The 142,955-nt window shown below is 48.4% G+C and overlaps 2 protein-coding genes and 1 long non-coding RNA gene across 6 annotated transcripts; 1 reads left to right on the plus strand and 2 right to left on the minus strand.

Annotated features, from left to right (window-relative positions):
• Positions 1-12,145: 12,145 nt before the first annotated feature.
• Positions 12,146-22,041, minus strand: dnajc9 (DnaJ (Hsp40) homolog, subfamily C, member 9). 3 transcript variants are annotated; one of them, XM_041176276.1, is made up of 6 exons: positions 21,991-22,041; positions 18,628-18,821; positions 16,024-16,164; positions 14,080-14,334; positions 13,121-13,207; positions 12,146-12,577 (listed from the first exon to the last, which is right to left on the minus strand). In XM_041176276.1, exons 2-6 carry the CDS (start codon positions 18,805-18,807, stop codon positions 12,461-12,463), a joined length of 780 nt encoding a protein of 259 aa, XP_041032210.1. In that variant the 5' UTR covers positions 18,808-18,821; positions 21,991-22,041; the 3' UTR covers positions 12,146-12,460. The 3 variants fall into 3 exon arrangements, with proteins under 3 accessions (XP_041032210.1, XP_041032208.1, XP_041032209.1); XM_041176274.1 differs by lacking the exon at positions 21,991-22,041 and adding an exon at positions 21,744-21,765; XM_041176275.1 differs by lacking the exon at positions 21,991-22,041 and adding an exon at positions 21,545-21,650.
• LOC121270819 lies at positions 21,777-55,124 on the plus strand. The gene is made up of 3 exons (XR_005941622.1): positions 21,777-21,873; positions 49,342-49,534; positions 53,816-55,124. It is a non-coding gene; the product is annotated as an uncharacterized LOC121270819 (long non-coding RNA).
• Positions 26,759-89,006, minus strand: LOC121270815 (nuclear factor NF-kappa-B p100 subunit-like). Of its 2 annotated transcripts, none has more exons than XM_041176272.1 (23): positions 88,672-89,006; positions 73,022-73,055; positions 72,868-72,934; positions 72,476-72,513; positions 69,630-69,728; positions 69,350-69,501; positions 68,000-68,133; positions 66,538-66,696; positions 58,344-58,448; positions 56,191-56,276; positions 53,749-53,887; positions 51,221-51,340; positions 50,749-50,955; positions 46,410-46,551; positions 44,360-44,474; positions 42,385-42,595; positions 41,712-41,881; positions 38,612-38,714; positions 37,632-37,747; positions 36,724-36,796; positions 35,919-36,091; positions 32,023-32,134; positions 26,759-28,234 (listed from the first exon to the last, which is right to left on the minus strand). In XM_041176272.1, the coding sequence occupies exons 2-23, from the start codon at positions 73,052-73,054 to the stop codon at positions 28,128-28,130; spliced, it is 2,661 nt and encodes an 886-aa protein (XP_041032206.1). In that variant the 5' UTR covers position 73,055; positions 88,672-89,006; the 3' UTR covers positions 26,759-28,127. The 2 variants fall into 2 exon arrangements, with proteins under 2 accessions (XP_041032206.1, XP_041032207.1); XM_041176273.1 differs by lacking the exon at positions 88,672-89,006 and adding an exon at positions 78,268-78,286.
• Between the last annotated feature and the right edge of the window lie 53,949 nt (positions 89,007-142,955).

A 142,955-nucleotide genomic window follows, 5' to 3' on the forward strand; every position in this document is an offset into this window, starting at 1 on the left:
CTGTTGGAGAAGCTTCTCTAATCCTCTCTCCCTCTGGGGCCTTGCTGCTCCCGGCTTCCCGGAGCTGAGGTAGGCTGAGTGCCTCACTGCTCCCAGATTCCCGGAGCTGGGGTAGGCTGAGCGCCTCACTGCTCCCGGCTTCCCGGAGCTGGGGTGTGCTGAGCGTCTCACTGCTCCCAGATTCCTGGGGTTGTGGTACACTGGCCTCTTCGGGTTGTGGGCAAAGTTGGGGTGCACTGGTCTCCTCATTGTCTCCAATGTTCTGGAGCTCGGGTGCCTCATCCTCCAACTCCCTGGAGCTTTGCAGCTTCTTCTGTAGATGCTGTCCTTGCCGTTCTTCGTCCAAAGAGCTGCTGCTCTTGTCATCCATGTCAGAAGGGCGACGCCTCTTGCCACTTGTCTGGGAAGTGGCTTGGTCCCTCCTCAGCCCCTTCTTCCTTTTGGCTCTCTCCACCAGCTGCCACTCCCCCTGCTGATTTTCCACTGCTTCCTCCTCCTCCATTGATTCGCTCTCCTGAGGAGTGGGAGGGTCAGGGGGCAGTGCTGTTGATTGGCTGTCTGCTGCCTCAATCTTTTCCTCCACCTTATATCTCTCTCTGTGTCCTCCTTTGTCCTATTGTTCTCACTGGGGGCCTTGGTGGTTGGAGGGTTGCAAGTGTCCTTGGCGGTAGTGACATTGACCATTTCATCTGCTTTCTCCTCATTGGCTTTGGTTGCCTGTGCATAAGCGAGGCAGCGTTTGGGGCAGGTCCGGTAGAGGTGACCTGCCTCCCCACACAGGTTGCAGCACTTAGTCTGTTTGCAGTCCTTGCAGAGGGCGGCGCTGCTGTTGGCCACCACGTGATCAGACTTGCTGCACAAGCGACAAAGTTTGGGCTGCCCAGCGTAGACAAGGTAGCCACGGCTTCCCCCGATAGCGAAGCTGGAACGAGGGTGGAAGATGGCTCCCTGACCATCGGTCTTGAACTTGACCTGGTGTTTGTTTATCCAAATGCCAAAGGCATCTCTAACCTTGGTACAGCTCCTAGTCTTGTCGACGTACCTGGTGAGGAAGGTGAGCACATCGGCGACAGGGATGTGGGGGTTGTAGAGATGCACCATCACCACACAGTCCCTTTGCAATGGCAGAGCAAAGAGCGGCTCCACTGTGAGGATCCTCATCTGCTCATCTCTCTTCTCCTCAAACACCTTTAGGAACTTGACGCAGGCAGCAACATTCTTGAAGGTCACATCGATGTATCCAGCACTGGGGAAGTCCTGCAGGCAGTAGATCTCCGCAGCTTCGAATCAACACAACTCCAACAGGATTCGCTTAATGAAGAAGGCCCGATCCATGGGTGTTCATCCTTCGCTGTCCTTCACCACCACCCGAACGGTGTTAAATACCCCCTGGTTTGAGGCCCAACTGGTTGCAACCATCACCCCTTCAAGTTCCTGATGTTAGGCACTGAAGCCTGTACATGCAGAAGAAACTGATAAGAACAGATATTACACTTGGTCTTAGCCAAAAAATTTTTTTTTGAAAAATATACTTTATTCATAAAATATCTGAAAGAACATTACAAAACATTTCTAAATGACCATCACAAAAAGTACAATCAGATTCAACTTCTACACGTGGGTCATGAGGTGCTTCAATACAGTCAATGAATATTACAGACATTTCAATATGGTCATTACAGACAGTCAGACTGTGCAATGGGATTGGAGTTATCGACATACATCATGTTGCACTCTGAGGTGCTTCAATATAATTATAATACAATTACTATTCAATGCATACATTCATTTTGAGCTGTACAGCACGAGGGGTCTATACAATTCCCAGCCCCTCGGTGCACTGTGGCAGAAATGTCTTAGACAGGGACCTTTCCCCATTGGGCCTTTGCAGCGGCTGCCCCAAGCTTTAGTGCGTCCTTCAGCACGTAGTCCTGGACCTTGGAATGTGCCAGTCTGCAACACTCGGTCAGGGACAACTCTTTGTGCTGGAAGACCAACAAGTTTCAGGCAGACCAAAGAGCGTCTTTCAACGAGCTGATGATCCTCCAGCTGCGGTTGATGTTTATCTCGGTGTGTGTCCCTGGGAAGAGCCCGTAGAGCACAGAGTCCTGTGTCACAGAACTGCTCGGGATGAACATCGACAGAAACCACTGCATCTCTCCCCAGACCTTATTTGCAAAGGCACAGTCCACAAGGAGGTGAACAACGGTCTCGTCCCCACCACAGCCACCTCGAGGAAAACATGCAGAGGGGGTGAGACTCCTGGCATGTTGGAAGGATCTGACGGGGAGGGCCTTTCTCACCTCCAGCCAAGCTACATCTTGGTGCTTGTTGGAAAGTTCTGGCGATGAGGCATTCTGCCAAATGACTTTGACAGTCTGCTCGGGGAACCATCCCACAGGATCCACCCTCTCCTTTTCCCTCAGGGCCTCTAAGACATTACGTACCGAGCACTGCCTGATGGACTTGTAGTCAAAGGTGTTTCTCTGCATAAATTTTTCCACAAGGGACAGGTGGTATGGCATGGTCCAAATACTTGGAGCGTTCCGCGGCAGCGTGGCCAGACCCATCCTTCGCAACACCGGGGACAGGTAGAACCTCAGCACGTAGTGACACCTGCTTCTGGCTGACTGTCACTTAGAGAAGGACCAGAGGGTGGGCAGTGGGACATGGAAGCTAAACGTCCAACTGCTGACCCCAGAGAATATTGAGGAGCTCAAGAGTGATTACAAAGGTTGGAGAACCGTGAAACCCTTCTTCGAGTCACTGACACACTGGTGGGAAGTGATCAAGGGAAACATCAAGAGGTTTTTCATCCTCAAAGGCGTCCAGAAAGCTAGAAAGGAACAGAAGGAAATGTCCCGACTCCAGAAAAACATGCAGAACCTGCTCCGGCTGCAGGGGGTCAATGTCAAGGAGGAACTCCAAGAGGTGAAGAGCCAGCAAGTCTCGCTCTTTGCCTCAGAGCCTCCAAGATCATCTTCCGTTCCACAGTCCGCTCCGTGGAGCAGGATGAGACGTGCTCACATTTCTTCTTCCAAAAGGTACACAGAGAGAGCTCTGTGATCAGCAGCCTGAAGGAAGAAGTCAGCTCAGTAAAGTCATCGCAGTCCGACATTTTGAGGATCGGCAAAAGGCCGAGAAAATTGTCCTAAATCCAAATAACATTGTTGTTGGGCAGACAGATTTCCTGTAACATTTAATTCACTTCTTCCCCAAAAGAAACCCCTTTTTTATATCCGTAGAAACCACCTGGATGGTCTGTGTAAGGCTTTATTGTTTTCCTAGAATCCCTTTGAATTTCTGATAATTTTCTCTCAAAATGTTTAGAGTACCAAGCCCCATATGAATTAAAATTAATTCATCAATTCTAATCTCTTGTGCCCAAACTTACTGCTTTTGAAAAGCCTGACACTCACTGGTCAATGTGTTTATATCAGATTTCCCATACTCAAGCACTTTGGTTGGGAAATAACCAATGGCCTGAATGGGTTAAGGCCAAATTCCTTTTAGTTTTCCTTTTTTAAAAAAGTCTTTAGTCCATGACTATTTTGTCAAAGCTGCCACAGATCTTGTTACTTGCTGTTTACCTGTAAGATAAACACAAGAGCTCTATTTTGCTCGGGGCAAAATGGGTTCATTTGTCCAAACATACTTGACAATTGAGAAACTTAAACATTTTGTTATGCCCAAGACAAATAAATTTTTAAAAAACAGAAACTGTTCCTATGTTTTGAATTCTCATGGTATCTTTTACACACTTGCTCAGATTTCATAACATTCTCCTTGGACAGTATTTTAAATCAAAAACAAAAACAGAATTACCTGGAAAAACTCAGCAGGTCTGGCAGCATCGGCGGAGAAGAAAAGAGTTGACGTTTCGAGTCCTCATGACCCTTCGACAGAACTTGCGTTCGAGTCCAAGAAAGAGTTGAAATATAAGCTGGTTTAAGGTGTGTGTGTGGGGGGCGGAGAGATAGAGAGACAAAGAGGTGGAGGGGGGGGTGGGGGTGTGTGGTTGTAGGGACAAACAAGCAGTGATAGAAGCAGATCATCAAAAGATGTCAACGACAATAGTACAATAGAACACATAGGTGTTAAAATTAAAGTTGGTGACATTATCTAAACGAATGTGCTAATTAAGAATGGATGGTAGGGCACTCAAGGTATAGCTCTAGTGGGTTTTTTTATATATATATATAATGGAAATAGGTGGGAAAAGGAAAATCTTTATAATTTATTGGAAAAAAAAGGGGAAGGGGGAAACAGAAAGGGGGTGGGGATGGGGGAGGGAGCTTACGACCTAAAGTTGTTGAATTCAATATTCAGTCCAGAAGGCTGTAAAGTCCCTAGTCGGAAGATGAGGTGTTGTTCCTCCAGTTTGCGTATTTTAAATCACCCTTCCAATCGTTTAAAATTCCAAACTCTCTTCTTTATTTCCCCTACTATTGACAGTCTGAACTCCAGTTCCAATTAGCAGTATCCAGTCTCAAAATGTTCCCTTTTCTAGGGACAAAATTCCCAAATCCTTTTTAACATGTTCCTAGCCCAAGACCAATCCAACCAGCATCAGCCACGATCACTTCAAATATCCCAGATTCTAACCAACCCTTCCAAGCATTAAAGCTACCTCACTCTCACCTGTGTGAATTCATATCCAGATTAAAATACCCACATCTTTATGAAAATACCCTGGAATTATGATTCTGGCCAGTAATCATGACTCCAGGTTCAAACATTGAAGATTTTACTTCACTAATGACACCTGCCTTTTAAGATAGATATCAGTTTCAGGAAAAATTTTAAAACATGCTCATCCACGCAAAATCTTTATCACTCACACATTCTCTCGCAATAACAACTTTTGATACACGTTAAACAACCAACTGTTTGAAAACCACATAGGAAAACAGACCGCAAAGGGTTAAGCAACTTTTAAGAGATACAGACACTGACTTACAGACACACAGAGAAATCAAAGAGACAAAGACCCACTCGCTCTCTCACTCAGCACAACATACAACACAATTAGAAATAACACTTCCAACATCCACTCATTGACAGGTACTGGAGCACAGACACACAAATGCAAAAAAGACACTCTATTAAAACACACAAACAGAAACTGAATCCACTCATATACACACAAGGTTTCTTTTACCGTTCACACAGCATTTTAACTATACTGTGGGCGTATAAATTTAATTTCTTACTTTCCCCTAACCATTTTCCATGACCCCACAGTTTCTCTAATGCAACCTTACACAAGCAGCTGGACCATGGTCTCACTGACAGAGGAATTCATCTCTTCTCATCTCAGCAAGGACCAGCACCTGCTGCCTGCCCATTTCCGCTTTTATGTTCCCAATTCCCTTGCGTGCCCTGCATCTGACATTCTCTGACTCCTGAAAAGCCTTGCCACATTTCTCAGCACAATAAACGGCTCTAACTAAAAAGCCTGTTAGCTTTCCAGCTCTTAGCTTTTTCTCCTCCATCCATTCTTGAATGAACACAACTTCTGCAAAAGGGACTTGGTCCCCCTCCTCCATGCTCTCAGTGAACAGTGTCTGGACCTGTTTATTAGACAACTTCTCTACTTCAAAAAGCACCATGTCCCTGTTTTGTTCCTTTAACAAATGGTAAGCCACCTTTGTACCCTCACACTTCATCTTCAATCCTGAGCCTGTGCCTTGACCTCATGATATAACCTCTGATCCATGGTTCTCTCTTCCTCTATCTTGCAGACCAGGCCCTAATAATAGCTCACAGTCTGTTCAGGCCCTGACTGTTCTGTGGCCCTTTCTGTCTTTAGCTCCTAAAGTTCCTTCATCAAACGGTTCCCTGTCTGAGGCTTGTGCCCTCAGGATCTCTACTTCTCAACTCAGTTAAAACTGACAAAAACACAGGCAAAATACCACGTCCTGTCCTCAAACCTTAAGGAAAAATAAATACTCAGACCAGTATCACCAAGTTATGGCTGAAACAAGTTACAAGGTACCGGCAAAAAGCACCAAGTTTTCACCTTGAACCCTCACAAAAACCCCAGACCAATATCGCTACGATTTGGCTGAAACTTACAATCCCCTACATGACTGGTCTGTCCGGTATCGACTGTAGGCCTGAGTCAACATGACCAAACTCAACCCTTCTTCCAACTGCAGTCCAAGTACCCTGATCTGCTCTGCTTTTACACTAATTTAACTCAGACATGTCAAAACATATTTCCTGTTCTTCTCATGTCCATTTAGTTGATTCCACGCAAAGTCCAGCCAAATGTCATCAGCTCCTGCTGGTTGAAACAATACAGGGTTTTCCATGGAAGATGCATCCGGATGAATATTGTCAGTTCTCATTGTATGAGTAATTCTCCTGCTTTTGAGGTGGCACAGTAACAGCACAGTAACAGCACAGTAACAGAACAGTAACAGCACAGTAACAGAACAGTAACAGCACAGCAACAGCACAGTAACAGAACAGTAACAGCACAGTACCAGCACAGTAACAGCCCAGTACCAGCACAGTAACAGAACAGTAACAGAACAGTAACAGCACAGTAACAGCACAGTAACAGAACAGTAACAGAACAGTAACAGCAAAGTAACAGAACAGTAACAGAACAGTACCAGCACAGTAACAGAACAGTAACAGCACAGTAACAGAACAGTAACAGCACAGTAACAGCACCTGGCTCCAAAGCAAATGAGGGTTTGAATGACCCTGCTCCAGTACTATTGACTGTGGTGGTTGAATAATTCCTGAGTGTGTTGTATTGATGACATGTCCTTTGTGTTATTGTTTCGGGTAATCAGGCTTCTTAATCGTGTTAGTTAATGGCAGGTAATCGCATTTACCTGGTACCATTGTTCCTTGAATTTATAGTTCCATAATTTCCCTGTTGAAGGGGATTTCGATCCTACAATGTACCCCAGTGAGAGTCAGTGTGTGTGGAACTGTACCCCAGTGAGAGTCAGTGTGTGTGGAACTGTACCGCAGTGAGAGTCAGTGTGTGTGGAACTGTATCCCAGTGAGAGTCAGTGTGTGTGGAACTGTACCCCAGTGAGAGTCAGTGTGTGTGGAACTGTACCCCAGTGAGAGTCAGTGTGTGTGGAACTGTACCCCAGTGAGAGTCAGTGTGTGTGGAACTGTACCCCAGTGAGAGTAAGTGCATAGGGAACTGTACCCCAGTGACAGTCAGTGTGTGTGGAACTGTACCCCAGTGAGAGTCAGTGCGTGTAGAACTGTACCCCAGTGAGAGTTAGTGTGTGTGGAACTGTACCTCAGTGAGAGTCAGTGTGTGTGGAATTGTACCCCAGTGAGAGTCAGTGTGTGTGGAACTGTACCCCAGTGAGAGTAAGTGCATAGGGAACTGTACGCCAGTGACAGTCAGTGTGTGTGGAACTGTACCCCAGTGAGAGTCAGTGTGTGTAGAACTGTACCCCAGTGAGAGTTAGTGTGTGTGGAACTGTACCTCAGTGAGAGTCAGTGTGTGTGGAACTGTACCCCAGTGAGAGTCTGTGTGTATGGAACTGTACCCCAGTATGAGTCAGTGTGTATGGAACTGTACCCCATTGAGAGTCAGTGTCCTGGGGATTGTACACCAGTGAGAGTCAGTGTGTATGGAACTGTACCCCAGTAAGAGTCAGTGTGTATGGAACTGTACCCCATTGAGAGTCAGTGTCCTGGGGATTGTACACCAGTGAGAGTTAGTATTCGTACAGTTGTGCCTGAGTGAGAGTAGGTGCCTGGGGATCTGTACACAATTGAGAGTCAGTGTGTGTGGAATTGTATCCCAGTGACAGACAGTGTGTGTGGAACTGTAGCCCAGTGAGAGTCAGTGTGTGTGGAACTGTACCCCAGTGAGAGGCAGTGTGTGTGGAACTGTATCCCAGTGAGAGTCAGTTTGTGTGGAACTGTACCCCAGTGAGAGTCAGTTTGTGTGGAACTGTACCGCAGTGAGAGTCAGTGTGTGTGGAACTGTACCCCAGTGAGAGTCAGTGTGTGTGGAACTGTATCCCAGTGAGAGTCAGTTTGTGTGGAACTGTACCCCAGTGAGAGTCAGTGTGTGTGGAACTGTACCCCAGTGAGAGTCAGTGTTTGGAAAATTGTAGCCCAGTGGGAGGTAGTAGCCGGGGAACCATACCCCAGTGAGATTAACTGTGTGTGGAACTGTAACACAGTGGGATTCGGTGTGAGTGCACATGTACCACAATAAAAGTCAGTGTGTGAGGGACCCGTACCCCAGGGAGAGTCAGTGTGTATAGAACTGTACCCCAGTGAGAGTCGGTTTTTATGGAAATTTAGTCCAGAGACAGTACGTGCCCGGGAAACTTTACCCAGTGACAGTCAGAGTGTGTGGAACTGTATCCCAGTGAGAGTCAGTGTGTGTGGAACTGTATCCCAGTGAGAGTCAGTGTGTGTGGAACTGTATCCCAGTGAGAGTCAGTTTGTGTGGAACTGTACCCCAGTGAGAGTCAGTGTGTGTGGAACTGTACCCCAGTGAGAGTCAGCGTGTACGGAACTGTACCCCAGTATGAGTCAGTGTGTATGGAACTGTACCCCATTGAGAGTCAGTGTCCTGGGGATTGTACACCAGTGAGAGTCAGTGTGTATGGAACTGTACCCCATTGAGAGTCAGTGTCCTGGGGATTGTACACCAGTGAGAGTTAGTATTCGTACAGTTGTGCCTGAGTGAGAGTCAGTGCCTGGGGATCTGTACACAATTGAGAGTCAGTGTGTGGCCCAGTGAGAGAGAGTATGTTTGGAACCGTACCACAGTGAGAGTCAGTGTGTGGGGAACTGTACCCCAGTGAGAGTCACTGTTTGGAACTGTACACGAATGAGAGTCAGTGTGTGTGGATCTGTGTCCCAATGAGAGTCAGTGTTTGAGGAACTGTACCCCAGTGAGAGTCAGTGTGAATGAGACCAGTACCCCAATGAGAGTCAGTGTGTGTGGAACTGTACACCAGTGAGAGTCAGTGTGCGTAGAAATATCCCCCAGTGAGAGTCGGTGCATATGGAACTGCACCCCAGTGAGTGTCAGTGCGTGTAGAACTGTAACCCCGTGAGAGTCAGTGTGTGTGAAACTGTACCCAGGGAGAGTTAGTGTGTGTGGAACTGTATCCCAGTGAGAGTTAGTGTGTGTGGAACTGTATCCCAGTGAGAGTCAGTGTGTGTGGAACTGTATCCTAGTGAGAGTCAGTGTTTGTGGAACTGGACCCCAGTGAGTGTCAGTGTGTGTGGAACTGTAACCCACTGAGAGTCAGTGAGTTTGCAGATGCACCAAAGTGAGAGTCAGTGTGTGTGGAACTATCCTAGTGAGAGTCAGTGTTTGTGGAACTGGACCCCAGTGAGTGTCAGTGTGTGTGGAACTGTAACCCACTGAGAGTCAGTGAGTTTGCGGATGCACCAAAGTGAGAGTCAGTGTGTGTGGAACTGTACCCCAGTGAGAGTCAGTGTGTGTGGAACTGTACCCCATTGAGAGTCAGTGTGTGTAGAACTGTACCCCAATGAAAGTCTGTGTGGAACTGTATCCCAGTGAGAGTCAGTGTGTGTGGAACTGTACCCCAGTGAGAGTCAGTGTGTATGGAACTGTACCCCAGTGAGAGTCAGTGTGTGTGGAACTGTACCCCAATGGGAGTCAGTTCGTGTGGACCTGTACCCCAGTGAGAGTCAGTGTGTGTGGAACTGTACCCCAGTGAGAGTCAGTGTGTGGAACTGTATCTGAGAGAGAGTCAGCGAGTGGAACTGTACCCAAGTGAGAGTCAGTGTGTGTGAGACTGTACCACAGTGAGAGTCAGCGTGCGGAACTGTACGCCTGTGAGAGTCAGTGCCTGTAGAAATGTACCAGTGTCAGTGCGTGTAGAACTGTACACTAGTGAGTGTCAGTGCGTGTAAACTGTACCCTAGTGAGTGTAATTGAGTGTACAACTGTAATCAAGTGAGAGTCAATGCGTGTAGAACTGTAACCAAGTGAGAGTCAGTGTGTGTGGAACTGTACCCCAGTGAGAGGCAGTGTGTGTGGAACTGTACCCCATTGAGGGTCAGTGTGTGTAGAACTGCATCCCAATGAGAGTCAGTGCATATAGAATGGTAGCCCAGTGAGAGTCAGTGTGTGTGGAACTGAACCCCAGTGAGATAGTGTGTGGAACTGTACCCCAGTGAGAGTCATTGTGTGGAACTGTACCCCAGTGAGAGTTATTGTGTGTGAAATGTACCCCAGTGAGAGTCAATGTGTGGAAATGTACCCAAGTGAGATTCAGTGTGTGTGGGACTGTACCCCACTGAGAGTCAGTGTGTATGGAACCCAAACCCCAGTCAGAGTCAGTGTGTGTGGTACTGTAAACCCAGTGAGAGTCAGTGCATGTGGAACTGTATCCCAGTGAGAGTCAATGTGTGTGGAACTGTACCCCAATGAGAATCTGTGTGTGGAACTGTACCCCAGTGGGAGTGAGTTCGTGTGGACCTGTACCCCAGTGAGAGTCAGCGTGTGGAACTGTACCCAAGTGAGAGTCAGTGTGTGTGAAACTGTACCCCAGTGAGAGTCAGCGTGCGGAACTGTACGCCTGTGTCAGTGCCTGTAGAAATGTACCAGTGTCAGTGCGTATAGAACTATACACTAGTGAGTGTCAGTGCGTGTACAACTGTACCCTAGTGAGTGTAATTGCGTGTAGAACTGTAACCAAGTGAGAGTCAATGCGTGTAGAACTGTAACCAAGTGAGAGTCAGTGTGTGTGGAACTGTACCCCAGTGAGAGTCAGCGTGTGGAACTTAAATATGGCGACCAAAATTGTACACAGTATTCTGGTAGTGATCTCACCAAAACAAGTGTAGCAAGACTTCTTTATTCCTGTTCTCTTATCCCCTTTCATAAAAGGCCAACATGCCATTTGTCTTCCTAGCTGCTTGCTGTACGTCGGTGCTAAATTTGTTCTTTTATCAGTATGCTCCAGTCTCTCTCAACATCAACATTCATAAGTTTCATGACTTTTAAAAAATATTCTGCTTCTCTATTAAGGCCAAAGTGAATAACATCACACTTCCCTCCGTTAAACACTATCTGACACTTTGTTATACCCATCCACTCAACCTATGTCCCTTTGTAGCCTGTGTCCTCACAGTTTGCATTCCCACCTTTCTTTATATCACCAGCAATCTTAGATACATTACTCTGTCTCTTCATTGAAGTCATTAATACAGACTGTAAATAGTTAAGACCCCAGCACTAATCCTAGCAGCACTCCACTGCTCATAGCCTGTCAACTTGAACACGCCCCATTTATCCCAGCTCTCTGCTTCCTGTCCATTGACCAATCCTTTATCCAATGCTAATATATCACCCCAATTCCATGAGCCCTAAGCTTGTGTATATTAGATCCACAGTTTCCCCTTTATTCACCCTATTAGTTACAACCACAACAAACTCTTGTGTCAAGCAGGATTCCCTTTTCATAAAACCCATGTTGACTTGTTCCAACCAAACTGTGCCTGTGAAATCGGCAGCCACTGACTGTGGAACTGTATCCCAGAGAGAGTCCATGCCCGGGAAACTGTATCCCAATGAGAGTGTGTGTGTGGGGAGGAACAGTATCCCAGTGAGAGTCAGCGTGTGTGGAACCCGTACCCCAGTGAGAGTCAGTGTGTGTGGAACCCGTACCCCAGTGAGAGTCAGTGTGTGTGGGACCCGTACCCCAGTGAGAGTCAGTGTGTGTGGGACCCATACCCCAGTGAGAGTCAGTGTGTGTGGGACCCGTACCCCAGTGAGAGTCAGTGTGTGTGGAACCCGTACCGCAGTGAGAGTCAGTGTGTGTGGAACCCGTACCGCAGTGAGAGTCAGTGTGCGTGGAACCCGTACCCCAATGAGAGTCAGTGTGTGTGGCACTGTACCCCAGGGAGTTAGTGTGTGTGGAGCCCATTCCCGAATGAGAGTCAGTGTGTGTGGAACTGTACCCTAGTGAGAGTCAGTGTGTGGAGCCCATACCCCAGGGCGTCAGTGTGTGGAATTACTTTTCAAAATAGTGCACTGGGAGAGCTACACTTTGGGTTGAAAAAAGTATGGGTTTGCCTGAAGGGGCTCTGTGTTTAGACAAAATGGACTTTATCACAAATTGATGCTTTCATTAAAATGATGGTAACTTTTTACCAAGACTTTATGCAAAAATAACTTTTATTTCTGGGAAAAAGAGCATTGCTACAAACAAAACCATCTGGTTAACAGTCTGTTCCCATTACAAACCAACACTTCTGAGTAAGGATGGATCAAAACAGTTTACATAAGAGTAAGTTGAAAAACAATATTCCTTCTTCAGGGAAAAGGCGAGACTCCCAAACCAACTGTCTAAACATGAGCAGAATGGCTCCGAATGGCCATCATGTCAATGTCTTGACTCCAGCTCCATCCAACTCTGGGACTTCTGCTGATTGTTCTGTGAGTATCACGTCCTCCAAATTGGATTCTCTCTCTTTACTTCTTTCCCTTCTTGGCAGCTTTCTTCCCACCTTTTTGGGGATTTGCACAGTACTTGGCCTCCATTGCGGACAAGAAACTGTCCATCTGCTTCTCCCGGTCCTTCTGCTTCTTCTGAAGATACAACGATCCAATCAGCAACTCAACCAAGGCTCTCACGCAAACTCAACACCTTCCCACAGAGTGGGGGCAGCTCCTTTCAATCCAGGTGAAACGATGAGAAACACATGGGGTGGGGACAAAGGGCCAGAGGGAGTAGGGGAAGGGAGAAAGGTGGGAGGCAGGACACAGCATGGCAGGGCAGGATGGGAATGACCGAAGGGGCCAGCAGCTGCTGCTACGCTTGGCTGGACAAGGAAATGTTTCAGTGGAGCCACAGGTTTACATCTTAGGAAAATCCCAGGAAAACAGCCCCAGAATGCTATCCAGTGACCAATGCCGGATAGGTCTTATGTTGCACTAGTCACCAGGCTCATACTCATCCCCTAGGCTAGATGGGTGAAGAGTCTAGGAGCTTTCAAGAGGGGAAAAAATAGGCAGAATATTGTACAGTAGGGCGAGAGTTACAGGACAGCAACCCCAGCGTGATGACTAACGGAGAGTTTATCAGCATTATTGGGATTTCAGTACTTGGAGCATTATCTACTGCTCACTTACCTGGATGAGCATTTTGAGAGAGTCACTCCCGTCCTCCAGACCCAGCTCCTGTCTCGCTGCTTCAGCTTCTTTAGCCTCTCTGTCACCCTGATGTGAAGAGGTGCTGGTTAATGACAAATGATAACTGTTCACCTGTAACACTGCTGTCACACTGACTCCTATACTCTAACCATTACCCCCACTAATTCCATGGTCCCAGCTACAGGGCTATTCCATCACAGCTCACCCAAACTCCATTGCCTGACCTCATCCCATCTGATTCAGACCATACATCAGGCACAGACTTGGTTCTCAGTATAGACTGAGCACAGGATGCAATTCCAGTCACTGCTGCAGATATCAGAGTTCTGGAGTAGTAAAGACTGTCAATGAACTGTAATAAAAAAGGTTCCTAGTAAATTAGAAATAATGTTCGAAATAATCTAAAGTGTGCCTGTTAATGTCCTTACGCCTAAAAATCCACCTTAATTTTTGAAGTCTCCTCAAAGGCAGTCAGTACCATTAGTGGTAACTCGCCTTGGTGATTAATTCACCCTCGGGCTGGAGTGGGGTGGGTGGGGGGTTGGGCTGTTTTGTGCCTTGACCAATTTCCAGCACCAGGCTTTTCAAATCAGCCTAAAAGGATGTGGAAATTCAATTTGCATGAATGTAATTTGCTTTAAAAATTCCACAATCTTTTGAGCTAATCTGGCTGCCTGAAGGTGATTGGCACTGAGAAATCCAGTGCAATGTAGCAGTGATAGTTAATATTCTGCATCTTAATAGTCAGGACTGCAGATTCTATAGGAGGGGCCAAGGCTTGGACACGTTAATACAGTATCCCATTGACTGGGCCTCAACCTCACCCTCACCTCCCAATTTACTGATTAACAACCATTTCAGATGTGACATGTCAAAGCTGCAGTACAATGGCTGTTTTAGAATGGATGAGCAGATTGAGAATAAGTTACTTCCCTTACCCTCCTTTTGCGGGCTCTCTGTTTGTTTGTGCTCTCTTTGGTAAATGCTGTGTAGGCCGGCAGCTCTTCTGCTTCAATGGCCGTCTCCAGGATTACACGTATCCGTGACTCGTCTCCAGATGTGGAGCACAACACCGACTCCATAATGCTGTCCATGTCCCCCTCAAAATCCAGGTATGCCTGTTTTATATCGGCCTTCTCCTCTTCAGATCCTTTGTATTTATCCTCAAAGTTCTTAATGTCAGCCACTGTGACCTAGGCACAATGCAAACATCATTACAGTCACATGAAAACCAAAAGCACATTTACCCAGCAACAAACTGAAGCTAATCCCATGAGGAAAGATGTGTAGCTCCACAATACAGACACCTAACTCCCAGTCACAACTATCATCAAGGGTCCAGATTACACTTTTTAAACAACTTTCTCTCCTTTAGACAGGTTTTATTTCACCTCGTCTTTATAAAGTAATAACCTCAAAATACCTGTGCTAGTTTCTCAAAGACAGTTCGGGAAACCACAGGAACACTGATTGACAGGACATGACAGCTGGAATCACTTACTGTCAGTAAATACACCGGAGACAGGAGTCAGTCAATTCCGGTTCCACAACAACAACTTACATTTTTATAGCACCATTGATGTAACCAAACAACCCATGACAGTTCACCAGATTATCAACCAAAATCGGATACTGAGCCCAAGAAGTTGATATTAGATGACCAAAAGTTGGATTAACTAGGTAGCTGATCCCAACGTTCAGAGTGACTAATCTCACCCGGTTACTCTGTTGGGGAATAACAGCCCAGCAAAGTCACACTGGAGCTATGGAGACAACTCACATCCTAAAATCAATAACCACATGGAACTTGACACAGTCACTGCACCAGCCCTCCCCCTCTCCACTGGCCACTATCTCCCAACGCCACCCCCCCTCCCCACCCCCACTGCACCAGCCCTCCCCCTCTCCACTGGACCCCAACACCAGCCCCTGGCCACTGGCCCCCAACACCGCCCCCCATCCCCACTGCAACAGCCCTCCCCCTCTCCACTGGCCCCTAACACCGCACCCCCCCCCCCAACCCCCACTGCACCAGCCCTCCCCCTCTCCACTGGCCACTGGCCCTCAACACCACCCCCCACCCCCACGGCACCAACCCTCCCCCTCTCCACTGGCCATCAACACCACCCCCCACCCCCACTGCACCAGCCCTCCCCCTCTCCACTGCCTCCCAACACCACCCCCCACCCCCACTGCACCAACCCCCTCCCTCTCCAATGTGACTCCCCCCACTGCCTCGCAGTGATGGTACCAGTGAGGGTGAAGACCTTAAATGCATGAAGGTAGTACAGGATTCTGCTTCTAAACTCACTGCATGGACATCATCTAAAATGGAAATCCAAAAGGAGCTGCCTCTGAAAATCTCCTGTCTCACCGCAGCTGGGACAGAGCAATAAAATTACAGAAAACAAAGATGTTCTCAGAGAACCTGGGTCCCTCAGAACAACTCCCTCCAGTATTGGCCTCAAAACGGGGAGGAACTCCAGTGAGAGTTGCAGTGACAATGTGGTCAAGTGGAAGGGACAATGTGAATGTGAACGGCTGAGACCAGCACTGCCTCAGACAATCCAGGTGAATGTGCCAGGTCCACTCGCAGCTTCAGCTACATCAGAAACTATGGACAAAGAACCTCAGATCTTTCCTTTCAAGGCTAAAAGCTTCCAAGATTTTCCAGTCCTTCCTCTTAACTCAGATTTCAAAGAGGGATCAGCAGTGACTATTCCCACAGCTGAATATCTGTGAGCAGGACTGAGAACAGTGTGACCCGAGTGAACAAATGGACCATGACTGATCTCGTATTACAGTTTAACACCAGTCATTGCTGCTTCGCATATGTTGAATCTATCAAGAGCCCCGGATCGCTTCCTGTGTTTTGCTGGTACCTTTTTAAAGAGCAGCCTCCAGTATTCCTTCCAGTCACGATCCTGTTTTACAACATCTGCATCTTCATCCACTATACCTTGTTCATCATACACCCCACGCTGCTCCCCATCACTCAGCACAGCATACACCTTACCCAGGATCTGTGGGAAAACAAGCAGGAATAACCGTGTAAATGATAAGTAGGACTCACAGAGAGATACAAAAGTGCATTTCCACAGTGACGTTCTCCCCCTTCAATCCATTCTTTAGCTGTGTGTGTTGCCAGGTGCCAGCAATCCTCACCATGCGAGTGTCAGCACTCAGTGCTGAGCACATCAGTGCTGGAGCCTGTCTTCCTGCACCACACACACCTTGCATTGTCCAGTGGAATGCTGAGGTCATGACCCTATCTACTGGACAACGAGCTCTGCTCAGTCGAGGGGTGGTGTGTGACTTCAGACAGTTATTCAACAAGTGGACTAAGCAAAGATCAAGACATCAACACTGACCTCAGCAGTCAACAGTTAAGTCACAATTGTTGCCTGCATCAGCCATGGTGTAGTGTCCCAGCAGTGAGGTAACTCGGGGGGGGGGGGGGGTTTCAGCTGTGTTTCGGTTCCAGGAGGGGGATGTGGATCGGGGATTTCAATCTGGGTTTTGGCTCTGGGAGGGGGATGTGAATCAGGGAGAATTCAATCTACAACATTGGCGTCTATCTGGCTATGTGGAAAATTGTCCAGCTATGTCCTGTACACAAAGAGCAGGATAAATCCAACCCGGCCAATTACTGCCCCATCAGTCTACTCTCCATCATCAGTAAAGTGATGAAAGGGGTCATCAACAGTCCAATCAAGAGCCACTTGCTTAGCAATAACCTGCTCACTGATGCCCTGTTTGAGTTCCACCAGGGCCACTCAGCTCCTGACCTCATTACAGCCTTGGTTCAAACATGGACAAAAGAGCTGAACTACCGAGGTGAGGTGAGTGTGACTGCCCTTGACAGAAAGACAGTATTTGACCGAGTGTGGCATCAAGGAGCCCTAGGAACACTGGGGTCAATGGGAATCAGGGGGAAAACACTGCTGTTGGAGTCATACCTAGCACAAAGGAAGATGGTTGTGGTTGTTGGAGGTCAGTCATCTCAGCTCCAGGACATCACTGCAGGAGTTCCTCAGGGTAGTGTCCTCAGCCCAAGCATCTTCAGCTGCTTCATCAATGACCTTCCTTCTATCATAAGGTCAGAGGTTGGGATGTTCGCTGATGATTGTACAATGTTCAGCACCATTCATGACTCCTCAGATACTGAAGCAGTCCATGTCCAAATGCAGCAAGACCTGGACAATATCACACCTGGGCTGACAAATGGCAAGTAACATTCGTACCACACAAGTGCCAGGCAATGACCTTCTCCAACAAGAGAGAATCTAACCATCGCCCCTTGATGTTCAATGGCATTACCATCGCTGAATCCCCCACTATCAACATCCTGGGGGTTACCATTGACCAGAAAGTAAACTGGACTAGCCATATAAATATTGTGGCTACAAGAGCAGGTGAGAGGCTGAGAATTCTGTGGTGAGTAACTCACCTCCTGACTCCCCAAAGCTTGTCCACCATCTACAAGGCACAAGTCAGGAGTGTGATGGAATACTCCCCACTTGCCTGAATGAGTGCAGCCCCCACAACACTCAAGAAACTTGAACTGTCCAGGACAAAGCAGCCCACTTCATTGGCACGCAATCCACAAACATTCACTCCCTCCGTCACCGATGCACAGTAGCAGCAGTGTGTACCATCTACAAGATGCACTGCAGGAATTCACCAAGGCTCCTTAGACAGCACCTTCCAAACCCACGACCACTACCATCTAGAAGGACAAGGGCAGCACCACCTGGAAGTTCCCCTCCAAGTCACTCACCATCCTGACTTGGAAATATATCGGTCGTTCCTTCACTGTCAGTGGTCAAAATCCTGGAACTCCCTCCCTAACAGCACTGTGGGTGTACCTACACCACATGGACTGCAGCGGTTCAAGAAGGCAGCTCACCACCTGGGCAACTAGGGATGGGAAATAAATACTGGCCCAGCAAGCGATACCCACATCCTGTGAATGAATTTTTAAAATCCAGTTTTAGGGTTCTGGGAGGGGGTCGTGACTCAGGGGAGCACAATCTGGGTTTATTTGCCCAGGAGGGGGAGTGTATGGTTGAACCTCAGTGGATCGGCGAGGGAGCGTGTGGTGTGTACCTCAGTGGGGAGTCACTTCACTAACAATCAGAGTTAAAATGGAAGCAGTTTATTTTCCACAACGCAGGCTGGAGACCTATAGAAGGTTCTGGACTCTGGCCAAGGTTCCCATTAAACTGCACAATCAAGTCACAAGTGTGGGGGAGCCTTCTACAGACAGAGAGAGAGAGAGAGAGAGAAATCACCCAAACCCATGTCAATCATGGTCAACACTTGCAATTCTAAACCCTTCAGATTGTTGAGGTACCAGTGAGCCATCGCACACAAACAAGTCTTCACGTGAAATACAAACTCTATATTTCTTTCTCCACAGATGCTGCCCGAGTTGCTGAGTATTTACAGCATTTTTTGTTTTTATTCCCAGTTACAGAATTTACCTGGAATTTCTGAGTGGCTCCTTCCTTCTTTGCCGCTGTCACCCTGTCTGGATGAACTTGGAGAGACACTTTCCGATATCCCCTTCGAATCTCTCCCTCTGAGGCCCCCGACCTTACACCCAAAACCTGGTAAAGGTTGGAGGTACCGAAGGCTTCGTCGCACTGTTCTAGCAGCCCCATGACTGAGCCAGAACCTGTCAATAAAGCACAATCTGTACTCATCAGGTACTCCCTGAGCCTCGCGCACACACAGCACTGAGCTGGCTCCAACACCCTCCGACACAAATATCCCAAATACACAGGCCGAAAAGTTCCTGACCCTGCTTGTCCCTTTATACCTCAGCATCTGCACTAAATCTCTCAGTCTCTGCCCCGACACTGTCTCTCTCTCCCACCCACCCTGTCCCCGACCCACGTCAGTTTTTCCTCTTTCCCCAACAGTCCCTCTGCCATAAACACCCCGTCTCTCACTCACTCTCCCCGTCTCTCACTCACTCTCCCCGTCTCTCACTCACTCTCCACCCCCCGTTTCTCTCTCCCCCCCAAAGTTTCTCTCTTCCACGCCCCCCCAGTTTCTCTCTTCCCCCCTCCCACGCCCCAGTTTTTCTCTCCCACCCCCCCCGTTTCTCTCTTCCCCCCTCTCCCCCCAGTTTTTCGCTCCCCCCCTCCAGTTTCTCTCTTCCACCCTCCCCCCCAGTTTTTCTCTCGCCCCCCGTTTCTCTTTTCCACCCTCCCCCCCCCCAAGTTTTTCTCTCCCCCCCCCCCGCCCCGAGTTTTTCTCTCCCCCTCCCCCCTAGGTTTCTCTCTTTCCCCCTCCCCCCGTTTTTCTCTCCCCTCCAGCCCTCCCCCCGCCCAGTTTCTCTCTCCCCCCAGTTTCTCTCTTCCCCCCTCTCCCCCCAGTTTTTCGCTCCCCCCCGTTTCTCTTTTCCCCCTCTCCCCCCCCAAGTTTCTCTCTCCCCTCCCCTCCCTGTTTCTCTCTCCCCTCCCCTCCCTGTTTCTCTCTCCCCTCCCCTCTCTGTTTCTCTCTCCCCTCCCCTCCCTGTTTCTCTCTCTCTTTACCCCCTCAGTTTCTCTCTCTCTTTACCCCCCCAGTTTCTTTCTCTTTACCCCCCCGTTTCTTTCTCTTTACCCCCCCAGTTTCTTTCTCTTTACCCCCCAAGTTTCTTTCTCTTTACCCCCCAAGTTTCTTTCTCTTTACCCCCCCAAGTTTCTCTCTCTTTACCCCCCCCAAGTTTCTCTCTCTTTACCCCCCCCAAGTTTCTCTCTCTTTACCCCCCCCAAGTTTCTCTCTCTTTACCCTCCCCAGTTTCTCTCTCTTACCCTCCCCAGTTTCTCTCTCTTACCCTCCCCAGTTTCTCTCTCTTACCCTCCCCAGTTTCTCTCTCTTACCCTCCCCAGTTTCTCTCTCTTACCCTCCCCAGTTTCTCTCTCTTACCCTCCCCAGTTTCTCTCTCTTACCCTCCCCAGTTTCTCTCTCTTACCCTCCCCAGTTTCTCTCTCTTACCCTCCCCAGTTTCTCTCTCTTACCCTCCCCAGTTTCTCTCTCTTACCCTCCCCAGTTTCTCTCTCTTACCCTCCCCCCCACAGTTTCTCTCTCTTACCCTCCCCCCCACAGTTTCTCTCTCTTACCCTCCCCCCCACAGTTTCTCTCTCTTACCCTCCCCCCCACAGTTTCTCTCTCTTACCCTCCCGTACACAGTTTCTCTCTCTTACCCTCCCGTACACAGTTTCGCTCCCTTACCCACCCCCCACACAGTTTCGCTCTCTTACCCACCCCCCACACAGTTTCGCTCTCTTACCCACCCCCCACACAGTTTCGCTCTCTTACCCACCCCCCACACAGTTTCGCTCTCTTACCCACCCCCCACACAGTTTCGCTCTTACCCACCCCCCACACAGTTTCGCTCTCTTACCCACCCCCCACACAGTTTCGCTCTCTTACCCACCCCCCACACAGTTTCGCTCTCTTACCCACCCCCCACACAGTTTCGCTCTCTTACCCTCCCCCCAGTTTCGCTCTCTTACCCTCCCCCCAGTTTCTCTCTCTTACCCTCCCCCCAGTTTCGCTCTCTTACCCTCCCCCCCCACAGTTTCTTTCTCTTACCCTCCCCCCAGTTTCGCTCTCTTACCCTCCCCCCCCACAGTTTCTCTCTCTTACCCTCCCCCCAGTTTCGCTCTCTTACCCTCCCCCCAGTTTCGCTCTCTTACCCTCCCCTACAGTTTCGCTCTCTTACCCTCCCCCACAGTTTCGCTCTCTTACCCTCCCCCCCACACAGTTTCTCTCTCTTACCCTCCCCCCAGTTTCGCTCTCTTACCCTCCCCCCCCACAGTTTCTTTCTCTTACCCTCCCCCCAGTTTCGCTCTCTTACCCTCCCCCCCCACAGTTTCTCTCTCTTACCCTCCCCCCAGTTTCGCTCTCTTACCCTCCCCCCAGTTTCGCTCTCTTACCCTCCCCCCAGTTTCGCTCTCTTACCCTCCCCCCCACACAGTTTCGCTCTCTTACCCTCCCCCCCACACAGTTTCGCTCTCTTACCCTCCCCTACAGTTTCGCTCTCTTACCCTCCCCCCCAGTTTCGCTCTCTTACCCTCCCCCCAGTTTCGCTCTCTTACCCTCCCCCCCACACAGTTTCGCTCTCTTACCCTCCCCCCAGTTTCGCTCTCTTACCCTCCCCCCCACACAGTTTCGCTCTTACCCTCTCCCCCAGTTTCTCTCTCTTAACGTCCCCCCCACACAGTTTCTCTCTCTTACCCTCCACCCCCCCCCCCGTTTCTCTCTCTTACCCTCCACCCCCCCCCCCGTTTCTCTCTCTTACCCTCCACCCCCCCCCCCGTTTCTCTCTCTTACCCTCCACCCCCCCCCCCCCGTTTCTCTCTCTTACCCTCCACCCCCCCCCCCCCCCCCGTTTCTCTCTCTTACCCTTGAGTCTTGTTTGTGATTTTTTTTCTCCCGCCACTGCTCAACTTTACGTCAGCGGAAGTGTAGTTTCGCGAACCGGATATACAGGTGCAACACCACCCCTGCCCCTTCCTTTCCACCAACAGCCCCGCCCCCCGGCCCTGGGTCCCGCCCACTGCACCAGCAGCCGCGCCCCCTTCCCTGGAGCCGCCCACTGCACCTGCAGCCACGCCCCCTTCCCCGTCCTGGGCCCCGCCCACCGGCCAGCGCTCCCGCTCGGGGCCTCGGGTTGTCGGTTTGTGAAGCGGCCGGAATGAAGTGAAGGGAAGGCGGGAGGGTCCTGACAGGAGGTATTTTATATCTCGCTCAAACTGCTCAACTGTCAGCTCCTGTCATCATTCTCTATTAGTTCATATTAATGTGGATATTCCCGGTGGATATTCCCCACATCGGAATCGAAAAGGAACCTGTGGATCCGTCAATCGGCAGAATTTCCCTCAGTGAAAAAATCCCCGAGTCTGAACAGCAGCGCCCAGAGCTTCTTGAAGGGACAGGCCAGTGTCTTAAAGGGACAGGCTACTGTCCAAAAGGGACAGGCCCCTCTCTTAAAGGGACAGGCCAGTGTCTTAAAGCGACAGGCCAGTGTCTCAAAGGGACAGGCCAGTGTCTTAAAGGGACAGGCCAGTGTCTTAAAGGGACAGGCTAGTGTCTCGCAGAAGGTAAACATGCAGCTGCAGCAGGCGGTAAAGAAGGCAAATGGTATGTTGGCCTTCATTGTGAGAGGATTCGAGTACAGGAGCAGGGATGGTTTGCTGCAATTGTACAGGGCCTTGGTGAGACCACACCTGGAATAGTGTGTGCAGTTTTGGACTCCTTATCTGAGGAAGGATGTTTTCGCTATAGAGGGAGTGCAGCAAAGGTTTACCAGACTGATTCCTGGGATGGCGGGACTGACATATGAAGAGAGGTTGAGTTGATTAGGATTATATTCGCTGGAGTTCAGAAGAATGAGGGAGGATCTCATAGAAACCTATAAAATTCTAACAGGACTAGACATGATAGATGCAGGAAGGATGTTCCCGATGGTGGGGGAGTCCAGAACCAGGGGTCAGAGTCTGAGGATACGGGGTAGACCATTTAGGGCTGAGGTAAGGAGAAATTTCTTCACCCAGAGAGTGGTGAGCCTGTGGAATTCGTTACCACAGAAAGTAGTTGAGACCAAAACATTGCATGTTTTCAAGGAGTTAGATATAGCTCTTGGGGCAAAAGGGATCAAAGGGTATGGGGAGAAAGCGGGAGCAGGCTATTGAGTTGGATGAGCAGCCATGATAATGAATGGTGGAGCAGGCTCGAAGGGCCAAGTGGCCTACTCCTGCTCCTAGTTTCAATGTTTCTATGTTTCAAAGGGACAGGCTAATGTTTAAAAAGAAACAGGCTAGTGCCTTAAAGTGACAGGCTAGTATTTTACAATAACAGGCTAGTACTTTAAAGGGACAGGCTAGTGTTTTTAAAGACAGCCTATTGTCTTAAAATGACAGGGTGGAGTTTTAAAGGGACAGGCTCATGTTTTAAATGGACAGGCTAGTGTCTTAAAGAGACAGGCCAGTGTCTCAAAGGTACAGGCTAGTGTTTTACAATAACAGGCTAGTACTTTAAAGAGACAGGCTAGTGTTTTAAAGAGACAGCCAAGTGTCTTAAAATGACAGGGTGATGTTTTAAAGAGACAGCCTTGTGTCTTAAAGGGACAGGCCAGTCTCTTAAAGTGACAGGCTAGTGTCTTAAAGGGACAGGCAGTGTCTTAAAAGGGCAGGCCAGTGTCTTAAAGGGACAGGTCTCTGTCTTAAAGTCACAGTCACAGCTGAGATGATTGACCTCTAACAACCACAATCATGCTCCTTTGTACTAGATATGACTCCCACCGGAGTTTCCACCTGATTCCCACTGACTTCAATTTTTCCACTTGACAAAATGTTACCTTGATGTCAAGGGCAGTCATTTTCACCTCATCTATTGAGTTCACTTCCTTTTTCCATGTTTGGACCAGGAGCTGAGCAAACTGAAACTGAGTGTCAGTGAACTGGTTATTGTTGAGTAAATGCCACTTGATATCACTGTCGCCGACTGCTTGCATTGCTTTCTGATGATTGAAAGTAGACTGATGGGGCAATAATTGGCCGGGTTGGATTTGTCCTGCTTTTTATGAACAGGAACTATCTGGGCAATTTTCCACTTTGCTGGGTAGATGCCAGTGTTGTAGCTGTACTGGAACAGCTTGGCTAGAGGTGAGGCTAGTTCTGCAGCACAAGTCTTCTGTTGTTGCTGGAATATTGTCAGGGCCCATAGCCTCTGCACTATGCAGTGCCTTCAGCCGTTTCTTGATTTCATGTGGAGTGAATCAAATTGGCTGAAGACTGGCATCTGTGATACTGGGAGATCCAGGAGAAGGCCAAGATGGATCATCCACCCAGGACTTGTGGCTGAATATTACAGTTCCTTCTCTGGTGTCTGTTTCTGGTGGGGAGGCGTAAATAAAGTTAGTTCAATAATGGCTACCTGCAGTTGAGCATGTCTTTTCTCAGTGCAATACACAGCAGCTTTCTTCCAGGGCACCCAGCCGTTGAGGTGCTATCACCCTGCGGTGCACACATGGAGGAAGCTCTTGTTGTGGTCACAGACCAGTTGAACATTGAGGAAGTGGAAGCTCTTTCTGTTGATGCATCTGAGTGGGCAGATGGCGCAACTGATGATGCCCTGCACCTTGGGGAATCTAGGAATTGTGGCAAAACCCCTTGCCTCTGTCTCTTTGAGAATGTATCTGGTGTAAAATGAATGTACTACCCAGTCGTGGATAAAAAGACCACCTAGATGCAGTATTGTGTATTCGCTTGTGAGGTGCCACTAAGGCCACTGAGATACAAAGCTAGATGGCAACGTAAGCTGTGACGAGGACACAAAGACACTGCAGAGAGGTTTACACAGGTTAAATGTGGGGGAAACAAAGGTAGATGGAACATGATGTGAGTGTGAGGTTATTCAATTTGACAGTAAGTATAAGAATGCAGATTGTTTTTAAAGGCTTGTAAATGTTGATGTTCAGAGGTACGTGGGTGTGCTTGTACAAGGAACACAGAAAGTTAGCCTGTAGGTACAGTTGAGTTTTCTCATAACCTCTCTTTGCTTCCCATATTAACCTTTTCAATTCCTTCCTGGTTATTAACTGAACCTTGCTCCTAACATTTGCCATTAGCCTTCTATGTCATCCAGGGAGCATAAACTGTTAACACTTGCAAATGACATTCAATGTGACTGTGATAAGTGTAAACTACTATACTGCTTGTTGAGGAGTCCTTCTCAACCTGTCTGCAGGTCCACTTCAGTTTCTGGTCAATGGTAATCCCTAGACTGTTGATAGCCAGGAATTCACTGATGTTATTACCTATGAATGTCAAGAGAAGATTGTTAGATTGGAATTGCCTGGCACTTGTGTGGCGCAAATGTTATTTGCCACTTATCGGCCAAGCCTTATATGGGTCTTGCTGCATTTGGACCTGGACTGCTTCAGTATCTGAGGAGTCATGAATGGTGCTGAACATTGTGCAATCATCAGCGAACACCTCCACTTCTGACCTTATGATGGAAGGAAGGTCCTTGATGAAGCAGCTGAAGATGGTTGGGCTGAGGACACTACCCTGAGGAACTCCTGCAGTGATATCCTGGAGCTGAGGTGATTGACCTCCAACAACCACAACCATTTTCCTTTGTGCTAGGTATGACTCCAACCAGTGGAGAGTTTTCCCCCTGAGTCCCATTAACCTCAATTTTGCCTGGGCCCCTCGATGGAATTCATCTCTTTTGTGCGTATTTGGACCAAGGCTGTAATGAGGTCTGGGGCTGAGTGGACCTGGCAGAACCCAAACTGAGCATCAGTGAGCACATTATCACTTGATAGCACTGTTTTCATCACCTTCCATCACTTTGTTGATGTTTGAGAGTAGGCTGATGGGCAGCAATTGGCTGGGTTGGATTTGTACTGCTTTTTGTGTAGAGAAAATAGTCGGGCAATTTTCCACATTTCTGGGTAGATGTGCTAGAATACTTTGACCAGACACCGGGGTTATCAAATGATATTCTTTGCGTACCATGTCAGTGTTAAAACAATGAAAGCTTGTTATGCACAGCCCATAGTAACTGAAACTCTCGGACTGGAATGGCTTTCACTCTGTATGCTGGGCAGTTTCTTAGCAAGTCAAATACCAGAGGTGCCAGGAATCCGCCCCCCTCCCCCCCTCCCCATCAGATCAAAAACAGGGGTTTTGTTAAAGATGGTGATTTTGACTGCAGCCACCAAACCAATTTTCATCACTTTGAACTGACAGAGGGTCAGAGATCAGACTTTGAGTTTCCAGCTCTCTCTGGAGAAGAGAGTCCAGAACAGAGGGAGAGAGCATGAGAGACCTGACTGGCTGGTCTCTGAGGGATACTGAAACTCCAGTTTGGAATATGAACACAAGGGCTGGATTGCATATTGATTGAGATTGTTACAGTTGGATAGATTTGGGACATGACTTTAAAGATGTAAGGGTCGGAATAGATTGGATGTTTAGCACTTCTTCTTTTCCCAGAGAATAGTGGGCGTCCAAGTTGGTGGTGCTAATTGCCTGCCTGCAAGAGGGAGCAAGGCAGATTGATAACTGGAGCACCGATCGCCACATATGTGAGGTAAATGGATTAACAGATGATGTATGCTGATAACATCCATGTGATCTCTTCAACAGGTTTCAGTTACCTGAAGGGGTCAGAGACTAATTTTTCCATGTTTTTCCTGCCTTTATTGTCATTGGGGATCCCTTCTGCATTTTTTGCCTCTCAGGAGATCAGATGACTGGGGAGAGATGCACATACATGTGTGTACATGTGCCTGTGTTTATGTTTATGCAGGGTAAGAAGTGTCTAGTAATGATGGCCCAGGCATTGTCAAGTATAGGTGCAGGTTTGATGTTCCAGCCTCTCTGTCCCTGCCCATCATGTTCACATTGTAATCCATAATCTTTCAGTGCAATCTGATACTTAACAAACCCTAAACTCGCTATTGTAATGAATTTCCTTCATTTGCAAACAGTAATGTGTTCTGCAATTTGTTATCGCAATGAATTTTTATTTTGATAGTGTAATGCATTGTGTTCAACTTGTGCGTAAATTCAGCAGCAAAATTAGAAAAGCTGTAGTGAAAATCCATTGGTTTTTTAAAGCTTTTATTTTGTAACTAGTCCTGAAGTAATTTTAGCCACAAACATGACAGAACTTGCATTGACAGTGCTTTTCACTTATAGCAATGGCCAGGAGACACACTGCACAGGTAATCACCATTAAACAGAACTGTACAATCACCCATCTGTTGTGAAGCTGTCTGTCACAGGGAGACCGTGGTGATGATAGCAGAAAATGTCTTCCACTTAAATACATTTACATCCTTAAAAGTGAAGCTTCGTAAAGCGCCTGCTCAACGTGAATGTATTTTTTTAGAATAGAGCTGGTTCCAGTTCACCAACCGAACCAGTGAAAGGAGCTCCAGCAAAATCATTGACTAGATCGTCGCTGTCCGGATTCAGTTCACACTAAACCGTGCACCATTGCCCTTATAATTATCACATCTTACATTATAAAATCATAAATTAAACAAAAAACAGATAAATATTACAGATCAGTACTAGAGCAAGAGGGAAACTAAGCACGGGTGACTCCATCACCTGCTGGTTATCCAGTCTCCATGAAATACTGACTAACATCAGTTGTTTGGAATCACAGAGTCTGGCTCCATGAAGTGCCTCTCCATATTCTGCTGACATTTCTTCCTCAAAGTGACAGCATTTGAAAGTATTTTTCCTGTGTAACTAAATCGAGGCCATGGCAGGTGCCTGCTGCTCTAAACCAGTTGGAGAGGGAGTAATGAGAGGCAGCTTCCAGGCCCATTTCTATGCAAGTACCAATTTGGTGGACTGGGGTTGAGATAAAAAGCAACATCATGGTTTACCTTAAGGAGGTCATGGGGAGAGCCTGTAACCTGACCATTTTGGGGGGTGGGGGTGAAGGAGAGAGTTGGACCCATTCAGGATGGTGGCCCGAATTTCCCCATGGCTCTTCACCATGCCCTGTGGTTGCTGTCCTCAGCTCTGCCCTCTGTCAACTAAACCCAACGTACACATCACAGGCCGAGCACAGCAAGAGACAACTCATAATTGTGTTCTGTATGAAATGTGAACCCTTTTGTACAGATGTGTAAACATTAATCAACTGTTCATCCACAGTGAGGTCACTGCATCACCCATTAGAACACGGCAATTAATTCAATACTGGAACAGGCACGATTTTTGGGTTTCAGCTGATACACCAATCAGTAGATCATGACACATGTCACCACGACACAAGAGCCATCCATTGATCAGCAGTCTTTAGTACAAAGAAGACAGAATCCAAATGGGCAACACACACACACATATTCTTTTTAAAGGCATACGGTTGATCAGTTTGTTACAAACTACAGTTTGCAGGAATGACTTTCTCTTTTCTAATATCTCAGGTGTGTATAAACATTAGATGTTCCCGGTTAAACCTGCTGCTCACTGGTCAGTGTTGTGGGGGTCAGATTATCCTTTGGGCTGATTTCCTTTTGCGAGCCACTCTCGTAGGCACTGTCCACTGACTGTTTCCCATCTGCAAGGAACAAACCTCAGTCACTTTCACCAATAAGAGACACAGAGAAAAGGGCTGTCTCCCAATGTCCTTACCTTCAAAGCCCGAGTCCCCAAAACATGTCAGCACTGTTTCATCACAGATACACCCTCCAAACCCCTCACCCACACCCATTAATATATCCTCCAACCCCTCACCCACACCCAATATACCCCACCAACCCCCTCACCCACACACATTAATATACCCCCCAAACCCTCACCCACATCCATTAATATATCCCCCAACCCCTCACCCACACCTAATATACCCCACCAACCCCCTCACCCACACACATTAATATACCCCTCAAACCCTCACCCACACCCATTAATATATCCCCCAACCCCTCACCCACACCCCATTAGTACACCCCCCTAACCCCTCACCCACACTCCATTAATATACCCCCCAACCCCTCACCCACATCCATTAATACAAACCCCCAACCCCTCACCCACACCCCATTAATATACCCCACCAACCCCCTCACCCCCACCCCATTAATATACCCCCCAAACCCTCACCCACACCCATTAATACAAACCCCCAACCCCTCACCCACACCCCATTAATATACCCCGCAACCCCTCACCCACACCCATTAATATACCCACCAAACCCCTCACCCACACCCCATTAATATACCCCCCAAACCCCTCACCCATACCCCATTAATATACCCCCAAACCCCACACCCATTAATTACCCCCCAACCCCTCACCGACACCCCATTAATATAACCCACCAACCCCCTCACCCACACCCATTAATATAACCCACCAACCCCCTCACCCACACCCATTAATATAACCCACCAACCCCCTCACCCACACTCATTAATATAACCCACCAACGCCCTCACCCACACCCATTAATATAACCCACCAACATCCTCACCCACACCCATTAATATAACCCACCAACCCCCTCACCCACACCCATTAATATACCCCTCCAAACCCCTCACCAACACCCCACTAATATACCTCCCAAACCCCTCACCCTCACCCATTAATATACCCCCCAACCCCTCACCCACACCCATTAATATACCCCCAAACCCCTCACCCACAACCCATTAATATACCCCCCCAAACCCCTCACCCACACCCATTAATTACCCCCCCAACCCCTCACCCACACCCATTAATATACCCCCCAACCCCTCACCGACACCCCATTAATATAACCCACCAACCCCCTCACCCACACCCCATTAATATAACCCACCAACCCCCTCACCCACACCCATTAATATAACCCACCAGCCCCCTCACCCACACCCATTAACATAACCCACCAACCCCCTCACCCACACCCATTAATATAACCCACCAACCCCCTCACCCACACCCATTAATATACCCCTCCAAACCCCTCACCCACACCCATTAATATACCCCCCAACCCCTCACCCACACCCCATTAATATACTCCCCAACCCCTCACTCACACCCCATTAATATACCCCCCCAACCCCTCACCCACACCCCATTAATATACCCCCAACCCCTCACCCACACCCCATTAATATACCCCCCCAACCCCTCACCCACACCCCATTAATATACCCCCCAACCCCTCACCCACAACCCATTAATATACCCCCAACCCCTCACCCACAACCCATTAATATACCCAACCAACCCCCTCACCCACACCCATTAATATACCCCTCCAAACCCCTCACACACACCCATTAATACAAACCCCCAACCCCTCACCCACACCCCATTAATATACCCCCCAAACCCCTCACCCACACCCCATTAATATACCCCCCAACCCCTCACCCACACCCATTAATATACCCCCCAAACCCCTCACCCACACCCCATTAATATACCCCCCAAACCCCTCACCCATACCCCATTAATATACCCCCCAAACCCCTCACCCACACCCATTAATTACTCCCCAACTCCTCACCCACACCCATTAATATACCCCCCAACCCCTCACCGACACCCCATTAGTATAACCCACCAACCCCCTCACCCACACCCCATTAATATAACCCACCAACCCCCTCACCCACACCCATTAATATAACCCACCAACCCCCTCACCCACACCCATTAATATACCCCTCCAAACCCCACACCCACACCCCATTAGTATAGCCCCAACCCCTCACCCACACCCATTAATATACCCCCCCAACCCCTCACCCCCAACCCATTAATATACCCCCCAACCCCTCACCCCCACCCCATTAATATACCCCCAACCCCTCAGCCACAGCCCATTAATATACCCCCCAACCCCTCACCCACGCCCCATTAATATACCCCCAAACCCCTCACCCACACCCATTAATATACCCCCCAACCCCTCACCCACACCCATTAATATATCCCCCAATCCCTCACCTACTCCCATTAATATACCCCCCAAACCCCTCACCAACACCCCATTAATATACCCCCCAACCCCTCACCAACACCCCATTAATATACCTCCCAAACCCCTCACCCACACCCATTAATATACCCCCCAACCCCTCACCCACACCCATTAATATACCCCCCAAACCCCTCACCCACACCCCATTAATATAATCCCCAAACCCCTCACCCACACCCCATTAATATACCCCCCAAACCCCTCACCCACACCCATTAATATACCCCTCCAAACCCCTCACCCACACCCATTAATATACCCCCCAACCCCCTCACCCACACCCATTAATATACCCCCCAACCCCCTCACCCACACCCCATTAATATACTCCCCAACCCCTCACTCACACCCCATTAATATACCCCCCCAACCCCTCACCCACACCCCATTAGTATACCCCCAACCCCTCACCCACAGTCCATTAATATACCCCCCCCAACCCCTCACCCACACCCCATTAATATACCCCCCAACCCCTCACCCACAACCCATTAATATACCCCCCAACCCCTCACCCACACCCCATTAATATACCCCCCTACCCCTCACCCACACCACTTTAATATACCCCCCATACCCCTCACCCACACCCCATTAATATACCCCCCAAACCCCTCACCCACACCCATTAATATATCCCCCCAACCCCTCACCCACACCTATTATTGTACCCCCCCAACCCCTCACTCACACCCATTAATGTACCCCCCAACCCCTCACCCATACCCATTATTGTACCCCCCCAACCCCTCACCCACACCCATTAATGTACCCCCCAACCCCTCACCCACACCCATTAATACAAACCCCCAACCCCTCACCCACACCCCATTAATATACCCCCAAACCCTCACCCACACCCCATTAATATACCCCCAAAACCCTCACCCACACCCATTAATGTACCCCCCCAACCCCTCACCCACACCCCATTAGTATACCCCCCAAACCCCTTACCCACACCCATTAATATACCCCCAACCCCTCACCCACACCCCATTAATATACCCCCAAACCCTCACCCACACCCCATTAATATACCCCCAAAACCCTCACCCACACCCATTAATGTACCCCCCCAACCCCTCACCCACACCCCATTAGTATACCCCCCAACCCCTCATCCCCATCGTGATACACCCCCCCAAACCCTTCACCCTCCCACATTGATACAACACCAAATCCCTCACACCTCTTCCCCCAACATTGATACACCCCCCAAACCGCTTGCATCCCAGTCTCAATGACTATTGTTTTATGAGACAAGTTTGGGAAATCCCAATCCTGAGTGCCCTGACTGACTAGCCGAGGAGTAATACTCCTTCACCCCATTATCCCCAATAATAGCATGCAACAAATACCTGAGGATTGAAGTGCTTTATATGTTTCTGTTTTCTGGATAATGTTCACCGCTTTCTCCAAACCCAGGCACTGTAGTGCGTTAACTAACTGCTCAATCGTCCCACCTGAAATCTGAAGAGGGTATGTTTGTCATTTTACTATTCAATACTGGGTCAGCGTCACATGAACACAGTCAAAGGCACTGCAGGCTCCATCAGTGAGAAAACACAATAAGCCACTTGATAATTCTCCTGTCAGCTCACCAGACTGAGATAGGGCCAGTGTACCAGCAGACTAGAGGCGAGACTGTAGTAGGAATCTGGAATTCCCTCTCCAAAAGGTTGGCTTAATGGTTTAACACTCCTTGCCCTGGTATAATCCTGATGAATCTGTGCTGCACCCTCTCTAAGGCCAATCCACCCTTCCTGAGGGCTGATGCCCAGAGCTGAACACAGTAATCGAGATGGAATTTGACCGTGGTTCTGTATGTCTGTATTCCAGTCTCTGAGATAAAAGCCAATATTCCATTCAGCTTCTTGATTCCCCTTTTTTGTATCTCTGCACAAACCTTCAGTGACTTCTGTACACAAACACAAAACCTGCTTCACTCCTCCACAGCTCCTAGTCTCTCACCATTAGAAAACAATATGTGTACATGTATTTTGCCAGCAACTGAGGCCTCCCACTTATTCCATGCCTCTCATGCCTCTTCAGTGTCAGACTAGAGTCGTGCTCAACAGGGTCTTATCTAAATGCTGATTCCACCAAACCTGCTCCCTTGGCTGTGACTTCATTGGACAATAGGTAGGGAAAGTGGGAATCTTGTTCATCCATTCTTGTATGTCATTCATTAGATGATGAGGTACTTGGCTATTTTATATACTTCACCTGATGAACATGGATAAAGCAAGCATCCAATTCAAGTTTTTACATGGCTTGTCTACGTACAAAAAGCCTCCAGGAGTGACCACAACTTTGATAATGTTCTGCAAAATGGCAATATTGACATTACAGCCGGCGTGACAGCTAACAATCCCTTCTGATGGGCATTGATTTCAACCATTTGCTTAACCTTTTTGCCATGATCTTACTGAAGAGTCGCAACAGCATTCAGCCGATGGTAATTGACTGCCTGTTGTCAATGCTCTTCAGGCAGTGGTCTTCCATTTTAGGGATCAGAATGGTTTGGCTGTACTTCAGGGTCTCTGGTATGGTATCTGATTTAAGCCAGAGAAGGAAGAGTCAAGGAAGCCAGGTGTCATCTACCTCATTAATGTCATAGATGGTATCAACATTCATGCGGGCCCCAGCCGCACTTTTAATATCCACCTCTTTGATTGCCGCTTCTATTTGCTCCTCCTCAATCTGCTTCAAAGGGATTTACATTCCATTTGCCATTGGTGAACTTATTCATATTTGCTATCTCACTCAAGATTGGTAGTTTGGATTCCAGGATTTCATTCCGTTTGTTGAGGGGCACACCATGTTGGATGGCTCTCCCATGGTCTGTCTGGCTAGTTTCTTCTCATCTGTTTCCTATAATGGCCAGATTGCTGTGAACGCTACTTTTTCAGCTGCCCATCTCTTTTTTTCTGCACCCACGATGTTTGCTCCACCATGGTGCTCTCTCTCTTTTCTCTCAGACCTCTTTGCAGTTCTACGTGGTCTACCTTTGTTCATCATCATCTCTGTGATGTCAGCCACAAGGCTGATGCTTAAGAGTCCTGGCGTCTGGGTCTCCTTGCATGTCCATTAGCTTCTCTGCCTGCATACATTGGCCATCTAGATCAGTGTGCTGCAGGATGTTAGCCGGAGGCTGGATTACCTTTCCTGGGTGCGGCTTCAGATTATTCCTGTCATCACCTTCCTCCCTTTCACACAGCAACTCTGTATCGGAACCCCATGACCTGCGGATGTCCAGGGCTTCACTTCCTGCCTCAGCTGTTGCTTTTTACAACATTTGTCCAAAATCTGTTTCTTAGTTTTTGACTATAGGATGTTGGTGATCTTTTTGTTGGTGTTCCAGTGTCCCTTGAGCTTCCCAAAAGGTGGTTTGTTTTCTCTTCAAACCATTTATTATCTTTTTTGCCTGTCTTTTTCTTTGACATGAACTGTGAGGTCGTCCACTTTGGATCTGAGAAAGTCAAATCGCTCTATTTCTCTGCAGTGAGAGACTAGGAGCTGTGGAGGAGTAAAGCAGGTTTGGTGTTTGTGTACAGAAGTCACTGAAAGCTTGTGCAGAGATACAAAAAAGGGGAATCAGAAAGGTCAACATTCCATTCAGCTTCACCTCAGAGACTGGAATTCAGACATATAGAACCATGGTCAAATTCCATTTTGATTACTGTGTTCATCTCTGGGCATCAGCTCTCAGGAAGGGTGTATTGGCCTTAGAGAGGGTGCAGCACAGATTCATCAGGATTATACCAGGGCTAAGAGTGTTAAACCATGAAGCCAAACTTTTTGGAGAGAGAATTCCAGATTCCTACCACAGTCTAGCCACCAAACTGCTGGTACACTGGCCCTGTCTCAGTCCTGTTAACAGTTAAACTGTATGTCCCATTGTAACTTTCTCTTCCCATCAGCAACCTTTGAACTTAGTGTCATATTCAAGCTTAGGTATATGATCCTCTTTTCCTTTATCCAAGTCATTAATATATACGGTGAAGTATTCGGGGAACACCACTAGCTTCATCCCACCAGATTATTTACCCTCTATCCCCACTCCTGTTTCCTTCCTCCAAACTGTACCACAAGGTTACCTCCTAATTCACGTGCTCTCATTTTTTGCTACTAATCTCTTATGGGGAATCTTATCATCCATGTAGACGACAACAGACACTCCCCTACCCACCCTGGGCTTCCATGAGAGTATTAGGATACTGGGGAGATTGGCCACAATAGGAGAGTTAGTCCAGCCCTTTCAAACTGTATCCTCAACAGAGTCACAGTCAGTGTTAGAGTCACAGTCAGAGTTAGTCCAGCCCTTTCAAACTGTATCCTCAACAGAATCACAGTCAGTGTTAGAGTCACAGTCAGAGTTAGTCCAGCCCTTTCAAACTGTATCCTCAACAGAGTCACAGTCAGTGTTAGAGTCACAGTCAGAGTTAGTCCAGCCCTTTCAAACTGTATCCTCAACAGAGTCACAGTCAGTGTTAGAGTCACAGTCAGAGTTAGTCCAGCCCTTTCAAACTGTATCCTCAACAGAGTCACAGTCAGTGTTAGAGTCACAGTCAGAGTTAGTCCAGCCCTTTCAAACTGTATCCTCAACAGAGTCACAGTCAGTGTTAGAGTCACAGTCAGAGTTAGTGCAGCCCTTTCAAACTGTATCCTCAACAGAGTCACAGTCAGTGTTAGAGTCACAGTCAGAGTTAGTCCAGCCCTTTCAAACTGTATCCTCAACAGAGTCACAGTCAGTGTTAGAGTCACAGTCAGAGTTAGTGCAGCCCTTTCAAACTGTATCCTCAACAGAGTCACAGTCAGTGTTAGAGTCACAGTCAGAGTTAGTGCAGCCCTTTCAAACTGTATCCTCAACAGAGTCACAGTCAGTGTTAGAGTCACAGTCAGAGTTAGTGCAGCCCTTTCAAATTGTGTCCTCAGCAGAGTCACAGTCAGTGTTAGAGTCACAGTCAGAGTTAGTCCAGCCCTTTCAAACTGTATCCTCAACAGAGTCAGTCAGTGTTGGACTCACAGTCAGTGTTGGACTCACAGTCAGTGTTGGACTCACAGTCAGTGTTGGACTCACAGTCAGTGTTGGACTCACAGTCAGTGTTGGACTCACAGTCAGTGTTGGACTCACAGTCAGTGTTGGACTCACAGTCAGTGTTGGACTCACAGTCAGTGTTGGACTCACAGTCAGTGTTGGACTCACAGTCAGTGCCAACACAAGCGAGCAACAAATACAAGAAAAACATACGTCAAAATTATCCAACAGTGACTTGCTTGGTGACTTGGCAGTTTTGAGTAGCTCAGAAAGGGAGCCAAGATTCAGCTTTTCTGCTAGGTGTACCCAGTCCGAACTTGCCACCTCCTGGTTTAACACTTTGTTCAGTTCTTCCAGGGCTTCAGGGCCGAGTGATGCAACACTGCCTGTAAGGAAAACAAAGCCAGCATTTAGTTTACAGTCAGTAACCAGGGCCTCAATACACACACAGGGAGACACAGATACTATTAGAGAGGCTGGGAGGGGGTAATACTGAGGGGCAGTGATTGACCAGCACTTACCCAATCAAAAACTGAACCAAAGCATGAAACTAGACCAATCACTCAGACTCAAACTGCTCAGCTGACCATAGGCTGCAGCGATATGGGCAAAGACATGAGAACATAAAATGGGCACCACATGTACACATACCCAAATTTATTAAGCACTTAAGCAGCTAATCAGTTAAAGTTGCACCTTGGAACGGAAGCTAAACTCAGAATGACGACCGAGAGCCTGTATGACAGACAGAAGGAAGAACCAATAGCATCGGGTTCCTGAACAGAATGATCAGGATTACTAACCAATTCAGGAGCCTAGTGGCTCAGATGAGTTTCTTCAAACTTGTATCTTTTGCCCAAAATCAGAGGGGAAGAGAGGCACTTATAAAATAAAAACTATGGGGACATGTGTACAATGGTTTTTTGTGTGTCTGTCTCAGCAGCATACTGGCTGGTGCATGTACCCACTGAGCCCCCAATGCCCAGACACAGGATTGAGGGCAAGGGCAGGCAGTTACCTTGTTGGCCTTCAGTCGACTGCTGATTCGTTTCCTTCCATTTCCAAGATTCTCCCAGTAAAATGTCACGAACCTGAACAGAGTGAGAGAGAGAATCCATCAGTTTCTATGCAATGGGAATATTCACACAAGAAATTCAATTAAATCATCCAATTGTGGTCAGTTCTTCAAGGAGGCCAGAGCACATAAGGACAGCAGATTTCCTTTCCTGAAGGACATTATTGAACCAGATGGGTTTTTATGACAATTGGTGATAGTTTCATAGTCACAATTGCTGCGACTAGTTTATATTCCAGATTTATTTATTGAATTTAAATTCCACCAGCTGCCATGGTGGGATTTGAACCCCTGTTCCCAAAGCATTAGCCTGGGCCTCTGGATTACCAGTCCACTGATGTTAACACTATGCTGCCATCACCTGACAGTGTATGTAGGAGCAGAAAGTTACAAGGGAACATTAACAAAACTGTGGCAAATGGAGTTTAATGTAGGGAAGTGCATTCTGGACTGAACAAAAATAGATCAGATGGTGAGGAGCAGAGAGATTTCAGGGTCTATTTACAGACATTGTTATAATCTAGTGGCCAGGTACAAAAAATAATTTAAAAGGCTAATGGAATATTGGCCTTTATCTGAAAAGGGCTGGAATACAAAGAGGAGGAAGTTATATTCCAGCTGTGCCGAGCTCTGGTTAGACTGCATCTGGAATCCTACACTCAGTTCTGGGCACCTCGCCTCAGGAAGGATATACTGAGCTCAGAGGGGATGCAGCGCAGATCGATATTGGTGCCAAAAGGGTTAAATTATAAGGACTTACTGCTTTAACTAGGCTTGTATTCTCCTGTATGTTGAAGATTAAGGGGTAATCCAATTGAAGTGTTGATAGGATGGGCTGTTTCCCCACATACCTTCTCACTGACAGTGATGTCAAATGGTGTGTGCCCATGACAGACCTCCTGATCCAATTCATCCTCTTCCTCTGAATCCAATATGGGCTCATAGTTTTCTGCATTTTGATCAGCTCCTAGAGTTGGTGATGGGGGAGATGAAGATTAGAGTCAAATATATTTCTTAGTCATTAATGTCCTCGGCTCATCCATGATGGTCAGGTTCTGTCTGAGGAGGGGGAAGGGCAGAATGTCAACTCGTATACAAGCCAGTTATTTAACTGGGGTGGAGTGGGGAGGAGGAGACATATGGGGAAGGGGGAGAGAGAAAGAGATGGGGTTGGGGGTGGAGGGGATGAAGATACATATAGAAGATTGAGTCATAGTGAGTGTAGTGTCAAGGACTTCATTAAGATTTTGGAGCCATTCACCAGAAGGAAAATCTGGAGAGAGACAGGAGGAATTGGGTTTAGTTCCATTGGAGCAAAGGAGGAGGAAATTTAACAGTTTTTAAAATGATGAAGTCCTTTGATTGTGAATAGTTTTCCTCTACACAGGGAGTCTGTGACAAAGCTGCAACAATTTAAAATCCTCAGAGAATGAGGAGACACAGGAGGAAGAATCTGTTTACATTCAGTTATTGTAGTGGATTTGGCTTTCCCACACAGAGTGGTTCAGGAGGGACAACTGTACCTCTTAATGGAAGAGTAAGTAAACAACGACAAAGGGCCAGTAGAACTCTAGCAATGAGCCAGCACAGACACGATGGGCCAAAGGGCTTCCCTTCTATGCTGTAAATTTTGATGAGTGTGAGGCTCATATACAAATTACAGCCTCTTCAGGAGGGTAGAAATTTATATTAAATCCTCAGTTCCTGCATCTGATGAGATTAGAATTTTGAGACATAGAGGATCTCAAATGATGATTGATCCACAGTCTCGGAGGAGATTTGGCGACATCAATATCAAGAACAGGAAAGAATGGATGTGATTGTAACAAACCTGCAGTAAGCAGCATAGCGGTGAGAGCTGGGAGACCATAGCCTGCAGCCAAGTGAAGAGCAGTGTTCCCCTCGAATGTAGGACGGTCGATTTCCACACCAGCCTGGAATGAACAGCAACAGAACCTTATAAGAAGCATCTCCCTGGGACGGGGGGTTGCAGATAGATCAGTACCTGTTCCTTTCAGCTCAGAATCAGCACTTCGACACTAAGCAGACAGATAGACTGAATGAGTCTTTCCTCTGTCACTTTGAAGGGTCCTTTTTGGCGCTCGGCTTGAATCTTCGAGGAGTGGCAACGGCAATTTTTCTGTGCCACACTGGAGCTCTGCATTTCTGGCCAGGACCTCCAATCCCAGCTTCTCCAGAATCGCGGAGCGCACCTGAAATGGAGCTATTCCTCCATAGCGCTGGGGAAGACAAGCCATGCTCCCTTTTTACAGCACTAGCTGCCGTATTCTGGTAAGTGTTCACTACCGCACTGAAATTTAACCAGATTTTCAGTGTGTTAGCGTATGACTGAATGGGTGACCGTATGGGTGGGTAAGGGTGTAGGGTGGGTGAGGTAAGTGGGTAAGGTGACAGGGAGGATGGAGTGACGGGGGGTGGCAGCGAGGGTGGCAATGTGCGGGGAGGGCAGGTCAACTTAGATCAGGGTGGATTTGAGGGTGTCAGGGGGTATTCATGCGGTCACTGGGATGGCAGGGGTTGGTAGGGTCAGTTGTACAGTTACTCAGGAGTTAGACTAGGACTTTTCTGTCTAACATTTCCTGGGTAATTATTCCAATTAGTAACTAAGTCAGAACTGTCCACAGTCTCCAACTAACTCAGAGTTGGAGACTCTTTTGGACGGTTCCAGGGAGCAGGGGAATGCCCCATCAGAAGTTCAAACTTCCTGGACAATTCCCATGAAGTCAGCATGTCGGGACTTCTGAGGAGTCCTGTAGTGCATCTTAAGGAGTATGGTTGGTTTCCAATGATCTGGAGACCAAAAGGTCTGTTCCTCAGGGAACCAGTTCCAAGCTCCCTCCCTCCCCAGCTGCTTCCTCAAACTAAACCCAACTATGCTGCCAAATTGAGGAGCTTCAAACATAAAACCTAGTCCCTCAGCATGAGCACCAGAGGTGTGGAGGGGCAGGGAGAGGGATAAAGCACAGGAGCAAGTGAGGGATAAAGCAAAGAGAGAGGAAAAGAGCAAATACCAGAGCGAGAAAGAAGGTGCATGTGTGAGAGTGTGACACTGATTGACAGTATGAGCAATAGATGGAAAACAGAGGTGGTGAGGGTGGGGGGGGGGGGGGGGGGGGGGGGGGGGGGGGGGGGGGTGGCGGCGGTTGAAAGAGAGACAAACTGTGTGTGAAAGATTAAAAAAGCTCAGGAAAGAACAAGAAAAAGCAGGACGCTGATTTGTGTGAGGTTTACTGGAAGCCTGTGTTAGAGGTGCATGAGAAGCTGTGAGAATTTTGCCGGGGCCTGGTGTTAGCGAGAGATGGATAAAGGACAGGGTGGGTTTTCCTGTGCCTGTGCCTGTCCTGCGTGGATTGCGAACAGCAGCACTGAGCGGGCGGGGGGCAGGGGGAGGGAGAGCCGGGCCTAGCGCACAGTTCACACCTGTGCGCGAAAGAGTGCTTCAATCTCTCTGAGGCACGGAGCTGCATCAGGGAGATTGAAGTGCTTTTTTTAAAAAATTGATAAAGACAGTAAAAATGTAATGAAACATGTACCCTCATGTAACTGTGTCACATGAGATGGGACATGTTTTTAAATTCAAAATAAAGTTTTTATTTCATTTATATTAGCTTTAGGAAACCTCATCCCACTCATGGATGAGGTTTCCTAAAAAATGTAAAGGCCACTTGGCTTTTTCGCCTGCCTGCCTACCGTTAGGTTTGGCAGTGTAAATTTCAAGTTAATTAGCTCATTAATGGCCTTAATAGGCCCTTCAATTATCGGCGGGCACACAGCCAACTCCGGCATCTGTCTGCTGAAATAAATATCGCGCCAGTGCGCAATGATGTCAGGACACATGCCCAATGTCATTGCGTGTCATATTACGCTTGCGCGTATCAGGCGCACGCACCCATGCCGAACGTAAAATTCTGGCCTAAATGTTACTGTGGTTTGTCTTTTGCTTTATTTTTTAAATAAATCTTCATTCTACTATAAAATCATCACAACTAATTGGGGACATCATTTCCTGATTTCAGAACCTCTCATCATGCTATACAAATTGGAAAAAAACGTTTTGGCATCTGTTTCAAGCTTCCCTTTGGGATTTAGGCAGTTTGACATTTACCATCAGACAAGCCATAACAGTTTTCTAATTAAAGGGACAGGCTGACATATTGAGAAAGGCTCATCTTCAGCTTTTGCATCAGAAGCTTTGAGGTCTCTCAACTTGTTGTTGAACGTTGCCTTGACATCACAGTAACACTTCACTCCAGCAAGCATACCCACGGCTCATCACCAGTTTGTCTTTTTAACCCACTCCTTCCCAGGTCACTCAAACATTCCCTGAGATTTGCCAATCCAGCCTGGTACAGCAACACAATCACATGGAGGGCGGGCATTTCACAATGGATTTCAGGAGCAGAGAAGTGAAAATTTGGGCGGGGATATTCCAGCCCTGTCATGGTGGGATCCACCCTTAGTTTCTTACGTGCATAATATGGATTAAAAAAAAAATTAAACTCTTCAGCAGCAGCTGAAATGGCAACATTAGTACCTCCATGAATATTGAATGCACAGAGTTTACTGCACCTGCCCCTTTAAGGATCCAGAAGAGCCTCGACTCATCTCTCACAGCTGGCCAGCAACCAATAGTACTGTAATATTTAAAAGGAGTCTTGAGTGGAGGATGGGACATAGGGGCGAGGGTACACACCTGCCCCAAACCACTCATCTGGGAAGCACCAGGCGAACAAGCTCGGTCCTCAGTGGTGTTAAGCATGAGGGAACAGGCAGCTCTGCCCATCTGCAGGAAGGTGACGTGCAGCAGCTTTCAAAGCAACTGCTGGGGTAGGAAAAAAAAGGTGAGCGGGGAGAGCCTAGATGCCCCAGGTCCAACACAGTTACCACGACACCTGTACAAAGTGACCTACTTCCAACAAGAGGTGTCCAGCCAGATTCAGACTCTGGATTTCCACAGCTAAGTGCAGAGGCGTCCGGCCACTTTTCTGTTCAGCAATGTTTTTATCTGCCCCTTTGTTCAGCAGAATTTGCAGCAATTTTTTATTCACTGCTTTCACTGCCAGGTGCACTGGGTACAACCCTGGAAAAAGAGGAGATTCAGACAGTTAGTTAAAAATGGACAGTGACTGGGTAAAACACACCGATTGAGATTCTTCTTCATAAGCATGCTTGAAGTTTTGGATTTTTTTGTTAAATTTTCTTCCCCTCGTGACCAGAGATGCTGAATTTTGCTGGGTGTAACAATTGATAAGTCGGAGGGCCCCTGACCCCTGGGGTGGGCAGGGAAGACAGTTCCACAGGCATGTGAGCACCTTGGCTCTGCGCTCAAGCACTCACTGCATCCTGATGCAGTCAGTGGTCGCGCACAGGATCCTAGATAAGGATCAGGAGCAGGAATCCCGGCCTTTCTGGAATACAAGGGCAGCTAAGCAAATTGCAATGGTCCCACCATCACAGCTAAGGTCAGCGAACTCAGCCAGGCCAAGGGATCAAACCTGCGGTCTCTGCTCTTTGAGAATTGGCAGCTCACTAGGTGGTGCACTTAACCATTAGTTCTGTGAACCTCTCGCATGCATTACCTACCATTACAGTCTGGTAACGTCAGCAGTTTGCTGAGGGCCTGAGGCTTCAGATGTTCCAGCAATAATTCCACCATCTTCTCATCCTTTCTATGGAGGGCAAGATGGAGAATGGAGTTTCCATGACGATCTAAAATGGTGGCATTAGCTCCAGCAGTGAGCAGTAACTCAACAATCCTGTGTTGCTGGGTGATTACTCCGAGGTGCAGAGGAGTCTGGGATAGACAAAAAACATCACAAAACCTTTTAGGCTAAATCATAGTCACCAAACTGCTAACCCCATGCTATATCTGTCCTGGGAGTGTTTGATGGAGACAGTGTACAGGGAGCTTTATTCTGTATCTAACCCTGTGCTGTACCTGCCCTGGGAGTGTTTGATGGGGACAGTGCAGAGGGAGCTTTACTCTGTATCTAACCCTGTGCTGTACCTGTCCTGGGAGTGTTTCATGGGGACACTGTAGAGGGAGCTTTACTCTGTATCTAACCCCGTGCTGTATCTGTCTCGGGAGTGTTTGATGGGGACGGTGTAGAGGGAGCTTCACTCTGTATCCAACTCAAGGTGTGCAGTGATCTTTTTTTATTTACTATAATTTGCATGTGACATCTTCAACAATTAGAACTCACGAATTGGAAGTACAATTTCAAAACTTATATATAGCACCAAATTGAGGGATATAACTAATTCTGATGTAGAATGTAAGATGACATTAAAAAACTTGTAGAATAGGTGTTTAAGCAGCAAATGAGCTTCAACATAGATAAATGTGAGGTGAGACATTTTGGAAAGAATAGGGAGGCACATAATTCTTGCAAAATAATTGCCTAATAGGACAGAAGGACAGAGGGGTTTGTGGGTAAAGATACACAAGGCACTAGAGAGAGCAAAGTAAGTTAATAAAACCATAAAACTCAAGAAAGCACTGCGGTGAATTTCAAGAGGAATGGAATTGAAAAGCAAAGAAGTTACGTTAAACTTGAACAGGACCCTAGTTAGACACACTGGGAGTCTGGTGAACGTTTCTAGTCTCCATATTGTTAAATGGATAAAGAGGCAGTGGAGGATGTGCAAAAAAATTCACATGGGTGATACCAAAACCGAATGTTTGTACTTATCAGGAATAATTAAGCAGGCTGGGTCTCTTTGCTTTAGCAGAAAGGTTGCTGGGTGTTGTAGCTGAGCTCTTTAAGATAATAAAAGAGAGATGTAGAGAAAATGCTTCCATTCAAAGGAAATCCAAAACTACAGACTCTCTGTATAAGACAGTTACAAATAAATCCATAAGGAATTCAGGAGAAACTCTTTTACCCAGAGAATGGAGAGAATGTGGAATTCAGGAAGGAATGGTTGAAACAAAACAGCTTAGAAGCATTTTAGGGGAAGCCTCAAACAGCAATAACTTATATTTATATAGCATCTTTAACATAATGAAATGTCCCAAGATGCTTGACAGGAACATTATAAAAACAAAGATAACACCGGGACACATGAGGAGATATTAGGATAGGTGAACAAAAGTTTGGTCAAAGAGGCAGGTTTTAAGGAGCGTCTTAAAGAAGGGAAGTGAGGCAGAAAAGCAGAGAGGCGTAGAGAGGGTATCCCAGAGCTTGGGGCCCAGGACACTGAAGGTATGGCCACCAATGGTGGAGCAATTAAACACAAGAGGCCAGAGTTAGAGGAGGGGTGTGGGATTGGAGGTGATGACAGAGAATAGGGAGGGGCGAGGCTTAAGAGAGATTTGAAAACAAGGATGAAAATTTTAAAATGAAGATGTTGCTTGACTCGAGGTAATGTAGGTTACTGAGCCGAGGAGTGGAAGAGCAGAGGGACAGGAGGATATGAAATAGAGTGGGAGGGGACTCGTATGGGATATGAACATGGATTGAGTAGACTGAATGGTCAGGTTCTGCACTGTAGACTTGATGAAATTTGGTGAGGAGCTGAAAATAGGATAGGGAAAGGCTGATGTACAGAGACTGACCTGCCGTAGATCATTGGGGATGTTGATGATGTTCTGCCGTGGAATACTAACAATAACCTGCAGCAGCTGCTGGACCACAAGGGGCTGTTGATGGATGATGGCCAAATGTAACGACCTGTAAAGAGAAGAGATCTTGTCAGAATAGCAGCTCAACACTGTCCCCATGTGGTGGAGCACACTGCCAGCCAGCTTCAGATGGCCAGGAAACATTTCTCCTGCTGGATTGCACAGGCATCTCCCTCCCTGTATGGGAATGAATGGTGAGTGTTAGTCTTTGAATGGTGAGCAACAGACTGCACCTGTCAATACATATTCACCCTCCAGCCACAGCCCTTGGACAATCTCCCTACCACAAAGCTGGGCAAAAGGCCCCAATTACTGTCCTGCCCAAAATCAGCTAGGTTAATGCTGAACTGGTAAGGAATCTCAGACATACTGCCCACTGACCTCCTACTGAGCCTGCAAGGAGACAAACCCACGTGATCAGCTCATTATGGAGACAGAAACTCAAATTGAAACTTGTGCAAATGTTAAGCTTCTGCACACAAAGTAGAAAGGAACCGGTTTTGCTGTGTACAGACTCCCAGGGTCAGTCAGACAGAAAGATTTGGAAGAGAAAGCTGAAAGCAGGTGCTGCTTTGCCAGATAGAAGGAAAGGACTGTTGTTGGGTTAACCGCCAAGCAGAGTTCTGGTGAGGACAGAAACAAGGATTGTAGAGAGTTAAAAAAGCAAGGAGTCGCCAGAGGGTGCCTTGCTACTGGAAGTCCATTCAATTTTGCCCAGAAGATTGAGTGATTTTGTTTAAAAGGACACTGGAAGATGCCTCCTGGTGGGGCAGGAAGAAGAGATCCTGCTAAAATTGGGAGGAGCTTGGGATTTTTAAACACAAGACTACACCACATACTCTACAGAAATGTAATGTAGACATGTGGAATGGGGTTTTTGGTTGTGTAAGAAGTTAATAAGGAATCCTTTTCTGTAGTTTAGTGTATTACTAAGTAATGCTTAGTCAATGTTGATTTTAGTTTGGTTGTTATAATAAAAGGCTTGATTTTTTTCATTTATTCGTTCATGGCACATGGGCACCGCTGACTGGGCCAGTGTTTATTGTCCATCCCTGATTGCTCTTGGTAAGGTGGTAGTGAGCTGTCTTCTTGAACCACTGCAGTCCATGTGGTGTAGGTACACCCACAGTGCTGTTAGGGAGGGAGTTCCAGGATAGTGACCCAGTGTCAGTGAAGGAATGGTGATATATTTCCAAGTCAGAATGGTGAGTGACTTGGAGGGGAACTTCCAGGTGGTGGTGTTCCCATCTATCTGCTGCTCTTGTCCTTCTAGGTGGTGAAGTTCACAGGTTTGGAAGTTGTTGTTATAAGAGCCTTGATGAGTTGCTGCAGTGCATCTTGTAGATGGTGCTCACTGCTGCTACTGTGCATCAGTGGTTGAGGAACAGAATGTTTAAGGTCATGGATGGGATGCCAATCCTTAATGGTGTTGAGCCTCAAGTGTTGTTGAAACTGCACTCATCCAGGGAAGTGGAGAGTATTCCATCGCACTCCTGACTTGTGCCTTGTAGATGATGGACAGGCTTTTGGGGGGTGGGGGTGGTGTGGGGGTCAGGAGGCAAGTTACTCACTACAGGATTCCTAGCCTCTGACCTGCTCTTGTAGCCACAGTATTTATATGGACAGTCCAGTTCAGTTTCTGGTCAATGGTAACCCCCAGGATGTTGACAGATGGAGATTCAGTGATGGTGATGCCATTGAATATCAAGAGACGATGGTTAGATTCTCTCTTGTTGGAGATGGTCATTGCCTGGCACCTTTGTGGCATCAATGTTACTTGCCAATTATTAGCCCAAACATGAAATCTTGTCCTCTGCCACTGCGTTGGACACTGGGAAATTCATATCTCTTTAAAAGTTAATCGGTCTCTACCGGGATTGTAATACTGTGGATATGTCACTGTAAACACACCCAGCCTATGGATACATCACCCAAAATATGTCACCATAAACATATGACTGCTGCTTCATGAAAGAATACTTACGTGTCTCCATTTTCATCCTGAATAGCTGTCAGGTGTCTCTGGACAGCCAGTAGCATGCGGACGTCTCCAGTGATGGCGTAGTCCAGTAAAGCCCGGGCTGTGCGCTGTGTAATTTGCAGAGCTCTCATATGAAGAAATTGCTCTGCAGAGTGAGGGAAGAATAAGTGATCCACAGATCAACATCTCACACTAAACAAGATAATTGGTGATCACCTTTCAAACAGGAGGCAGCCATCTGGCTCCTTGAGCCTGTTCTGCCATTCAATGAGATCATTGCTGATCTGAGGCCTGACTCTATCCACCCGCTTTTGCTCCATATCTCTTTACACCTTTAGTTAACAAAAATCTATAAATCTGAGTTTTACAAAACAACATACAAATGAGGAGGAGTAGGTCATTCGGCCCTTCGAGCCTGCTCTGTCATTCAATAAGATCATGGCTGATCTGGTTGTGGCCTCAACTGCACATTCCACCTACCCCTGATAACCTTCGACACCCTGGTTATTCAAGAATTTGTCTACCTCTGCCTTAAAAATATCCAATGACTCTGCCTCAACTGCTCTCTGGGAAAGCAAGTTCCACAGACTCTCAACGTTCAAGAGAAAAAAATTAATCCTCGTCTCAATCTTCAATGGGAGAATCCTTATTTTTAAATGGTGTTCCCTGGTCAAGTTTGTCCTTTCAGTATCCACCCTGCCAAGTGCCCTCAGGATCTTATATGTTTCAATAAGATCACCGCTCATTTTCCTAAATGCCAATGGATACAGGTACAACCTTTCCTCATAAGAGAAACCCCTCACCCCGCGAATCAGTCAAGTGAACCTTCTCTGAATTGTTTCTAACGCATTTATATCCTTTCTTAAATAAGGAGACCAAAATTGTACACAATACTCCAGATATGGTCTCACCAACACCCTGTAAAACTATAGCAAAACTTCCCTACTTCTATGTTCCATTCTCCTTGCAATAAACAACAACATTTCATTTGCCTTCTTGATCACTTGCAGTACCTACGTACTAACTTTTTGTGATTCATGTACCAGGACACCCAGATCCCTCTGTATGGCCAGTCCTACAATCTCTCTCCATTTAAATAATATGATGCTTTTCTATTCTTCTTGCCAAAGTGGACAAATTCACATTTTCCCACATTATACTCCACCTGCCAAATTTTGGCCCATTCATCTAACCTATTCCATATCCTGTTGCAGACGCCTTATGTCCTGTTGACAACTTACTCTCCAACTTATCTTTGTATCACAACCAAATTTAGCAACCATACATTCGGATCCATCATCCAAGTCATTGATCTAGATTGTAAATAGTTGAGGCCCCAGCACTGATCCCTGTGGCACTCCACTTGTCACATCTTACCAACCTGAAAATGATTCATTTATTTATGCCTACTCTGTTTCCTGTTAGCTAACCAATCCTCTATCCATGCTAATTATATTATCTCTTACACCATGAGCTCTTATTTTGTGCAGTAACCTTTGATGTGGCACCTTGTCAAATGTCTTCTGGAAATCCAAGAACGCCACATCCAGAGGTTCCCCTCTATCCATGTTGCTTGTTACTTCCTCAAAGAAATGATAAATTAGTCAAGCATGGTTTCCCTTTCACAAATCATGTTGACTCTGCCTGATTGCATTGAGCTTTCTAAGTGCCCCACTATAACTTGCTTAATATTTTCCCCATGACAGATGTTAAGCTAACTGGCCTGTAGTTTCCTGCTTCCTGTCTCCTACCTTTTCTTGAATAAAGGAGTCACATTTGCTATTTTCCAATCTGATGGGACCTTTCCAGAATCTAGGGAAATTTGGCAAATCAAACTAGCCACTTCTTTTGAGACCCTATTCAAATTAATAATTGATCTAGCATCAATTGCCATTTGCAGAAGAGAGTTCCAAACTTATCCCACCCTTTGTGTCAGGCAATGTTTCCTCAATTTCACTCCCGAAAGATCTGGCTCGAGTTTTTAGATTTTGCTCCCTAACCTCCCCAACCAGTGAAACCTCTTCATGTACCTTTTCCATTTCCATTAATATTGTAAACATTTTTGATCAAATCATTCCTTAACCTTCTAAATTAGAGACTACATTGGTAGTTTATGTAATCTCTTCTGGTAATGTAAGCCTTGGAGCCCAGGTATCAGTCTGCTAAATCTACACTGCTTTCCCTTCAAAGCCAACATATCCTTCCCTAAGGTGTGGTGCCCACAATACACTCAGTTCTCTAGCCAGGGCTTTATACAGCTAAAGCATGACTTCTACCCCTTGTATCCTCGTCCTCTTGATATAAAGGCCAGCATTCCAACAACCTTTTTGGTTATTTTCTGCACCAGTTCATGACATTGTCATGATCTTTACACAAGGCCCCCTTCAATCTCTTTGGACCTCCACTGTTTCTAGCTCATCATTTAAAAAGTCCCCTGTTTTATCCTCTTTAGGTTGAAAATGGCTGATCTCACACTTGCCTCCATTGAAATACATTTGCCACAGGTTTGTCCATTCTCAGTCTTTCAATATCTCTTAGCAACTTTATATTTCTAGCTACACTGTTTACAATGCCACTTATTAGCAAACTTTGATATATGGTTTTCCATCCAATTGTTTAAGTCATTGATAAATACAGTGAACAGTTGAGGCCCCAACTATACATGCAACAGTATTAAATACATCCTGCCAATTAGAGTACCTTCCCATTATCCCTGTTCTCTGTCGCCCAACATTCAGCCAATTTCCTAACCAGTTCAAAAATCTGCCTTCAATTCCATGAGCTTCCACCTTTGCCAACAGTCTTTTTGAGAGATTTCTGCAAATGCCTTCTGGAAGTCCATATAAATAACATCCATAGGCATTCTCTGTCCACTGAAGTGTCATCTCTGCAAAATATTCAACCTGCTTCATCAGCCAATCTGCTTCCTCTACAGGTCCAGGCTGGGTCTCTCTGATCAACAGAAATCAAGTTACAGCATAGAGTCTTGGCGTGAATCTAAAGTAGAACTTCTACATTGGAAAGCGGCTAACTTCAATAGATTGAGAGGGGAGTGGAAATGGAACCAAAGACTGACAAGAAAAACTGTAACAGAGCAATGGGTGATCTTTAAGGAAGCAATGTTTCAGGTACGGGATAGGTACATTCCAATAAGAGTGAAAGGGCAGGGAACCAAAGGCAGAACTCCTCGGGTGATGAGAGAGATGGAGAATGTGATGAAACAAAAGAAAGTGAATGTTGTAGGCCAGCTGAATTCTTCACGCTAGAACCAGGCCAAATGCAATCACTTGAGAGGCAGAGTGATACAGAAAATAAGACTGGCAAAGAGAGAATAGAATGACAGTTAACAAAGATTTTCTAATGGTATGTAAACAGTAAACGGGTAGTAAGAGGCTGGATGGGTCCTACTAGGGACAAAGAGGATGATGTATGCTTTGAGACACAGAGTAAGGCTAGAATACTTAATGAGTACCTTGTCTTGATGTTTACTAAGGAAGATGAATCTAACTGGATATTAGTAAAAGTGGAGGTGATAGAGGTAATGGATGGTGTGAGAATTGATAGGCAGAACGTACTGGAGAGGCTGGCTATACGCACAGAGGATAAGTCGCCTGGTCCAGACGGCTGGTATCCCAGGTTAATAAGGCAAGAGGGATGAAGAGCTTGCCAAAACCTTCCAAACACCCCTAGATACATGGAAGGTGCTAGAGGATTGGAGAGTGGCAAATGGTTGAACCCTTGTTTAAGAAAGAGTACAAGGATATTGCGGGTAACTACATCGAATCAGTTTAACATTAGCAGTGGGTAAGGTTTTAAGAAACAATAATCAAGGGGAGAAAAAATCAGCACACACTTGGGAGAGCTTTCAGTTCCTTAAGGAGAGCTAGCACAAATTTTATAAAAGACAGATTGTGCTTGACTAATCTAATTGAATTTTTTGACGAATTAACAGAGAAGGTTGATGAGGGGAATTCAGTGGATCTAGTCTATGTGGATTTGACAAATTACCAACAATAGACTGGTCACCAAATTTGATGCTAATGAAATGGGGAAGGTCAGTGTCAGCTTTGATAAGAAATTTACTTGAGAACAGAAACGAGTCATCCAAGTGGTTACTTTTCAGCCTAGAAGATGATATAGACAGTGGCATTTTCCAAGGGCCAGTGCTAGGACTACAGCCTTTCTTTGCTATATGTAAATGACATGGATTTTGGAACACAGAGTAAAACCTCAAAATTTAACGATACCAAACTTGGAAGCGTGACAAACAGTGAGGATTATACAAATTAACAGATAGGCTAGCAGAATGGGCAGGTGAGACATTATGCACCATATCACGTACCTGGCTGGAGGGTTATCTGTTGGACCTCCCCTGAAGAGCTGTCTGTGCCCTGGGCTCTGGGTTGAGATGTAGTGATCTGTTGGAGGCCCTGCTCAGTGGTTAGTTCCATACACCCCTGTGGTCCCCCAGCATGCTGCATTCCCTGTTGGTACGTACAGTGTGGGTTTCCAAAACTGTTCACAAATCCGATAGAATTGAAGTTATAACCTGAAAAGATAGCAACAGAAATCCTCAGAGTCCTCGTGGAGCTCACCCTTAGTCACTTGGGCCAGCAGCCCCGCTGCCTGAGGCAAGATAATGTCACCTCCAGCTCATCTGTTCTCCCATCCCCTCCCCTGAACCCCACCAGTTCCCCCAGTGCCTCGCCTCCACCCCACCCTCCTCCCCTCCACGCCAGTTTCACACCGTGTTAGAAATTCAAAGAAACGTCACCAGATGCATGAATTAAGTGAGAATAAAATCCAGGCCTCACCTCCTCCTCCTCCTCCTCTTCCTCCAAACCCTGTAGCCCCCCCTGATGAACTCCCTCCTCCAAAATGGTCAGAGAAGTGAGGGAGCCTCTTCAGCCTCTTCCGATGGACCTCCTCTTTGTCTGTTGGAAGGAGAATAAGAGTGATATAGAAAACGGCTCAGGCTGGATGGAAGTCAAATCAGTCTTTGCAAAAAGTAACCCAATTATCACCTAACCAGACCCAGCATAAAGAGAAATTCTATTTTCAGAAAATCACCATCAGCCCTTTGAACCCTTGAACACACTGGTGGTGAAGGACGTATTCAGATGAGCCAAGTGGTTCACTGTTGTGAATAGGAGATAGCCTTGGAGTGAGGTGAAACTTTCTGGTCCAAGTGAGTGGCTGATTTTGGTTTAAAGGCTGAAGGAGGCTCAGCCCCAGAGTGAGACAGCCAGCACTGGCAGCACGTGGATAGTCGAGCCAATCATCCAGGCACATTCCATCATGGGGCAATGGATGGGAATCAAGAGGAAGCCCAGGTCTCCGTGCCCCTCTCATGACCCCATGCTCCTCTTGAGCTGCCAGGAGTAAGCTCAGCGTTAAAGCAATGATTGAAATGAATGCAGTACAAACTGCAAGGCTCTAAGTGAAGCGTTTGATTTGAGTTCTCTGAAGGACTTGTGTTGCTTCTGACTTGTCAGAGCTTTTAATGGGATGTTGGATTGCCGGGGTGGGTGGGGGAGGGTGCGGTGGTGGCAGAGTGGAGGGGGTAGGTGGGAAATGGGGGAGCTGGAGGAGTGAAAGGGCTTTTTTAAAAAAATTCATTCACAGGATGTGGGCATCGCTAGCTAGGCCAACATTTATTGCCCATCCCATTGCCTTTTAGAAGGTGAGCTGCCTTCTTGAACCACTGCAGTCCATGTGGTGTTGGACTGCTGTTAGGGAGGGAGTTCTAGGATTTTGACCCAGTGACAGTGAAGGAACAGCGATATATTTCCAAATCAGGATGGTGAGTGACTTGGAGGGGAACTTCCTGGCGGTGGTGTTCCCATGTGTCTGCTGCCCTTGTCCTTCTAGGTGGTAGTGGTTGTGAGTTTGGAAGGTGCTGTGTAAGGGGCCTTGATGAGTTCCTACAGTGCATCTTGTGGATGGTACACACTGCTGCTACTGTGCATCTGTAGTGGAGGGAGTGAATGTTTATGGATTGGGTGCCAATCAAGCGAGCTGTTTTGTCCAGGAATGTATCAAGCTTCTTGAGTTGGAGACAGAGGGATAATATCCAGATTATTTTGTGAATTCTAGCCACAGTTACCTTCAATGTTTCAATATTGAATTTCATGCCCCAGTATACTACAAATTTTTAGGCAATAGTTTTAAAAACTGGACATAAACAGTCTATTAAAATGGCTGCTGAGAATCATGTGACCATTGGCATTTGAGCTCCAGACAAGTGAATACCATCTGTAGAATTCACACACATCTTTGTTTAAGGATGGACCAAAAATAAGAACCTTTCAGACTGATGTGATTCAATACCCTTCCCTGAAATCAATCAAAGAGGGTATTATCAGAATGAGTGGGTCTTTCTGAAACAAAGACACTGACTCGGTGCAGACTTGATGGGCTGAAGGGTCTCTTCTGCACTGTGAGATTCTATGACTGTCTCAAGCTTTAAGAGTTGTTAACCTGCAACACAGTTGCTGGAATCAACATGAACACCACTGCTCCTATTTAGAAAAGACTTTGAACTTGTGAAAGTCTCATGGTGAGACAGCCATGTTTTCTGTCTACTTTTAAATATCAGCACAAACTGTTTGCAAGCAGAACCATCAGTTCAGCCAGACTGTGAACCAGACTTGAAACAAGCTGCAAGACATCAGGAAGCCTAAGTACGTAACCTGCTCCAGTTAAAGTTCACCTGAGAACCAATCTCCTAGAAACTGAACTACAGGAAACCTCATAACCTGTGAACCAGAGACCTGCTACATGGGAGATCAGAGGTCGTAAATTAGAGACTTAGATAACTATATTCCCTAAAAGTGCATTCACTTATCTGTATCTAAACTTTTTGTGTGTGAGTTTGTGAGAACGAGTGTGTGATGTTGCATTAACTTAGAGTAAATATGGGAGAATAAATAATCCTCTTTAGTTTAAAACTCACAAAATCAATAAATTGAAATTATTTAATTGACAGACACTCCGAGGGATAAGAAAACATACGCTACCTGTGTGTCCCCTATTAATGCCTGTGATCAGTATTACATTCATTCCATAACATGAGCTATTATGGGAAAATACTGTCTAGGCCATCCCTACTCCCAAAATTCCTCCTTACCCTGCCTTGTCTTGTCTTCCAGACCCCACAGCCCACCCATTATCCTATGGATACCACGCTTAGGATCTAAATTCGGTGTGAGGTTCTGCACAAAGCCTTCTGGCCCTCAAAGGTTCAACAGTGACCCCAGCCACCATTGTGCAGTCTCTGTTCACTCAGGGGTGCAGCACGTTGACGTACAGACCTGGATTCTCACCTCCCCCTTTCACTTACCTTCCACTCTGGGGCAGTATGTGAATGCTTTGGCCTCACTAGTTTCTCCATCTTTCCTCCTCTTCAGCTGGACAAAGACTGTGATTGGTTTTTCAATATCGATGTTCCAGTATCGTGGGGTCCGGAAAACAATCGCAAACTGAGAAATAGACAAGCCCAGAAAGAAATTACTTTTCCAGATGTATGAACAGCTACTGAACAATAACTTTGCAATGAACAACACCTGGTGAAGTGTGCACTGTAGGAGGACCAGAATCCTGATCATTAAATTGCCGCAGCTCAGTGGAAAGCATTCTCGTCCATGTCAGAAGGACATGGGTTAAAGTCCCACCCTGAAGACCCGAGCACACAAAGCAGCGTGATACTCCACTGCAGAGGGAGTGCTGCACTGTCTGAGGTGCCATTGTCTGGATGAGATATTAAACTGAGGCAAAACAGAGAAAGAGCCCATGAAGAAAGAAAAGGAGTTGCATTTCTATAGCACCTTTCACAACCTCAGAACGTCCTAAAGCACCTTACAGCCAGTGATGCTCTTTTGAAGAGTAGGCACTGTTGTAAAGTAGAACAGTGGAATCTACTTCAAAGATGAATCTGTAAAGGACAGGTTTTGATTAAGCAATTTGAATTTTTTGAAGAGACAATTAAAGTAGTGGACAATAGAATATCTATAGAAGTTATTTATATGGAATTTCAGAGGCATTTGATAAAGTCCCTTACAAGAAACAGTTAGCTAAAGTTGAAATTAATTAGAGGCACATTGAGCTGCTTAGAAAATTGAGAGGAAGGAGACAGGGATAATGGGCATATACTCTAATCGGAAGGAAGTAATGACCGGTGTCCTGTAAGGATCTATGTTGGGGTCTCAGCTATTCACCATATTTACTAATGATCCAGATGGGCTGAAAAGCCACATTGCCAAATTTGCTGATAACACAATGAAAAGTGGCATTGGAAGCATAAAATTACCAAGGGATACGAATATATGAAATGAACAAGTAAAAAGATTTCAATGTGGACATCTGGCTGGTTATCCACTTTGGGTATTAAAGAAAAGGACAAAACAGGGTGCTTTGGAAATGGTGAAAATGTAGAAACCATGGAAGTTCAGAGAGACCTGGGGGTCCAGGTACAAAAATAATCATGAAGGCTGATGGAATGCTGACCTTTATATTGAGAGGATGGGAATACAAGGGGGTAGAGGTCATGTTTCAGCTGTACAAAGCCCTGGTTAGACCACGCCTGGAGTTACTGAGGGCAGTTCTGGGCACAATGCCTTAGGAAGGATGTATGAGCCTAGAAGTGCAGCTTAGATTTGTCTGAATGATACCTGGACTCCAAGCGATAAGTTACAAAGAGAGATCACACGAACGAGGGTTATATTCCCTGAGTTTAGAAGGTTAAGGAGTAACTAGGTTGAAGTCTTCAAGATATGAAGGGGTCAGTGCAGGGGGTCTGTGGGGTGGTGGGGCGGAGAAATCAGCACGAGCCTGGGTTGGTGGGTCAGCATGCAAGGTCGGGGCGGGGTGGGGGTACAGGTCCACGAGGCTGGGAGAAGCAACGAATGACTTCGAAAGGAAATTGGATAGGAGCTCGAGGGAAGTAAACTTGCAGGGCGATGAGGAGAAAGTGGGGGAATGGGACTGACCGGATTTATCTACAGTCAGCTAGTATGGACTTGATGGGCTGAATGGCCTCCTTCTGTGTCACCAATGACTTTATGACTATGTCACTTTGCCAAAGATTTCACTAGAAGAGGATGTTATTGAGGTGGTGACAAAGGCATATGGGACACTTGCCTTTATCAATCGAGGCATAGATTACAAAAGTAGGGAGGTCATGCTAGAGTTGTAAAGAACCTTGGTGAGGCCACAGCTGGAGTACTGTGTGCAGTTCTGGTCACCACATTATATGAAGGATGTGATTGCACTGGAGGGGGTGCAGAGGAGATTCACCAGGATGTTTCCTGGGATGAAACATTTAAGTTATGAAGTAAGGTTGGATAGACTTGGGTTGTTTTCGTTGGAGCAGGGAAGACTGAGGGGTGACCTGATCGAGGTGTACAAGGTTATGAGGGGCATGGACAGGGTGGACAGCTGTTCTCCTTAGTTGAAGGGTCAGTCATGAGGGGACATAAGTTCAAGGTGAGGGGCAGGAGGTTTAGGGGGGATGTGAGGAAAATCCTTTTTACCCAGAGGGTGGTGAGGGTCTGGAATGCGCTGCCTGGGAGGGTGGTGGAGGCGGGTTGCCTCACACCCTTTAAAAAGTACCTGGATGAGCACTTGGCACGTCATAACATTCAAGGCTATGGGCCAAGTGCTGGTAAATGGAATTAGGTAGGTAGGTCAGGTGTTTCTCATGTGTTGGTGCAAACTCGATGGGCTGAAGGGCCTCTTCTGCACTGTGTGATTCTGTGATTTCAATAAACTGCAGGTATTTATTTACCTGTCTGTGAACATCGGTGGGTCCAAAGTCTCCATATGCCTCCCAACCATTGTCATCGTCCTCATAGAAACGGACTTGGATGTCATCTGGAAAACAGGAGTTCCATTTCAGTACTGGAGATTTGACAGGAAGCAGCACTGGGGGTGGGGGTGCGGGGACAGCACTACTCTCTGGGAAGAGAATTTCAAACACTAATGCCCCTCAGAAGAAATTCCATCTCATCTGTCTTAAATGGGAGACCCCTTATTTGGAAACTGTGCCCTCTCATTTTAGACATCCCCATGAAGGGAAACAACCTGTCAGCATCTATCCTGTCAACCCCCTCAGAATGGTATATGTTTCAATAAGGTCACCTCTCATTTTTCTAACTGAGGGTAGATCTAACCTGCTCACATGAAGCAGTCCATCTCTATATGCAGCAAGACCTGGATAACATTCATGCTTGGGCTGGTAAATGGCAAGTAACATTTGTGCCACACAAGTGCCAGGCAATGATTATCTCCAACAGGAGAGAGTCTAACCATCTCCCCTTGACATTCGATGGCATTACCATCACTGAATCCCCCACTATCCACATCCTGGGGGTTGCCATTGACCAGAAACTGAACTGGGGAATAGCCATATAAATACTGTGGCCACAAGAACAGGTCAGAGGCTGGGAATTCTGGAATAACTCACCTCCTGACTCCCCAAAGCCTGCCCACCATTGACAAGGCACAAGTCAGGCATGTGATGGAATACTCTCCACTTGCCTGGATGAGTGCAACTCCCACAACACTCAGGAAACTTGACACCATCCAGGGCAAAGCAACCCACTTGATCAGCACCCCATCCAAACATTCATTCCCTTCACTACCAACACAGCACAATGTGCATGATGTACAAGATGCACTGCAGGAATTCACCAACGCTCCTTATACAACACCTTCCGAACCCACGAGCACGACCATCTAGAAGGACAAGGAGAGCAGACACATGGGAACACCACCACCACCCACTCACCATCCTGACTTGAAATATATCACCGTTCCTTCACTGTCACTGGGTCAAAATCCTGGAACTCCCTCCCTAACAGCACTGTGGGTGTACCTACACCACATGGACTGCAGCGGCTCAAGAAGACAGCTCACCACCAGCCTCTCGAAAGCAATTAGGGATGAGCAATACTGGCCTAGCCAGCGAAGCCCACATCCCGTGAATGAATGAAAAAAAGAGTTCCAAAGACACACTACCCTAAGAAAAAAATTCTCATCCGTCTTAAATGGGCAACCTCTTATTTTTAAACAGTGGCCCCTAGTTCTAGATTCTCCCACAAGAGGAAACATCCTCTCCAAACCCACCCTGTGAAGACCCCTCAGGAGCTTAAATGTATGAATCAAGTCTCCTCTTACTTGTCTAATCTCCAGCAGATATAAGCCTAGCCTGTCCAACCTTCCCTCATAAGACAACGCTCCCATTCCAGTTATTAGTCCAGTAAATCTTCTCTGAACTGCTTCCAAAGCATTTACATTCTTCCTTAAATAAGAAGGAGACCGAATACTGTACATAGTACTCCAGCTCTGCAGTCCTGTCACATCCAGTTGTGAATGGTGGTGGACAATTAGACGACTCGAGGAGGAGGCTTCACAAATATCCCCATCCTCAATGACGGGGGAGCCCAGCACATCAATTCAAAAGATAAGGCTGAAGCAGTCGCAACAATCTTCAGCCAAAAGTGCCAAGTGATCCATCCTCCAGAGGTCCCCAGCATCACAGGTGCCAGTCTTCAGCCAATTCGATTCACTCCACATGGTATCAAGAAATGGCTGAAGGCACTGGATACTGCAACATTACAACAATAGTACTGAAGACTTGTGTTCCAGAACTTGCTGTGCCCCCAGCCAAGCTGTTCCAGTACTGTTACAATGTTGTTGGGTGAAGATGGAACCAAGCTCAGCCTTGATACATTTCCACAGTTTCCTAGCTTTCTAACATCCTAGGCAGGCGCACAAGTGAAAACCAGCCATTTAGGGGGAAAAGAGGGGTGGTGTGGCTGACTCTAGACATTAATGAAACCTTACCCCACCAAACACAATTAAATAAGGAGCATCTTTGCCCAAAATATTAAACACAGCCAGCCCATGTCCATTGCCCTTTGAACTGCACCAACTTACCTTTCTGAACCTTGTCACACAAGAGGTAAATCTCATCTCCTCCAGTCACACAGCCTGACGTCTTGTCCATTCTGACAATCTTCAGATTGGAAGCATTTGGAGCCTCTGCCAAACAGACAAGATCAGAAAACTTTAAATTAATAGCACACTTAAAATTAAAAATCAAACTTTAGACCAATCTGGAAAACATTTTGAAATGTTTACCAGACTGATTCCTGGGATGGCAGGACTGACATATGAGGACAGATTGAGTTGGTTAGGATTATATTTGCTGGAGTTCAGAAGAATGAGGGGGGATCTCATAGAAAATTCTAACAGAACTAGACAGGGTAGATGCAGGAAGGATGTTCCTGATGGTGGGGGAGTCCAGAACCAGGGGTCACAATCTGAGTATACGGGGTAGACCATTTAGGACTGAGATGAGGAGAAATTTCTTCACCCAGAGAGTGGTGAGCCTGTGGAATTCGTTACCACAGAAAGTAGTTGAGGCCAAACCATTGTATGTTTTCAAGGAGGAGTTAGATATAGCTCTTGGGGCGAAAGGGGTCAAAGGGTATGGGGAGAAAGCGGGAGCAGGCTATTGAGTTGGATGATCAGCCATGATCATTATGAATGGTGGAGCAGGCTCGAAGGGCCGAATGGCCTACTCCTGCTCCTAGTTTCTATAAAAACCTGATGAAAGGTTAACAGTTTCTCTCTCCACAGATGCTGCCTGGCCTGCTGAGGATTTCCAACATCTGTAGCATTTTGCTTCTGGAAAAGAATCAGATTTAACCCCAAGAAACCAAATCAATAAAAATCTATATGATCCCTAATATGGGGATCATTCAGCTTCCTAACAATGGGTCTGGAACAATGCAGAGCAGGAAAACCTCACTCTATCCTTGCTCGCCATTGGTTACCTTCTTCAAAATGCCTGTCACGCAGTAAGAACGGTCACGCTCAGAATATGAGGTATAATGTCTTTACTATGTAATAACTCAAAAACAAAATGATGTAGAAATAGCAGCAGGGAATTTCCCATTCTACAGTCTTTGTTGTTTTAAATGAATGGACAGGAAACACCAGGGGAAGTCCACTGGGACAACAATCCCTTACTTTGCTTTGCAATTAGTCACGAAATGTCCACACAAAATGGTTCATGACCCTTCGCTGACTCAGGCTCCACCTGAGGGAGCAGCCCACATCCAGTCAACCTGCAAGTCAGCTGACCCAAAATACGAGCAGAAAGTGCTGGAAAAACTCAGCAAGCACGGCAGCATCTGTGGAGAAAGAAAGAGAGTTAACATTTCGAGTCCAACATGACTCTTCTCCAGAACTGATCTCCCTCAACCTCTCCCCACTCCAAAGGTGGACTGCAAAAGTCCAAATAGTGCAGCTTCACAACACAAACTACACAACACCCATCAGTCACATTCTCAAAAGCTCCTCAGCCGCTGATCCCACCACATGAACTCCAAGCAGCATCTCATCATTGGTCATAACCCCAACTCATCTTCAAACACATGTTCAACCCAGTATTTATATTAAACTCCCATTTCATGGATTTCAGTCTCTTTCTGTCTCTCCATATCTTCATGTAACAAACTCCCTGTCCGACAGTTACTAATCATGCCTCTCTATACATCACATGCCATGATACCACGTTGGGCAAGGAAAAGAGGCAGTCTCCCCAGGGAGCTGAATCACACCATTCAATAACTTTATTCAGATTCTTCTTTCTATTTATACTACCCTGTGCCTCTCATCATTGGAAATTAGATCCTACTCTCTTCTATTCTCCAGTGAAAACTCCGTGATCATAAGTCAAACACACAAAACAGGTTACGCAGAAGACAAGATGCGGATCAATGTGTCTGTGCCAACAGAGTCTTCTTTCTACACCTTCACCAACCAGAACCTCATCCTGGAGTCACTTGGATCTTTCCCTTGCCCTGTTGATAATCACAAACTAGTTATTGGGTCACTGACTAGTGTGTGTTTGAGCCTTTACTCATGGATCACAGGCTACCAGGAGCACAGCACAACTCTCAAAACGTGTAAAGGCATTTCCACTATCCTACACGCGCACATACACACTGACCCACCATGGTCATGAGGAAACATCAGTCACAGCTAGTTCCCTCTCTGCAACCAGTCATGGTTAGCACAAACCCTGGGTGGGCGAATGTTCGTTGTCAACCTAGGATCCAAGTAATATCCTCTGGCTTCCGTTACCAGAGTTTCCTCATCAAACTTCAGATATCTGCCTTGAGGACAAAGAAAGGACCTGTAGAGAGTAGCTTGCTTTGTACCAGACATCTTGCTGTCCTAGACAAGGGGTCTGGTGCTATGCGCCAGGATTACACACAATCAACTGATCTAGGTCCTTTGGCAGAGTGAGTGTCCACCCTGATGATGGTTCCCCTCCAGGTTCAATCACAGGTTGGAACTCTCCTTGAAGCCACTTCCTTCCCCCCCAACAACCACACCCCGCAGCTTGGTTCCTGATGTTACACCTGGGCCAGAGGAAGCCATTCCACACCAAGCTGTTCTGTACCACGAAGGAGAACTTCCTTGAGCACTACAAATCTGACCTTACTGTGGCTGCCTGTATTTAGGGAAACAATGAAAAGTATCAGTTGGTTCTATACTAATGCCAGTGATGTTCTTGACCAGCATAAGTCCACAAGGTGCATCATGACAAACACTCAAGTTTCTATAGTCCAGCATGCCAAGACCCTGTATTTAGAATCCATCAATCTTTACACTTTCAGCTTTGCAAGCCATTGAACATGACCTGTACTTACCAATCACACAAAGATAATTAGCAACAGACACATCTAATGGAGTTTAGTTTGAATTTTATAAAACCGAGGTTTTCCCCACTGAGTAATAATGTCTGATATATTCTGGGTGCTGACTTCATCTGGAAACCCATGGATGCTATTGGAATTTCTCAGTGACTCAATATTGTACTCGTTCAGAGTTGGTAACTGCAAATTGAAATTTTTTCAGATGTCCTATGTTCTTTTCACTTTTTTTGCCCATCTCCCACCAACAGCTACATTCTTTCCACATCAGTTCATTCAAACTCCTTGGCTGTCACCTCAGTCCAATGGAGATGTGAAACTTCAAAACAGCTTGACCCCAAACTCAGTTTTCCATTGCATCCACCCCTTTACCAAAGCTGCTTTTTTCATCACTGAAACCTCATTTGTCTTCTCCCACCCCTCCTGCCAAATGCCCGATCCACACCTTTAATATCCACATACTGATTCTCAAAATCTCTACTCGTGACTATACTCCACCACACATCACAACCCACCCCCCAATCAGATGACTATTGACAAATGAACATACATCTGAACATACAGATTAGGAGCAGGTGGCGGCCATTCAGCCCTGCTCCACCATTCAATAAGATGGTGGCTGATCGGATTGTGGCCTCAACTCCACGTTCTGCCTACCCTGATAATCATAGATTCTTGACTAACAAAGGAATCAATCTATCGCTGTCCTAAACATATTCATTGACCCTGTCTCCACCGTTCTCTGGGGAAGAAAGTTCCAAAGATTCACAGCCCTCAGAGAAAAAAATTCTTCACATCTCCATCTTAAATTAGAGAGCCCCTATTTTTAAACTGTGTACCCTAGTTCTAATCTTTTCTACAAGGGAAACATCCTTTCAGAATCCACCCTTTCAAGTACCCTCGGGATCTTATATGTTTCAATAAGATCACCTCTCAATCTTCTAAACTCCAATGGATACAGGCCCAGCCTGACCAACCTTTCCTCATAAGATAAACCCCTTCATCCCAGGAATCAGTTGAGTAAACCTTCTCTGAACTGCTTCTGATGCATTTAAAGGCTTAAATAAGGAGCCCAAAACTGTACAGATTACTCCAGGTGTGGTCTCACCAGTGTCCTGTACAACTGTCACAAAACATCCCTACTTTTATATTCCATTCTCCTTGCAATAAACATCATTCCATTTACCTTCCTAATTACTTGCTGTACCTGCATACTAACTTTTTGTGATTCATGTACCAGGACACCCAGATCCCTCTGTACCTCAGAGTTCTGCAATCTCTCTCCATTTAAATGATTTGCTGCTTTTCTATTCTTCCTGAAGTGGACGAGTTCACATTTTCCCACATTATACTCCACCTGTCAAATTTGTGCCCACTCACTTAACCTATGCCCCTTTGCAGACTCCTTATCTCCTCTTCACTACTTATTTTCCTTCCTATTTTTGTGTCATCATCAAATTTAGCAACCATATATTCAGTCCCTTCACCCAAGTCATTGATCTAGATTGTAAATAGTTGAAGCCCCAGCACTGATCCCTGTGGCACTCTACTTATCACATCTTACCAACCCAAAAGAAGACCCATTTATGCCTACTCTGTTTCCTGTTAGCTAACCAATCCTCTATCCATGCTAATTTATCATCCCCTACACCATGAGCTCTTATTTTGCTTGGTAAACTTTGATGTGGCACCTTGTCAAATGCTTTCTGGAAATCTAAGTACAGCACATCCACAGGTTCCCCTTTATCCATGTTAACTGTTACTTACTCAAAGAATGCCAATAAGTTAGTCAAGTGTCATTTTGCTTTCACAAAACCACATTGACTCTGCTTGATTGCACTGAGATTTTCTAAGTGGAGGGGCTGGCGCCCTTAAAGGTAGATAAATCACCAGGGCCAGAGGAATTGTATCCCAGGCTGTTAAAGGAAGCCAGGGAGGAAATAATGGATGCTCTGAGGAACATTTTCCATTCCTAATTAGATACAGGCAAGGGACCAAATGACTGGAAGGCTGCAAACGTCGTACCAATATTTAAAAAGAGTGCGAAAGATAGGCTAGAAAAATATAGGCCAGTCAGTTTGACTTCAATGATAGAATTGATTTCAATAATTTACCTGAGAGACACTTAGAAAGGAACAGATTAATCAGGAATAGTCAGCATGGTTTTGTTAGGGGAAGATTGTGTCTTACTAACTGAATTGAATTTTTTGAGTAAGTAACAAGGAGGATTGATGAGGGTGGTGAGGGTGGTAGAGTGGATGTTGTCTACATGGGTTTTAGTAAGGCATTTGACAAGGTCCCACATGAAGACTGGCCAGAACATTGAGATTCCATGAGATTCATGGGAAGGTGGCAAGTTGGATCCAAAAATAGCTCAGCAACAGGAAGCAATGGGTAATGGCTGATGGATCTTCTTGCGAATGGAAAAATGTCCAGTGGCATTCCACAGGACTCAGTGTTGGGGCCCTTGATGTTTGATATATTAATGATTTGGGCTTAAATATGGGAGGATAGGGAATCTGCAGATGGCATAAAAATTGGCCGTGTAGTTGATAGTGAAGAGGATAGCTGTCGACGACAGAATGATATCAATGGTTTGGTTGAGTGGGCAGAGAAGTGGCAAATGGAATTCAATCTGGGAAAGTGTGAGGTAATGCATTCGGGGAGGGCAAACAAAGCAAGAGAATACTTACTAAACAGGAAGCTACTGAGAGGGATTGAGGAAGTGAGAGACCTAGGAGTACATGCCCACAGGTCCCGGAAGGTGACGGGACAGTTGGATAAGGTGGTAAAGAAAGCATATGGAATGCTTTCCTTTACTGGGCGAGGTATTGAATACAAAAGCAGGGATGTAATGCTGGAACTGTATAAAACACTGGTTAGGCCACAGCTGGAATTGTGTACACATAGTCCTGGTCACATTACAGGAAGGACATAATTGCTCTGGAGACAATACAGCGAAGATTTACAAGAATGTTGCCAGGGATTGAAAATTACAGTTATGGGGAAAGATAGGATAGGCTGGGGTTGCTTTCCTTAGAGGAGGCTGAGGGGTGACTTAATTGAAGTGTACAAAATTATAAGGGGCCTAGACAGGGTAGACAGGAAAGACTTGTTTCCCCAAACTGAGAGGTCAATTACCAGGGGGCATAGATTTGAGGTGATTGGTAGAAGGATTAGAGGGGACATGAGGAAAGTTTTTTTCACCCAGAGATTGGTGGGTGTCTGGAATTCACTGTCTAAGTTGGTGGTTGAGGTTGAAACACTCAACTCATTTAAAAGGTACCTGGATTTGTATCTGAAGGGCTGTAACCAGCGAGGCTACGGACCAGGTGCTGGGAAGCGGGGTTAAAATGAGCGGCTAGTTTCTTTTTTCTTCTTTTTTTGGCCACTGCAGACATGATGGGCTGAATGGCCTCTTTTTGTGCCATAGCTTTGCTGTGGTTCTCGCTCCACCCAGCACACTGGCTTTATAACTCATATCTTTGCCTTCAAATCTCTCCATAGCCTCTCCAGGCCTAGGTTGACAATCTATTCCAGGTTTATGTCCCTGTATGCATCTTCCACACAGTTCAGCCATAGGTTTGCCCCATTGACTGTTCTTGGCAGAGCTGGCTTGATGGGCTGAATGGCCTACTCCTGTTCCTATGTTCTTGTTTCACACCATTCCAAAACTTTTGCTTCAACTGATGCTGTCAGTCCAAACCCTCCCCCTTCTTGAACCCCTTCCCTCAAAATCCCTATCCTGTCCTCGATCCCACTCCCCTCCCGCCCCTCAGTCCCCTCTCTCTCTCTCTCCTCAACCCCCCTTGTGTAGTGTCCACTCTGCTTTCGTAAGATCCTCAATGCGATTTCTCTGCACATATTGAAATAGCAGTTGCTGTTACTGTAACTGATTCTGATTGTCAAGCTTTTTTAAAACAAAGTCACATACTTTGCTGTACTTTTCATTTAGCACAAAGCCTGTTCAAATGACTCATTGGTTAAATAAGTGGTTAATAAATTTGAGGACTCTGGGTCTATACTCGATGGAGTTTAGAAGGATGAGGGGGGATCTGATTGAAACTTACAGAATACTGAAAGGCCTGGAGAGAGTGGACGTGGGGAAGATGTTTCCATTAGTAGGAGAGACTAGGACCCGAGGACACAGCCTCAGAGTAAAGGGAAGACCTTTTAGAACAGAGATGAGGAGAAACTTCTTTAGCCAGAGAGAGGTGAATCATTGGAATTCATTGCCACAGAAGGCTGTGGAGGCCAGGTCATTGAGTGTATTTAAGACCGAGCTAGATAGGTTCTTGATTGGTAAGGGGATCAAAGGTTACGGGGAGAAGGCGGGAGAATGGGGTTGAGAAACTTATCAACCATGATTGAATGGTGGAGCAGACTCGATGGGCCGAATGGCCTAATTTCTGCTCCTATGCCTTATGGTCTTATAAACTTCTACTGTTTACCAGGCTGATGAACAGGGCTCCGTTTTGCTGCACAGTCTCAGTTGAGCTCAGCTGGGATCCTATAGCTGGTGTCTCCATTGGCTGCTGTGAAAGTACAGGGTCTACAGGGATGCTGGACCATATGGCTGTGGGGGCAGAGGATAGGGGTGGGCACAGGTGCAGTGTCTAGTCAAGATATTCCAGCCATTACAGTACAGGATCAGCTTGATGGACCAGCTGGACTTCTCTCACCCGTTAATCACTTAGATCTGCAGGATGAATGAATCTTGGTAACTTGCCGCATTCTGCCTGGGTCCTACACCTGGGGCCTATTACTAAGGGCTCATTATGGAAGGGAAATCTCTTCCAGTTCACATAATGGAACTGGGTTAACAGTGAGAGGCTTGTGTGACCATGTGAGTTCAATCTGTGGAAACCCAGCAAATCCTATACATGTGAGTGGCTCACAAGCCTATTTTGTTTTGCTCTTGCATGGATTGGAATGGTCGGGTGGCATTGATGCCCCACCTTGCATAATCGGCCACAGGTGTGACTTGGTGCCCTCACTGTTAGGTGCAGCCTGTTGCCCACTCCCCCCACTCCCTGTTCCCTCTCCACCACCCCAGCCAGATGTGATCTGCTGCCTCTGGAATCAAGGGATGATTAAAGCCCATAATGACTTTCTGAACGATAGTAAACACTCAGTAACTTTCTAGATTTTCCTCTGTGTTGGTACAGTGTTAGTCCCAGGCCTGTGGGGTGAAACACACCCTCCTTATGCATGAAGTGGCTTAGACTTTAAAAAAAAATTAAACATTAAAGAAACTAAACAAATACACATTGCGTTGGCCCATTCCTTGTGGTCATATGGTTTCATTGTTCTACTGCCTGCTTCTTTGTCCATTTGAATGAGGCTGTGCTGTTTTCATAATGTGTCCTATATACTCATTTGTCCCACACACAGTTACTTACTGCTGTCGAAGATGGGGTCTGAGACGACGGGTTCAAGCGGAAGTGTGTACATGCCTTCACTGTCAGGGAGGTAAGCTGTGAACTGTAGCCTCACAACGCTTAGATCCATCTCCTTTGCTGACTGCTCAGATTCTTGTCGAAACTGCTGAATTTCCTGGGCTGGTTTAAAAAAAAAGTTATTCTTGATTATTAATATATAGAAATAAATCTATACGCAATTTTGTGTATCACATGCTGTGTGAGCCTGCACCAACTCTGTATTTTGAAGTGAGAGGCACTGATATTGTGACAGTCCCGATCACCATGCAGCCACAATACATTGAAATCGAGACCTGTTCCCCCTTCACCTCAAAAGATAAACAAAGGATAATCAGTCTTCACTTACCCAGCCTGGAAATAAACATTTACATCAGCCCCTCCCCAAACATTCCCATTTTAAAATAACCAGGTTACCAGTGATGAAGGAGTCAGTCTATCAGTGGCTCAGTGTGTCCGATTGGCAGACTCTCGTGTTTTATTTCTGAATGGCCGTAAGGAAGTATATTGTCCAAATGCTTGTTTTTGTGATATCAGAACTGGAGGCAGGAGTTTAACAAAGGGACAAGAGCTTTCAGGAAGTGGATACTAAATACCCAAGGGGGACATTATTTATCCCATCTGGCAGCTCCTCCCATGTCCCAAGCATCCCAGCTACTGATCAATCTGCTGGCCTGGCCTTGCCTTTTGCCTGTTGGTACCCAACAGTCGACAGTCCATTTCAGTTCGTATTCCTGGCCCATATCTTTCCTAATCGGGACCAGAAGCTTCTGGCCAATTCTCCTGAGACCTGCCCTTCGTAAAGAACTTCACCAAAGGCTAAATACATCACATGGCTTCTCAAACCCAGCCTTTCACGTTTCTGGAACTTTCTGTTAATGACCAGCACATTACATGAGCCAGGTCAATGTGCAAGACTAGATTGGATGGTAGATGAAGGAAAAGGGACTGATTGGAATATGGGAGCTGGGTGAGTAAACGGGATTTAAACTATATCCTTGTATGGAGGACAATCTCCAGCATGAGCCAGTTTGACAGAATGGCCGATATCTGTGTTGTCACTTCTCAATGTAACAGATTTGGGAGCAGTTTCTGCCTCTGGCCGGTGGGTTTATCGCTCCTGCCTCTCATGCTCCTTGATCGGATTGGCCGTGGACGCTGGGATTTATTCACTCTCCCAAATTGTTCTGAAACACTCCTTCACACCTCAATAAACTCAGCTCTGTGGGAGCCAGTATTCAAATGCTGCCATCCTGCTCACATTTTCCCCCTGCCATTTCTTCCTGCTCTATTTGCTATAATTACTGCTTAGATCTTAGCTGCAAAATCTTTGATAAGGATAAAAGGCAGCTATGGAAGCAGAGCTCCAAACACTTGCTGGGCTGAAAGCAGCAGTCCCTGCAATGGATATCCCCACTGAACTCACCTGACATTATGCCCTTGCTCAGAAAATTCTTTCTATCCAAAGGATTCCTCTGGTACATCTCATTAAATAACCTGTCGAACAGGACATCCGGAACATTCTTCTTTGTGACATGTAGAATGCCCAGATTAGTAAACCTAGTGAACAAGGATACAGAGGGTTAGTCTCCTGTATACAACATCTACTGGTTCCCCTTCAGCCACCCTGCTTGTTACATCCTCAAAGAACTCCAATAAGTTTATTGTATTCACAGATAGGTAGGAAAGCAAGTTGTGAAGAGGACACAAAAGGTTAATAGTGAGTGGGTAAAAATTTGGCAGATGGAGTATAATGTGGAAAAATGTAAAGTTGCCCACTTCAGTGGGAATGTAAAAACGGAATATTATTGAAATGGAGAGAGACTGCAGAATTCTGCAGTACAGAAGGATCTGGGAGTCCTTGTACATTAATCACAAAAGGTTAGTATGCAGGTACAGCAAGTGATTAGGGAGGCAAATGGAATGCTGGTCTTTATTGCAAGAGGGCTGGAATATAAAAGTACGGAAGTATTGCAACAACTAGACAGGGCATCAGTGAGACTGCACCTAGAGCACTGTGTACAGTTTTGATCTCCTTACTTAAGGAAGGATATACTTGTATTGGAAGCAGTTCAGAGAAAGTTCACCAGGCTGATTCCTGGGTTGAAAGGGTTGTCCTGATGGAGGTGAGGGGGATTTTTTTCTCTTAGAGGGTGATTCATCTTTGGAATTCTCTTCACCAGTCAGCATTGGAGGCTGGTCATTGAACATATTCATTTTTGATCTACAACAGGGTCCAGGGTTTTGGGGGATGGGCAGGAAAGTGGAGTTCAGGCCACAATCAGATCAGCCATGATTGTACTGAATGGTGGAATGGCCGAAAGGCCTTCTCCTGCTCCCATTTCTGATGTTATCCTGCTCTTACACACTGTACTTATTGTGATAGAGAAATCAATCCTAGGGCAGGGCAGTTCTACTCACCCTGGTGTCCTGGCCAATATTGGTGGCACAGGCTCGAGGGGCTGAATTCCCAATACTGACCTTCAACCAACTAGAGAGAATAACTGGTCATCATCATATTGCAGTTTGTGGGAGCTTGCTGTGTGCAAATTGGTTGCCACATTACCATAGTGATGACACTTCAAAAGGCCTTCATTTCTTGTAAAACACTTTGGGATGTCTTGAAGTCTTGAAAGGCTTTATAGATAAATGCAATTCTTTCTTTCTTGATTCTTTCACCCTTTGTGCTACTCTTTAGAAGTTAAAGTTGTTAGGATGGATCTTAGCATATTCCACTTCTGAAATCCAGGTTGTGATTCAGAGACTGCAAACTTACTGTGCTGTCATGTCCTTTGGTCCGACTTGAACGATACAGACACCATCATCTGTGCATTGTTTCCCAACCAGGCTGTGAGCGTGCAATTTGGGAGGATCTTTGGCTGTCACCAGCTGGACGACAATTTTTGCATTACCAGTGTAATTTAAAATCTGTGGAAAAATTAAATGTTTAATTCAGCTAATATGCATCACTTTCTGACCTTTGCCCTCTCCCAAACGTTCCTCACACACTCACTGACCTTTGCCCTCTCCCAAACGTCCCTCACACACTCACTGACCTTTATGGTTGGGTATGTCTTGCGATTCTTTTCACTGGATGCTCCTGGAAGGCCTCCGTGAGATGGCCCTTCACAGCCATAGCGGAATCGGAATCCTCTCTACAACAAAGACACACAGTGTAGGCTGGGCAGAGCATCAAACTTTGTGAATGGCGCAAAACTGGGGAATGCAGTAAACATGAGGAGGATAGTAACAGACTTCAGAAGAGGGCACAGACAGGCTGGTGAAATGGGCAGACAAGCGGCAGGTGAAATTTATTGCAGAGGATTGTGAAGCGATTCATTTTGGTAGGAAGAATAAGGAGAGGCAAAATAAAATGAATGACACTAATTGTGGAAAATGCAGGGCAGATGATAAGCCTGTTTAAAAAGTATATACTCTTTATAAGTATAGGCACAGAGTACAAAAATAGGAAAGTTACATTAAACCATTACTAATCATTGGGTCAGCCCCAGTTAGAATATTACAGCCAAATGTCGACATCAGGAAGGCCTTGGAGAGGATGCAGCAGGGTGACCAACTCTGCGGGAAAACAACAAGGGACATCTTGGTGTGGAGTGGGCCGACACTAATGCCATCGCTGTGTGACCTGCCCTGAGTTTTATACTGTCGGCTCAAACCCTACCCCTCCCTAAAACCAACACCCACTGGACATCGCCTAACAGAAACCGCCAACCTGCTGAGTTCCAGGCTTCCAGAGATATAAAGCCTGCAAAGACAGGAGAGATCCAGGACAAAACACATCCTGAGGAGGCCTGACACAAGGCAAAATTGTGGGATAGGCCTCACCCTGGGTGCAGAAGAGATTTACGAAAATCTTAATGCGATCTGGCAGAGTTGACATGGTTTTTGTGAAAGGGGACTCACGTCTGGCTAATTTATTAGAGTTCTTTGAGGAGGTAACAAGCGACTTGGATAAAGGGGAAGCTGTGGATGTGCTTTACTTAGATTTCCAGAAGACATTTGATAAGATGCCACTTCAATCCATATTAATGACTTTGATGACAGGATTGAATCAGTTGCTAAATTTGCTGATGACATAATGTTGTCAAGAGGAGGTAGAGTCTGCAAAGGGATGTAGACAGATTCAGCCAGTGGGCAAAAATTTGGCAGGTGGAAAAATGTGAACTTGTTCACTTTGGCAGGAATAACAGAAAAGCAGCAAATTATTTAAACGGAGAGATTGCAGATTAGGAAGACAAATGGAATGTCATTGTTTACTGCAAAGGGGAATGGAATATAAAAGGAGGGACGTTTCGCTACAGTTGTACAGGGCACTGATGAGACCATATCTGGAGTAGTGTACAATTTTGGTATCCTTATTTGAAAAAGGATACAGGTGCATCAGAAGCAGTTCAGAGAAAGTTCACCCGACTGATTCCTGGGATAGAGGGCTTATCCTGAGGAAAGGTTGGGCAGGTTTGGCCTGTATCCATGGGAGTTTAGAAAAATGAGAGGTTATCTTACTGAAACATATAAGATCCTGAGGGGACTTGACAGGGTGGATGCTGAAAGGATGTTTCTCCTTATGGGAGAGACTAGAACTAGGGGACACAGTTTAAAAATAAGGGATCTCCCATTTAAGACAGAGATAAGGAGAATCTTTTTCTCTCAGAGTCTGTGGAAGTCTCTTCTCCAGAGAGTGAGTGGAGGCAGAGTTATTGAATATATTTAAGGCTGAATTAGATAGGTTCTTGATTGGCAAGGGAGTCAAAGATCAGCCATAATCTTTTTGAATGGTGGAGCAGGCTCGAGGGGCCAAATGGCCTCTATCCTGCTCCTCATTCATATGTTCATATGTATGTTCTACATACCAGGGACAAGGGCCTTCGGTTATGTAGATAGATTTGAGAAGCTGGGGCTGTTCCCCATAGAGTAAAGGAGGAGATTTAATCGAGGCATTCAAACCCATTAAAGACTTTGATTGGGTCGATAGGGAGAAACTGTTGCATCCAGTAACCAGAGGACAGAAATTTAAATTAGCAGAAGAACCAGAGGGAATATGACGAGATTTTCAATAATCTAGAATCTACTGCCTGAAAGAGTAATGGAAACGGATTCAATCATAACTTCCAAAAGGCTAATTGATAGTTCTTTCCAAGAGCCAACACAGACACAATGGGCTGAAAGGGCTCCTTCAGTGCTGGAACACAATGTCCAATCCCCAGGCAGCTTCCCTGTACAATAGGGAATGAGCCTTGCTCCAACGCCTGTGTAGCTCAGATGGAACAGGGACCACTGTCAAATTAGTGATCAGTACATAACCAAAATGGTTGAAACAGAGCAATAGCTTCAGTTCTTCACACTTATTGATTTTTAAATTAGGCTGCTGGTGAATGTTGCCAAGGCAACATCAGATGTCCCACGTTATTGTTCATGGTTAATCTGGGGCCTGTTGTAATGTTTCATTGACTTGGCCGGTCCCTTTAAAGCTAAGGATCCAGCGGAACTATTACTGATAAACTGCTGAGGCTGTCAAGCTGTGGAACCGATCAACTCCATTTCTGGCACCGAGACCTCCCAGGTCTCATATAGCCCAGTGTCAATCCCACATTACCCCAGCAACAGACACAGCCTCAGGGTGCCCATCTTGCTCTTGTGCAGCTTGTCCATTCCTCACACCCAGTGTCCTGGGGGCTCCCGGTCAGGACTCAGGGACGTCCTGCTCACACCCACAAACTGAGAAGGGTTTCTGACACAAAACCCTGCACCAATTAAGTCAAGTTTAACCCCTTTTCCAATGTCTTTCTGGAGCCTGTTGCATAGTGTGGGGATAGGGGTGGGGGTGAGAGTGGGCCAGGCCAGTGCCCAGTTGGTCAGTGAGGTGGGGGAGTGATGGATTTACCTGTTTCGGTTGTTCTGAGATGTGCAGAAATGGACCAACTGTTGGAACAGGAAGACAGGAATTAGTAAGTGTTTCACCGGGAGGGTCTTTCCTTGTCCCACTCTTCACCCCCGATCCCCCACTCAATCTCCCTGGTTAAATTATAAACCCCAGCTCCCCACCCCCCCAAACACACAGAGCCCGGCTCCCTCACCCCCCCAAACACACGAAGCCTAGCTGTCCACAGCCCCAAAATACAGAACCCTGTGCTCCACACCCCCAGATACAGGCCCTGTGCTCCACACCCCCTTCCGCCTCCCCACGCTTGTGTCTGTACTGCAGCGATGGTCTTTCTAGTGTGATTGAGGTATATAATCCGGGCACACAGCTCCCCATCTCCTCTCCTCACTCACCTGACTCGAGTGCACTCTCAGTGTTGTTCAACATGTGGAGGTCCAGTTGTCCGAAATCACTGCCACCCTAAGAGTGAAAACAGTGAACATGGTCAGCATTGTGACAGGCGGCGGAGACAGAGTAAGACCATTTCAAACACTGGATCGTACTTACATCTTGCGTCCCCAGGCTGTATGTATCATCCATCCTGAAAAAGAACCAGAAAGCAGATCATTTCAATGAGTGATATTCTGTAACAGCTCACAGATCTGCCCCAGCCTCAGTTCACCTGCTGCTGAAACTTTCATCCATGCTTTCATGACCTCGAGACTTCACTTTTCCCATGGTTCCCTGGCAGGATATACCCTCCATAAACTACAGCTTATCCAGAATACTGCTGCTTGTGTCCTAACTCGCACCAGGTCCTGTTCACCCATCATCCTTTCCCTGCTACCCTACACTTACCCCCAGCGCAGCCATACACACATTTTAAAATCCTAGTTCTTGCTTTCAAATCCCTCAAAGGCCTCGCCCCTTCCCATCGATGTAATCACCTCCAGGCCTACAACCCTCTGAGACATCTGCACTCCTCTAATTCTGGTCTGTGGAAATTCCTGATTCCATTAATCCACCATTGGTGTCCATGCCTTCAGCTGTCTGGGCCCCAAGCTCTGGAACTCCCTCCCTAAACCTCGCTACTTCCTTAAAACCTGCCTCTTTCCTGTTCTAGTATTTGCTTATGTGGTTAAGTGTCAATTTTTGTTTGACAATGCTTCTGTAAAGAAACTAAAGAAGTTTTACTGTGTAGTAAATGCAAGCAGTCACTCAGCTAAATCACACTGGGCTTTGTTCCAGATCAGTGATTGGAGCTGTTCATAGTTCAGAGATCATGCCCAAGTTGCATTAGTGATGTTGATTGATTGTTGGCTGCATTCTGCAGGGCCTCTGTTTGGCTGGAACTCCCTGATAGACAGCTGTGTGGACACGAACTTTAACATCCTCAGTAATAGTGACAGCTGAGTGGCAATTTGTCACAGCGTCACTGCAAGTTTCAAACATGAGGCAAAGAGATATTGATAGATCGGGTGAATGGACAAAATTGTGGAAAATAGATTTCAATATAGGCAAGTCTGTGGGCAGGAACTCTGGACATAAAAAGGATAGGAAAGGATAAATGGTGTAAAGCTGCAAACAGTGGAGGCCCAATGAGACATTGGTGTATAGGTACACAGATAATTAAAGCTTCATGGACAAGTGCAGAAAATATTTAACAGGATTTTAGAATGCTGACCTTTTTATCTGGAGGACCGGAAGTCGTGCGTAGACCATGTCTGGAGTTAGTAGGAGCAGTTCTGGGTACTGCACCTCAGGAAGGAGATGTTGGCATTGGAGGGAATGCAGTGTGGATTTACTAGAAAGATACCTAGACTTAAAAGGTTTAAATTATGATGGGAGATTCATAAACTAGGGTTGTATTCTCTGGCATTTACAAGTTTTTTTTCCAAGACGTTTAAGGGAGATAGGGGAGATTGGGAGAAAGGACTCCTGCTGGTTGAGGAGTCCAGGGCTAGGGGGCAGATTTTAAAATTCGAGCCAGACCTTCTGGGAGTGCAATTCGGAAACATAACGGGTGGGAGAAGTTTGGAACTCTCTTCTGCAGATGGCGCTAGATCAATTACTGATTTCAAATCTGAGATTGATAGATTTTGGTTTGCCTGTTTTGTATCTTCACACACACTTTTCCCCTTTGGGGAAGCATTGGAAAGATTAGCAGGCTGATTATCAACCTGCCTGAAGTGCATCATGAACATTCCTTCTATGGCCAATAGGTCCTGGAGTGGGACTTGAATCTGGTGCTTCTGGCTTAGAGGAAGGGGTACAATCTCCTGAGCTGCAAGATCCATGGAAATCTGTTAGCCAAAGATATTGAGGAATTCAGAGTAAAGGGTGAGTGTAGGAAAATAGGTTGCAAATCAGCCATGATTTGACTGAATAGCAGGATAGGCTTCAGGGGCTGAATGATTTATTCCTGTTCTTCTGTCCCTGGTGCTTAACATTACTGCCTGGTAACTGGAGGTAGAATTCACAGCCAGTGTTCTTCTCTGTGAAGCTTCACTTTCAGAGAGAAAATGATTTTCTTCTTACAGCTTCATACATGGAAGAGTGTAGGGAACTCACCACGTTAGATTTGTGCATAACTCATTGATTCAATCAATGGCTTTATTTTCATAAAATCAACGCCAGTGTCTGGAGTTAGCCTGACTGAATTATGCACATCCAAAACAGCAGAAGCACGTGCCATGGACAGGGCCAGCACTTCCACATCTTGAAACATTAACTGTTTTTCTCTCCATAGATGCTGCCAGACCTGTTAAGTATTTACAGTATTTTCTACCTTCATTTCAGCTTTTCAGCATCTGCAGTAATTTGCTTGTCTTGGACCAGATCCAAGCTTTTCAGTCCTGCCAAATCCAGGCCAAATAAAAGGTGGTAGGCACTTAACCAACTCACTGGAGGAGAAGGCTCCAAGAATACCCCCCTCCTCAATGATAGGGAAGCCCATGTCACGACTAAAACCACAGCTGAAACATTTGCAGCCATCTTCAGCCGTAAGTGCCGAGTGGATGATCCATCTCGGCCTCCTCCAGAGGTTCCCAGTATCACAGGTGCCAGTCTTCAGCCAATTCAATTCACTCCACATGGTATCAAGAAACAGCTGGATACTGCAAAGGCTATGGGCCCTGACAATATTACTGAAGACTTGTGCTCCAGAACTTGCCACGCCCTTAGCCAAGCTGTTCCAGTACAGCTACAACACTGGCATCTATCCAGCCATGTGGAAAATTGTCCATGTCCTGTATGCAAAAAGCAGGACAAATCCAACCTGGCCAATTACTGCCCCATCAGTCTACTCTCCATCATCAGTAAAGTAACAGTGCTATCAAGTAGCACTTGCTTAGCAATAACCTGCTCACTGATGCCCAGTTGGGTTCCGCCAGGGCCACTCAGCTCCTGACCTCATTACAGCTTTGGTTCAAACATGGACAAAAGAGCTGAACTCCCGAGGTGACGTGAGAGTGACTGCCCTTGACATCAAGGCAGCATTTGACCGAGTGTGGCATCAAGGAGCCCCAGCAAAACTGGAGACAATGGGAATCAGGGAGAAAATTCTCCACTGGTTGGAGTCATGCCTAGCACAAAGGAAGATGGTTCTGGTTGTTGGAGGTCGATCATCTCAGCTCCAGGTCATCACTGCAGGAGTTCCTCGGGGTAGTGTCCTCGGCCCAACCATCTTCAGCTGCTTCATCAATGATCTTCCTTCCATCAAAAGGTCAGAAGTGGGGATGTTCGCTGATGATTGCACAATGTTCAGCACCATTCACGACTCCTCAGATACTGAAACAGTCCATGTCCAAATGCAGCAAGACCTGGACAACATCCAGGCTTGGGCTGATAAGTGGAAAGTAACATTTGCGCTACATAAGTGCCAAGAAATGACCATCTCCAACAAGAGAGAATCTAACCATTGCCCCTTGATGTTCAATGGCATTACCATCACTGAATCCCCACTATCAACATTACCATTGACCAGAAACTGGACTAGCCATATACTGTACAACCAGAGCAGGTCAGAAAAAAGCAAAATGCTGCAGATGCTGGAAATCTGAATTAAGAACAGAAAATGCTGGAAAAACTCAGCAAGTCTGACAGCATCTGTGGAGAGAGAAACAGAATTAATGCTTTGAGTTCAAATGACTCTTCTTCAGATCTAAAGAGAAGTAGAAATGTGATGAAATTTATATTGTTTAAGGGAGGTGCAGCAGGTGGAGCTGGATAGAAGGTCAGCGATAGGTGGGGGCTAAGGAGAGATTGACAGAGGTGTCATGGACAAAAAGACAAAGTAAGTATTAATGGTAGTGATAAGGACTAAAGAAGGTGCTAATAGTGTCATAAAGGTAAGAAAGCAGAACGTGTGAATAGCAAAACAAGGGTCAGCACTCTGTGAAAGAACAACATAGCACTAGTAACAGGCGGCCCTTTAGGGACTGAGGGGAGGGGGTGGTGGTTGGGGAAAAAGGATAGAAAAAGGGATAAAAAAGGAGATAGAACAATGAATAAATGCATAAAAATAAGTGGATAAAAAATAAAAAGAAATTTTAAAAAGGGGGATTAAAAAAGGGGTGAAGATAGAGGAGAGAGTTCACGGTGTTGGAGCTTGTGTTCCTTAACACCTGAAAGGAAGAGAAAAAGTTTAATTTCATCAGCATAAATTTCATCACATTTCTTTCTCTTCATCTCTGAACAGTCATATGGACTCGAAACGTTAACTCGGTTTCTCTCTCCACGGATCCCGTCAGACCTGCTGAGCTTTTCCAGCATTTTCTGTTTTTATATAAGAGCAGGTGAGAGGCTGGGAATTCTGCAGTGAACTGGGAATTCTGCAGTGGGTAACTCACCGCTGCCTGTCCAAGTCAGGAGTGTGACGGAATACCCTCCACTTGCCTGGATGAGCACAGCTCCAATATCACTCCAGAAGCTTGAAACCTTCCAGAATAAAGCAGCCTGCTTGACTGGCACCCCGTCCACCATCTCAAGACTCGCTGCAACACCACCAGCACACAGTAGCAGCAGTGTGTGCCATCTATAAGAGGCACTGCAGCAATTCAAAAAGGCTCCTTTGACAGCACCTTCCAAGCCAAAAAGGACAGGGGCAACCTGGACAATGTTCCACATTGCTGGCGAGATGCCAGTGTTGTAGCTGGGTAGATGCCAGTGTTGTAGCTGTACTGGAACAGCTTAGAGCCCAAGTCTTCAGTATTGTCAATATTGTCAGGGCTTATAGTCTTTGTGGTATCCAGTGTTTTCAGCCGTTTCTTGGTATCATGTGGAGTGAATCAAATTGGCTGAAAACTGGCATCTATGATGCTGGGGGCCTTGGAAGGAGGCTAAAATGCACCCACCACCTGCAACTTCCCCTCCAAGCCACTCACCATCCTGACTTGGAAATATATCGCCTCCTTCACTGTCGCTGGGTTAAAATCCTGGAACTCCCTCCCTAACAGCACTGTGGGTGTACGTACACCACATGGACTGCAGCAGTTCAAGAAGGCAGCTCACCAGCACCTTCCCAAGGGCAATTAGGGATGGGCAACAAAAATGCTGGCCCAGCCCACATCCCATGAATAACTTTTTTTTAAAAAAGGTGACACGAATTGAAGGAATCATGTAACCTGGAGCTGGATTAATTCAGTAGTGATATTCTGAAGCAGCACCTAGTGAAGTTTAAAGGAGGAAGTCCCCCAAACTACCAGCATTGTAACAGGATGTCTATTCTGATCAACCAGGAGTTTCCTATCCTTTGCAACACCCGTTCAACCTGTAGCTCACACAGGAAATGGTTTTAACAGAGACAGATTCACCTTTAAAAAGGATCCATCTGACAGCAACTCTTAACTTTATCCTTTATCCAACTCACGATATACATTCCTGTCAAAAGGAGCTCAGCTCAATGACAACATCCAAACACTCATCCACTCTCCCCACCGACAGTGAAACTGGCCACACCCACCCCCACCCCCAAACTCCCTCTGTGGCAGTGATACTGGCTGCCCCCACCCCACCTCTGGCAGTGATACTGGCCCCCACCCCAGCTCCCGGTCCAAACCCAGCGGAGACACTTCAGTTAGCAGTGACACAGAGCTGCACTGTTAGCCTGAGTGGATCTGGCTGTGTCAGTACTTGTATAACTGGAAGGCAGCCATTTGTCAAAAGTGATGAAATTGTTTAATACACCTACGCACATGAAAGCATTACTGATATGGGGAGTTTTTTTAAAAAATTCTGTTATTAAGAACCTCCTGTTTATTCCAGGAAAAGTGCTGTCAGCAATTGTCCCATCTGACAACAGCATTAAATCATTTTTCTAATATTTGCCTACACCCCCTCACCTACGTGTGTGAAAGTGTCAGCACGAAGAAAACTGCCTCCCTAAGATAAAATTAATTGATAAAGGGGGAAATGTTTTATTCGGAGTAAGAACACTTTACAGTCCTCGCAATCAGCTCCATGCTTGGATATGCCATCTTGGGCTGTTCTTGATCACTGTGTCGCAGGCAAGAGGGGTGAGGAGATGAGCTGTTCCCTCACAATTACTTGGCAGTGTCACAGTTAGTTGTGGATCAATGTTCATTATCAAGAGTCTGATCATTAGCCACCTCATAATGCACTTGAACTTTCATCACATCAAATTCTCTTCAAAAGTTCCCATTTAATCTGGTTTCATTGTTCCAACCAACATGCACGCAGGCACAGGCATTATGAATTATGATAGTCTTGAATAAATGCACAGCATAGAAATACCTCATTCAGCATTAACTCTTAGTCTCTCAAAAAACAAAATGCAGAGAAGTCACACTGGTATAGAGGGCTGCTGTTCTGAGAGGAGGGAGCTTTACTCTGTACCTAACCCCATGCTGTACCTGTCCTGGGAGTGTTTGATGGGGACAGTGTAGAGGGAGCTTTACTCTGTATCTAACCCCGTGCTGTACCTGTCCTGGGAGTGTTTGATGGGGGCAGTGTAGAGGGAGGTTTACTCTGTATCTAACCCTGTGCTGTACGAGTCCTGGGAGTGTTTGATGGGGACAGTGTACAGGGAGCTTTACTCTGTATCTAACCCTGTGCTGTACCTGCCCTGGGAGTGTTTGACGGGGACGGTGTAGAGGGAGCTTTACTCTGTATCTAACCCCGTGCTGTACCTGTCCTGGGAGTGCTTCATGGGGACAGTGTAGAGGGAGCTTTACTCTGTATCTAACCCCGTGCTGTACCTGTCCTGGGAGTGTTTGATGGGGGCAGTGTAGAGGGAGCTTTACTCTGTATCTAACCCTGTGCTGTACCTGTCCTGGGAGTGCTTCATGGGGACAGTGTACAGGGAGCTTTACTCTGTATCTAACCCCGTGCTGTACCTGTCCTGGGGGTGTTTCATGGGGACAATGTAGAGGGAGCTTTACTCCGTATCTAACCCCATGCTGTACCTGTCCTGGGAGTGTTTGATGGGGACAGTATAGAGGGAGCTTTACTCTGTATTTAACCCCGTACTGTACCTGTCCTGGGAGTGTTTGATGGGGACGGTGTAGAGGGAGCTTTACTCTGTATCTAACCCTGTGCTGTACCTGTCCTGGGAGTGTTTGATGGGGACAGTGTAGAGGGAGCTTTACTCTGTATCTAACACCGTGCTGTACCTGTCCTGGGCGTGTTTGATGGAGACAGTGTAGAGGGAGCTTTACTCTGTATCTAACCCCATGCTGTACCTGTCCTGGGAGTGTTTCATGGGGATAGTGTACAGGGAGCTTTACTCTGTATCTAACGCCGTGCTGTACCTGTCCTAGGAGTGTTTGATGGGGACAGTGTCGAGGGAGCTTTACTCTGTATTTAACCCCGTGCTGTACCTGTCCTGGGAGTGTTTGATGGGGACAGTGTAGAGGGAGCTTTACTCTGTATTTAACCCCGTGCTGTACCTGTCCTGGGAGTGTTTGATGGGGACAGTGCAGAGGGAGCTTTACTCTGTATCTAACCCCATGCTGTACCTGTCCTGGAAGTGTTTGATGGGGACAGTATACAGGGAGCTTTACTCTGTATCTAACCCCGTGCTGTACCTGTCCTGGGAGTGTTTGATGGGGACAGTGTAGAGGGAGCTTTACTCTGTATCTAATCCCATGCTGTACCTGCCCTGGGAGTGTTTGATGGGGACAGTGTAGAGGGAGTTTTACTCTGTATCTAATTCCGTGCTGTACCTGTCCTGGGAGTGTTTGATGGGGACAGTGTAGAGGGAGTTTTACTCTGTATCTAATCCCGTGCTGTACCTGTCCTGGGAATGTTTGATGGGGACAGTGTAGAGCGAGCTTTACTCTATATCTAACCCCGTGCTGTACCTGTCCTGGGAGTGTTTGATGGGGACGGTGTAGAGTGAGCTTTACTCTGTATCTAACCCCATGCTGTACCTGTCCTCGGAGTACCATTTTTAAAATAAAGGCAGTGTTAGCCAAGAAAGAATACTCTTGATTTCCAGCATTTCCATCCCAACTTTGATAATCAATAAATTCACAAAAGGAAGATGAATAACTTTATCTGATTCTGAAATGCAAGCAATGATAAATTGATACTTTTTGACCAATGTAATGTTATTTCAAACCAATTACAATCCGAGTTACTGCATTACAAGATTCTTCCCCTTCCATGGGCAGGATCTTCATCTGCTGCCACATGGAATCTGCTCAGTCTGCTGTAAGTAATTTGATGGAATCAAAGTGAGAGGGTCCATGTTACAAATCACACTAGGAGCTGTGCTTATGGAACCAATCCTGTACAATCAAGGTTCAAATTAACTAAATTTGAGTATTCCTGAAAAAATAGAAACATGCTGTCTACTAAGCTTTTAATTTGCACTCATCAGGACTGCTCACACAAATAACAACAAAGGAAAGAACAATTTATATTGCATGACAAAAGAGGAATAGAGTGCTGATTGGTTGGCAAGTGGACTCTGATTGGTAGAAGCATTGCCATGGAGAATGCAACAGGGAACAGTTAACAGCCAAGCTTTAATTCAAATTCAAACTCCACTGAAGTCCACTTGCCAACCAATCGGCACTCTCTTCTCATGCAGTATAAATTGTTGTTCCCTTTACTGTTGGTAATTTTGTGAATTGTTGTGATGAGTGCAAGATGAAGAGTTTAGACAGCACGTTTCTTTTTTCTGCTCCAGATTTCCTTTGTGCAACAAAATGCTTTCCATCATCGCTCTGAACTACCTGGCTCAAATGTTAAGGTTATACCCCCTTGCTCTGGACTCCCCCACTGAGGAAATCATTGTTCTATTTCTAGCAACGCCTTTATTCATCTTAAACAGCTCCATTAGATCACTCATTAATATTCTATACTCAAGGATAACCTAAGATAAAAGCAAAATACTGCAGATGCTGGAAATCTGTAACAAAAACAGAAAATGCTGGAAAAACTCAGCAAGTCTAGCAGCACCTGTGGAGAGAGAAATAGAGTTAACATTTGGAGTCCGTATGACCCTTCTTCAGAGCTGAAGAGAATGCTACCCTAGTCCATGTAACCAGTCCTCACACTTTAACCCTTTCAGCCCTCTGCAAGTGAAAGCTGAGGCACAAAATGAATTTCCAGAGTCTCATTATGACATAAAGACAGTGCAAAATCTCTAATAGCACCATCTCATTACACTCCTATTAAGGCAATGGTGCATTAGTGTCACCTGAGTGTTATATTACACTAGTGATACAAAAACAAGAGCACACACCATCAAATGTCAGCAATAATACCAACTGCACCCAATACAGTGCCATCTGCATCAATCCCAGCCAATATCATCAATCCCAGCCAATATCATCAATCTCAACCATAACCCCAAACAACAGAATCCAATCAAAAATAACTTGCACTTCTATAGTGTCTTTCACACCCTCAGGATGTGTCAAAGTGCTTCACACCCAATGATACATTTTTGAAGTGTAGTCGCTGTCGTAAGGTAAGGAAATGCACAGCCAATTTGTGCACAGCAAGCTCCCACAACCAGCAACACGATAATGACCTGACAATCCTTTATGGCAATGTTGATTCTGGGCTAAATATTGGCCAGGGCACCAGGGAGAAGCACCTTGCTTTATCTTTGCAAATAGTGTCACAGATTCTTTTCAGTGCCACAGAGAGCAAACAGAAGCTCAATGTATTGTCGCATTGAAAAGACAGCACCTTCAGAATGCAGCATTGGGACCTGAACCCACAATTTTCTGACTCAGGTTAGGAGAGCAGCACAGACAATATCATATCCGGAGGACTCAGAAATGGAACCAACAACAAACTGAAATATGGGCAATACGATGCTACTGAAAGCATGCCTGCTGGTGAGGAGGGAGTGTGTATATTGGAAGGGGAGGGGGAGGAGGGCGTGCGTATATTGGACAGGGGTCATGTCTGTGAGGAGAACGTGTATATACTGGAGGCTGGGATTGTGTTGAGGAGGGTTTGTGTAAGTGGGGATATGCTGAAGAGGGTGACTGCATGTGGGGTTGTTTCGAGGAGGGCACGTATGTCTATTGAAGGGTGGGATTGTTTGCAGAGGGTGAGTGTTTATTGGAGGGTAGGGTTGTGTTGAGGGGGGTGTGTGATTATTGGAAGGTGGGATTGTTTGCAGAGGGTGTGCATTTATTGGAGGGTGGGATTGTTTGCAGAGGATGTGCGTTTATTGGAGGGTGGGATTGTGTTGAAGAGGGTGTGTGTTTATTGGAGGGTGGGATTGTGTTGAGGAGGGTGTGTGTTTATTGGAGGGTGGGATTGTGTTGAGGAGGGTGTGTGTTTATAGGAGGGTGGGATTGTGTTGAGGAGGGTGTGCGTTTATTGGAGGGTGGAATTGTATTGAGGAGGGTGTGCGTTTATTGGAGGGTGGGATTGTGTTGAGGAGGGTGTGCGTTTATTGGAGGGTGGGATTGTGTTGAAGAGGGTGTGATTGTGTTGAAGAGGGTGTGCGTTTATTGGAGGGTGGGATTGTGTTGAAGAGGGTGTGTGTTTATTGGAGGGTGGGATTGTGTTGAGGAGGGTGTGCGTTTATTGGAGGGTGGGATTGTGCTGAAGAGGGTGTGTGTTTATTGGAGGGTGGGATTTTGTTGAGGAGGGTGTGTGTTTATTGGAGGATGGGATTGTGCTGAAGAGGGTGTGTGTTTATTGGAGGGTGGGATTGTGTTGAAGAGGGTGTGCGTTTATTGGAGGGTGTGTGTTGTGTTCTTTACTCAACTCCAATTATCAAAGCTGTTCTACCTTTGATGCAAAGTTCCTTCTGAGAGGAATGAGCCTGGAATTTCCCTCATGTAAGGTTGAAGGAGAATATTTTTAACTTCCTTCTTCTCAGTCAAACCTGTCCCATTAAAATTGTATAGAATGACATTGCACTTAATCAGAGTGTTTCAGAAAGCTGAAATCTTTTGCAGAATCTTTTAGAAAAATCTGTTCAAATTTTCAAAATAAAGTTGGAAGCTTGTGAGGGTTATATAAATCAAAGGCATGGCTAATTTTGTGCTCTAATTAAGGCCAGGGATGTTATGTTTTAAATCAAACACTTGTCCCCCCATTTCAGATATCCAACAACAGCATCAAACACTCCCAGGGCAGGTACAGCACGGGGTTAGATCCAGAGTAAAACTCCCTCTATACTGTCCCCATCAAACACTCCCAGGACAGGTACAGCATGGGGTTAGATACAGAGTAAAGCTCCCTCTACATTGACCCCATCAAACACTCCCAGGACAGGTACAGCACGGGGTTAGATCCAGAGTAAAACTCCCTCTACACTATCCCCATCAAACACTCCCAGGACAGGTACTGCACGGGGTTAGATACAGAGTAAAGCTCGCTATACACTGCCCCCATCAAACACTCCCAAGACAGGTACAGCATGGGGTTAGATACAGAGTAAAGCTCCCTCTACACTGTCCCCATCACACTCATAGGACAGGTACAGCATGGGAGTTAGATACAGAGTAAAGCTCCCTCTACACTGTCCCCATCAAACACTCCCAGGACAGGTACTGCACGGTGTTAGAAACAGAGCAAAGCTCCCTCTACACTGTCCCCATCAAACACTCACAGGACAGGTACAGCATGGGAGTTAGATATCAAGTTCTTTCTGCTCTGAATGTATATCTACTTCAAGTCCAATCTCAAAAATGCTCCTGTTACACACTACTGCCAACGGAGGAGATTTTCTTTCCATCAATGTGAAATATGCTGGAATGCAGAACCTGGAGGTGGAAGACCAATGTCTACTTCATTGGCTCAGTGTCCAATTACTGTCATGTTACTCTAATTGTAGCTGATCCCGTACTGCCCACAACTGACCCCTGTTCTCAATGATTGATGCCATATGCTGCCCAATCACATTGAGCTCCAACTAGCCATGTTCAGGAATTCCATGTTCCATTAGGGTTGATACTCAAGAGCCTGGTGGATGGAAATTTTAACAGTGATCTTTTTTCATGCTATTGAAGGAATTATTCCAAAGTCAATGAATTGCTGAGAGCACATCTTGAACAAATAACTGGTGTGAAGATGTATCGACTACCGTAAATATTCCTGGTCAGGCAATCCATGTCCCAACCACTATCTGCATAAAAATCTACCTATTCGGTTTCTTTGTTCTGTTATCATCTTAAATTTATTCCCTCCAGTTGCTGACTTATCGACTAAATAGAGGGCTTTTCCAAATTCACCTCCTCATTTCAAACCTCTTTGTCAGATCTCCTCTTACCCTGCTCTGCCCCAATGAAAAGAGCCCCAGTTTCTTCAACCAGAAAAATGACTTGCATTTATATGACACATTTTATGGTCTTAGGAATTTCCAAAGTACTTTCCAGCCAATTGAGTATTTGTGAAGTATAGACTCTCTGTTGAGTTTTACCATTTGGTCTATATTCTCAAAGGTCAATGTATCCTTCCTAACTCAGAAGCCAAAACACCCTGAATGGCTGCAAGGGTATTATTTTGATTTAATTTTCCATTATGTTCCAATCCCATTTGCCTTTTCGATCATTATTTGCACTAGCGAGCTTTCAATAACTTGTCTATCTGAATCCTTGTTCATCATCCTCACAAAACATTCCATCTCCTTGCTTATTATCTCAAATTCCAACAGCTATCCCACTGTTCTCCCCTGAATACTCATTCATTACCTGGGCACCTCTCATCATTATTATCTGTCAATCTAAGAATGTCACCTTTATCTCTTCTCCATCTCCCAACCACTTCCTTATCCATGTTATGAGATTACCTTCATTTCCATGTGATTTCTGTGTGGAACCTTGTCAAATGCCTTCTAAAAATCCTCGTACATGACAAGCATTCATTCTCCACTTTTACTTGCCACCTCAGTGACTATCATGGGAGCTTTATTCTCATTCACAAACCTGATGCTCCTAATTTTTTTATTCATTCAGGGAATATGGGTGTCGCTATCTAGGCCAGCATTTATTGCCCATCCCTAATTATCCTTGAGAAGGTGGTGGTGAGCTGCCTTCCTGAACTGCTGCAGTCCATGTGGTGTAGGTACACCCACGGTGCTGTTAGGGAGGAAGTTCCAGGATTTCCACCCAGCTACAGTGAAGGAACGGCTGATATATTTCCAAGTCAGGGTGGTGAGTGGCTTGGAGGGGAACTTTCAGGTGGTGGTGTTCCTTTTTACCTGCTGCCCTTGTCCTACTAGGTGGTAGTGGACTTGGGTTTGGAAGGTGCAGTCTAAGGAGCCTTGGTGAGTTCTTGTAATGCGTCTTGTAGATGGTACACACTGCTGCTGCTGTACATCGGTGGAGGAGGGAGTGAATGTTTGTGGATGGGGTGCCAAGCAAGCGGGGCTGCTTTGTCCTGGCTGGTGTCAAGTTTCTTGAGTGTTGTGGGAGCTACACTCATCCAGACAAGTGGGGAGTATTCCATCACACTCCTGACTTGTGCCTTGTAGATGGTGGACAGGCTTTGGGGAGTCAGGAGGTGAGTTACTCACCAGGATTCCTAGCCTCTGATCTGCTCTTGTAGCCACAGTATTTATATGGCTCATCCAGTTCAGTTTCTGGTCAATGATAACTCCCAGGATGTTGATAGTGGGGGAATTCAGCAATGGTAATGCCATTGAATGTCATGTGTGAGATTCAGTGATGGTTAAATTCTCTCTTGTTGGAGATGGTCATTGTTGGCACTTGTGTGGCACAAATGTTACTTGCCATTTGTCAGCCTAAGCCCGGATATTGTCCACGTTCTGCTGCATTTGGACATGGACTGCTTAATCAACAACTTATATAGTAAGAACATTATCAGACTAAATTTCATCCCCCGCCAGATCGGGAGGGAGTAGGACAGGGGAGCAAAAATTATTTTGATGTAGGTTTTTCAGAGCAATTCAAAAGGAGAAAAGAGAGGCAGAGCAGTTTAGGGAGGGAATTCCAGATCTTCATCCCTGGACAGCTGAGGGTATGGTGCTAATGGTGGGGCAATTAAAATCAGGAGGTGCAAGAGGACAGAGAGAAATTTGGAGAGCTGTACAGCTGGAAGAGGTTACAGAGAATAGAGGGATTTGAAAAACAAGGCATTGCTGGGCCAGGAGCCAGTGTCGGTCATCAAGCACAGGGCTGCCATGCAACTGGACATGGGCAGCAGAGTTTTGGATGGGCCCAAATTTATGCAAGGTGGTGGATTACAATGAATGCATCCCCACTTGACTTACTTATTCCAAGTTGTTTGGAGCAGGGAAATGGGTTTCTTAGCAGAATTGGACAAACAGCTGAACTCCAGAACCTCAGACTACATATTATCCAGCTAACTTCACCAATGTAAGAACAGAAATCTCAGGACCCAGAGGTTTAACCCAAATAAACTTGATGGAATTATCCTCGTTCCACAGCTGTTGTCATACAAAACTTAAGAATTATGACATTCAGATGCAATGATCGAAAGACACGTTAGAAATACTGAGTTTCCTTCTAAAAAATCATTGATTGAAAACTAGAGATCAGATGTTTATCAGGAAATGCCATCAGTTCTAGAAGGGGAAAAATGTTTTGCATTTATACTGCCCCTTTCACAACCGCAGCATGTACCAAGGTGTTTACAGCCAATGAAATAATTTTCAAGTGCACTCATTGTTGTAATGTGGGAAGCATGGGTGGCCCATTTGCATCTGGCACAGATTGCACACGATGGGCCAAAGGGCCTGTTTCTGTGCTGTATAACTCTATGACTCTAAGAGAACACCCCAGTGTCATCTTCCATAATGATAAACAGTTGCTGCTGTAATTTCCCTACACCAGGGCCACAGCAGCTAACCCTTTCCCCATCAGTGATCTAGGCAAGCTTGGTGTTAGCAGGCTGTTTGACAATGGAGGCCATCACAACCAAGTATGTTTGTGCTCTTGTCAAATGTTCCCCCACTTCTAGGCAGGGAGTGAAAGATAATGATCAGGAATGGGATTGGATGATTTGACCATCCCTAACCAGGCACAGAGAGGTCAGTTGTAGCTGCCTTAGCAGTGCCCAGGCTGAGAACAGCCAATCCGTCACAGCCTGGGAATCAAAGCTGTGACCTCCCTGGTCTATATGACTCAGTTTCATAGTGCTTACATGATGAAGCATTGGGGGAAACCCATCATGCAACTAGCTGACACATTGATGACCAGAACATGCAGTAATGTAAAATACATTGAGCAGCTTAGGGTGACATACTCTTTAACTTAAGGGTGAGATGTTGTACTGACATTGACGTTTGTAAACGCTGTCTCACATCTGGTGAAAGGTTTGTCCCTCCCTGAAGATGCTGATGCCCCCACTTCCCTCCCGGCCATGGGCAGAATATTCCTCTGGGGGCATCACAACCGAACCCCTACCCTGTCCCTATCAACACTCCCAAATTACCAACATCCACCAGGGGGACGACACCAGACTGACTCTCCCTCAGCGTGGTCCACCTGAGATGAGGAGTTGGGACCGTAACTCCAAAGCCAGTCCCAGGGTGGATGGTCCTGAGCACCACTATCCGTGGGGAGGACGATCTGAAACTCGGCTCGGGACCCAGAGGAGGCTCCAGTCGGTTTAGTTTACATTAACAGAGCAGAATAAACACAAACAGCAACCCGCCCCCCCCCCCCCCCCCCCCCACCGCCGCCCCACACACACACACACACACACACAGCGCAGACAGTGGGAGCTTCCGCCACCCTCCCCCCCCCCCCGCCCCCAAACAGGCGAACAATCACCCCAGGCTCACTCTGTACCTTGACCGTGATTGGGCTCCGATTACGGCCTGATTCAGTGCTCACTCATCCGGGGAGGGGAGGCTCCTAGCGGCGCTCGCTGCTGCTCCTCACTCGGATCCTCCAGCTCTTGCGGAATGGATCTGATTCCCCCTCCGCCTTATTGCTCTCTCCCTGTACCCAGTCACTTTGTAACCAGACTGTCCCCACTCTCTCTCTCTCCCTGTCCCTGTCTCTCTGTCTCTGTCTGTATCTCTGTCTCTATGTCCCAGTCTCCACTCTCTGTTTCTGTCTCTATCTCTGTCCCTATCTCCAGTCTCTGTCTATGTCTCTACCTCTATCGCTCTCTGTCGCTCCCCTATGGAAAGTCCCTCTTTCTATTTGCAGTGGCTGTTGATACTTCGGGGATTTCCCCCCGTGACGTCGCCTCCTCGACATCGTGAATTCCCATTGGCTGGCCGGCTGATGCCACTCTGTGATTGGAGCTTGTTACCGACGTGTACAATTTCCCCTCCAATCCCTGCAGCCGCTGCCTTAAAGGGGCAGGCACCCCAGACCAAAAACTTTACTCCGATGTGAGACAGCAGCTAAGAATTATATTTTTCATTGGTCATTTTATTGGTATTATTTAATTACTCTGAAGGCGAGAACAACCTGAAGACAATCACAAACTATCTGAGCATTGAATCACTGCTGTTTGTGGGTTTTTCCCATGAGTAGATTGGACTCGGGTTTACTCACAATAACAGCGACCATATTTTAAAGAGGACTTTATTTGCGTGCAGCGTTTTGGGACTTCCCGAGGATGTGAAGGGCGCTACCGAAATGCAATGTCTTGCTTTCACATGAGCCCTGGAAGTTCATCAGTTGCAGAGTGGAGAACTGATTGAAAAGGAAACACAACAGTGGGAGGTAGAGACAGAAAGTGGGGGATAGAGAGCTTATTGTTAGGAGTAATAATCCTTCAACTTCATCTGGAATGCCACCATCCCTTCACCACCAACTTGATAAGGGATGGTGCATGGTCCAAAAAAACGGCAAGTAAACGGGAAATGTGAAGTGAACAGTCAGGTGGGAGATTGAAAGAGTGAGGGTGATCACTCCACATGTTGGGACGGGACTCTAAACCAAATGAAACAGGAAGTGTCAAATTTAATTCCTAACCTGGAATGACCTTTCTCAAATATCTCCCTATATTTACCTGCCCAGCCATCGAGTTCAGCAGCTCTGAGGCTGAAACTCTGTTCCCAGTGGAAAGTTTCTGCTGCCGTGGCGGCTGGTGAAGCGTATCCACTGCAGCAGAAGTCAATCTGATCCGGGACAATGTAGAGGCTGCTGCATCAGTACAGTGTGAGGGTCCTACAGAAATGTCCAAGGGAAGGAAGTTAGTAGGGAATCAGATTTCCCAAACTCCCATTCAAATATCCATTACATTAATATTCAGTCAAATATCCATTACATTAATATCCAGTCAAATATCCATTACATTAATATCCAGTCAAATATCCATACATTGCCAAGAATCACGCATGGATAACAAGCACAAGTGCAGCATCGATGGAATCCCAGAAATGGGTCCATGCTGTCAGAGAGCAGCAATGGCAGAATATGCAATACATTAGAACCATAGAACCATAGAAAAGTTACAGCACAGAAGGAGGCCATTTGGCCCATCTTGTCCATGCCAGCCCGAGGACATCCAGGTGCCCTTTCTAATCCCACCTCCCTGCACCCGGCCCATAGCCCTGCAGTTTACAGCACTTAAAGCGCAGATCCAGGTACTTTTTAAAAGAGTTTAGAGTTTTTGCCTCTACCACCAACTTGGGCAGGGACTTCCAGACACCCACTACCCTCTGCATAAAAAAGTTCTTCCTCATGTCCCCCCTACACTTTCTGCCATTTATCTTGAATCTATGTCCCCTGGTTCTAGAATTCTCCACCAAGGGAAACAATTTTATTATGTCCACTCTATCTATTCCCCTCATAATTTTGTACACCTCAATCAAGTCACCTCTCAGCCTTCTTTGTTCTAAGGAAAATAACCCCCACCTATCCAATCTCTCCTCGTAGCTACACTTTTCTAACCCTGGCAACATTCTTGTAAACCTCCTCTGCACTCTCTCCAGAGCTATTATATCATTCTTGTAATGTGGTGACCAGAACTGCACACAATACTCCAGCTGTGGCCTCACCAGTGTTTTATACAATTCCAACATTATATCCTTACTTTTATATTCTATACCTCAGCCAATGAAGGAGAGCATTCCATATGCCTTCTTTACAACCTTGTCTATTTGAACTGCAACCTTCAGGGACCTGTATACTTATACAACAAACTCTCCCACTTCATTTACCCCTCTTAGTATATTCCCATTTATTGTGTAATCCCTGTAACTGTTTGACCTCCCTAAATGTATGACCTCACACTTCTTTATGTTAAAATCCATCTGCCACTTTACCGCCCACTCCACCAACCCATCTATATCGTTTTGGAGATTATGAATATCCTCTACACTATCCACTGCTCGGCCAATCTTTGTGTCATCTGCAAATTTCCCAATCGTGCTCCCCATGTTCACGGCCAAATCCTTAATATATAACACAAACAGCAAGGGTACCAACACCGAGCCCTGTGGAACACCACTTGAGACAACTTTCCATTGGCAAGGGCATCCATCGACCATTACCCTTTGTTTCCTGTTACAAAGCCAACCTTTTATCCAGTTTGCCACATTACCCTGAATCCCATGGGCTTTTACTTTCCTGACCAATCTGCCATGTGGGACCTTGTCAAATGCCTTGCTAAAATCCATGTACACAACATCCACTGCACTACCTTCTTCAACCCTTCTTGTCACTTCCTCAAAGAATTCAATCAAATTTGTGAGGCAAGACCTTCCTTTAACAAATCCATGCTGACCATCCCTGACTAGTCCATGCCTTTCCACATGACAGTTAATCCTATCTCTCAGGATTGATTCTACTAATTTGCTCACCACTGATGTAAGGCTAACTGTCCTATAATTGTTTGGCATTTCCTTTGATCCCTTTTTAAACAATGGAACTACTTTTGCATTTCTCCAGACCTCCAGTACCTCCCCTGTATCTAGTGAAGATTGGAAAATCATCCTCAGAGCATCTGCTATCTCCTCCCTGAATTCCTTCAGCAGCCTCGGAAACAATCCATCTGGCCCTGGTAACTTATCCACTTTCAAGGATTTCAGCCCTTCGAGTACTTCCTCTCTCTTTATGACTATCCCGTCCAATATCTCGCAGTGTTCCTCCTGGACTACTATATCTACATCCTCCCTTTCCTTTGTAAACACAGAGACAAAATATTCATTCAAAACCCTTCCCACAGCCTCTGCATCTACACACAAGTTTCCATCTTCATCTCTGATAGGTCCCACTTTTTCCTGAACTAACCTTTTAGCATTAATGTATTGGTAAAACATCTTTGGGTTATCTTTAACTTTACTTGCGAATCTTTTTTCATGTCCTCTCTTTGATTTCCTTATTTCCTTTCTTACTTCATCCCTGCACTTCCTATATTTGTCTAGGCTATCTGCAGTGCTTAGTTCTTTGTGCCTATCGTATGCTTTCTTTTTCTGTTTGATCTTCCCCTGTGTTCCTCTAGACAACCAGGGGGGTCTAGATTTGGCAGTACCACTCTTATTTTTGTAGGGGACACATCTACTTTGTACAATTAGGATCTCTCTTTTTAGTGCTTCCCACTGGTTTCCCACTTTTTTATCCTCCAGCATTGCTGTCCAGTCCACCTCAGCCAAATCCCTTCTCATTTCTGCAAAATTTGCCTTCCCCCAGTTCAAGACTTTTACTCCTGCCTTATCTCTGTCTTTTTCCATGGTAATGCTAAATCTAACTGAATTGTGATCACTGTCCCCGAAATGGTTGCCAACTGTCAATTCACCCACTTGCCCTTCTTCGTTCCCCAAGACTAGGTCTAGAATTGCATCTCCTCTCTTTGGGTTTGTCATTAATTGGTTGAAAAAATTTTCCTGGACACACTGCATGAATTTTTCTCCTCAGTGCCCCTTATATTGTTTGAATCCCAGTTGATATTAGGATAGTTGAACTCACCTACTATTTTTGCCCTCTTGTTCTTATAAGCAGAAATTTGCCTAAATATTTGTTCTTCTATCTCCCTTTCACTATCTGGGGGTCTGTAGTATACTCCCAGTAGTGTGACTGTCCCTTTTTTTATTTCTAAGCTCAACCCATGCAGCCTCATTTGTTGATCCATTTAGTATATCATCCCTTCTCACAACTGGACTTGATTCTTTAACCATAAGCGCTACCCCCCTCCTTTTTTATCTCCTACTATATCGTGTCTGAAAATTCTATAACCAGGGATATTTAGCTGCCAGTTTTGTCCCTCCTTTAGCCAGGTCTCCATTATAGCAATGACATCCTGCTGCCATGTGTCTGCCTGTGTCCTTAACTCATCTACCTTGTTTGTAATACTCCTTGATTTGAAGAATAAACAGTTTAACCCCGTCAATTTCCCTTGCTGGACACTTTTTAAACTTTGCTTCTCCTGTAACTCCATGTCTATCACAAAGTCCCTAGCTAATGTTCTACGTCAATTTTTCTGATCTGAATCTGACCTATCAGATCCTACTCCTGGGATCCCATCCCCCTGCCACACTAGTTTAAATACTCCCCAACTGAACTAGCAACAGCCCCCACAAGGACACTGGTCCCAGCTCTGCCTGGGTGCAGCCAGTCCGATTTGTACAGGTCCCACCTTCCCCAGAACCGGTCCCAGTGCCTCAAGAATCTGAATCCCTCCCGGTTACACCATCTCTCCAGCTACATGTTCATTTGGTCTATCCTCTTATTCCTGCTCTCGATAGCACGTGGAACTGGGAGTAAACCTGAGATTACTACATTTGAGGTCCTGCATTTTAATTTATCTCCTAACTTCCTGTACTGAGCTTGCAGGTCCTCATCCCTTATGTCGTTGGTACCAACGTGTACCACGGCCACTGGCTGCTTACCTTCCATCCCCAGAATGTCCTGCAGCTGCTCTGTGACATCCTGGACCCTGGCACCAGGGAGGCAACATACCATCCTTGATTCACGTTTGCGGTCACAGAAGCATCTGTCTGTGCCCCTAACTACTGAATCCCCTATCACTATAGCCCTGCCACTTGTTTTCCTCCCGCCCCTCTGAGCAGCAGAGCCACCCACGGTGCTGTGAACTTGGCTGTTGCTGCTTTCCCCTGAGAGACCATCCCCCCCGCAACAGTATCCAAAGTGGTACATCTGTTAGAGAGGGAGATGACCACAGGGGACTCCTGCACTACCTTCCTGAGTCTTTTACTGTTCCTGATGGTCACCCATTCCCTTTCTGCCTGTGTAATCTTCACCTGTGGTGGGACCACCTCACTAAACGTGCGATCTATGACTTGCTCAGCACCACGGATGCTCCACAATGAGTCCACCTGCAGCTCCAGCTCCGAAATCCGGTTAGCTTGAAGCTGCATTTGGACACACCTTCCACAATCATGGTCACCAGGGACACTGGAAGCGTCCCTCATTTCCCACATCCTGCAGGAGGAGCATATCACGGGTCTGAGTTCTCCTGCCATGATGTCCCTCTTGATTAAGCTAGTTACTCCCTTAAAAAAAATGCTAGCTCGGGGCCTTGTTTATGTTAGTTAGGAACCTTGTTGCTTGACTAATTATACTTGTACAGTACGACTCTCTACTTTTTAAAGTTATTTATTTAGCTTCTAACTCAGTATTAAGCAATGAATTACCTTAATAGGCTGAAAAAGAAAACTCCCCTGGAATTACAGATGGTTCTCCTCCTACAACCATTTAACACAAAACTGCTTCTTAATGAATGTTTCCTGTTGTTTCATTGAGTCAAACAGATGGGTGGGAAACAGAAGCTGTGGTCTCTGCTGGTTAAAAACTGTCAAATGGTTCATATTGTAAACTATGAGGAGGATAATGTAGAACTCCAAAAGAACATTGACAGGTTGGTGGAATGGGCAGACAGGTGGCTTAAAGGAGAGAAGTGTGAAGTGATTCATTTTGGTAGGAAGGTATAAAACAAAGGGTACAATTCTAAAAGGGGTGCAGGAGTAGAGGGACCTGGGTGTATATGTGCATAAATTATTGAAGGTGGCAGGATAGGTTGAAAGCGTGGTTAATAAAGCAGACAGTATCCTAGGCTTTATTAATAGGGGTATAGGGTACAGGAGCTAGGAGGTTATGCTAAACTTGCATAAAACACTGGTTCAGCCTCAACAGGTGCATTGTTTCTAGCTCTGGACATTGCACTTTAGGAAGGATATGAAGGCATTAGAGAGAGTGCAGAAAAAATTCATGAGAATGGTTCCAGGTCTGTGGAACTTCAGTTAAGTAGATAGATTGGAGAAGTTGGGACTGTTTACCTTGGAGAAGAGAAGGTTGAGGGGAGATTTGATAGTGGTGTTCAAAATCATGAGGGCTCTGGACAGAGTAGATAGGGAGAAACTTCCCACTGGTGGAAAAATCGAGAGTGAGAGGGTGCAGATTTAAGGTAATTGGCAAAAGAAGCAATGGCAACATGAGAAGAAACTTTTTCAGGCAGCGAGTGTTTAAGATCTGGAATTCACTGCCTGAGAGTGCGGTGCAGGCAGAGTTGCCTAGGAATTCAAGAGGCAATTGGATTATTATCTGAAAAGGATAAACGTGTAGGGTTACGGGAAGAGGGTGGGTAAGTGGCACTAGGTGAATTTCTTCTCTGGACATTCAGTACAGACACAATGGGCCGAATGGCCTCCTTTTCTGTCACTATTCTGCGGTCCTGGCCATCAGTTATCCTGCATTGGCCCAGCTTTCCTCCAGCTCCATGGCAGTGGAGTAGCTCTTCTCCTCGACTCCTGGCAGTCTCTGACCCGCTGTCAATCAGCCTGCTCCCCCAGGCTGTGTCCAAAGCCACTGAACGTCAGTGTGCCATTCAACCCCCCCCCAGTCCATGGTCAATGCTTCTCCCAGCTCCACCCACCATTTTCTCAGCTGCAGCACCATTCTTGCCCATACCTGGAGACCCTTGAAGCTTCTGTCCCTAATTCACTGTCAGCAGCATAGGGCAGACTGGCTTCCCTGAAAAAGGCCTGGGATTGTCATGGGGAAAGGGCAAGCCGGTGGTCCATGGCTCTGAAATAGTTCACAGCGGTACTTGGAAAATCTCCCAATTTCCTACAAGGCCAGTCGGCTCCGAACCAGCTCCTACAAATCACCTGGCTTCCCAATTCCCTAGCTTCCGTCCTCTCTGAGCTCCGGTCACTCCCTGCAATCCCACCTCAAAATTCCTTTCATTTCTGAACCCACGCAAGCCCTCTGAGCCCCACCAGCTTAAACTGGGTAGAGGCAATAAAAAGAGAAAAAGCTGGAAAACCTCAGCAGGTCTGGCAGCATCTGTGGAGGGAGACACAGAGGTAATGTTTCAGATACAGGGATCTATCATCAGGATTTTGAAAAGTTAGAAATCCCTGAACCCGGGGAGAGAGACTGCCAGGTTCTTGAGCTAATTGATATAGGGAGTGACAAGGTATTGGAGGTGTTGGCAGGCTTAAAAGTGGACAAATCTCCAGGTCCAGATGATTTGTGTCCCAGACTGCTGAGGGAGGCAAGGGAGGAGATCGCAGGGACTCTGACCCAAATTTTTAATTCCTCTCTGGCCATGGGAGAGGTACCAGAGGACTGAAGAACAGCCATTGTGGTTCGGCTATTTAAGGAGGGTTGTAGAGATAAGCCAGGGAACTACAGGCCAGTGAGTCTCACGTCAGTGGTAGGGAAACTATTGCATAAAGTTCTGAAGGAGAGTATCTATCTCCACTTGGAGAAGCAAGGTTTGATCAGGGATAGTCAGCATGGCTTTGTCAGCGGGAGGTCATGCCTAACAAATTTGATTGAATTTTTTGAGGAGGTAACCAGGTGTGTAGATGAGGGTAGTGCTGTTGATGTAGTTTATATGGATTTCAGCAAAGCCTTTGACAATGTTCCACATGGAAGACTTATAAAGAAGGCAAATGCACATGGGATATAGGGTAATTTGATAAGGTGGATTCAAAATTGGCTTAGTTGTAGGAGGCAGAGGGTGATGACAGAAGGATGCTTTAGTGATTGGAAGCCAGTGTCCAGTGGCGTACCACAGGGATCTGTGGTGGGTCCCCTATTATTCATCATTTATATAAACGACATAGATGACTATGTGGGGGGTAGGATTAGTAAGTTTGCGGATGACACAAAGATTTGCCGGGTGGTTAACAGTGAGGTTGAGTGTCTTGGGCTACAGGAAGATATAGACGGGATGGTCAAATGGACAGATAAGTGGCAGATGGAATTTAATCCTGAAAAGTGTGAGGTGATACACTTTGGAAGGAGTAATTTGACAAGGAAGCATTCAATGAATGGCATGACACTAGGAAGTTCTGAGGAACAAAGGGACCTTGGCATGTGTGTCCATAGATCTCTGAAGGCAGAGGGGCATCTTGGTGGGGTGGTGAAAAAGGCATATGGGACACTTGCCTGATCAATCGAGGCATAGATTACAAAAGTAGGGAGGTCATGTTGGAGCTGTATAGAACCTTGGTGAGGCCACAGCTGGAGTACTGTGTGCAGTTCTGGTCGCCACATTATAGGAAGGATGTGATTGCACTGGAGGGGGTGCAGAGGAGATTCACCAGGATGTTGCCTGGGATTAAACATTTAAGTTATGAAGAGAGGTTGGATAGACTTGGGATATTTTTGTTGGAGCAGAGAAGACTGAGGGGTGACCTGATCGAGGTGTACAAGATTATGAGGGGCATGGACAGGGTGGATAGGGAGCAGCTGTTCCCCCTAGTTGAAGGGTCAGTCATGAGGGGACACAAGTTCAAGGTGAGGGGCAGGAGGTTTAGGGGGATGTGAGGAAAACTTTTTTACCCAGAGGGTGGTGATGGTCTGGAATGCGCTGACTGGGAGGGTGGTGGAGGTGAGTTGCCTCACATCTTTAAAAAGTACCTGGATGAGCACTTGGCACGTCATAACATCCAAGTGCTGGTAAATGGGATTAGGTAGGTAGGTCAGGTGTTTCTCACGTGTTGGTGCAGACTCGATGGGCCGTAGGGCCTTTTCTGCACTGTGATTCTGTGAATAGGTTTTAAACAAATGAAAGTGGGGGCAGTGGGGAGTGGGTGATCGGGTAGACGAAGGTGGTAAGAGAAGGAAAGGTCTCTGATAGGGTGGAGGGCAGGAGAGATTAAATGACAAAAGTTTCATGGAGTGAGACCAAAGGGAGCAGTAATGAGGCATTAAAGAAAAAAGGTTGTGCCTAGAGGATGTGTAAATGGCAGAGTGATGAACAAAAGCAAAAAAAAAGACAAAAGAGACTAAACCCAAAACCTGCAAAGACAAAATGGAGGCAGAGATTATGGTCTGAAATTGTTCCTATACTATCCACAAACAGGCCCTATAAACCACAGATTCCCACAGTTACCTCTCAAAATTATTTAATCAAGCTCACCCGTAAAAGACAGTTCCCATATACTATCTGGCATATGTCATTGTGGTGTAGTGTGCTGCAGGAATATAAGTTATCCTTTTCACATCATATTAATCATCAGCTTCCACAACATACCAAATTAATATTCAGGCTTAACAATAGTAGCCTTCTGCTCCCACACCATTACCTCCAGTGTCCCTCAACAATGTTTCTTCAGCCTGTCCTATGTTTCATCTACATGTTGCCGCTTGGCTGGGAATGTGAGTGATGAGGAGGATGTTAAGAGGCTTCAAGGTGATTTAGACAAGTTGAATGAGTGGTCAAATACATGGCAGATGCAGTATAATGTGCAGAAGCGTGAAATTATCCACTTTGGTAGGAAAAACAGAATGGCAGAGTACTATTTAAATGGTGATAGATTGAGAAGTGTTGATGTACCGAGGGACCTGGGTGTCCTTGTACACCAGTCACTGAAAGCAAGCACGTAGGTGCAGCAAGCAGCTAAGAAGGCAAATGGTATGTTGGCCTTCATTGTGAGAGGATTTGAGGATGTCTTGCTGCAGCTGTACAGGTGAGACCACATCTGGATTATTGTGTGCAGTTTTGATCTCCTTACCTAAGAAAGGATATACTTGCCATAGAGAGAGTGCAGCGAAGTTTCACCAGACTGATTCCTGGGATAGCACAGGACGACTTGCATGCTAAACAGCATAAGCAGCAAGTGATAGACAGAGCTAAGTGATCCCACAACCAACGGATCAGATCGGTGCTCTGCAGTCCTGCCACATTCAGTTGTGAATGGTGATGGACAATTAAATGACTCACTAGAAGAGGAGGCTCCACAAATATTCCCATCCTCAATGAGTGGAGAGCAAAGCACATCATTGCAAAAGATAAGGCTGAAGCATTTGTAACAATTTTCAGCCAGAAATGCTGAGTGGATGATTCATCTTAACCTCCTCCAGAGGCCCCCAGCATTATAGACACCAGTTTTCAGCCAATTCAATTCACTCCACATGATGTCAAGAAGCAGTTGAAGGCACTGGATAGTGTAAAGGCTATGGGCCCTGACAATATTCTGGCAATAGTACTGAAGACTTGTGCTCCAGAACTTGCCACACCCATAGCTGTTTCAGTATAGCTACCACACTGGCATTGACCTGGCTATGTGGAAAATTGCCCAAGTATGTCCTGTACACAAAAAGCAGGACAAATCCATCCTGGCCAATTCCCACCCCATCAGTCGACTCTCAATCATCAGTTTAGTAATGGAAGAGGCTGTCAAGCAGCACTTGCTTAGCAGTGACCTGCTCACTGACACTCAATTTGGGTTCTGCCAGGTTCACTCAGCTCCTGACCTCATTACAGCCTTGGTTCAAACATGGACAAAAGAGCTGAACTACCGCGGTGAGGGGAGAGTGACTGCCCTTGACATCAAGGAGCCCTAGCAAAACTGGAGTCAATGGGAATCAGGGGGAAACTATCCACTGTTGGAGTCATACCTAGCACAAAGGAAGATGGTTGTGGTTGTTGGAGGTTAGTATTCTCAGTCCCAGGACATCACTGCAGGAGTTCCTCAGGATAGTGTCCTCGGCCCAACCATCTTCAGCTGCTTCATCAATGACCTTCCTTCATAAGGCAGAAGTGGGGATGTTCGCTGATGATTGCACAATGTTCAGCCCCATTCTCCTCAGATACTGAGGCAGTTCATGTCCAAATGCAGCAAGACCTGGACAATATCCAGGCTTGGGCTGACAAGTGGCAAGTAACATTCATGCCACACAGGTGCCAGGCAATGACCATCCCCAACAGGATAGAATCTAATCATCAACCCTTAGCATTACCATCACTCAATCCTCCACTATCAACAATCTGGTTGGTCACCATTGACCAGAAACTGATCTGGACTAGCCATAGAAATACTGTGGCTACAAGAGCAGGTCAGAGGCTAGGAATCCCGTGGTGAGTAACTCACCTCCTGACTCCCCAAAGCCTGTCCACATTCTACAAGGCACAAGTCAGGCGTGTGATAGAATACTCCCCACCTGCCTGGATGAGTGCAGCTTCCACAATACCCAAGAAACCTGACACCATCCAGGACAAAGCAGCCCACCTAATGGCACCCCATCCACAAACATTCACTCCCTCCAACACCGACAAACATTGGCAGCAGTGTGTACCATCTACAAGATGCACTGCAGAAACTCACCAAAGCTCCTTAGACAGCACTTTCTAAACCCACAACCACTACCACCTCGAAAGACAAAGGCAGCAGACACATGGGAACACCACCACCTGGAAGTTCCCCTCCAAGTCACCCAAAATCCTGACTTGGAAATATATCACCGTTCCTTTACTGTCACTGGGTCAAAATCCTGGAACTCCCTCCCTAACAGCAATATGGGTGTACCTACACCACATGGACTGCAGTGGTTCAAGAAGGCAGCTCACCAACACCTTCTCAAGGGAAAATAGGGATGGGCAACAGAGATCCAACAGAGGGTGCTGGTGAGAAGTGAATGAAGCATTCTGGGAGATGTCACCGCAGACACCGTGACTCAGGAGGGAATTGAGGAGGACCCACTGTCAAAGAACGGAATAGCCCCAAACATTACATTGCTGTGGTGTTTCCATCCCTCCCTCCTCCTCAAACCTAAAAAAAAAGAGAGAGGAAGAGGTAGTGCCTTCAGGAGTGCACCAGACCTGCGAGGGACACTCTTCTGAAAGTGGATTTTAAAGAAAAAGCAGCTGATTGGTGAGTAAATCCTGGGATCAGACTCGGAGGGAGGAGCACCGGAGTGGTGACCTCAGGGGACAAAGTAACTGAAGCCAAAACTGAAAAAGTGACATCACAGGAAAGCTGTAACCTGATTGATTGGTAGGAAATCTGCACCAAATTTGAAAAAGAAACACTCCAAAGGTAATTAATAAATTAATTATCTAAGTCGAGATGGCTGGTCAGGTGATGTGCTGTAGCTGTATGGTGTGGGAGCTGGCAGATCCCATTGCGAGCCACAGTGACCACAGCTGCAGCAAGTGTTGGTTGTTGGAGGAACTCTGGCTCAGAATTGATGAGCTGGAGTCCGAGCTCCGGAAGCTGCAGCACATCCGGGAGGGGGAGAGTTACCTGGACACTTTGTATCAGGAGGCGGTCACACCCGGTAGATTAAGTACCCCAAGTTCGGTCAGTGGTCAGGGTCAGCAGGGTGTGACTGCAGGTGAGGCAGTTAGAGGGATCCTGTATTCAAGAACAGAGCAGCCTCAGCTCTTGACCTTGTCCAACAGGTACAAGTTACTTGCTCCCTGTGTGGATGAGGAAGAGGGCTGTAGGGAGGATGAGCCAGCTGACCACAGCACCGTGGCACAGGAGGGGGAGCAAAAAGACAAGTGGTATTTGTAGGGGATTCTATAATTAGGGGAATAGATAACATCCTTTGTAAGCAGGATTGAGAGTCCTGCATGGTATGTTGCCTGCCCGGTGCCAGGGTGAGGGACATCTCTGACCGGCTTGAAAGGATATTGGAGAGGGAGGGGGAGGATCCAGTTGTTGTGGTCCACATCGGGACAAATAACATAAGTAAGGCTAGGAAAGAGGACCTGTTTGGGGATTCTCAGGAATTAGGAACTAAATTAAAGAACAGGCCCTCAAGGGTTATAATCTCTGGATTACAACCCGAGCCATGTGCAAATTGGCATAGGGACGTGAGAATAAGGGAAGTAAACACGTGGCTAAAGGAGTGGTGCGGGAAAGAGGGGTTCCATTTCGTGGGGCACTGGCATCAGTATTGGAACAGGAGGGATCTGTACTGTTGGGATGGTCTCCAATCTGGGACCAATGTTCTAGCGAAAAGGGTAAATAGGGTGGTCAATAGGACTTTAAACTAGGAAGTGGGGGGGGGGGGGAGGGAAGGGTAAAACTCCAAGAGGTATGACTAATGGGAAACAAAGCAGCAGGTTAGCTTGTGGGGGGTGGATTCAACTTCATGGAAAATTATGAAAACACTGAAAAGAAAGGAGAGCCCAGGAGAGGCTATTAAAGTCTCCAGAACACAGAATAGGACAGAGTGTTTGGAAAGGGCTAGGAATCTAACTTCAAGCACATCAGATAAAGGGACGACAATGAGAGAGGGGACGGGAAATACAGGACTGAAGGTGTTGTATCTGAATGCACACAGTATACGAAATAAGGTAAATGAGCTTGTGGCGCAGATTGAAATTGGCAGGTATGATGTGGTGGGCATCACGGAGACATGGCTGCAAGGGGATCAGGACTGGGAGCTAAATATCCAAGGATATACATCCTATCGAAAAGATAGGCAGGTTGGCAGAGGGGGTGGGGTTGCTTTGTTAATAAGAAATGAAATTAAATTGATAGCAAGAAATGACGTAGGGTCAGATGATGTAGAATCTGTGTGGGCAGAGTTGAGGAATCACAAAGGTAAAAAAACCATAATGGGAGTTATGTACAGGCCTCCGAACAGTAGTCAGGATGTGGGGCACAAGATACACCAGGAGATAGAAAAGGTGTGTAAGAAAGGCAAGGTTACAGTGATCATGGGGGATTTCAAGATGCAGGTAGACTGGGAAAATCAGGTTGGTAGTGGATCCCAAGAAAAGGAATTTGTGGAATGTCTATGAGATGGCTTTTTGGAGCAGCTTATGGTGGAGCCCATTAGGGAACAGGCAATTCTAGATTTAGTGATGTGTAATGAGGCGGATTTGATAAGGGAGCTTAAGGTGAAGGAACCCTTAGGAGGAAGTGACCATAATACGATAGAATTTACCCTGTAATTTGAGAGGAAAAAGCTGGAATCAGATGTAACAATATTACAGTTGAATAAAGGCAACTACAGAGGCATGAGGGAGGAGCTGGCCAGAATTGACTGGGAGCTGAGCCTAGCAGGAAAGACAGTGGAACAGCAATGGCAGGAGTTTCTGGGAATAATTTGGGATACACAGCAAAAATTCATCCCTAGGAAGAAGCATACTAAAAGGAGGACGAAGCAACCATGGCTGACAAGGGAAGTCAGGGACAGCATAAAAGCTAAAGAGAAAGCATACAATGCAGCGAAGAACAGTGGGAATCCAGGGGATTGGGAAGCCTACAAAGACCAACAGAGGACAACTAAAAAAGAAATAAGGAGGGAGAAGATTAAATATGAGGGTAAAATAGCCTATAATATAAAAGAAGATTGCAAGAGTTTTTTTTAGATATATAAAGGGTAAGAGAGAGACAAAAGTAAACATTGGGCCACTGGAAAATGATGCTGGAGAAGTAGTAGTGAGGAATAAAGAAATGGCGGAGGAACTGAATAGGTACTTTGTGTCAGTCTTCACAGTGGAAGACACAAGTAACATCCCCAAAGTTCAAGAGAGTCAGGGAGCAGAGGTGAGTATGGTGGTCATTACCAAGGAGAAGGTGCTAGGCAAACTGAAAGGTCTGAAGGTGGATAAATCACCTGGACCAGATGGATTATACCCCATAATTCTGAAGGAGATAGCTAAAGAGATAGTGGAGGCGTTAGTGGTGATCTTTCAGGAATCACTGGAGTCAGGGAGGATCCCTGAGGACTGGAAAATCGCTAATGTAACACCCCTGTTTAAGAAGGGAGTGAGGCAAAAGACGGGAAATTACAGGCCGATTAGCCTGACCTCGGTCGTTGGTAAGATTTTGGAGTCCATTATTAACGATGAGATTTCAGAATATTTGGAAGTGCGTGGTAAAATCGGGCAGTCAGCATGGTTTCATCAAGGGGAGGTCATGCCTGACAAATCTGTTAGAATTCTTTAAGGAAGTAACGAGCAGGTTAGACAAAGGAGAATCAATGGATGTTATCTACTTGGACTTCCAGAAGGCCTTTGACAAGGTGCCGCACAGGAGGCTGCTCAGTAAGATAAGAGCCCATGGTGTTAGAGGCAAGATACTAGCATGGATAGAAGATGGGCTGTCTGGCAGGAGGCAGAGAGTGGGGATAAGGGGGTCTTTCTCAGGATGGCGGCCGGTGACTAGTGGAGTTCCGCAGGGGTCAGTGTTGGGACCACAACTTTTCACTTTATACATTAATGATCTAGATGAAGGAACTGAGGGTCATCCTGGCTAAGTATGCAGATGATACAAAGATAGGTGGAGGGACAGGTAGTATTGAGGAGGCAGGGAGGCTGCAGAAGGATTTGGACAGGTTAGGAGAATGGACAAAGAAGTGGCAGATGGAATACAACGTGGGGAAGTGTGAGGTCATGCACTTTGGTAGGAAGAATAGAGGCATAGACTATTTTCTAAATGGGGAGAGAATTCAGAAATGTAGGGTGCAAAAGGACTTGGGAGTCCTAGTCCAGGATTCTCTTAAGGTTAACTTGCAGGTTGAGTCGGTAGTTAGGAAGGCAAATGCAATGTTGGCATTTATTTCAAGAGGACTAGAATATAAAAGCAGGGATGTGCTGCTGAGGCTTTATAAGGCTCTGGTCAGACCACATTTAGAATATTGTGAGCAACTTTGGGCCCCGTATCTCAGGAAGGATGTGCTGGCCCTGGAGAGGGGCCAGAGGAGGTTCACGAGAACGATCTCAGGAACGAAAGGCTTAATGTATGAGGAATGTTTGAAAACTCTGGGTCTATACTCGACAGAGTTTAGAAGGATGAGGGGGGATCTGATTGAAACTTACAGAATTCTGAAAGGCCTGAATAGAATGGACGCAGGGAAGATGTTTCCATTAGTAGGAGAGACTAGGAATCGAGGGCACAGCCTCAGAGTAAAGGGAAGACCTTTTCGAACAGAGATGAGGAGAAACTTCTTTAGCTAGAGAGTGGTGAATCTATGGAATTCATTGCCACAGAAGGCTGTGGAAACCAGGTCATTGAGTGTATTTAAGACCGAGATAGATAGGTTCTTGGTTGGTAAGGGGATCAAAGGTTACGGGGAGAAGACGGGAGAATGGGGTTGAGAAACTTATCAACCATGATCGAATGGTGGAACAGACTCGATGGGCCGAATGGCCTAATTTCTGCTCCTATGTCTTATGGTCTTATGGCAATAAATGCTGGCCCAGCCAGCGATACCCACATCCCGTGAATGGGTAAGAAATAAATCTCATCCACACCAGCCCTCCAGTCAATAGGCCCACCAAGCAGTCTGAGTTGTTGTGGAAATTTGCACTTTTACTTGCCTGTTGTAATCTGGAGCTATGGATAGTGATGGTATTTCCATCACATGGCTGACCAGGTACCTCCCTTGATGGGCTTTGCTATGAATGCACTTTCTTTGGCCATCAAGTCCTGGAGTGAGACTTGATGCTGGAGCTTCTGGCTGAGAGGCAGCGACACTACTCCCTGCACTACAAGACTTCCATGCACAGAATATGCAGCACAGAAACAGGCCATTCAGCACAACCAGTCCATGGCAGGGTTTATGCTCCAACTGAGCCTCCTACCATCCTTCCTTCTCTGGATGCCCTGGTACATGAAGCACAAAAAGTTAACATGCAGATACAGCAAGTGATTAGGAAGCAAATGAAATGTTATTGTTTATTGCAAGATATTAGAATATCAAAGCAGGGAAGTTTTGCTAAAGTTGTACAGGGCACTGGTGAGACCAAATCTGGAGTATTGTGTACAGTTTTGGTCTCCTTTTTTAAGAAAGTACATAATTGCATAAGAAGCAGTTCAGAGAAGAATTGACTGATTCCTGGGATGAGGGCGTTATCCTATGAGGAAAGGATGGACAGATTGGGCCTGTACACTTTGGAGTTGAGAAGATTGAGGGGTGATCTTTTTGAAATATGTAAGATCATCAGGGGACTTGACAGGGTGGATGTAGAAAGGATGTTCCCCCTTGTGGGAGAGACTAGGTGGTTAAGGGGTCTCCCATTGAAGACAGAGGTGAGAAGGACTTTTAAAAAACATCTTTGGAGCTCTCTTCTCCACAGCGGTGGGGGAAGAGATATTGAATATTTTTAAGACAGCGGTAAATAGATTCTTGTCAAAAGTTATTGGGAGTAGACAGAACGTGGAGTTGAGGCCACAACCAGAGAAGCCAAGATCTTATTGAATGGCGGAGCAGGCTCAAAGGGTTGAATGTATTCTGAGTTTTGAATTTCTCCACAAAAGGTCAAAGTGTTGTGATTGGTATAGACTGTTGTCTCTCTGTTTCCATGTTGGACATATATCTCAAAGTGTTTGAAAGCCAATAATAAACCTAGGGTTTCTTTTTCTACTGTGAAATACCATTTCCAATGTTTGTTCAGTTTTTTGGGGAAGTACCCGATTGGTCTCTCTATTCCTGATTCATCGCCCTGGAGAAGGACAGCCTCTACCCTGAGGTCACTAGCATCGATGGCTACATTAAATGCTTGGTTAAAGTCTGGAGCTGCTGGCACTAATTCGTCTATGATAATGGCTTTCAGTTTCTTGAAAGCTGTTTGGCATTTCTTGGTCCACTTACTACTTTTGCTTTTTACTGTAGTAGGTGTGTCAGTGGGGCAGCAGCTGTGCTGAAGTTTGGGACAAACATGTGGTGGAACGCACACATCCCCAAGAATCTCGTGATTTCCTATTCTGCTTTGGGAATGGGAAACTGTACTGCTGCTTGTAGCTTTGCAGCTCTGGGCAGTACTTGCTCTTCAGCCACCACAGGTCGTAAGTAGATCACCTGAGCATAAACAAACTTGCACTTTGTGAGATTGACCACAAGGTCAGCTGACTAATTTCTGGCAGAGGGTCTGAGGAACACTCTGGCACAAAATTTCAACACTCGGAGTCCAGATGCAATATTCAAGTGGTTCCTTTATTACGCATGTGGGGATCAAACGCTGGGCAATCCAGGCACTTCTCCACTGAGGTTCAAATGAGCACAGCTTATATATATTTTACTATCAGTTACAACTTAATGGTATTAATTAGACAAAGACCACAGCACAATGACCCCCCGCTGGGCTGATAATTATGTTCCTGTACAGTAATTGCAGTGCAGAGACTGGGCATTGTCCTTTTGAAGATGGCTATCAGACGGTGTGAAATGGCCTTCCCCATTTCTTGATTGAGTTATCCCATGTCCCTGCCCATGTGTCTCCCATTTCTTAATTGCAAATTTACAGCTGAGCCCTTTGTACTAGTTTTTAGTTTTTATGTGTAAGGCTGTGATTGTCTGTGTATGCTTTGGCACTCTAGATTCTGGTCCTGGCTGGCACTTTAAAATAAATCCAAATTTTCTGCATCTTCAGTGCCCCCTTTTGGGTGTGTAACTGTTAGATTAAGCTTGTCAATTAATCTGTGTCCGATGGTTCTGTCATGGCTCCGGTGGTACCGATCCGAGCAAGTCCTACAGGCCATGGCATCACCCGGACTTCTCTCCAAGTTTTTAAGCTTCCTAATGTCTGAGACTCGTGTCTTTCTGGTGGTGCACGGCCACCAAGACAGGAGGCTGGGACCTTCCTACTACATTAATATTGTGTCCTGTCCCAGCAGCCGTTGTTGCTCCTTTAACATTATTTTTGTCCTGTATCTAGGGGCTTTCTTCTTACAGGTGCGAGATGCTGCAATTCCCCACGCCAATGCTAACACTAGCTGCACTGTGGCAAGTATATGAGAAATTATTCTTATCCACGGCTGTATATCCACATTCAGCCCCCAGTCCCACACTTGCTCCCACCATGTCCGATTTCTCAATTGCTCTTCTGTATCATTGATTATCCTTTTAAATACCGCCTGTAACATGTAATACTGTCTCATCACCTTTCGTAAGTCACCTTTAATCTTTGTCAGACTTTTGGGAAGGTGGGAAATTGGGGCCTGTTTAGGTTCCTCATACTGTTCCAGGGTATGGTGGAGTGTGTCGGAGGCATTGACTGAGACCTGACCCCTTAGTTGGATGTACACCATTCATGTGTGTCCTATAGTAACTGGGAGCCGGGGTTTAAAGCAGAAGTTGGGGGTGGCGACATTGCAATGTAAGCTCCCATACATGTATGACTGTTCAGTAGTTGTCACACAGTATTCCCCCTTTCCCTTGTATCCTGAGCGGGTTTGCTGGTTTTCTCTGTGGGTCATTTCTAACATACAACCCTCTGTTCGATTGTACCTGCATTCATCCAGCCAACCTGTTCCGACTGGATGGGGGCAAAACGCTGAGGCTACCTTCCCTCCTGCACCCGCTCAGTGATACCCCATGTATGCTCTCATTCTTGTGTATGGCATACATATCTATGGGGTAGTACTGGAGGGAGTCATTGTCTCGGATTAACCCAATGTTGGTACTGAGGGTGTGGGCCTGTGTCTGCTGTGACTGGGGGCATTGCCCATATCATGTCTATCACATTCATTTGGTTTGTGGTGCACTTCTGAATCATCTGATACACCTGGTCATTCCTTTCAATGTACATGTATCGATTATGCCTGGGTTCTTGGCCATCCCCCACAACCAGGTACTGTTGATCCAGCCTGGTACTCTACCCCTTTGGATCTGGCCCAGATTGTGTCTTAACTGCCCGATCATCCACTGGCTGTAAGCTTGGCACAGCTGGCTTTTTTTTGGGTGCTACCCTCTTGTCGTTCCTCCCTTTCTGTTAATTGGTTGGTGGTTTTGGCATGGGTCTCTATAACATGTACACTTTCCAATACAGATGCCACACTCTTGCCCCCTAGGGCCGCTGCTGTTTCACCACCCCTCGCTGCTTTTATGAGCAGCTGCCTCATGATCCCTTTATGATTCGTGACCTTGGAGTTGATTCCTTGAATATCAAGAGAGTTTACTAGGGAAGTCCCTGTGTTCACCCCTGTCAGTACATTGTTAACTAACTCTCTCTTCTGGCGTTGGAAAGCAGCATGTCCCCTGAATCCAGTGGCACCCGTGGCGTCGGCCGCCTGGTTAATCACAGCCTTACTCAGTAATTTGTATAGTTTTCGTAGGGGCGCTTGGTTACTGCAATACTCAGGCTGTTATATACCTGCCAGGTTCACAATTACCTGTACAATTTCATGTTTAACATTATCATACAAGAGTTCACCATCCGTATACAGTACCAGTCCATTCTGTGGCCCAGGGGTCATGTCTGGGCAAGATAGTCTCTGTGGTGTCGTTTTGTCCTGTGATAGCGGGGTGGTGTCAGTCGGGGGTCCGCCGTTGTAGTCAACTCTGCATGTTTGGCCCTCAAGATCCGATGCCAGGTATCTGTCATTCCCAAGTCCTCCTCCCTGGGACAGTGACCCCAGTTGTTGTTGTCCTGGGGTGTGAAGGTAAATTGTGAAAAATCTCTCACACATTGTATCTGGACCGGTGCCCCCTTCGGACATGTCCAGGGTCTGTCCGAACCATCGCTGATCTGGAAGCATAGTGGGCCCTCATTTTTCCATCGGAGTTCCGTTCCCGAATGTGAGCTCTGCCCTAGGCTCTCACCATCGCTCATTCCAGTGGATAGTTGCATAAACCCGGTGCCACACTTGAAGAGCATTGACCTTTCCGTTGTGATATTCACACCTCCTTTCACACAATATCCGTCGCTGACGTTCTTGTAGTGTAAGCCCATACCACTCACTGCTTCACGGTTTACATTCTATATGCCAGTGGCTGCAATAGCCAGGGCCCTGGTAATGATCATCGACACCCAGCTTTTTCCATCTTGGCATGGAGGTTACCCAGTTATTGTTATTCTGTAATGAAGCACGCTGCTGGTGATCACCAGGGGTTAGGTTGTATATAAGAGGCAGCTTTCTCCTTTACGTCCCTCCTTGTGCACAGCCCACGGTGACCCTCCCCGTAGTTGAGGATTCCCCCTTCTGTCTTTCGGATGGCCAGTCCTCCAGATCGGGAATGAATCCTAAACCACTTGGCTAACAGAGTATGGACTGCTGTTGCCCGTTTTCCCCCCACTGTCTGGTAATTCAGTCTTTCTTATTTACATCATTTACTTCCACCTTTTCAGTTGTGACCAGTGTTTCCACCTACCTTTTCCCTTCATATTGACGCAGGCACATGAGTCACTGGTCAAAATAATTTTGAACAGTCCAGTCCATTTTGGGGCAAGACCTGGTTGGCTCGGGGTGATTTGAACAAACACCATGTCTCCGACCTCAGCCGGTGGTGACAGGGTCCCCTTTTTGTCCTCTCTGCTAAATCCCTGATAGCCTGTTGGTCGTTCACTTCCTGTTGTAATTCCTTTAGCTGTCCATCCAATTGCTTAATATAGTTTTTAATTTTATCTCTGATGGGTCCCATATCCTCGCTTCCAATGGCTCTGCCCTCTGGCAAGCGCATAGCCCTCCCAGTCATCAACTCATACAGGGGTTTATCTTAAATCTAGGGTTTTTCAGTGTCCTTAAGGCTATCAGGAGAGCTCCGATGTGGCCCCTTTCTGATTCTGATGCTATTAGGATATCACCTACATGTTATAAGATTGTACTGTTGTAAGAACCTACGTCTCACTGACTCAGCTTCTCACTCATGACCTGATGGAAGATGTTCAGGCTGTTGTGGAATTCCTGTGGGAGCCTCGCCCAGGTTTACTGTCTCCCTCCCACTGTGAAAGTGAATTTATCTTGGGATTCCTGGTCCAGTGGTATTGACCAAAATCTATTGGCTACATCTAAAGCTGTAAATATTTTATGTTTGGGTTTTTACAATTAAAGCACACCTCAGGTTTAGGGACAACTGTCACTGTGGCCAACGTTTCAGTGGGGTCTGTAACCTCCACTGCTGACACCTTTATCTTAGTTTTCCCTCTGTGGTTATCTACCCCAGTGGCCCATCTTTCTAGCTCATCATATGTGTTCTTGTCTACTAGCCCAGTGTTTAGGATCGCCGGGCTAAGTCCATCCTTGTACAATTGCATAAACTGCACATCGTCTCGGTTCGGCCCAGCACCTACAACCCCAGAGTTACAATATGCCTCAAACTTCCGATTGCCATATTCATGGGCTCCCTCACCATTTTCTTGTTTTACTCCAGTCACTATATTCCAATTAACTGGGGCTTGCCCTAAGACTTGTGCTATTTCTGCTTGAAAGGCTCGGAAATCGGCTTGCTGCTGTGCCTGGTCATCTGAGCACTGGGGGCACATAATCTATCTTAATTGGGGCCATGGGATATGGGGGTGGTGATTCCCAACCCACTTCTCGTTGTTCCTCATATCCTGCTGTCTGTTCGGCCAGCCCGTTCCAATCTAGGCAATAGTTCAAGGGGTGGTAAGGGTGGGGTAGAAACGCCTGTATTCTAGATTGTTATAATTACATCCAGTATTAGTTGCAAGTAACGAGTTTGGTCAGAAAGGACTCAGATAAGAACTGTACCGCGGACGATAACTGTACCCTGACCATCTGACCCAGAGATGGCCAGTAGTGACAAACTGGAGTGGGGAGCAGAGGGATCTCTGACACGGCGTTTAGCTGACAAAATAAGAAACTGATAGGCAAAATGATAAAGAACAATTGAAACCCATCTGACTCACCCACTGATCAGAGAAAATGATGTGTATTGTGGAGTTGCTGGTGGCTGTGTTACAGCTGGCGAAACTGAGATGAGATTTTTTACCTGTACCAGCTCTTCATTTTGGGATTTGTTGGCCAACATTCTATTTACTTTCTTATTTAACTCTACATGTTGCCTTAACATTAGGATCCAGGCTTTATCACCTTTGTCTTTTTTTTAGATCATCCCATCATTTTCTCTGATCAGTGGGTGAGTCAGATGGGTTCCATGTTCTTTATCATTTTGCCTATCAGTTTCTTATTTTGTCAGCTAAACGCCATGTCAGGGATCCCTCTGCTCCCCACTCCAGTTTGTCACTACTGGCCATTTCTGGGTCAGATGGTCAGGGTACAGTTATCGTCCGCGGTACAGTTCTTACCCTGGGTCCTTTCTGACCAAACTCGTTACTTGCAACTAATACTGGATGTAATTATAACAATCTATAATACAGGCGTTTCTACCCCACCCTTACCACCCCTTGAACTATTGCCTAGAGCCCAGGTTTCTGATATGCGGGGTGCCTGACACTTCCTGAATCGGGACGGAGTCGGATTTAGAATGAATAAAAATGTACTCACACGGTGACTGGTCCCGGTTCCCCGTCAGTGTCCTGTGTCCTTTGTCCCCATCTCCGTTATTTCTGCCAACTCCAGCATGATGCCACCACCAAACACATCTTCCCTTCACGACCACCGCCCCCCCCCGGCGACATTCCGTAGGGATTGTTCCCTCCATGACACCCTGGTCCTCTCCTCCATCACCCCCTACTCCTCAACCCCCTCCCACGGCACCTCCCCATGCAACCGCAGAAGATGCAAAACCTGCCCCTTCACTTCCTCTCTCCTCACCGTCCAAGGGCCCAAACACTCCTTTCAAGTGAAGCAGCATTTCACTTGCATTTCCCCCAACTTAGTTTACTGCATTCATTGCTCCCAATGTGGTTTCCTCTACATTGGAGAGACCAAACGCAGACTGGGTGACCGCTTTGCGGAATACCTGTGGTCTATCCGCAAGAATGACCCAGACCTCCCTGTCGCTTGCCATTTTAACACTCCACCCTGGTCTCTTGCCCACATGTCTGTCCTTGGCTTGCTGCATTGTTCCAGTGAAGCTCAACGCAAACTGGAGGAACAGCACCTCATCTTCTGACTAGGCACTTTACAGCCTTCCGGACTAAATATTGAATTCAACAAATTTAGGTCTTGAACTCCCTCCTCCATCCCCACCCCCTTTCTGTTTCTTCCCCCTTCCTTTTGTTTTTTCCAATAATTTATATAGATTTTTCTTTTCCTACCTATGTCCATTATTTTTAAATGTATTTCCACCCATTGTTTATCTCTACCTTTTATGCCCCTTTTAGTACTCCTCCACCCCCACTAGAGCTATCTGTACCTTGTCTGTCCTGTTTTCTGCTCTTAATTGGCACATTCCTTTAGATAATATCACCAACTTCAACACCTCTTTTTCCTTGTGTCTGTGACATCTTTTGGTTATCTCCTCCTATTACTGGCTGCTTGTCCCAACAACACCACCCCACCCCCCACCTCCTTAAACCAGCTTATATTTCACCACTTTCCTATTTTTACTTAGTTCTGTTGAAGGGCCATGAGGACTCGAAACGTCAATTGTTCTCTCCTCCGCCGATGCTGCCAGACCTGCTGAGATTTTCCAGGTATTTCTGTCTCTGTTTTTGTTTTACATTCATTTACAGTTTAGCTTGGTATCAAGTTTCAAAATTTCTGTGTTTCTTGTGGTCAGTGACCCTGTGTTTATCTCTTGCTTTAATGCTGGGTTAAGTATCATCAATGGGGTTTGGGTGTTTTGCCTGACTGTTCACTCCCAAATTGCTAACAATAGCCAAGCTGTTCACTCTGTGCTTTTCCCTGGCCCCGGGCCATCTTTCTACAGAGGCTGTTTTTATGCAAATTTGTTTGCACTTGTCAGGTTTAACTCTTTGCCTAGCTCTGTAACCCATGAATTTACTGGCTCAAACCCAGCACTGTTACAGGCCTAATTGCCAGGAGGTAAGTGGGTTGTGTTTTGACTTTTACCCCCTGTAGAGATTCGGGTTCAGGTCCTTCACTTTTAATGAGTTTTTCGCCAACACCGATCTGGTTGAGATCTTCATCTGGCTGATCAGGATTTACCCCTGCATTGGTTTCCCTGCTACTCTCCTTGTGATCTCCACAAGTATTACCTGTTTTGGAGTCAGTCACCTTCCCTTTCTCCTGTGCAAACCTGATTCCTATGGCCCTTTATGCTGCACTTATCTCAGGCAAGAGGCTGTAAAACTTGTGAGATTTTCCTGTCTGCTTACTCTGCAACAGCAGGGAGCAGCATTGGATTTGTCTAACCTTTTGAAAAGATAAAGAGGGTGTCCGTCCACCTCTTCTTCATCAAACCTCGGGATTAAATGGATGAATTTGAATACCTCAGCTCTTAACTCTGAGCTAGGGGCTGTTCCCTCACCAGGGGTGTCTTCATTTCAGCACAGTGGGATCCTTCTTTCTCAGCCCAAGCTGTTTTAATTTGAACTCCCTTTCTTTTTCTCTTTCCCTTTCCTGAAATTCTCTCTCCTCCTTCAGTGCCTGACTCTCTCTCTCTTCCCTTTCCTCAAATTCCAGTTCCAATTTCTGCCGCTCTAATCTTAATTTCTCTGCCGCTAATTTATCTGTTTCAGTGCCTCAATTTCCAATCCTAGGTGTTTCAGCACCCACTTTAAAATTTCCATTTTTTTGGCTTTTGGGTGGAATTCCACCTCTAAATGCCGAGGTACAATTTTTAATTGTTCCAAGGACAGTGCCGTTAACTTCTCGCCGGTTATCTCATCCTGTTCTATGCAGGCATTGACATCAAATGCGGACATTTTAGCATTTTAGTATTACAGGCCCAAGAAAACCTTTTGCAGTTTTTCAATTACTTTTGAAGTAAATACTTTCCAACTCCAATTCTTTCATCAGTCTGTGGGCACAATCTGGACACGAGCTCCCAATGTTATTACGACCAGGTGAGAAGGAGTGAACTGGCTCCCCTCTATTCAACCTCCCCGGTCGGTTGCAACAAAGGTTTAAGTTTCATTTTGGTACCTTTTCCAAATCAGGGTGCATTTAACTATTTAAGCTATTAGCAATAAGGAGCCAATGAAACAAGGTTTTCTTGAGTCAAAGAAAGAGCAAATTTATTAACCACTAAACCTGTGGTCCTTCTCTGCCTTTCGCTTCCCTGATGTATCTGTTTCCACTTCTGGGGATAGGCTGTGGACCGCTGCTCACGATAAACCCACGGACTCCCACTGCTACCTCAGCTACACTTTCTCAGACCCTGCTTCATTCCAATCTCTTCGATTCTCTGTCTCTTTGGCTCCCATTTTGGTGATGTAACCTTCCTTATCAGTGCTTCCGACAGGCCTTCGTCTTCCCTCAACCAAGGATTCCCCAACCAATGGGTGACAGAGCCCTGGTGTACATTCTATTTCAGGTACTTCTCTCACCCCCATCCACTCTCTCCCAGGAACATCCCTTCCTCACCTTTGACTCACCACCCCAGCAGATGGGTAGTGCCAAATTTTGAGGTGCCGGAAGGCTAAGAAAATGTGTTGGCCACATCATTTCGAAATCTACTATTACATTGTTTTCTTATGTATTAATCAGTTGAGTCCCCAAAAGTTTTTATTTATTCATCTACAGCATTTGGTCTTCAGTGGCTGGGCCAGCATTTATTACCCATCCCTAATTACCCCTTGAGAAGGTGGTGGTGAACTGCCTTCTTGAACCGCTGCAGTCCCTGTGATGTAGGTACACCCACAGTGCTGTTAGGGAGGGAGTTCCAGGATTTTGATCCAGTGACAGTGAAGGAACAGCGATATATTTCCAAGTCAGGATGGTGAGTGACTTGGAGGGGAACTTCCAGGTGGTGGTGTTCCCATCTGTCTGCTGCCCTTGTCCTTCTAAGTGATAGTGGTCATGGGTTTGGAAGGTGCTGTCTAAGGAGCCTATATGAGTTCCTGCAGTGCATCTTGTAGATGGTACACACTGCTGCTACTGTGCGTCGGTGGTGGAGGGAGTGAATGTTTGTAGAAGGGGTGCCAATCAAGTAGGTTGCTTTGTCCTGGATGTTGTCAAGCTTCTCGAGTGTTGTTGGAGCTGTACTCATCCAGGCAAGTGGGGAGTATTCCATCACATTCCTGACTTGTGCCTTGTAGATGGTGGACAGGCTTTGGGGAGTCAGGAGGTGAGTTACTCACCGCAGGATTCCCAGCCTCTGACCTGCTCTTGTAGCCACAGTATTTATATGGCTAGTCCAGTTCAGTTCCTAATCGATGGTAACCCCCAGGATGTTGATAGTGGGGGATTCAGCGATGGATTCAATGACTTAATATCAAGGGGCGATGGTTAGATTCTCTCTTGTTGGAGATGGTCATTGTCTGGCACTTGTGTGGTGCAAATGTTACTTGCCACTTGTCAGCCCAAGCCTGGATATTGTTCTGTTTGCTGCATTTGGACATGGACTGTTTCAGTATCTGAGGAGTCGTGAATGGTGCTGAACATTGTGCAATCATCAGTGAACATCCCCACCTCTGACCTTATGATGGAAGGAAGGTCATTGATGAAGCAGCTGAAGATGGTTGGGCCGAGGACACTACCCTGAGGAACTCCTGCAGTGATGTCCTGGAGCTGAAATGATTGACTTACAACAACCACAACCATCTTCCTTTGTGCTTGGTATGACTCCAACCAGCGGAGAGATTTCCCCCTGATTCCCATTGACTCCAGTTTTGCTGGGGCTCCTTGATGCCACACGCAATCATTGGCTGCCTTGATGTCAAAGGCAGTCACTTTCACCTCACCTCTGGAGTTCAGCTCTTTTGGTCCATGTTTGAACAAAAGCTGTAATGAGGCCAGAAGCTGAGTGACCCCAAACTGAATGTCAGTGAGCAGGCTATTGCTAAGTAAGTGCTGCTTGATAGTGCTGTTGATGACTCCTCCAATCACTTTACTGATGATCGAGAGTGGACTGAATGGGTGGTAATTCGTCTGACAAACCACTCTAGTGACAATACCACTACGCCACTATGCTTTTTAAGTGAAAAATATTAGTGCCCCCACTGCTACCAACCTCTTTCTCACCCTCCCTCCAACAACTTCCCCCACCCACCACCTCCACCAACCCCTCCCCCAGTTTCCAACTCCATCCCAACCCCAAAACCTTCTCCCACCCCTCCCCCCAATCTCCCACCCGCCCCCCTCTCTACCCACTCTCCGACCTCTCTACCCCCGCCTCGACATCTCCACCCTCCAACTCTCCGTCTCCACCCCCAAAACCCCCGTCCTCACTCCCACAACCCCCCAACCTCCCTGGCAGCAGCGCAGCAATGAGTGAAACTGACCTGGGTGGGCCGTCTTCAACAAGTCGGGACCCCAAGCCTGAACTCTCCGAGTATTTTAAAGCCGGTCTGGCAGGTTCTCAGCTCCGGCTGTGATAAACACCCTGTTTAAAATGAGCTTGTCCAACCTTTTCGCTTGGGGAGGGTGGGGGGGCACATTTCCATTCTCACTTGGGGAGGGGGGGGGCACATTTCCATTTTCATTTGGCGAGGGGGGGCCACATTTCCATTCTCACTTGGGGAGGGGGGGGCACATTTCCATTCTCACTTGGGGAGGGGGGGTCACATTTCCATTCTCACTTGGCGAGGGGGGGGCACATTTCCATTTTTGCTTGGGGAGGGGGGGCACATTTCCATTTTTGCTTGGGGAGGGGGGGCACATTTCCATTTTCGCTTGGGGAGGGGGGGCACATTTCCATTTTCACTTGGGGAGGGGGGGCACATTTCCATTTTCACTTGGGGAGGGGGGGCACATTTCCATTTTCACTTGGGGGGGGGGGGGCACATTTCCATTTTCACTTGGGGAGGGGGGGGCACATTTCCATTTTCACTTGGGGAGGGGGGGCACATTTCCATTTTCACTTGGGGAGGGGGGGGCACATTTCCATTTTCACTTGGGGAGGGGGGGGCACATTTACATTTTCACTTGGGGAGGGGGGGCACATTTCCATTCTCGCTTGGGGAGGGGGGGCACATTTACATTCTCACTTGGGGAGGGGGGGGCACATTTACATTTTCACTTGGGGAGGGGGCGCACATTTCCATTCTCACTTGGGGAGGGGGGGCACATTTCCATTTTCACTTGGGGAGGGGGGACACATTTCCATTCTCGCTTGGGGAGGGGGGGGCACATTTACATTCTCACTTGGGGAGGGGGGGGCACATTTACATTTTCACTTGGGGAGGGGGAGCACATTTCCATTCTCACTTGGGGAGGGGGTCACATTTCCATTCTCACTTGGGGAGAGGGGGTCACATTTCCATTCTCACTTGGGGAGGGGGTCACATTTCCATTCTCACTTGGGGAGGGGGGGGCACATTTCCATTCTCACTTGGGGAGAGGAGGTCACATTTCCATTCTCACTTGGGGAGGGGGTCACATTTCCATTCTCACTTGGGGAGGGGGGGGCACATTTCCATTCTCACTTGGGGAGGGGGGGCACATTTCCATTCTCACTTGGGGAGGGGGGGTCACATTTCCATTCTCACTTGGGGAGGGGGGGGTCACATTCCCATTTAATTCTCCCTCCAGCAGGAGTGACTGAGTAAATTTCACAAAGGGAAGGTTCAGCACAACTTTAAACTGAATTTCAAAAGAAAAGTTGAGGGATTAAGAAAAGAAACAGTTGCTGAGCAAATATAAAGCAATGTCATAGCAATAAAGTTGTTAAGTTAAAAAAAGAGCGTTGCTGCAAAAAGACATTTCAAATCTCGACATTTTAAATTTTGAACAGACATATTGATTTTCTGCACGCCTGTATTAACCCCAAGATTGTGCCCATTTTCATTTCCAAACATATCAATAATGCTGAAGGGAAACACAGTCCCATGATCAGGCAAGTGTTTATGTGAGATGGGATTGAACAGATTGGTATTAGGGCTAGTAATTCACGTCCTGCCCTACATTGCACTTGTTCTGAGGTGTGCTAATTTCTTTCATTTTTTGATTCAATCCGTTTACACCGCTATAATGCTTCAATAGATGATCACGCCATAAACAGTACCCTTTTCAAACACGTTCACATCATTAACTCACGTAACTGGAAGCGGTTTGGCAAAGCAATTAACAATGCCACTAACCACTGAACAAATCTCGCTGACTGTGTACTCTCAGAATGCGAGGAGTTTGTTGTTTCGCATGGTTTCAATTTTGGTGTGCCTTCATCACGAATCAAATGGGAAGAACTATTTGGGAAGAGTGTACGACAGTCGGCATCCCGGTGAAGGGGTTTGGGAAGAGTGTCCCGCAGTCAGCATCGCGGTGAAGGAGTCCGGGAAGTGTGTCCCGCAGTCAGCATCACAGTGAAGGATTCCGGGAAGAGTGTCCTGCAGTCAGCATCACAGTGAAGGAGTGCGGGAAGAGTGTCCTGCAGTCAGCATCACAGTGAAGGAGTCGGGGAAGAGTGTCCTGCAGTCAGCATCACGGTGAAGGAGACCGGGAAGTGTGTCCTGCAGTCAGCATCGCGGTGAAGGAGTCCGGGAAGTGTGTCCTGCAGTCAGCATCGCGGTGAAGGAGTCCGGGAAGTGTGTCCTGCAGTCAGCATCACAGTGAAGGATTATGGGAAGAGTGTCCCGCAGTCAGCATCGCGGTGAAGGATTCCGGGAAGAGTGTCCAGCAGTCAGCATCGCGGAGAAGGATTCCGGGAAGAGTGTCCCGCAGTCAGCATCGTGGTGAAGGATTCCGGGAAGAGTGTCCCGCAGTCAGCATTACGGTGAAGGATTCCGGGAAGAGTGTCCCGCAGACAGCATCACGGTGAAGGATTCCGGGAAGAGTGTCCGGCAGTCAGCATCACAGTGAAGAAGTCCGGGAAGAGTGTCCCACAGTCAGCATCATAGAAAAGGAGTCCGGGAAGAGAGTCCCGCAGTCAACATCGCGGTGAAGGAGTCCGGGAAGAGTGTCCCGCAGTCAGCATCACAGTGAAGGAGTCCGGGAAGAGTGTCCCACAGTCAGCATCACAGTGAAGGAGTCCGGGAAGTGCGTCACGCAGTCAGCATCACAGTGAAGGAGTCCGGGAAGAGTGTCCCAAAGTCAGCATCGTGGTGAAGAAGTCCGGGAAGAGTGTCCCGCAGTCAGCATCGCGGTGAAGGAGTCCGGGGAAGAGTGTCCTGCAGTCAGCATCGCGGTGAAGGAGTCCGGGAAGAGTGTCCCGCAGTCAGCATCGTGGTGAAGGAGTCCGGGAAGAGTGTCCCGCAGTCAGCATCACGGTGAAGGAGTCCGGGAAGAGTGTCCGGCAGTCAGCATCGCGGTGAAGGAGTCCGGGAAGAGTGTCCCGCAGTCAGCATCAAGGTGAAGGAGTCCGGGAAGAGTGTTCCGCAGTCAGCATCACGGTGAAAGAGTCCGGGAAGAGTGTCCCGCAGTCAGCATCGCGGTCAAGGAGTCCGGGAAGAGTGTCCTGCAGTCAGCATCGCGGTAAAGGAGTCCGGGAAGAGTGACCCGCATTCAACATCAGAGTGAAGGAGTCCGGGAAGAGTGTCCCGCAGTTAGCATCGCAGTGAAGGATTCCGGGAAGAGTGTCCAGCAGTCAGCATCGCGGTGAAGGATTCCGGGAAGTGTGACCCGCAGTCAGAATCGTGGTGAAGGAGTCCGGGAAGTGTGTCCCGCAGTCAGCATCACAGTGAAGGAGTCCGGGAAGAGTGTCCCACAGTCAGCATCGTGCTGAAGGAGTCCGGGAAGTGTGTCCCGCAGTCAGCATCACAGTGAAGGATACCGGGAAGTGTGTCCTGCAGTCAGCATCGCGGTGAAGGAGTCCGGGAAGTGTGTCCTGCAGTCAGCATCGCGGTGAAGGAGACCGGGAAGTGTGTCCCGCAGTCAGCATCACAGTGAAGGAGTCCGGGAAGAGTGTCCTGCAGACAGCATCGCGGTGAATGAGTCCGGGAAGAGTGTCCCACAGTCAGCATCGCGGTGAAGGATTCCGGGAAGAGTGTCCCGCAGTCAGCATCGCGGTGAAGGATTCCGGGAAGAGTGCCCAGCAGTCAGCATCGCGGTGAAGGATTCCGGGAAGTGTGACCCGCAGTCAGCATCGTGGTGAAGGAGTCCGGGAAGTGTGTCCCGCAGTCAGCATCACAGTGAAGGAGTCCGGGAAGAGTGTCCCGAAGTCAGCATCGTGGTGAAGGAGTCCGGGAAGTGGGTCCCACAGTCAGCATCGTGGTGAAGGAGTCCGGGAAGAGTGTCCCGCAGTCAGCATCGCGATGAAGGATTCCGGGAAGAGTGTCCCGCAGTCAGCATCACGGTGAAGGATTCCGGGAAGTGTGTCCCGCAGTCAGCATCACGGTGAAGGATTCCGGGAAGTGTGTCCCGCAGTCAGCATCGCGGTGAAGGAGTCCGGGAAGAGTGTCCCGCAGTCAGCATCGCGGTGAAGGAGTCCGGGAAGAGTGTCCCGCAGTCAGCATCGCGGTGAAGGAGTCCGGGAAGAGTGTCCCGCAGTCAGCATCGTGGTGAAGAAGTCCGGGAAGAGTGTCCCGCAGTCAGCATCGCGGTGAAGGAGTCCGGGAAGAGTGTCCGGCAGTCAGCATCGCGGTGAAGGAGTCCGGGAAGAGTGTCCCGCAGTCAGCATCAAGGTGAAGCAGTCCGGGAAGAGTGTTCCGCAGTCAGCATCACGGTGAAAGAGTCCGGGAAGAGTGTCCCGCAGTCAGCATCGCGGTCAAGGAGTCCGGGAAGAGTGTCCTGCAGTCAGCATCGCGGTAAAGGAGTCCGGGAAGAGTGACCCGCATTCAACATCAGAGTGAAGGAGTCCGGGAAGAGTGTCCCGCAGTTAGCATCGCAGTGAAGGATTCCGGGAAGAGTGTCCAGCAGTCAGCATCGCGGTGAAGGATTCCGGGAAGTGTGACCCGCAGTCAGAATCGTGGTGAAGGAGTCCGGGAAGTGTGTCCCGCAGTCAGCATCACAGTGAAGGAGTCCGGGAAGAGTGTCCCACAGTCAGCATCGTGCTGAAGGAGTCCGGGAAGTGTGTCCCGCAGTCAGCATCACAGTGAAGGATACCGGGAAGTGTGTCCTGCAGTCAGCATCGCGGTGAAGGAGTCCGGGAAGTGTGTCCTGCAGTCAGCATCGCGGTGAAGGAGACCGGGAAGTGTGTCCCGCAGTCAGCATCACAGTGAAGGAGTCCGGGAAGAGTGTCCTGCAGACAGCATCGCGGTGAATGAGTCCGGGAAGAGTGTCCCACAGTCAGCATCGCGGTGAAGGATTCCGGGAAGAGTGTCCCGCAGTCAGCATCGCGGTGAAGGATTCCGGGAAGAGTGCCCAGCAGTCAGCATCGCGGTGAAGGATTCCGGGAAGTGTGACCCGCAGTCAGCATCGTGGTGAAGGAGTCCGGGAAGTGTGTCCCGCAGTCAGCATCACAGTGAAGGAGTCCGGGAAGAGTGTCCCGAAGTCAGCATCGTGGTGAAGGAGTCCGGGAAGTGGGTCCCACAGTCAGCATCGTGGTGAAGGAGTCCGGGAAGAGTGTCCCGCAGTCAGCATCGCGATGAAGGATTCCGGGAAGAGTGTCCCGCAGTCAGCATCACGGTGAAGGATTCCGGGAAGTGTGTCCCGCAGTCAGCATCACGGTGAAGGATTCCGGGAAGTGTGTCCCGCAGTCAGCATCGCGGTGAAGGAGTCCGGGAAGAGTGTCCCGCAGTCAGCATCGCGGTGAAGGAGTCCGGGAAGAGTGTCCCGCAGTCAGCATCGCGGTGAAGGAGTCCGGGAAGAGTGTCCCGCAGTCAGCATCGTGGTGAAGAAGTCCGGGAAGAGTGTCCCGCAGTCAGCATCGCGGTGAAGGAGTCCGGGAAGAGTGTCCGGCAGTCAGCATCGCGGTGAAGGAGTCCGGGAAGAGTGTCCCGCAGTCAGCATCAAGGTGAAGCAGTCCGGGAAGAGTGTTCCGCAGTCAGCATCACGGTGAAAGAGTCCGGGAAGAGTGTCCCGCAGTCAGCATCGCGGTCAAGGAGTCTGGGAAGAGTGTCCCGCAGTCAGCAACGCGGTAAAGGAGTCCGGGAAGAGTGACCCGCATTCAACATCAGAGTGAAGGAGTCCGGGAAGACTGTCCCGCAGTTAGCATCGTGGTGAAGGATTCCGGGATGAGTGTCCAGCAGTCGGCATCGCGGTGAAGGATTCAAGGAAGTGTGACCCGCAGTCAGAATCGTGGTGAAGGAGTCCGGGAAGTGTGTCCCGCAGTCAGCATCACAGTGAAGGAGTCCGGGAAGAGTGTCCCGCAGTCAGCATCGTGCTGAAGGAGTCCGGGAAGTGTGTCCCGCAGTCAGCATCACAGTGAAGGATACCGGGAAGTGTGTCCTGCAGTCAGCATCGTGGTGAAGGAGTCCGGGAAGTGGGTCTAGCAGTCAGCATCGTGGTGAAGGAGTCCGGGAAGAGTGTCCCGCAGTCAGCATCACGGTGAAGGATTCCGGGAAGTGTGTCCCGCAGTCAGCATCGCGGTGAAGGAGTCCGGGAAGAGTGTCCCGCAGACAGCATCGCGGTGAAGGAGTCCGGGAAGAGTGTCCTGCAGTAGGCATCACGGTGAAGGAGTCCGGGAAGAGTGTCCCTCAGTCAGCATCACAGTGAAGGAGTCCGGGAAGAGTGTCCCGCAGTCAGCATCACGGTGAAGGAGTCCGGGAAGTGTGTCCCGCAGTCAGCATCACAGTGAAGGATTCCGGGAAGAGTGTCCTGCAGTCAGCATCGCGGTGAAGGATTCTGGGAAGAGTGTCCCGCAGTCAGCATCACATTGAAGGAGTCCGGGAAGAGTGTCCCACAGTCAGCATCACAGTGAAGGAGTCCGGGAAGTGTGTCACGCAGTCAGCATCACAGTGAAGGAGTCCGGGAAGAGTGTCCCAAAGTCAGCATCGTGGTGAAGAAGTCCGTGAAGAGTGTCCCGCAGTCAGCATCGCGGTGAAGGAGTCCGGGAAGTGTGTCCCGCAGTCAGCATCACAGTGAAGGAGTCCGGGAAGAGTGTCCCGCAGTCAGCATCGTGCTGAAGGAGTCCGGGAAGTGTGTCCCGCAGTCAGCATCACAGTGAAGGAGTCCGGGAAGTGTGTCACGCAGTCAGCTTCACAGTGAAGGAGTCCGGGAAGAGTGTCCCAAAGTCAGCATCGTGGTGAAGTAGTCCGTGAAGAGTGTCCCGCAGTCAGCATCGCGGTGAAGGAGTCCGGGAAGTGTGTCCCGCAGTCAGCATCACAGTGAAGGAGTCCGGGAAGAGTGTCCCGCAGTCAGCATCGTGTTGAAGGAGTCCGGGAAGTGTGTCCCGCGGTCAGCATCACAGTGAAGGATACCGGGAAGTGTGTCCTGCAGTCAGCATCGCGGTGAAGGAGTCCGGGAAGTGTGTCCTGCAGTCAGCATCGCGGTGAAGGAGTCCGGGAAGTGTGTCCCGCAGTCAGCATCACAGTGAAGGAGTCCGGGAAGAGTGTCCTGCAGACAGCATCGCGGTGAATGAGTCCGGGAAGAGTGTCCCACAGTCAACATCGCGGTGAAGGATTCCGGGAAGAGTGTCCCGCAGTCAGCATCGCGGTGAAGGATTCCGGGAAGAGTGCCCAGCAGTCAGCATCGCGGTGAAGGATTCCGGGAAGTGTGACCCGCAGTCAGGATCGTGGTGAAGGAGTCCGGGAAGTGTGTCCCGCAGTCAGCATCACAGTGAAGGAGTCCGTGAAGAGTGTCCCGCAGTCAGCATCGTGGTGAAGGAGTCCGGGAAGTGGGTCCCGCAGTCAGCATCGTGGTGAAGGAGTCCGGGAAGAGTGTCCCGCAGTCAGCATCACGGTGAAGGATTCCGGGAAGTGTGTCCCGCAGTCAGCATCGCGGTGAAGGATTCCGGGAAGTGTGACCCGCAGACAGCATCGCGGTGAAGGAGTCCGGGAAGAGTGTCCTGCAGTAGGCATCACGGTGAAGGAGTCCGGGAAGAGTGTCCCTCAGTCAGCATCACAGTGAAGGAGTCCGGGAAGAGTGTCCCGCAGTCAGCATCACGGTGAAGGAGTCCGGGAAGTGTGTCCCGCAGTCAGCATCACAGTGAAGGATTCCGGGAAGAGTGTCCTGCAGTCAGCATCGCGGTGAAGGATTCTGGGAAGAGTGTCCCGCAGTCAGCATCACATTGAAGGAGTCCGGGAAGAGTGTCCCACAGTCAGCATCACAGTGAAGGAGTCCGGGAAGTGTGTCACGCAGTCAGCATCACAGTGAAGGAGTCCGGGAAGAGTGTCCCAAAGTCAGCATCGTGGTGAAGAAGTCCGTGAAGAGTGTCCCGCAGTCAGCATCGCGGTGAAGGAGTCCGGGAAGTGTGTCCCGCAGTCAGCATCACAGTGAAGGAGTCCGGGAAGAGTGTCCCGCAGTCAGCATCGTGCTGAAGGAGTCCGGGAAGTGTGTCCCGCAGTCAGCATCACAGTGAAGGAGTCCGGGAAGTGTGTCACGCAGTCAGCTTCACAGTGAAGGAGTCCGGGAAGAGTGTCCCAAAGTCAGCATCGTGGTGAAGAAGTCCGTGAAGAGTGTCCCGCAGTCAGCATCGCGGTGAAGGAGTCCGGGAAGTGTGTCCCGCAGTCGGCATCACAGTGAAGGAGTCCGGGAAGAGTGTCCCGCAGTCAGCATCGTGTTGAAGGAGTCCGGGAAGTGTGTCCCGCGGTCAGCATCACAGTGAAGGATACCGGGAAGTGTGTCCTGCAGTCAGCATCGCGGTGAAGGAGTCCGGGAAGTGTGTCCTGCAGTCAGCATCGCGGTGAAGGAGTCCGGGAAGTGTGTCCCGCAGTCAGCATCACAGTGAAGGAGTCCGGGAAGAGTGTCCTGCAGACAGCATCGCGGTGAATGAGTCCGGGAAGAGTGTCCCACAGTCAACATCGCGGTGAAGGATTCCGGGAAGAGTGTCCCGCAGTCAGCATCGCGGTGAAGGATTCCGGGAAGAGTGCCCAGCAGTCAGCATCGCGGTGAAGGATTCCGGGAAGTGTGACCCGCAGTCAGGATCGTGGTGAAGGAGTCCGGGAAGTGTGTCCCGCAGTCAGCATCACAGTGAAGGAGTCCGTGAAGAGTGTCCCGCAGTCAGCATCGTGGTGAAGGAGTCCGGGAAGTGGGTCCCGCAGTCAGCATCGTGGTGAAGGAGTCCGGGAAGAGTGTCCCGCAGTCAGCATCACGGTGAAGGATTCCGGGAAGTGTGTCCCGCAGTCAGCATCGCGGTGAAGGAGTCCGGGAAGAGTGTCCCGCAGACAGCATCGCGGTGAAGGAGTCCGGGAAGAGTGTCCTGCAGTAGGCATCACGGTGAAGGAGTCCGGGAAGAGTGTCCCTCAGTCAGCATCACAGTGAAGGAGTCCGGGAAGAGTGTCCCGCAGTCAGCATCACGGTGAAGGAGTCCGGGAAGTGTGTCCCGCAGTCAGCATCACAGTGAAGGATTCCGGGAAGAGTGTCCTGCAGTCAGCATCGCGGTGAAGGATTCTGGGAAGAGTGTCCCGCAGTCAGCATCACATTGAAGGAGTCCGGGAAGAGTGTCCCACAGTCAGCATCACAGTGAAGGAGTCCGGGAAGTGTGTCACGCAGTCAGCATCACAGTGAAGGAGTCCGGGAAGAGTGTCCCAAAGTCAGCATCGTGGTGAAGAAGTCCGTGAAGAGTGTCCCGCAGTCAGCATCGCGGTGAAGGAGTCCGGGAAGAGTGTCCCGCAGTCAGCATCGCGGTGAAGGAGTCCGGGAAGAGTGTCCCGCAGTCAGCATCGTGGTGAAGAAGTCCGGGAAGAGTGTCCCGCAGTCAGCATCGCGGTGAAGGAGTCCGGGAAGAGTGTCCGGCAGTCAGCATCGCGGTGAAGGAGTCCGGGAAGAGTGTCCCGCAGTCAGCATCAAGGTGAAGGAGTCCGGGAAGAGTGTTCCGCAGTCAGCATCACGGTGAAAGAGTCCGGGAAGAGTGTCCCGCAGTCAGCATCGCGGTCAAGGATTCCGGGAAGTGTGACCCGCAGTCAGAATCGTGGTGAAGGAGTCCGGGAAGAGTGTTCCGCAGTCAGCATCACGGTGAAAGAGTCCGGGAAGAGTGGCCCGCAGTCAGCATCGCGGTCAAGGAGTCCGGGAAGAGTGTCCGGCAGTCAGCATCGCGGTAAAGGAGTCCGGGAAGAGTGACCCGCATTCAACATCAGAGTGAAGGAGTCCGGGAAGTGTGTCCCGCAGCCAGCATCGCAGTGAAGGATTCCGGGAAGAGTGTCCCGCAGTCAGCATCGCGGTGAAGGAGTCCGGGAAGAGTGTCCCGCAGTCAGCATCGTGGTGAAGGATTCCGGGAAGAGTGTCTCGCAGTCAGCATTACGGTGAAGGATTCCGGGAAGAGTGTCCCGCAGTCAGCATCACGGTGAAGGATTCCGGGAAGAGTGTCCGGCAGTCAGCATCACAGTGAAGCAGTCCGGGAAGAGTGTCCCACAGTCAGCATCATAGAAAAGGAGTCCGGGAAGAGAGTCCCGCAGTCAACATCGCGGTGAAGGAGTCCGGGAAGAGTGTCCCGCAGTCAGCATCACAGTGAAGGAGTCCGGGAAGAGTGTCCCACAGTCAGCATCAGAGTGAAGGAGTCCGGGAAGTGCGTCACGCAGTCAGCATCACAGTGATGGAGTCCGGGAAGAGTGTCCCAAAGTCAGCATCGTGGTGAAGAAGTCCGGGAAGAGTGTCCCGCAGTCAGCATCGCGGTGAAGGAGTCCGGGGAAGAGTGTCCCGCAGTCAGCATCGCGGTGAAGGAGTCCGGGAAGAGTGTCCCGCAGTCAGCATCGCGGTGAAGGAGTCCGGAAAGAGTGTCCGGCAGTCAGCATCAAGGTGAAGGAGTCCGGGAAGAGTGTTCCGCAGTCAGCATCACGGTGAAAGAGTCCGGGAAGAGTGTCCCGCAGTCAGCATCGCGGTCAAGGAGTCCGGGAAGAGTGTCCTGCAGTCAGCATCGCGGTAAAGGAGTCCGGGAAGAGTGACCCGCATTCACCATCAGAGTGAAGGAGTCCGGGAAGAGTGTCCCGCAGTTAGCATCGCGGTGAAGGATTCCGGGAAGAGTGTCCAGCAGTCAGCATCGCGGTGAAGGATTCCGGGAAGTGTGACCCGCAGTCAGAATCGTGGTGAAGGAGTCCGGGAAGTGTGTCCCGCAGTCAGCATCACAGTGAAGGATTCCGGGAAGAGTGTCCCACAGTCAGCATCGTGCTGAAGGAGTCCGGGAAGTGTGTCCCGCAGTCAGCATCACAGTGAAGGATACCGGGAAGTGTGTCCTGCAGTCAGCATCGCGGTGAAGGAGTCCGGGAAGTGTGTCCTGCAGTCAGCATCGCGGTGAAGGAGTCCGGGAAGTGTGTCCCGCAGTCAGCATCACAGTGAAGGAGTCCGGGAAGAGTGTCCTGCAGACAGCATCGCGGTGAATGAGTCCGGGAAGTGTGTCCCACAGTCAGCATCGCGGTGAAGGATTCCGGGAAGAGTGTCCCGCAGTCAGCATCGCGGTGAAGGATTCCGGGAAGAGTGCCCAGCAGTCAGCATCGCGGTGAAGGATTCTGGGAAGTGTGACCCGCAGGCAGAATCGTGGTGAAGGAGTCCGGGAAGTGTGTCCCGCAGTCAGCATCACGGTGAAGGAGTCCGGGAAGAGTGTCCCGAAGTCAGCATCGTGGTGAAGGAGTCCGGGAAGTGGGTCCCACAGTCAGCATCGTGGTGAAGGAGTCCGGGAAGTGTGTCCCGCAGTCAGCATCACAGTGAAGGAGTCCGGGAAGAGTGTCCCGAAGTCAGCATCGTGGTGAAGGAGTCCGGGAAGTGGGTCCCACAGTCAGCATCGTGGTGAAGGAGTCCGGGAAGAGTGTCCCGCAGTCAGCATCGCGTTGAAGGATTCCGGGAAGAGTGTCCCGCAGTCAGCATCACGGTGAAGGATTCCGGGAAGTGTGTCCCGCAGTCAGCATCACGGTGAAGGATTCCGGGAAGTGTGTCCCGCAGTCAGCATCGCGGTGAAGGAGTCCGGGAAGAGTGTCCCGCAGTCAGCATCGCGGTGAAGGAGTCCGGGAAGTGTGTCACGCAGTCAGCATCACAGTGAAGGAGTCCGGGAAGTGTGTCCCAAAGTCAGCATCGTGGTGAAGAAGTCCGTGAAGAGTGTCCCGCAGTCAGCATCGCGGTGAAGGAGTCCGGGAAGAGTGTCCCGCAGTCAGCATCGCGGTGAAGGAGTCCGGGAAGAGTGTCCCGCAGTCAGCATCGTGGTGAAGAAGTCCGGGAAGAGTGTCCCGCAGTCAGCATCGCGGTGAAGGAGTCCGGGAAGAGTGTCCGGCAGTCAGCATCGCGGTGAAGGAGTCCGGGAAGAGTGTCCCGCAGTCAGCATCAAGGTGAAGGAGTCCGGGAAGAGTGTTCCGCAGTCAGCATCACGGTGAAAGAGTCCGGGAAGAGTGTCCCGCAGTCAGCATCGCGGTCAAGGATTCCGGGAAGTGTGACCCGCAGTCAGAATCGTGGTGAAGGAGTCCGGGAAGAGTGTTCCGCAGTCAGCATCACGGTGAAAGAGTCCGGGAAGAGTGTCCCGCAGTCAGCATCGCGGTCAAGGAGTCCGGGAAGAGTGTCCGGCAGTCAGCATCGCGGTAAAGGAGTCCGGGAAGAGTGACCCGCATTCAACATCAGAGTGAAGGAGTCCGGGAAGTGTGTCCCGCAGCCAGCATCGCAGTGAAGGATTCCGGGAAGAGTGTCCCGCAGTCAGCATCGCGGTGAAGGAGTCCGGGAAGAGTGTCCCGCAGTCAGCATCGTGGTGAAGGATTCCGGGAAGAGTGTCTCGCAGTCAGCATTACGGTGAAGGATTCCGGGAAGAGTGTCCCGCAGTCAGCATCACGGTGAAGGATTCCGGGAAGAGTGTCCGGCAGTCAGCATCACAGTGAAGAAGTCCGGGAAGAGTGTCCCACAGTCAGCATCATAGAAAAGGAGTCCGGGAAGAGAGTCCCGCAGTCAACATCGCGGTGAAGGAGTCCGGGAAGAGTGTCCCGCAGTCAGCATCACAGTGAAGGAGTCCGGGAAGAGTGTCCCACAGTCAGCATCAGAGTGAAGGAGTCCGGGAAGTGCGTCACGCAGTCAGCATCACAGTGATGGAGTCCGGGAAGAGTGTCCCAAAGTCAGCATCGTGGTGAAGAAGTCCGGGAAGAGTGTCCCGCAGTCAGCATCGCGGTGAAGGAGTCCGGGGAAGAGTGTCCCGCAGTCAGCATCGCGGTGAAGGAGTCCGGGAAGAGTGTCCCGCAGTCAGCATCGCGGTGAAGGAGTCCGGAAAGAGTGTCCGGCAGTCAGCATCGCGGTGAAGGAGTCCGGGAAGAGTGTCCCGCAGTCAGCATCAAGGTGAAGGAGTCCGGGAAGAGTGTTCCGCAGTCAGCATCACGGTGAAAGAGTCCGGGAAGAGTGTCCCGCAGTCAGCATCGTGGTGAAGGAGTCCGGGAAGACTGTGCAGCAGTCAGCATCGCGGTGAAGGAGTCCGGGAAGAGTGACCCGCATTCAACATCAGAGTGAAGGAGTCCGGGAAGAGTGTCCCGCAGTCAGCATCGCGGTGAAGGATTCCGGGAAGAGTGTCCAGCAGTCAGCATCGCGGTGAAGGATTCCGGGAAGTGTGACCCGCAGTCAGAATCGTGGTGAAGGAGTCCGGGAAGTGTGTCCCGCAGTCAGCATCACAGTGAAGGATTCCGGGAAGAGTGTCCCACAGTCAGCATCGTGCTGAAGGAGTCCGGGAAGTGTGTCCCGCAGTCAGCATCACAGTGAAGGATACCGGGAAGTGTGTCCTGCAGTCAGCATCGCGGTGAAGGAGTCCGGGAAGTGTGTCCTGCAGTCAGCATCGCGGTGAAGGAGTCCGGGAAGTGTGTCCCGCAGTCAGCATCACAGTGAAGGAGTCCGGGAAGAGTGTCCTGCAGACAGCATCGCGGTGAATGAGTCCGGGAAGTGTGTCCCACAGTCAGCATCGCGGTGAAGGATTCCGGGAAGAGTGTCCCGCAGTCAGCATCGCGGTGAAGGATTCCGGGAAGAGTGCCCAGCAGTCAGCATCGCGGTGAAGGATTCTGGGAAGTGTGACCCGCAGGCAGAATCGTGGTGAAGGAGTCCGGGAAGTGTGTCCCGCAGTCAGCATCACGGTGAAGGAGTCCGGGAAGAGTGTCCCGAAGTCAGCATCGTGGTGAAGGAGTCCGGGAAGTGGGTCCCACAGTCAGCATCGTGGTGAAGGAGTCCGGGAAGTGTGGCCCGCAGTCAGCATCACAGTGAAGGAGTCCGGGAAGAGTGTCCCGAAGTCAGCATCGTGGTGAAGGAGTCCGGGAAGTGGGTCCCACAGTCAGCATCGTGGTGAAGGAGTCCGGGAAGAGTGTCCCGCAGTCAGCATCGCGGTAAAGGATTCCGGGAAGAGTGTCCCGCAGTCAGCATCACGGTGAAGGAGTCCGGGAAGAGTGTCCCGCAGTCAGAATCACAGTGAAGGATTCCGGGAAGAGTGTCCCGCAGTCAGCATCGCGGTGATGGAGTCCGGGAAGAGCGTCCCGCTGTCAGCATCGTGGTGAAGAAGTCCGGGAAGAGTGTCCCGCAGTCAGCATCGCGGTGAAGGAGTCCGGGAAGAGTGTCCTGCAGTCAGCATCGCGGTGAAGGAGTCCGGGAAGAGTGTCCCGCAGTCAGCATCAAGGTGAAGCAGTCCGGGAAGAGTGTTCCGCAGTCAGCATCACGGTGAAAGAGTCCGGGAAGAGTGTCCCGCAGTCAGCATCGCGGTCAAGGAGTCTGGGAAGAGTGTCCCGCAGTCAGCAACGCGGTAAAGGAGTCCGGGAAGAGTGACCCGCATTCAACATCAGAGTGAAGGAGTCCGGGAAGAGTGTCCCGCAGTTAGCATCGTGGTGAAGGATTCCGGGATGAGTGTCCAGCAGTCGGCATCGCGGTGAAGGATTCAAGGAAGTGTGACCCGCAGTCAGAATCGTGGTGAAGGAGTCCGGGAAGTGTGTCCCGCAGTCAGCATCACAGTGAAGGAGTCCGGGAAGAGTGTCCCGCAGTCAGCATCGTGCTGAAGGAGTCCGGGAAGTGTGTCCCGCAGTCAGCATCACAGTGAAGGATACCGGGAAGTGTGTCCTGCAGTCAGCATCGCGGTGAAGGAGTCCGGGAAGTGTGTCCTGCAGTCAGCATCGCGGTGAAGGAGTCCGGGAAGTGTGTCCCGCAGTCAGCATCACAGTGAAGGAGTCCGGGAAGAGTGTCCTGCAGACAGCATCGCGGTGAATGAGTCCGGGAAGAGTGTCCCACAGTCAACATCGCGGTGAAGGATTCCGGGAAGAGTGTCCCGCAGTCAGCATCGCGGTGAAGGATTCCGGGAAGAGTGCCCAGCAGTCAGCATCGCGGTGAAGGATTCCGGGAAGTGTGACCCGCAGTCAGCATCGTGGTGAAGGAGTCCGGGAAGTGTGTCCCGCAGTCAGCATCACAGTGAAGGAGTCCGTGAAGAGTGTCCCGCAGTCAGCATCGTGGTGAAGGAGTCCGGGAAGTGGGTCTAGCAGTCAGCATCGTGGTGAAGGAGTCCGGGAAGAGTGTCCCGCAGTCAGCATCACGGTGAAGGATTCCGGGAAGTGTGTCCCGCAGTCAGCATCGCGGTGAAGGAGTCCGGGAAGAGTGTCCCGCAGACAGCATCGCGGTGAAGGAGTCCGGGAAGAGTGTCCTGCAGTAGGCATCACGGTGAAGGAGTCCGGGAAGAGTGTCCCTCAGTCAGCATCACAGTGAAGGAGTCCGGGAAGAGTGTCCCGCAGTCAGCATCACGGTGAAGGAGTCCGGGAAGTGTGTCCCGCAGTCAGCATCACAGTGAAGGATTCCGGGAAGAGTGTCCTGCAGTCAGCATCGCGGTGAAGGATTCTGGGAAGAGTGTCCCGCAGTCAGCATCACATTGAAGGAGTCCGGGAAGAGTGTCCCGCAGTCAGCATCGTGCTGAAGGAGTCCGGGAAGTGTGTCCCGTAGTCAGCATCACAGTGAAGGAGTCCGGGAAGTGTGTCACGCAGTCAGCTTCACAGTGAAGGAGTCCGGGAAGAGTGTCCCAAAGTCAGCATCGTGGTGAAGAAGTCCGTGAAGAGTGTCCCGCAGTCAGCATCGCGGTGAAGGAGTCCGGGAAGTGTGTCCCGCAGTCAGCATCACAGTGAAGGAGTCCGGGAAGAGTGTCCCGCAGTCAGCATCGTGTTGAAGGAGTCCGGGAAGTGTGTCCCGCGGTCAGCATCACAGTGAAGGATACCGGGAAGTGTGTCCTGCAGTCAGCATCGCGGTGAAGGAGTCCGGGAAGTGTGTCCTGCAGTCAGCATCGCGGTGAAGGAGTCCGGGAAGTGTGTCCCGCAGTCAGCATCACTGTGAAGGAGTCCGGGAAGAGTGTCCTGCAGACAGCATCGCGGTGAATGAGTCCGGGAAGAGTGTCCCACAGTCAACATCGCGGTGAAGGATTCCGGGAAGAGTGTCCCGCAGTCAGCATCGCGGTGAAGGATTCCGGGAAGAGTGCCCAGCAGTCAGCATCGCGGTGAAGGATTCCGGGAAGTGTGACCCGCAGTCAGGATCGTGGTGAAGGAGTCCGGGAAGTGTGTCCCGCAGTCAGCATCACAGTGAAGGAGTCCGTGAAGAGTGTCCCGCAGTCAGCATCGTGGTGAAGGAGTCCGGGAAGTGGGTCCCGCAGTCAGCATCGTGGTGAAGGAGTCCGGGAAGAGTGTCCCGCAGTCAGCATCACGGTGAAGGATTCCGGGAAGTGTGTCCCGCAGTCAGCATCGCGGTGAAGGATTCCGGGAAGTGTGACCCGCAGACAGCATCGCGGTGAAGGAGTCCGGGAAGAGTGTCCTGCAGTAGGCATCACGGTGAAGGAGTCCGGGAAGAGTGTCCCTCAGTCAGCATCACAGTGAAGGAGTCCGGGAAGAGTGTCCCGCAGTCAGCATCACGGTGAAGGAGTCCGGGAAGTGTGTCCCGCAGTCAGCATCACAGTGAAGGATTCCGGGAAGAGTGTCCTGCAGTCAGCATCGCGGTGAAGGATTCTGGGAAGAGTGTCCCGCAGTCAGCATCACATTGAAGGAGTCCGGGAAGAGTGTCCCACAGTCAGCATCACAGTGAAGGAGTCCGGGAAGTGTGTCACGCAGTCAGCATCACAGTGAAGGAGTCCGGGAACAGTGTCCCAAAGTCAGCATCGTGGTGAAGAAGTCCGTGAAGAGTGTCCCGCAGTCAGCATCGCGGTGAAGGAGTCCGGGAAGTGTGTCCCGCAGTCAGCATCACAGTGAAGGAGTCCGGGAAGAGTGTCCCGCAGTCAGCATCGTGCTGAAGGAGTCCGGGAAGTGTGTCCCGCAGTCAGCATCACAGTGAAGGAGTCCGGGAAGTGTGTCACGCAGTCAGCTTCACAGTGAAGGAGTCCGGGAAGAGTGTCCCAAAGTCAGCATCGTGGTGAAGAAGTCCGTGAAGAGTGTCCCGCAGTCAGCATCGCGGTGAAGGAGTCCGGGAAGTGTGTCCCGCAGTCAGCATCACAGTGAAGGAGTCCGGGAAGAGTGTCCCGCAGTCAGCATCGTGTTGAAGGAGTCCGGGAAGTGTGTCCCGCGGTCAGCATCACAGTGAAGGATACCGGGAAGTGTGTCCTGCAGTCAGCATCGCGGTGAAGGAGTCCGGGAAGTGTGTCCTGCAGTCAGCATCGCGGTGAAGGAGTCCGGGAAGTGTGTCCCGCAGTCAGCATCACAGTGAAGGAGTCCGGGAAGAGTGTCCTGCAGACAGCATCGCGGTGAATGAGTACGGGAAGAGTGTCCCACAGTCAACATCGCGGTGAAGGATTCCGGGAAGAGTGTCCCGCAGTCAGCATCGCGGTGAAGGATTCCGGGAAGAGTGCCCAGCAGTCAGCATCGCGGTGAAGGATTCCGGGAAGTGTGACCCGCAGTCAGGATCGTGGTGAAGGAGTCCGGGAAGTGTGTCCCGCAGTCAGCATCACAGTGAAGGAGTCCGTGAAGAGTGTCCCGCAGTCAGCATCGTGGTGAAGGAGTCCGGGAAGTGGGTCCCGCAGTCAGCATCGTGGTGAAGGAGTCCGGGAAGAGTGTCCCGCAGTCAGCATCACGGTGAAGGATTCCGGGAAGTGTGTCCCGCAGTCAGCATCGCGGTGAAGGAGTCCGGGAAGAGTGTCCCGCAGACAGCATCGCGGTGAAGGAGTCCGGGAAGAGTGTCCTGCAGTAGGCATCACGGTGAAGGAGTCCGGGAAGAGTGTCCCTCAGTCAGCATCACAGTGAAGGAGTCCGGGAAGAGTGTCCCGCAGTCAGCATCACGGTGAAGGAGTCCGGGAAGTGTGTCCCGCAGTCAGCATCACAGTGAAGGATTCCGGGAAGAGTGTCCTGCAGTCAGCATCGCGGTGAAGGATTCTGGGAAGAGTGTCCCGCAGTCAGCATCACATTGAAGGAGTCCGGGAAGAGTGTCCCACAGTCAGCATCACAGTGAAGGAGTCCGGGAAGTGTGTCACGCAGTCAGCATCACAGTGAAGGAGTCCGGGAACAGTGTCCCAAAGTCAGCATCGTGGTGAAGAAGTCCGTGAAGAGTGTCCCGCAGTCAGCATCGCGGTGAAGGAGTCCGGGAAGAGTGTCCCGCAGTCAGCATCGCGGTGAAGGAGTCCGGGAAGAGTGTCCCGCAGTCAGCATCGTGGTGAAGGAGTCCGGGAAGAGTGTCCCGCAGTCAGCATCGCGGTGAAGGAGTCCGGGAAGAGTGTCCGGCAGTCAGCATCGCGGTGAAGGAGTCCGGGAAGAGTGTCCCGCAGTCAGCATCAAGGTGAAGGAGTCCGGGAAGAGTGTTCCGCAGTCAGCATCACGGTGAAAGAGTCCGGGAAGAGTGTCCCGCAGTCAGCATCGCGGTCAAGGATTCCGGGAAGTGTGACCCGCAGTCAGAATCGTGGTGAAGGAGTCCGGGAAGAGTGTTCCGCAGTCAGCATCACGGTGAAAGAGTCCGGGAAGAGTGTCCCGCAGTCAGCATCGCGGTCAAGGAGTCCGGGAAGAGTGTCCGGCAGTCAGCATCGCGGTAAAGGAGTCCGGGAAGAGTGACCCGCATTCAACATCAGAGTGAAGGAGTCCGGGAAGTGTGTCCCGCAGCCAGCATCGCAGTGAAGGATTCCGGGAAGAGTGTCCCGCAGTCAGCATCGCGGTGAAGGAGTCCGGGAAGAGTGTCCCGCAGTCAGCATCGTGGTGAAGGATTCCGGGAAGAGTGTCTCGCAGTCAGCATTACGGTGAAGGATTCCGGGAAGAGTGTCCCGCAGTCAGCATCACGGTGAAGGATTCCGGGAAGCGTGTCCGGCAGTCAGCATCACAGTGAAGAAGTCCGGGAAGAGTGTCCCACAGTCAGCATCATAGAAAAGGAGTCCGGGAAGAGAGTCCCGCAGTCAACATCGCGGTGAAGGAGTCCGGGAAGAGTGTCCCGCAGTCAGCATCACAGTGAAGGAGTCCGGGAAGAGTGTCCCACAGTCAGCATCAGAGTGAAGGAGTCCGGGAAGTGCGTCACGCAGTCAGCATCACAGTGATGGAGTCCGGGAAGAGTGTCCCAAAGTCAGCATCGTGGTGAAGAAGTCCGGGAAGAGTGTCCCGCAGTCAGCATCGCGGTGAAGGAGTCCGGGGAAGAGTGTCCCGCAGTCAGCATCGCGGTGAAGGAGTCCGGGAAGAGTGTCCCGCAGTCAGCATCGCGGTGAAGGAGTCCTGAAAGAGTGTCCGGCAGTCAGCATCGCGGTGAAGGAGTCCGGGAAGAGTGTCCCGCAGTCAGCATCAAGGTGAAGGAGTCCGGGAAGAGTGTTCCGCAGTCAGCATCACGGTGAAAGAGTCCGGGAAGAGTGTCCCGCAGTCAGCATCGCGGTCAAGGAGTCCGGGAAGAGTGTCCTGCAGTCAGCATCGCGGTAAAGGAGTCCGGGAAGAGTGACCCGCATTCAACATCAGAGTGAAGGAGTCCGGGAAGAGTGTCCCGCAGTTAGCATCGCGGTGAAGGATTCCGGGAAGAGTGTCCAGCAGTCAGCATCGCGGTGAAGGATTCCGGGAAGTGTGACCCGCAGTCAGAATCGTGGTGAAGGAGTCCGGGAAGTGTGTCCCGCAGTCAGCATCACAGTGAAGGATTCCGGGAAGAGTGTCCCACAGTCAGCATCGTGCTGAAGGAGTCCGGGAAGTGTGTCCCGCAGTCAGCATCACAGTGAAGGATACCGGGAAGTGTGTCCTGCAGTCAGCATCGCGGTGAAGGAGTCCGGGAAGTGTGTCCTGCAGTCAGCATCGCGGTGAAGGAGTCCGGGAAGTGTGTCCCGCAGTCAGCATCACAGTGAAGGAGTCCGGGAAGAGTGTCCTGCAGACAGCATCGCGGTGAATGAGTCCGGGAAGGGTGTCCCACAGTCAGCATCGCGGTGAAGGATTCCGGGAAGAGTGTCCCGCAGTCAGCATCGCGGTGAAGGATTCCGGGAAGAGTGCCCAGCAGTCAGCATCGCGGTGAAGGATTCTGGGAAGTGTGACCCGCAGGCAGAATCGTGGTGAAGGAGTCCGGGAAGTGTGTCCCGCAGTCAGCATCACGGTGAAGGAGTCCGGGAAGAGTGTCCCGAAGTCAGCATCGTGGTGAAGGAGTCCGGGAAGTGGGTCCCACAGTCAGCATCGTGGTGAAGGAGTCCGGGAAGAGTGTCCCGCAGTCAGCATCGCGATGAAGGATTCCGGGAAGAGTGTCCCGCAGTCAGCATCACGGTGAAGGATTCCGGGAAGTGTGTCCCGCAGTCAGCATCGCGGTGAAGGAGTCCGGGAAGAGTGTCCCGCAGTCAGCATCGCGGTGAAGGAGTCCGGGAAGAGTGTCCCGCAGTCAGCATCGTGGTGAAGAAGTCCGGGAAGAGTGTCCCGCAGTCAGCATCGCGGTGAAGGAGTCCGGGAAGAGTGTCCGGCAGTCAGCATCGCGGTGAAGGCGTCCGGGAAGAGTGTCCCGCAGTCAGCATCAAGGTGAAGCAGTCCGGGAAGAGTGTTCCACAGTCAGCATCACGGTGAAAGAGTCCGGGAAGAGTGTCCCGCAGTCAGCATCGCGGTCAAGGAGTCTGGGAAGAGTGTCCCGCAGTCAGCATCGCGGTCAAGGAGTCTGGGAAGAGTGTCCCGCAGTCAGCATCGCGGTGAAGGAGTCCGGGAAGAGTGACCCGCATTCAACATCAGAGTGAAGGAGTCCGGGAAGAGTGTCCCGCAGTTAGCATCGTGGTGAAGGATTCCGGGATGAGTGTCCAGCAGTCGGTATCGCGGTGAAGGATTCCGGGAAGTGTGACCCGCAGTCAGAATCGTGGTGAAGGAGTCCGGGAAGTGTGTCCCGCAGTCAGCATCACAGTGAAGGAGTCCGGGAAGAGTGTCCCGCAGTCAGCATCTTGCTGAAGGAGTCCGGGAAGTGTGTCCCGCAGTCAGCATCACAGTGAAGGATACCGGGAAGTGTGTCCTGCAGTCAGCATCGCGGTGAAGGAGTCCGGGAAGTGTGTCCGGCAGTCAGCATCGCGGTGAAGGAGTCCGGGAAGTGTGTCCCGCAGTCAGCATCACAGTGAAGGAGTCCGGGAAGAGTGTCCTGCAGACAGCATCGCGGTGAATGAGTCCGGGAAGAGTGTCCCACAGTCAGCATCGCGGTGAAGGATTCCGGGAAGAGTGTCCCGCAGTCAGCATCGCGGTGAAGGATTCCGGGAAGAGTGCCCAGCAGTCAGCATCGCGGTGAAGGATTCCGGGAAGTGTGACCCGCAGTCAGCATCGTGGTGAAGGAGTCCGGGAAGTGTGTCCCGCAGTCAGCATCACAGTGAAGGAGTCCGTGAAGAGTGTCCCGCAGTCAGCATCGTGGTGAAGGAGTCCGGGAAGAGTGTCCCGCAGTCAGCATCACGGTGAAGGATTCCGGGAAGTGTGTCCCGCAGTCAGCATCGCGGTGAAGGAGTCCGGGAAGAGTGTCCCGCAGACAGCATCGCGGTGAAGGAGTCCGGGAAGAGTGTCCTGCAGTAGGCATCACGGTGAAGGAGTCCGGGAAGAGTGTCCCTCAGTCAGCATCACAGTGAAGGAGTCCGGGAAGAGTGTCCCGCAGTCAGCATCACGGTGAAGGAGTCCGGGAAGTGTGTCCCGCAGTCAGCATCACAGTGAAGGATTCCGGGAAGAGTGTCCTGCAGTCAGCATCGCGGTGAAGGATTCTGGGAAGAGTGTCCCGCAGTCAGCATCACAGTGAAGGAGTCCGGGAAGAGTGTCCCACAGTCAGCATCACAGTGAAGGAGTCCGGGAAGTGTGTCACGCAGTCAGCATCACAGTGAAGGAGTCCGGGAAGAGTGTCCCAAAGTCAGCATCGTGGTGAAGAAGTCCGTGAAGAGTGTCCCGCAGTCAGCATCGCGGTGAAGGAGTCCGGGAAGAGTGTCCCAAAGTCAGCATCGCGGTGAAGGAGTCCGGGAAGAGTGTCCCGCAGTCAGCATCGCGGTGAAGGAGTCCGGGAAGAGTTTCCCACAGTCAGCATCGCGGTGAAGGGATCTCGGAAGAGTGTCCCACAGTCAGCATCGCGGTGAAGGAGTCCGGGAAGTCTGTCCTGCAGTCAGCATCGCGGTGAAGGAGTCCGGGAAGTGTGTCCCGCATTCAGCATCACAGTGAAGGAGTCCGGGAAGAGTGTCCTGCAGACAGCATCGCGGTGAATGAGTCCGGGAAGAGTGTCCCACAGTCAGCATCGCGGTGAAGGATTCCGGGAAGAGTGTCCCGCAGTCAGCATCGCGGTGAAGGATTCCGGGAAGAGTGCCCAGCAGTCAGCATCGCGGTGAAGGATTCCGGGAAGTGTGACCCGCAGTCAGCATCGTGGTGAAGGAGTCCGGGAAGTGTGTCCCGCAGTCAGCATCACAGTGAAGGAGTCCGGGAAGAGTGTCCCGCAGTCAGCATCGCGGTGAAGGAGTCCGGGAAGAGTGTCCCGCAGTCAGCATCGTGGTGAAGGAGTCCGGGAAGAGTGTCCCGCAGTCAGCATCGCGGTGAAGGAGTCCGGGAAGAGTGTCCGGCAGTCAGCATCGCGGTGAAGGAGTCCGGGAAGAGTGTCCCGCAGTCAGCATCAAGGTGAAGGAGTCCGGGAAGAGTGTTCCGCAGTCAGCATCACGGTGAAAGAGTCCGGGAAGAGTGTCCCGCAGTCAGCATCGCGGTCAAGGATTCCGGGAAGTGTGACCCGCAGTCAGAATCGTGGTGAAGGAGTCCGGGAAGAGTGTTCCGCAGTCGGCATCACGGTGAAAGAGTCCGGGAAGAGTGTCCCGCAGTAGGCATCACGGTGAAGGAGTCCGGGAAGAGTGTCCCTCAGTCAGCATCACAGGGAAGGATTCCGGGAAGAGTGTCCCGCAGTCAGCATCACGGTGAAGGAGTCCGGGAAGAGTGTCCCGCAGTCAGCATCACAGTGAAGGAGTCCGGGAAGTGTGTCCCGCAGTCAGCATCACAGTGAAGGATTCCGGGAAGAGTGTCCCGCAGTCAGCATCGCGGTGAAGGAGTCCGGGAAGAGTGTCCCACAGTCAGCATCGCGGTGAAGGAGTCCGGGAAGAGTGTCCCGCAGTCAGCATCGCGGTGAAGGAGTCCGGGAAGAGTTTCCCACAGTCAGCATCGCGGTGAAGGGATCTCGGAAGAGTGTCCCACAGTCAGCATCGCGGTGAAGGAGTCCGGGAAGTCTGTCCTGCAGTCAGCATCGCGGTGAAGGAGTCCGGGAAGTGTGTCCCGCAGTCAGCATCACAGTGAAGGAGTCCGGGAAGAGTGTCCTGCAGACAGCATCGCGGTGAATGAGCCCGGGAAGAGTGTCCCACAGTCAGCATCGCGGTGAAGGATTCCGGGAAGAGTGTCCCGCAGTCAGCATCACGGTGAAGGATTCCGGGAAGAGTGCCCAGCAGTCAGCATCGCGGTGAAGGATTCCGGGAAGTGTGACCCGCAGTCAGCATCGTGGTGAAGGAGTCCGGGAAGTGTGTCCCGCAGTCAGCATCACAGTGAAGGAGTCCGGGAAGAGTGTCCCGCAGTCAGCATCGCGGTGAAGGAGTCCGGGAAGAGTGTCCCGCAGTCAGCATCGTGGTGAAGGAGTCCGGGAAGAGTGTCCCGCAGTCAGCATCGCGGTGAAGGAGTCCGGGAAGTGTGTCCCGCAGTCAGCATCGCGGTGAAGGAGTCCGGGAAGAGTGTCCCGCAGTCAGCATCAAGGTGAAGGAGTCCGGGAAGAGTGTTCCGCAGTAGCATCACGGTGAAAGAGTCCGGGAAGAGTGTCCCGCAGTCAGCATCGCGGTCAAGGATTCCGGGAAGTGTGACCCGCAGTCAGAATCGTGTGAAGGAGTCCGGGAAGAGGTTCCGCAGTCAGCATCACGGTGAAAGAGTCCGGGAAGAGTGGTCCCGCAGTCAGCATCGCGTTCAAAGAGTCCGGGAAGAGTGTCCCGCAGTCAGCATCGCGGTAAAGGAGTCCGGGAAGAGTGACCCGCACTCACATCAGAGTGAAGGAGTCCGGGAAGAGTGTCCCGCAGTTAGGATCGCGGTGAAGGATTCCGGGATGAGTGTCCCAGCAGTCAGCTTCGCGTGAAGGATTCCGGGAAGTGTGACCCGCAGTCAGAATCGAGGTGAAGGGAGTCCGGGAAGTGTGTCCCGCAGTCAGCATCACGGTGAAGGAGTCCGGGAAGAGTGTCCCGCAGTCAGCATCGGGATGAAGGAGTCCGGGAAGTGTGTCCCGCAGTCAGCATCACAGTGAAGGAGTCCGGGAAGAGTGTCCCGCAGTCAGCATCGTGCTGAAGGATACCGGGAAGTGTGTCCTGCAATCAGCATCGCAGTGAAGGAGTGCGGGAAGAGTGTCCTGCAGTCAGCATCACAGTGAAGGAGTCCAGGAAGAGTGTCCTGCAGTCAGCATCGCGGTGAATGAGTCCGGGAAGAGTGTCCCAAAGTCAGCATCGCGGTGAAGGATTCCGGGAAGAGTGTCCCGCAGTCAGCATCGCGGTGAAGGATTCCGGGAAGAGTGTCCCGCAGACAGCATCGCGGTGAAGGAGTCCGGGAAGAGTGTCCTGCAGTAGGCATCACGGTGAAGGAGTCCGGGAAGAGTGTCCCTCAGTCAGCATCACAGTGAAGGAGTCCGGGAAGAGTGTCCCGCAGTCAGCATCTCGGTGAAGGAGTCCGGGAAGTGTGTCCCGCAGTCAGCATCACAGTGAAGGATTCCGGGAAGAGTGTCCTGCAGTCAGCATCGCGGTGAAGGATTCTGGGAAGAGTGTCCCGCAGTCAGCATCACAGTGAAGGAGTCCGGGAAGAGTGTCCCACAGTCAGCATCACAGTGAAGGAGTCCGGGAAGTGTGTCACGCAGTCAGCATCACAGTGAAGGAGTCCGGGAAGAGTGTCCCAAAGTCAGCATCGTGGTGAAGAAGTCCGTGAAGAGTGTCCCGCAGTCAGCATCGCGGTGAAGGAGTCCGGGAAGAGTGTCCCAAAGTCAGCATCGCGGTGAAGGAGTCCGGGAAGAGTGTCCCGCAGTCAGCATCGCGGTGAAGGAGTCCGGGAAGAGTTTCCCACAGTCAGCATCGCGGTGAAGGGATCTCGGAAGAGTGTCCCACAGTCAGCATCGCGGTGAAGGAGTCCGGGAAGTCTGTCCTGCAGTCAGCATCGCGGTGAAGGAGTCCGGGAAGTGTGTCCCGCATTCAGCATCACAGTGAAGGAGTCCGGGAAGAGTGTCCTGCAGACAGCATCGCGGTGAATGAGTCCGGGAAGAGTGTCCCACAGTCAGCATCGCGGTGAAGGATTCCGGGAAGAGTGTCCCGCAGTCAGCATCGCGGTGAAGGATTCCGGGAAGAGTGCCCAGCAGTCAGCATCGCGGTGAAGGATTCCGGGAAGTGTGACCCGCAGTCAGCATCGTGGTGAAGGAGTCCGGGAAGTGTGTCCCGCAGTCAGCATCACAGTGAAGGAGTCCGGGAAGAGTGTCCCGCAGTCAGCATCGCGGTGAAGGAGTCCGGGAAGAGTGTCCCGCAGTCAGCATCGTGGTGAAGGAGTCCGGGAAGAGTGTCCCGCAGTCAGCATCGCGGTGAAGGAGTCCGGGAAGAGTGTCCGGCAGTCAGCATCGCGGTGAAGGAGTCCGGGAAGAGTGTCCCGCAGTCAGCATCAAGGTGAAGGAGTCCGGGAAGAGTGTTCCGCAGTCAGCATCACGGTGAAAGAGTCCGGGAAGAGTGTCCCGCAGTCAGCATCGCGGTCAAGGATTCCGGGAAGTGTGACCCGCAGTCAGAATCGTGGTGAAGGAGTCCGGGAAGAGTGTTCCGCAGTCGGCATCACGGTGAAAGAGTCCGGGAAGAGTGTCCCGCAGTAGGCATCACGGTGAAGGAGTCCGGGAAGAGTGTCCCTCAGTCAGCATCACAGGGAAGGATTCCGGGAAGAGTGTCCCGCAGTCAGCATCACGGTGAAGGAGTCCGGGAAGAGTGTCCCGCAGTCAGCA

The sequence above is a fragment of the Carcharodon carcharias genome, chromosome 28 (assembly GCF_017639515.1).
Source record: "Carcharodon carcharias isolate sCarCar2 chromosome 28, sCarCar2.pri, whole genome shotgun sequence".
NCBI classification, from domain to species: Eukaryota; Metazoa; Chordata; class Chondrichthyes; order Lamniformes; family Lamnidae; genus Carcharodon; species Carcharodon carcharias.

Coding starts and splice junctions, on each gene's coding strand:
- dnajc9 (XM_041176276.1), bottom strand. CDS start 18,807: ATGGGGCTGCTAGAACAGTGCGACGAAGCCTTCGGTACCTCCAACCTT. Junction 14,335..16,023: donor GGAGGCTGCTCTTTAAAAAG/GTACCAGCAAAA, acceptor CATTGTGCCTAG/GTCACAGTGGCTGACATTAA. Junction 13,208..14,079: donor AGAGAGCCCGCAAAAGGAGG/GTAAGGGAAGTA, acceptor TCTTCACATCAG/GGTGACAGAGAGGCTAAAGA.
- LOC121270815 (XM_041176272.1), bottom strand. CDS start 73,054: ATGGATGATACATACAGCCTGGGGACGCAAGAT. Junction 72,514..72,867: donor TGAGAGTGCACTCGAGTCAG/GTGAGTGAGGAG, acceptor CTGTTCCAACAG/TTGGTCCATTTCTGCACATC. Junction 69,502..69,629: donor AGACATACCCAACCATAAAG/GTCAGTGAGTGT, acceptor ATTTTTCCACAG/ATTTTAAATTACACTGGTAA.